The sequence below is a fragment of the Hippichthys cyanospilos genome, chromosome 4 (assembly GCF_059441005.1).
Source record: "Hippichthys cyanospilos isolate Australia breed blue-spotted pipefish chromosome 4, RoL_Hcya_1.0, whole genome shotgun sequence".
Taxonomy (NCBI): Eukaryota; Metazoa; Chordata; class Actinopteri; order Syngnathiformes; family Syngnathidae; genus Hippichthys; species Hippichthys cyanospilos.
In genome coordinates, this window is record NC_142372.1 from 13,728,837 (window position 1) to 13,853,704 (window position 124,868).

General features: G+C 39.9%; 10 protein-coding genes across 12 annotated transcripts; 5 read left to right on the forward strand and 5 right to left on the reverse strand.

Moving 5' to 3' along the window:
• Positions 1-2,353: 2,353 nt before the first annotated feature.
• Positions 2,354-16,834, forward strand: chs1 (chitin synthase 1). Its single transcript, XM_088412739.1, has 35 exons — positions 2,354-2,412; positions 2,516-2,612; positions 3,784-3,919; positions 4,051-4,236; positions 4,317-4,518; positions 4,651-4,811; positions 5,189-5,264; positions 5,600-5,718; positions 5,905-6,082; positions 6,151-6,247; positions 6,368-6,464; positions 7,003-7,124; positions 8,816-8,911; positions 9,002-9,166; positions 9,970-10,117; positions 10,313-10,375; positions 10,442-10,614; positions 10,805-10,863; positions 11,665-11,865; positions 11,943-12,111; positions 12,186-12,301; positions 12,381-12,560; positions 12,660-12,764; positions 12,844-12,961; positions 13,195-13,276; positions 13,356-13,585; positions 13,705-13,820; positions 13,913-13,994; positions 14,106-14,259; positions 14,884-14,988; positions 15,117-15,227; positions 15,406-15,543; positions 15,741-15,820; positions 15,937-16,003; positions 16,394-16,834. Exons 2-35 carry the CDS (start codon positions 2,563-2,565, stop codon positions 16,466-16,468), a joined length of 4,257 nt encoding a protein of 1,418 aa, XP_088268865.1. The 5' UTR covers positions 2,354-2,412; positions 2,516-2,562; the 3' UTR covers positions 16,469-16,834.
• Positions 16,835-17,401: 567 nt separating this feature from the next.
• On the reverse strand, positions 17,402-26,062 carry ddx21 (DEAD (Asp-Glu-Ala-Asp) box helicase 21). Its single transcript, XM_088412740.1, has 16 exons — positions 25,928-26,062; positions 24,486-24,695; positions 24,249-24,383; positions 23,987-24,062; positions 23,483-23,661; positions 23,241-23,358; positions 22,672-22,860; positions 21,573-21,718; positions 21,321-21,470; positions 21,039-21,200; positions 20,826-20,945; positions 20,623-20,696; positions 20,307-20,466; positions 19,773-19,907; positions 19,610-19,654; positions 17,402-18,276 (listed from the first exon to the last, which is right to left on the reverse strand). Exons 1-16 carry the CDS (start codon positions 25,997-25,999, stop codon positions 18,013-18,015), a joined length of 2,235 nt encoding a protein of 744 aa, XP_088268866.1. The 5' UTR covers positions 26,000-26,062; the 3' UTR covers positions 17,402-18,012.
• Positions 26,063-26,536: 474 nt separating this feature from the next.
• psmc3 (proteasome 26S subunit, ATPase 3) lies at positions 26,537-29,103 on the reverse strand. Its single transcript, XM_088412741.1, has 2 exons — positions 28,132-29,103; positions 26,537-26,964 (listed from the first exon to the last, which is right to left on the reverse strand). The coding sequence occupies exons 1-2, from the start codon at positions 29,074-29,076 to the stop codon at positions 26,626-26,628; spliced, it is 1,284 nt and encodes a 427-aa protein (XP_088268867.1). The 5' UTR covers positions 29,077-29,103; the 3' UTR covers positions 26,537-26,625.
• tbp (TATA box binding protein) lies at positions 29,089-32,872 on the forward strand. Of its 2 annotated transcripts, none has more exons than XM_088412744.1 (9): positions 29,089-29,201; positions 29,521-29,723; positions 29,974-30,133; positions 30,270-30,447; positions 30,648-30,735; positions 31,051-31,142; positions 31,237-31,404; positions 31,527-31,621; positions 32,004-32,872. In XM_088412744.1, the coding sequence occupies exons 2-9, from the start codon at positions 29,673-29,675 to the stop codon at positions 32,081-32,083; spliced, it is 912 nt and encodes a 303-aa protein (XP_088268870.1). In that variant the 5' UTR covers positions 29,089-29,201; positions 29,521-29,672; the 3' UTR covers positions 32,084-32,872. The 2 variants fall into 2 exon arrangements, with proteins under 2 accessions (XP_088268870.1, XP_088268871.1); XM_088412745.1 differs by having other exon boundaries at positions 29,108-29,233.
• A 20-nt stretch (positions 32,873-32,892) lies between these two features.
• On the reverse strand, positions 32,893-35,528 carry pdcd2 (programmed cell death 2). Of its 2 annotated transcripts, none has more exons than XM_088412743.1 (7): positions 35,259-35,528; positions 35,084-35,192; positions 34,951-35,007; positions 34,294-34,626; positions 33,639-33,739; positions 33,448-33,561; positions 32,893-33,363 (listed from the first exon to the last, which is right to left on the reverse strand). In XM_088412743.1, the coding sequence occupies exons 1-7, from the start codon at positions 35,436-35,438 to the stop codon at positions 33,184-33,186; spliced, it is 1,074 nt and encodes a 357-aa protein (XP_088268869.1). In that variant the 5' UTR covers positions 35,439-35,528; the 3' UTR covers positions 32,893-33,183. The 2 variants fall into 2 exon arrangements, with proteins under 2 accessions (XP_088268869.1, XP_088268868.1); XM_088412742.1 differs by having other exon boundaries at positions 34,294-34,629.
• Positions 35,529-36,448: 920 nt separating this feature from the next.
• Positions 36,449-44,308, forward strand: rhoua (ras homolog family member Ua). The gene is made up of 4 exons (XM_088412747.1): positions 36,449-36,978; positions 37,245-37,303; positions 37,974-38,162; positions 39,865-44,308. The coding sequence occupies exons 1-4, from the start codon at positions 36,732-36,734 to the stop codon at positions 40,147-40,149; spliced, it is 780 nt and encodes a 259-aa protein (XP_088268873.1). The 5' UTR covers positions 36,449-36,731; the 3' UTR covers positions 40,150-44,308.
• Positions 44,309-55,871: 11,563 nt separating this feature from the next.
• Positions 55,872-64,028, reverse strand: ppm1g (protein phosphatase, Mg2+/Mn2+ dependent, 1G). The gene is made up of 14 exons (XM_088413957.1): positions 63,891-64,028; positions 63,470-63,606; positions 62,860-62,929; positions 62,606-62,691; positions 62,412-62,541; positions 62,192-62,303; positions 61,273-61,478; positions 60,347-60,531; positions 60,151-60,279; positions 59,783-59,885; positions 59,432-59,563; positions 58,497-58,626; positions 58,311-58,410; positions 55,872-57,186 (listed from the first exon to the last, which is right to left on the reverse strand). The coding sequence occupies exons 2-14, from the start codon at positions 63,578-63,580 to the stop codon at positions 56,950-56,952; spliced, it is 1,731 nt and encodes a 576-aa protein (XP_088270083.1). The 5' UTR covers positions 63,581-63,606; positions 63,891-64,028; the 3' UTR covers positions 55,872-56,949.
• A 1,188-nt stretch (positions 64,029-65,216) lies between these two features.
• On the forward strand, positions 65,217-66,767 carry mis12 (MIS12 kinetochore complex component). Its single transcript, XM_088413634.1, has 2 exons — positions 65,217-65,652; positions 66,058-66,767. The coding sequence occupies exons 1-2, from the start codon at positions 65,251-65,253 to the stop codon at positions 66,307-66,309; spliced, it is 654 nt and encodes a 217-aa protein (XP_088269760.1). The 5' UTR covers positions 65,217-65,250; the 3' UTR covers positions 66,310-66,767.
• A 15,970-nt stretch (positions 66,768-82,737) lies between these two features.
• Positions 82,738-90,887, reverse strand: dldh (dihydrolipoamide dehydrogenase). Its single transcript, XM_088413097.1, has 12 exons — positions 90,521-90,887; positions 90,068-90,373; positions 89,438-89,498; positions 88,705-88,962; positions 87,002-87,062; positions 86,763-86,893; positions 86,487-86,656; positions 86,190-86,406; positions 85,894-86,073; positions 84,691-85,426; positions 84,339-84,600; positions 82,738-84,172 (listed from the first exon to the last, which is right to left on the reverse strand). The coding sequence occupies exons 1-12, from the start codon at positions 90,572-90,574 to the stop codon at positions 84,167-84,169; spliced, it is 2,442 nt and encodes an 813-aa protein (XP_088269223.1). The 5' UTR covers positions 90,575-90,887; the 3' UTR covers positions 82,738-84,166.
• Positions 90,888-98,414: 7,527 nt separating this feature from the next.
• Positions 98,415-112,131, forward strand: fam120b (family with sequence similarity 120 member B). The gene is made up of 15 exons (XM_088414125.1): positions 98,415-98,499; positions 98,747-98,866; positions 99,678-99,868; positions 100,025-100,158; positions 100,239-100,361; positions 101,261-101,452; positions 101,556-101,814; positions 101,905-102,088; positions 102,165-102,266; positions 103,695-103,867; positions 105,421-105,513; positions 108,395-108,601; positions 108,782-108,923; positions 111,338-111,596; positions 111,672-112,131. The coding sequence occupies exons 2-15, from the start codon at positions 98,749-98,751 to the stop codon at positions 111,700-111,702; spliced, it is 2,208 nt and encodes a 735-aa protein (XP_088270251.1). The 5' UTR covers positions 98,415-98,499; positions 98,747-98,748; the 3' UTR covers positions 111,703-112,131.
• Positions 112,132-124,868: the final 12,737 nt, after the last annotated feature.

The following is a 124,868-nucleotide window of genomic DNA, read 5'->3' on the forward strand; positions in this document are numbered from 1 at the left end:
GATAAGAAACACCAAAGTGAATTTTGGGTGAAAAAATACATTCAGCTGTCTTTCTGCTATTACAGCATCACACTTGAGTGCGAAAACAAATGTTCTGCCGTGAGTCAAAGCCACAGCGTTGTACTGACACCCAGTGGAAACCACCACTTACACAACTGGCCTTTAAGGTCAGAACGAAGGAATGTTTTGATTTCATACAAGGAAGATTCTTTTGATAGAAATAATCCACGGGCCGTGGCAATTATTGTTATTTCATGACCCAGTGAAAAACAAATACTGGAAAATATAGACATAACTTTACTATTGTGGCTTTTCACACCCTGGAAATGTCCACGTGATTGCACAAAATCTATTTAGTTTTATGAAATGAATGCTCGGCCGAGTCAGTAAGACGCAACTGTTACAACGTACAGCTGTGTTGACCATGGAGAAGCGGTGTACATTTGTTTTAAATCTCTAAAACATAATTAAAAACTACAAAACATGCAAATGTAATCCAGCAGAAGCAACTATTGTAAAACACAAGTTGTCACCTTTGATAGCGATCTCAAGCAATGCTTCATGGCTCCGTTAGTCTTGCCAAGCAAAATTCCACATGAAAGCAGCATGTTTTGATGGTTCAAAAACAGATTACCAATAGCAAACGTATACTTGCAAGTATTGACAATAGTACAGGTATGTTTAGTTTAGTGGTTTTCCCCCTTTCGTCTTCTTATTAAATTTTTAATATTTTTAATTGATGGTCCTTCAGATATTGAGTGTGAGAGGCCTACCAAGTTATGGCCATGAAATGAGAATTAACATGTGTCCAGTGTGAAGGGCCACCATAATGTTGTGCTGAATTTATCCAAAAGGGTAAATAGTAGCAAATATGCTCAAAAAAAAAACTGAAACAAAAACCCTTCCAGATCTGCAAATTTAATCAACTTTTGTTGTCAATATCCCAATATGAAATGCTTGTCAATGCATCTTCAACTAAAATATCAAGTTTCATGTTACAATAATTTCTCTGTAGGTGTTCGAAATTGAAAACGTGCAAGTACACTTTGTGTCAAAATGTATTGTCATTTTCATTTGCCTTGAATTAAACAATTTTCATCCCCATTTAACACCCCCTCCAAAAAAATCTAACAAACCCCAACAATTAAAAAAAAAAAAAAAAAAACACAGATGAAGAATCCTGAATTATTTACCACAGAAAAAGGGAAGAAATGTGAAGGGGAAAAAATTCTGGAAAAATCTGAAGTTTACAAAGTTGCAATGTTTAGATGAATAAAACTCTTCTATTATGTGCAACATTTGCAGATGTGAATAATGTGCTTCAGAGGTTTTTTGGGCACTACTGTAGTATGCAAATTTTCCATTTTCAACCCCTTTCCCAATCCTGAGTCTTGGAACTCAAAAACATGAGGGTTTTTTGCTCCATTGACCACGGTCTAAAAACCCAAATATGATTCATATTCATGCAAAAATATGCAATGTTCACATGTTTATGAAACATCGGAACGCACAGCATTTTTAGATTGAGCGTGTAAGAATAACATTAGGTCCATACAGTGCAAATGATAGCTGGGAAACCGTTCTCGTTGTGCTACCATTTGCTTTATAGACACGGGTAGATAAAGAATAGATAATAGAAAGGCGCCATGCCCTGTATTATGTTAAGACTCTTCTTGCCTTAATAGAGCTATTCCATCCTTTTGGTGAAGTCCTCCATCATGTGTAGGGTACCTTAGAAATATCAAGGTTCCTTTTGTTTCTCAGGGAAGAAAAAAAAAACAATAAAAAACAATACACAAATCTGTTCTGATTGGGAAACTGTTCTGATGTCATTTTAAAAAAAAACAAACAAGTGTTGATTTGTGACGTCGACCATACCGCACTAGTCACTGCTCAATATTATCTCCAAGAACATCAAGCAAGGTGTTGGCCCCAGTTAATTAAAAACTCTCAAGCGCCAGTGACAGGGCGTGTGTAAGTGTGTCTATAAATATGATCCTTGGACCTTTTTATGGCCATTTCCATGAAAACGAGAGATTAAATTACCACTGAGATTTTGCTTGTTTATTAGTCATCCACAGTCGAGTCATGTTGGGTGGTTACAATAGAAACTTATACAGCATACCTCACATGGTTATCTAACAGTATCAGACAAAGGGCACATGGAAATTTCGTGGACCGCAGCACTTGCTCAGACACCGGCTGGTGGGAGTTACGTTGCAATATATTGTCTTACTTTCTCAGACTAGAGACAAGAAATAGGTGAAGAAAATTCAAAAAGACAGACAGAGGACTTTGGATGAATCAGACTGATAGTGAATTCCAATTTTTGTCGATTTACCTACAATTCTGATTAGCTGGCAAAGGTGTGACTGCAGAAAATAACAGGAAGCTACACAACAACAAAACAAGGTAGGTCAAATTTGCACTGACATTCTCCAATTTGTACATATTCAAGCTGAAAATAAAAGCTGCGTAGATTCAACAAATCGGCCACCTTTCTCTTTGGTCACAGGATACATGGTCTTCTTACTGCTCTATAAGAAGCAAAACTAGAGAAGCATGATGGAAGAAATGAAAATCAGAGCAAAGGCCATACAGGAACGGATTAGGTAAGCAATACGTTTAATTTTGATTTTGTGACTAATTATGACCCCCTAATGACTCGTTTATGGAATATGTCACCTTTTTGTGAATGTCATTATACTAAGATACAAGCTTTTTTTTTTTTTTTTTTCTCAACAATAATAAAATGTCTATCTACAGCTTTGATTCTTGTGACCCTGTGGTCTCCAAAATGCTTTTTTTGTTTCACGGAGCAAAATCAACACTGTTTGACAAAAAATATCTATGGATATTGGATGCTTCCAGATAGAAATACAATAACTTAAAATCTGTCAAGTCACTTTCACTTCACTTAATACAATGTAGCAATTTGAAAGTACTGTTTTCATCAAATTATTTATACCACTATAAATAGTTACATTGCTAGAGTACTGAGCTGAATCTGATCTAAAGTTAGAGTTGACTTAATCATGTCTTCATGTTTAAATTTACACCAACAAGAAGAAAAAGATAACATTGGATTGATCGAACGCGTCGTAAAAGGCCAAAAATTTGGCAATAATGCTTTGCTAACTGCAAAAAACAGGGGCACTAAAATGAGCATTATTCTGTGTTTAGAATTCTTCAAGCGCTTTATTTCCCTTTCCTGTTTGACATTCCCAAGCCTATTGACTGTCTTGCGTTGAGTTTCGTTCCACGTTCCACGTTCCAACTATCTCCCTGTTGCTCAATCCGCAAAGTACACTGACTGCAATTGAAATCTGTCACCTGTCGCACTGGCCACATCAATAAAATGTTATCTTGCTTAAATGAACAAGGAAACAAAGAAAAATTCCTCAAACAGATGCTTGAGCCATCAACCCGCTTCTGCCATAAATGTGATTTGATATTGATGGCTTTTCTTGGTAAAATTATTGGAGTTCATTTAAGTTCAGTTGATTTCCAGGCAAAAAAAAAATAAAACTTAAAAACACGACAGTGCAAAAACACCACATTACTTAGATTCTCAGAATTAGTAATTGTGAGATAAATCTATTCATGCCCATTCCAAGCAAATTTAGCCCCTCTACAGGCATATCACTAACTTCCTTAGTAGGAGATTTCTCCCCTGAGGACGCTGTCCGTGATATAATTCCCCTATTTTACCACAGGTCATTGTGCAACAATAACCACTCAGTAATGCTGTTTGTATTATCAATACTATAAAATGTGACACAGGGAAAGATGGGATCCATTCCAACTCAACCCAGTAGGAGCAGAGAAGGAACAGAAGAGACATTTCTTCCATTTGGCCCAGTATCTGGTGGCTGTTATTGTGGGGTTAGCTGTCCTGACCAGCGCTATTGTTGCTAAGGTATTGTTTACAAAATGTCACATTAGTTGAAATGATCCTTAAACACCAATGGCATTAGTTTAGAATCTCCCTACGCATTACCAACTACTAACACCACCAGCTTTAAACATGTTTTGTCTTGCCAATCACAGGGCTCTCTTTTGGTGCTGTCAACATTGTCCAGTCCAAAGTCTCTGCGCAGTCCACAGGAAAAACAGTTCTACATGTTGATGCTGGTCTTCTGCCTTGTTTGCCCAAATTTCTTGGTGTTCATAAAATCACTGTGGAGGTGTACCTTCAAGAGCTTCGTACAGCCCAACCTGAGGACCATGTCATTTGTATGTGATATTTATTACACGATTCCAATCTTTTGTTTTCAAGAAAGTCAGAGTGTAACGGTGTGCTTTTTCTTTTGCAGATCTGTGCCATCGAATGCATAGTCTCGCTCGGTACCTCAATTTTAGTACTGGTGGTGATGCCAGAGTTTGACGTACTGACAAATCTGTTCATCAGTGGGGGTGTCTGTATTGTGCCAGCACTTCTTCAGATCGCCTTCCGACTACAGAGAGAAACTTGGAAAATTATATTTCCGATCTGCTCCCTTGTTCTAACATGTGCTGGTAATTGCGGGATTTATTTATATTGATGTGATTGTCTTGTATTAAGATCAAGTCACTGCAATTACCGGTCATTTCTTCAAATGTTCAGTTTTACAGGGATGTAACCTTAAATACATTCATGTACCCCAACAGGATACAGCCTGCTAGGAATCGACTACTATGTCCGCGTGTCGTCATTTGTGGATAGACAGAGCAGCGAGTGCTTTGTCTATGTGGGACTTGGAATTTTCGCCTCAATTCTCGTCTCTTTTTGCTGGTGGGAGAATCCGATGCAAGCTACCAATCGTATTCAGGTAAATTCTGCTGCTATTCCGCCTCCTGTAATTTGATTAGAAGACCATCATTTTCATTCGTATTTTTACATTTCATCTACAATCACAGTTAAATTACCATCACAGAAACATGAGCATTCGCATTTTGATTTTGCTTTTCCAACAGCACAATGACATTCTCAAGTGCATCTTGATGAATTGAAGGGTACAAATGTGGGGACAAAATCAGCAACATACTGTCTTCCATTAGTCATGAATGTTTTTTTGTGTTGAATGTCTTGTGCGCTTGGTATTCAGTACAATTCTGATCCAAGATTAACCCTTGTTGAACTACTTTGTTTGGCTCTGTATGAACATGAAATGTGTAGTGTACTGAGACTTTTGTGCATCTCTTGTAGGATACGTTGTCAGAACTGGATGGTTTCAGGGACTTTGTGTTTGTCATCAGCAGCATTCTGAGAATACTTGTCATAGGTAACTGTCTGCACTCACCGCCTGGAACAACACTCATACCGAATATGCAAAATTAAACTCGAATTGATGGCATATCAGACCAAATGCTTTTTCCCCCAAAAAAATGTATTTCCAACCAACTATAAATTGTGTGTATCAAACAATAATATATTACATTTGGGTGAGGTGAAGTGAATTAGAACTAACTGAAAATGGAATATAACATTAAAAAAAAAAACACTGCCACATTACAACATACTATGCTGTATTAACAATTAACTGTACCGTAAATGTGTAGCGTTGACTAACATTTCAGTCAGCCTTGTCAACAATTACCACATTATTTTCATTACTAGGAGCTGTATACCTGTTCTACCACGTCCTCATTGAAGATTCCATCCATTGGCCAGATTTCAACTTAAACAGTGAAAATTGGGAATTGTTGCAAATCGGGCTGGGGCTGTTTTTCTTGCAGGTAGGCAACACTAATTAACCCTTTATAAATGTTGCCATAGTGAATTATTCAAATCATTAACATCAGGGTGATAATGAGTATCCAGTGTAATAACAAGATACTGATGAGATTCAATGTCTTTCTAACAAGCCTGTTCATTTCATATTAGCGTCGGCGCCACTAACAAGCCCATTGTTGTCTTGTTAGGCCTTCTGCTCAGCAGCATGTCACTGGTTTGGGGTGGTGGCCTGTAAGATTCATGCAGTCAGAATGAGTTTCGCCTTGCCGTTATGTAGCACGGGACCAGCAGTGCTTCTGTTGGGAATTATACTTTTCCTAACCCAAGCAGAAAAACTGGATGGCGCGCGACATGGGAACATCACAGGTGAGTCATTTATGCGTCAACTCGTCATTTCTTACAAAAAAAAAGTATCGTGGGTTTTTCTATTACAGAGTTTTGTGAAAGCTTGTTCTTGTTGAGCCACAAGAACGGAACTTCCGTGATTTTCCTAGAACTCACCAGGAGCATCTGCCGAACCTCAATTAACAGGTACCTGTACATTAACATGATATTGTGACGTTTAACAAGTTATACGTATGCAATGTAAATTACAGTACAGTATAATATGCATGCTCCCTCCTGTATAGCTAATACTAATTTGATTGACAGCTATTACTTGCAATGGCCCTTTTCCATGCTGGTGTTTGAGGGAGTATGTATGTGGTCAGCATTGGTCACATGCACCTACTACGTATGGAAGATAAAGGTAGGCATTTCCTTTACAGCACTATTTTAAGTTTTTAATGTGTGTTTGTTTGTTTGTTTGTTTGTTTTTTGGTCTAAAAAGGTCATTTTAGGTGTGTTTTATCAGTATCAGTGAGTATTTTCATTTTTTTCTGGGTCGGGACGTTTGTGAATGCAAAATTTTGAAAAACAGGTCACAATGAGTATTGTGCAGTAAAGTTAAACTATCCGTCCATCTTTGGGCACAACACTCATTTATGAAATGAAATGACAAGGATGAATATGAAGGACATTTTTGCTATCGTTAGAACTGTTCCAGTTGCATTTAGTTTATTTCAAGTGTCATGTTTTAGCTTTATTTTTTTCCACAATGTTTTTGGTTTTATTTTCAGTTCTTTTTCCTTATCTTGAATAAAAGCTTGATTTGTTTTTGCTAGCAGGTTATATGCAGGTTTTCAGAAAGAGAAACAAATCCCAATGTTAAAAATATTTTAGGGAGCGATAATTAATATCATATATAAGATGACATGGCTAAATGCATCTTTTATTTATTGTTTTAGGTCCAGCGTATAGAGAGAACCTCTCAGCTCTTCGTTCGGCGTCTTTACGAATCGGCTTTCATTGACTTGTCTTTGTTACTCAACACCAAGATGAAGGTGTCTCGGGCTCGAAACCAAGAAAGGTGAGAGGTTTTTTTTGTAGAGAATTTTTAGCAATTTCCTTACCACTACAAACACCAAATGTTTTCCTTTGCCAGTAGGACCCCTGAATAACTATCCAACAAATATCCACAAATCTTTTTAATCTTCAAAAAAAACACAATCAATCAATCAATCAGCACAATCAATGCAAATATGCCATGTTGCCCTTGCTTCTAGAGTATGTGCTAAGCTAAGTCCTACGCTAGGCTAAAGTTCACAATTTTTGTATTTTTTACTTAACACAATGTCAGAGAAATCTCAGAAAAGAAGACTAGGACAAGCCTAGCTGCTTAAACAGCAAAAAGAGTAACTCAGACCAGCCAAGATTGACTTTTCTATGCCGGCATAGGGAAAAAAGCTTGGGCAAATGTAACTCGTGGGTCTTCCAACGCTAGTTTTCCCCTCCCCAGCCGTTCCCCCCTGGCTTTTATTGAATAGAAGCATAGCAGATTACAAGACACAACAAAAGAGCCAGCCGGGCGCCACCGGCAGCTGGGCCAAGGTCCCGGCTCACACTTTCGTGCGTCAACAGTTCTATCTAAGGACAGGGTCAAGATGAACTAGGATTGCATAAATGGGTAACAATGAACTAAGCTCATAATGATAACAACCTAATATATGATTCCCTTCACACACAACTAGCACATTTTAAACAAAATACTTAAACTATAAACAAATACTGTACATTGATATCTACATAGATCTATGTGGAGTATCAAATTTTCCAAACAAATTACAAACTAAAAAAAGCTAAAGCACTTTATACGCTGTGCGAGCCATAAAGAATTTGCCCTTTGCGTAAATTGTAAGTTATTACTGAAAAAATATATAATGCACATTTATTCTAATCCTCTGGTGATCTCAAGCCTGGAAAAAGTACATCAGGATAGGGCATCCGCTACAAAAATGCGCCAAACAAAGCATGCAAGTGAATGTGCAACAACAAAATTTGAATAATTGATTTCTGAGTTTGGAAGGGCCATATCCTACATTAAAAAAAGAAAGTGAAGGTTGATGTGCTCCAGCACAATCCACTCATTAGCACACTAACAAAGCTCTGTGATCAATGTCAAGACAAGAAACTGCACAACAAGTGATTGTATGTTGCCAGAAATGCACACGGGCTCAGCAGCTACTCAGGAAAGCTGGGAGCTAATCGTCTCAGTTTGAAAAATGTCTTCTCGTGGGATAACAAATCTTTTTACTTTCTAGGCCTGCATGTTTGGTATCAGCAATGCACCTTAACGTTGGTTGCCAGCAGCCATAAAATGAAATTAAGCGATACATTTTTATGTTGTGTTTTTGTTTTTTTTTAGAACATAAAATAAATTTCTCACCTGGGAAGACTGCTCGTCCAAGCCTTCTTCTTACACCTTAGGGGCTCACATGTCATATTGATTTTTCAACTTTGGCCGTGCTCTCTCTACAGAGTGCCATTCTACTTTTGCTTACGTTTGTTTTGCTTCCAACAACTACATTTATTCAGATGTGAAAAAAACACATACAGTATATAAGATATTAACGTTGACACGCAAAACCGCCTGCATGCAGACATGAGCGAGTTGAAGTGCACACGTGTATAAGATATGCTTCTCAAAGTCAGACGCATTTGATCACAATATATTTTAACATTGATTAATCTGAAGCTGTGCTGCTCTGTTTGTGTCTACAGCCAAGATGAAATCCAGAACTGCGTGATCTATCTATGTGCCACCATGTGGCACGAGACTTACGATGAAATGCTTAAGATTCTGACCTCAATGTTCAGGTTTGCGTTGCGGCCACACAAGACCACATTTCGGAGAATTTATCAAATTCCAGTCATTTGTAGCGTTAACTATTTGTCTTTTGTTTGAAGGTTGGACCGTTACCGAGGCGATCCCACACTGGAACATAAGGACTGTTTTGATTTCGAGTGTCACATTTACGTGGATGACGGGTTCATGACGGAAAAAGATACGGGGAAGAGACTGGTTAATTCATATGTCAATGATTTGACTCAAGTTGTCATCGAGGTTTACAGGTGAGGTCTCACCTTCAATTTACAGACCTAGATACACCAATCCGACATCGAAACCTGGGAAGAGTCCAGGTGTCGGTTCGCACCATCAGATTAGGTAAAAAAACACCATCATTATGTTGCAGCTATTGGCAGTGCATCTGCATACATTTTCAACAGATCCAGTGTGTTGACGCAGCCTCAGACCATTCTGACATTTGATCAATCTGATTGACTGTCAGCTAGTGAATTAGCGCACGCGGCAAGAACAGGAAGTGACAGAGACAGATAAGCCCTGACAGTTTCGTTGTTTGCGCATCATCGCCCTACGCATTTCGACATGCAAAATCTGTCTGGACGGAAGAGCGAAAAGATTACGTTTTCACTATGATGCGATAGAGCCCAGAATTATATGGTATTACTGTAAGGGTATGTAGACAAAGTGAGGAGACCCACAACAGCGGAACACATGGGTACCAAACTGGATATACGGTATCAGGATTTAGATCAGCATTGCATGCAAGCAAAAAAAAATAAAAAATAAGAATGCAGTAGCATTGTTTACGTTTCAATATTTTCAATAACTTACCCTCATAAAAATCTTTATGGTCGCGTCGATGGCCGGCCGACGCCTACCTCTCATATTTGGCCCATTGGTGTATTTAGGCGGTTGAAGCAGTTCAAAGCATATACTGAAAAGAGATGTTCTCATCAGATTAAAACTTAATTTAAAAACAAGCGTTAGTTCCCCCCACTGTTACTCAGTAAAATCTAAAATAATTATTCCTAAAACATGTTTCTCATCATAACAATCCCTTTTCGCACAGAGTTTTTACCAACAAAGAGCCCGATGATGTATCAATTGTGGAAACTCCATATGGTGGCAGACTTGTATTTGTTATGCCAGAGGGCAACATGCTGTACATTCACCTTAAAGACAAAGGTCTCATCAGAAACAAGAAAAGATGGTCTCAGGTATGTACTGCAAGAATTTTGGGTTGTAGTGTTGGCTAGGTGCTGACTGAAAATTAAGGCACACAAAATGCTCAGTTGACCAGGTCCTGGAAGTTGCTACCCTGTTTGTATTAGCAAATGACCAAGAATATCTGATTAAATTTAAAAAAATCTGTTCTTTAAACTGACAGTAAAACGAACATTGTTGCCTTTTAGATAATGTACATGTATTATCTACTTGGATGGAAGGGCTACAATGCGAAAAACCCTCAGACCAAAGTAAGTCTATAGTAACAAATACAAATGATACAAAAGTACAGTGTATTAACAACATTCAATTTGTAGCGCCAAGACCTAAGCAGAGCGTCTTTAATCTCTTTGGATGGTGAAATCTTCCTCATGCCCCAATATGACAATGACAACAAAAGACGATTCATCTCAGATGACAATGTATACATCCTGGCTCTGGATGGAGACACCGACTTTCAGCCTAAAGCTGTGATTCTGCTTGTAGACAGGTCAGTATTAAATGAATGGTTTTTGTTCGTTTTTTTATCATGGCTTTGGGGAATCCAGAAATATTTTACACACAAAACAAATGACACTACCGAAAAATTATACAGATAATATTTCAACGCTAAGGCCATCGTGAAGATTAGTGATCAATATTTACATTCCAATTGATAACAATGATATTTTGATTGGCAGGCTGAGGATGTATGAAAATGTAGGGGCAGCCTGTGGACGAATCCATCCTACTGGAATGGGTAAGCAAACATTTCTTGGCACAGTGAGTTCAAATCAACTTTTGTTGTAATTAAGTCTTCAAATGCTGGCCTTGTTCATAAAACTGAAAACCTATTGGCACAACGCACCTTATTGTCCCACATTGGGAACGGGGTACCAGAAAGCTCAATTCACCATGGTCTGACTTCATTTCCCATGATTCGTAGACACGGAAGCAGGAAGTAGGTTTAGTTCCAGCATGACCTGAATGTAAAAGTAAACAGCTTAAATTCATTCTATATTGCTTTATCGTATGGATCGCTATGACAACCGTGTGATTGCTGTACGCATGGACTAAAAAATAAACACGACATTGGGACAAAACCTCTGTTAACTCGGGTCAAAACAATGGAGCTCAAGTAACTCGACAGAACTCTGTAAACAAGGCTCAAAATGGTGATTGTTAGGGTTTAAAAGGGACGTCTTGTCAGAATATCCAACTAGGATTTTGGGAACCTTTATGCTCCGTTTTTCTATAGTGGGTTTAGGTAACTCACTATGTCCCAGTTTAGCCACAGCCAAAAACCAGGAAAATTTGATCGTGAATAATGAAAAGTATTTTGTCGCTGTATCTCCACAGTTCAGTACTATGTGGTTCACCATCATCAGTAATCTTCTTAAACCAAAACAATGCCCTGAATTTTACAAGGTTTTCTATGCGTTCTCTATTCTTAATTTAAAAGAACACATCATAATGATATGTTAAGATGCACTAAAAATGTCAGTTAACTGAGGTCCAGGGGTGGAGGCAAATTTCTAAACTACGTCTCCCCAACCTTCAGGCCCCATGGTGTGGTACCAGAAGTTTGAGTATGCAGTGGGTCATTGGTTACAGAAGACTGCAGAACACGTTTTTGGGTCTGTGCTGTGTAGTCCAGGATGTTTCAGTCTCTTTCGAGCATCTGCCTTAATGGATGACAACGTGCTGAAGAGATACACGACGACCGCCACAAGAGCCGCGGAATATGTGCAATATGACCAAGGTCAAGATTCTTACGTCAGTTTTCCCTCATGTCAGCCGTTTTCAATACTCATTATGTTAATTGTTTAAATTTCCCAGGGGAGGATCGTTGGTTGTGTACTTTGCTACTGCAGCAAGGGTGGCGTGTGGAATACAATGCTGCATCCGACGCCTACACCAACTCACCACAAGAGTTTAAGGAATTTTATAACCAGAGGAGACGGTGGGGACCATCCACCCTGGCTAATACGTTGGATCTATTGCACAGGTCAGTCACTGATTTTTAAAATACTGAAATCAAACATCAGATTGGTAGCAACGCTTTCATGTTGATGATTTCAGTGGCGGAGAAACAGTGAAGAGAAACTCCTCCATATCCAGACTTTATATTTTCTACCAGATGTTCACTGTTAGCTCTTCTATTCTTGGACCAGCTTCAGTGACTCTCATGGTGGCAGGTAGGTTAGAGTTGTCGACATCTTTATTTTTTTCCCCTGCAATATGCATGAAAAAATTCTGTATTGTGCTTTTGTGCAGGTGCTTTCCAGTTTGTCTTTAAAATCGCCGGTACCCTTTCCATTATTATTGCAAGCATTCCCCCTGTGTTGTACATCATCTTTTGTTTCATTGCAAAACCAAACAACCAGATAACAGTCGCCGCCATATTGAGTGTTCTGTACGCCTTCCTCATGACAGCGTCCTTTTTTTCGATCATTGGTGAGCATTTATCTTCATTTTTGTGACTTTAAGTTGATGTTTTCAGCTCCTGACTGATTTTTTTTAGAAAAGATTTTTGAAGCGCCAGTGTGTCCTCAGGTGATATGGTGATTCAGGGTACATTCCTGACCCCAACTGGTGTGTTCCTGATTTCTATGACAGTCATGTACTTGGTGACCGCTATCCTCCACCCCGAAGAATTTGGTATGTAAAGATTGCATTCTCACATTCATGTTAGATGATATCGCGCCATGCATTGTGATGCTTTTTTTTTCTCCTACAGGAATGATTGTCTATGGCCTCATGTATTTCATCTGTATTCCCAGTGGCTACCTTCTGCTTACCATCTACTCCCTGGTTAACATGCACATTGTATCCTGGGGCACGAGGGAATCCAATAAGTAATGCACTGATTCCCAACGTTCCTTGAAGCATGACAGATGCATATGCGTTACAATTGTTAATTAATACATTTTCTGAAAAATTGTTTTAAAAAATTGGTTTAAATTGTAGTCAAATATTCTGGTATACTGACAGCATAATGATATTCTCTATTGGCAGTCAACATGATCATACTGAAGCTCCTTGAATTTGTGTATGTCATCTTTTTTTTTTAATCTACTTAATACATTAGGGGAGGAGCAGAGGTAAAAAAGAACCATAATGTGCTGTGCGACCGAAACTGCAAACTCTGCTGCTGGGACATGAAGTTACAGGTGACATAAACCTGTACGCACAAGTGACTGTGTATTTGCGGATTGATGAATTCATGGCACTTTTGTTGTGAATCGACAGATAACTCAGGAAACAGAGAGCCTGATGATCCAACAAATCACAGGACAGGCCGGAAAGCAAGCCTCTCCCGTGCCAATCACGGAACAGGAGACGGATCAACACGCCGCTTCAAACGTGGAGCCACAAGCTACATCGGAAGCCACCCAAGCGCCACAGCAAGGAGGAACGAAACCTCTGACTGATAATGTGATGAGCGAGATGAAAAGCTTTGACATCATGTCCAAAAACACGTAATTTATTTTTTTTGATCCTTCCTATTTGTTCTTTTGCAAATGAATGCATTTACGGTTTCAACTTCCAAAGTCACCAACATACGTGTTTACTTGCATGCGTGTCTGTGTGTGCGTAGCGATGATAGCCTGGAAAAACAGACTATATCAACAAGTGCCTCGGAAGACGAAGATGATGACGATGATTATTATGATGACAACGACAACCAGGAAGATGCGGACATTCCAGTTAGCGGTGAGACGCCCTATGACTGAGACAAACACTACACTTTGCAGTAATGCGCTTCAAAATAAAAACTTATTTACTGTATGTGCCTGTCTTCTTAGATTGGGTGAATCCAGTCAAGGAAGAGTTTCTTAAAAAGTTGACTTTTGCCAACTTAAAGAGGAACTTAAAAGAACAAATACGGTATGGAGGAACAGCGTTACAAGCTGAAATTTTTTGTCACATAATACCCATCATGAATTGCAATGACTGAGAATCTTCACAGACGTGTTCTTGTTCTTTTCTTGAAACCAGGTACTCTCTCCGCAATAAGAATCAAGAGGACGTATGTGATGAGTTGATATTAATGTTAACCGACACTCTCAGCGGACAACTATATGGAGTAGGGCCTGAAGATGTTCTGACAGAAAGCCAACTGGAGGAACTACAACAAGAATTGACGGAGCAGGTATTCATAATGACAGGCAGAGTAACCACATTACTGTTTAGGAAAAGACCCAATAAAAACCCATTTTAAAAATCCAAACGCCCATTCTACACCGCTTCCAGTGGAAAAAAAATACATTTCCATTTATTGAAAAGGGCATCACGTGTACACAGAGACTATCTATCTATCTATCTATCTATCTATCTATCTATCTATCTATCTATCTATCTATCTATCTATCTATCTATCTATCTCTATCTATATCTATCTATCTATCTATATATATATATATATATATATATATATATATATATATATATATATATATATATATATATAAATGTTTTGGGTTACAATGGATGGAAAAAAATAAATTTTTAAACATTAGGCAAGTTTTATGTGTGCATATTAATGTCAATTTGATAATAATACATTATTAAAATATGAGTTGCCCCCTCAACAACTACTGTTCATGGAAGGCTTGTATGTCAAGTCATAATACCAACAGTAATGGGGAAAAAAAAATAACACGATTAAATTTCAGGTTCATTCAGCCCTAATTTCTGACAGATTTGATCAATGCGTTGACTTTATCACATTTGTTTTTATTTACCCTAAAGTCAAATGTACTGATGTGTTGTCTAGGCTCGGCGCACCCTCAAAATCAGCCGCATGGAAAGATTAGAGAGAAAAATCAAGAGAGCCATCGAGAAAACTCTGACTGCCCCACAGGTGCAAAAATTAGAAGAGGTAAGATTCCGCCATTGGGACCGGGGGAGGAAACGGAGGATGGCAAGCACAGTTGACACAAAAACAAGAAAACTTCAAACGGTGATGAGCCGGTGAGGCAAATATATCTGCTTTATGTGTTTTCGTAGGCGGAGAATGACTTCTGGAACAAGTTGATCGAGCGCTATTTGAAGCCCATAGAAGACACCAAAGCACATCTCGAAGAGGTCACCAGAGAGCTCAAGTCTCTGCGCAATAAGGTCACTAAACTTCTTTTAAATGTTGTTGAATCTCGTTTTTAATGTTACTTCAGGTTTTTCATGAGAAAAGCGTGGTTGGGATTTTTTTTGTCTTGCGTTGGATTCAAAAAGTCCCTGACAAAACATATTACTACAAAATCATTGTTTTAACACTTTCTTTCCCCCCGACACCCCACAGGCAGTCTTCCTCTATTTTATCGTCAATGTGCTGTGGGTGGTTGCTACCTTTTTTCTGCAAGCCATTGGAACGGACGTTTTAAGCATTAAGATCCGTAAGCCATACATAAACGGAACACTATCTGATGAATACCTCAAGGTTGGTGCATGTACAAAGATACCCCCCCACCCCCCTTCTTTTATTGTATCTGTACTATGCCTCTTCTCCACACTTACGCCACATAAGCAGTTTACTTTTGGTGCTATCGGTTCATGCTTCAGCTTTCCTAACCCTGAACAATGTGCGATGTCAATGGGAACTGTCCAACTTATTGTATATCATTTCTATGTTGACAGGTGGAGCCTCTCAGCTTAATGTTTCTGGTCTCTTTTGCCATCCTTCTTCTCATCCAGTTTATTGCCATGTTGTACCACAGGTAAACACACCACATCTCAAAGTCACACGTCCGGAGTTGTTATTTACATCTATAAAAACCAGGACTTCGATTTGGTGGTGTGCAAGCACTGATCTATGACTTCCATTTGATTATAGGGTCTACACATTGATCCACGTGGTGTCCTATCGCAGCACAGAGAAAGACTACAAACCAAAAGACGAGGTAAGAAACACAAATGGGGATTTCGACTTGGCAACATTCAACATTCATTGCTGTAACTTTAGTACTTTTTGAGCAACCTTCCTCTATTCATGGATATCATTTTAAAGACAATTAAGTGTAGAATTAAAACATATCAATCTCAATCGGCATCTTCAGAGACATAAGTACGATTTTGTGAAGATGCATCATGTATTTAAACAAATGCAAGTTACAGTTGAGACACATAATCCCGACAACACCTCAACACTCTCATGTTAACACTTATTTTACCAGCATTGTCCCTATCTCATAAATCAAAGGCTGGCAATGCAAAGCAACATTGAACCCGCTCGTTATCTTTAGACTATTGATAATCCTACAATCATACTATTTGTTGTATTCATTCTCCAGGACGACGATGATGAAGGCTTGACACTGGAAAACCCTACCATCAGTGGACTTAGCATCACAAGCGATGATTTGTGATAACTGTGATTGTATTTGGTCCTCATACTCTTTTCAAAGTCTAATGTTTTATGGAGCATTCCAAGTTAAATCTTTTGTCAACTCAACCTGAGAGATACATAGGATACTGTACATTAGACATAGGTGTGGAGAAGATTTTGTGTAACAATTATTTTCCATATACTGTATATCTCAGTTTCTATTAGGATTGTACTTTTGCTAAATGTTGTCATTTTCTGTGGGATCTGGTAAATTCATGTTTTCCGATCTGGAATCTGCATAGTCCACTCCTGGATTTTAACTGCAGTTTTTGCACATATTTATGTCTTTGTACTGTTTTTTTTTCTTTTTCTCTGATGTGATGAAAAATATTGTCAGCGTACTGCACTTTGACTGATGTCGCTTGTCTTTTTGGTATGTGATCAAAGCATAAATCAAGTCAAAACACTTTTTTTTTTCTAGGGTCACAGCAAGTCTTGTGCCCTAAAAATTCTATGACACCATCTGGACATGGCATGCTCATCTACTTCCAAAGATTTTTATGGTTTAGATAGGCCACTTCAGAACACTCCCAATGATTTATTCTTGGTCATTCTTTTAAGCCTTTGTCCCCGCTTTGGGTCACCACCCTCCAGGAGGAGTTGACACTGCAGCTGAGACCAAAACTCTTGTCACTTGGCAACACAAGAATGTCTAGGTTATCTTGAAATTCCATTGTATGCTACATATTCAATACACTGTGCATAATAACGCCACCTTCTGGTCTCACAGGGAGTGTTCATTTTATATGCTTCAATTTTGTCTTCTAACATACGGTGCTGAAGGAACTTGCAAGGTACAAAGTTCTTTCACTTAGAATAGGTTGCCAATATACATTTTGGCAAGTTTTTATCCAATCACTTATTTTATGATGTATATAGGTGCTTATGCATGATACAACAAGGATACACAACATGGTTGACCTTTTTTTTAATGAACACACTTCACTGAAAGAGAAGCAGTCAAACATGGGCAGTAAAAAGCAATTGCAAAGCAATCATCCGATATTTTGGGGAGACTGTTTCAGCTGAGGTGAGGCAGCACAGGGGACTCACCACTATAAAGGTTGACAAGCATGATCACTTCTCCCAAAGTGGGGGGCACAAATAATCTCCCGCTCCCATGGGAGTCTTGCTGCCAGTTTTCCCCAAATGCAACATAAGACAAACGCAATGTTCCGTGACACTAACTTTTGCCTTCTCTTAACATCCACTTTGGATTTCAGTAATGTACTGATTTGCAAAGTGAACAATCAGTGTGTCGGTTGAGTTGGCGCCCAAGTCTGGTCTTCCATATGGCTACCATAGGTCCAAAATGTGGTCCTAGGAGATAGCCACTAGAAAAACAGGTTTTGCCATTTACTTTTATTTTGACAAATTTTCACTAATTGAACGGATATCTGACAGGCACCACTATCAAGTTGGGAGTTGCCATGTGTGGCTCCGAACTGACAGCCAAAGCAAAGAATGCTGGCCCAAAGGTGAGAAAGCCAGTCCAATTAGTCCAAAAGGTTGACAGTTCCATGATCAAAACGCAAGACTGAAGCTGCGTTTCGGTCCGCTTCGGTTCCGGCCATTACCGCCGCTATTTCTGCCATTGCCTCCGCCGTTTCTACGGAAACCATTACCGCCACGTCCACCGCTTCCCCCAAAATACCGGCCCCGTCCGCCTCGGAATCTCCCTCCCCCGTCTCCTCCTCTGTCACCGGGGTTATTGTGTGGCTTCTCCTCCAGTTCAGGGAGCTCTGTGGCCACTGTCAGCTGCCAACGGCGACCATCTTTCCAGCCCTCCTATTAGACGAACAAAAGACCGGATTAATTTTGTCTACAGGACTGCAGTGACTATTGAAGAGCTCTCTCTGTCTGTTCTGCCTGCCTTGACCTGAAGGGTGTGTCAGTAAAATACACAAAGTTGATGATGAAAGTCTTAAGACCATCCAACTGTAATATGCCTGTTAGGTTCCGTAGTCCCTGTCAACGTCTTGCTACCACTTGGAATTTTAACAAATTGCTTTAAGTTTTTACTTATTGCAACATGGATACAAGTTTTATTAGCCAATCTTCAGCATTTTTTTCAATCCGTGAAAGCATTGTGCTAGCTATTGGGCTTTCAAAAAGCCAAATTTTATTATTGGTTAAAACTATATGTTTTTCTTGTGTTAAGCTTTTGCAAATCAGGACAAAAAAGGCCAGCGCGCAACTTAACATCATACAAAACAACTGTGTAAAACAATGTACCCCTCTTTACTCGGTGTACAAACATATCCCAAATCTAAAATATTTTCTACTCATTTCACTTTTAAAGATCTATTAGGATAATTGTTCTGACAACCTTGAAGGATGCACATATGGGGATGAGTTATAACAGTAAAGTTACATTGATGTGGATAGCCGTTTCACAGGCTCATAGTAGAGTATGATCAAGGTCAAAGTAGTAATTTTTCAACTTTTTGAATTTAATATGTAATTCCATATAATAGTAGATCATCAAGGTTATCATTTCTAGTCATTTGTTATTGGAAATGCTGAAGATGAATTTAATCATTTGAAGTAATCATTTGAAGGTAGGGCATTTCCTAGAAGAGTGCCAAAAAATCAAAAACACCGACCAAGAATTGGCCTCTTTGAACTAGCAAAAAATAGATGAAAGAAATATTGCAGGATTAAGGTTTCCTGGGTAAGTTAGCACATAATGACTTTCTGGGAATTGCTGAGTGTTTTCAGAAGTTGTATGGTTTTGTTTCTAGCTGCTGTCTTGTGTGCGTCTTAGTGAAACTGAGCCTTAGTGCCTTCATTTGTCCCTTCTCTCCAAAAAAAATCACAACTCAGGAGAGCCCAAAAATTGCAAGCTTGTTTAACCAATATCACTCCATTGTGTACATTAGCAACCAATTTGACACTTTACATTGGTTAATAATTTGTCAAAATATTTCTTTTGTTTTTGTTCTATTGCCTACTTTATTATTAGCTCAATTGTGGAATGGAGTGGATTGACCAATAGTATTCAATTTTTGAAAAAAAGTGTGAAATTCATTAAAATGTCACATTTGAGGTTTAAGCCCAAGATTAATAATACAACACAAAGGTTGAATAGTATGTGTACACATACGCTGTACATGCTTACCTGAAACTCTTTGACTTTGCCAACTGGGATATCGAAACAAACGCCCTATTGGAAAAACATTTGAGAAAATTATTTTGCTTTTGTGTGTAAAACAAAATCATTATCACTTCATCTATGTCAGTGGCTTTGATAGTGTAACTTAAGTAACATTAACAGTAAGCACCATTTTCCCTTTGATGAAGGTCATTCTACGGATGTGGTTCTCAACCTCCTCTCCCAGCTGTTCCTTGATGCTTCTCCAGGCAAAGCCCATATTATGCATCTCCTGAGAGCATACCAACTGCATGGTGGTGTAACCCTTGGGAAACAAACATTAATAGCATTAATTGTGAGCAAAACAAGCGCTGACTAACAACCACAATTTTGGTATATGGACTTTCACTTACATAGTGCTTTTCTACTTTGGGTACTCACAAGCACTTTACACTAACTAGTCATTTACCTACTGATGACGCAGCATCAGGAGCAACTGGGGGTTCAGTGTCTTGCTCAAGGACACTTCGACATGGTCTTGATGGTCAGGGGATCGAACCCACAGCCTCTCAGCTGGGAGACGACCACTCTACCACCGAGCCATGCCGCCCCAAGTATTTAAAACCATCCAATTTTGTTACACTAACAAAAACAATCAAATAAAATGGTGTGCCCATTCAAGGGTCGCAGCAGATCCATAATCATTCAGTTCATCTTAACTTACAGCGTCAGAGGTGAGCAGCGATCGCTGCGCCAGACTGGTCGCTCCAGAAATGTGTGCCAAAGCAGCAGCGAGCGCTTCCACAGCTCCTTTCTCCTCTACAAGCTTCTCGGCGCATGCTCTGAAATATCCAACGGCTTCTGCGGGAACTGAATCCAGCAACCTAGATGACAAAATAAAAAGATTATTCCACATGATGCAATATTTTATTCCAAGGGACTTATCACGGACCACAGCAACTGTTTTAAGGTATAAGCAAATGCAAAACATGTTTTGCTATAACTTAAGGGGCTTATTTCCTATTGCGCCCCAAATGCACCTTAGAGTATCCTTGCTCGATGACTTGATGATGTCACTGGCAGTGGGAACACCCACTCGTTTGAACGTTATGCCCTGTACAAAAACCAAACACATTCACTTTAATTTGCAAAATTAATGTCAACTTGTCTTAGAATCATCTATGTTTTAACATGCAGCATAGCTTCAGTATGAGTTACTTTTGGTTTAACAGAAAAGACATACGGCTTTGTTTTCCACATAGCGTAGCTGGTCCTCTTCCCTTCTCTGGTATAAACAGATGCAGATTCCAGTCCTTCCGGCTCTGCCAGTTCTCCCTGAGCGATGAATGTACGATTCCACATCCTAACAAGTGTAGATGGGATGATAACAGTTTCATTAAAATGCAATTGGGCTGTAAAAGTAGCTGTAAATGTTCAGTCGAGCAGCAAATCATACATTGGGTGGGGAACACTGAACCACAAGGTCAACTTCAGGAATATCTAACCCACGGGCTGCCACGTTGGTAGCCACCAAAACCTCAAAGGATCCATTCCTGAAACCTTTCAGTGTCGTTTCCCTCTGTTTTTGGGGAATGTCGCCATGGAGGGACTGGGTACTCTGAAGAGACATTATTGACAAACACATTGTAACTGTAAATGTGGCAGAACAAACATTGCAAAGGAAAGGACTGCATCAGCAGAATAAATATGTGGTGCAAAAGAGGTGCACATAGCTTACCTGTTTGATGGATGTATTCATAGAAAGCTCATTGGCCTCTTTCTTGGTCTCACAAAAGACAATGGTTCGACCTTGGCTGCCACTGTACACCTGGATCACATCTCCTAACACTCCTGCACGTTGAGACCAGTGGCAGGCTATGGCCAGATGCTGCATAGGGTAAGACATGTGATTATTTACTGTTGCTGAATATTTTCGCCGAAGGCACTAACTCTTCTTTGAACCACAAACTATGCCGCAACCCACACTTACTTCTACAGTTGTTGCGGTTCTCTGTGTTTTCTTTCCAATCAGGTCAACACGCTTGCAATTGGGCTTCATGTATTTCTTGGCCACATCATAAACCCAGGGGGGGCAAGTGGCAGAAAAGAGAAGAGTCTGGGGGTTGGGGTCGCCATCTGGAGTGCAAACCAAACACAAGTTGACACTTTTGTAAAATTAAGAAAATTCTATCAAAAAAAAAAAAAGAAACCATAAGTACAGACTATTTTCAAAACAGATTGTACAAATAAAAGACATTACATGCTGTTCAATTAATAATCCAGGGGTCTACATGAAAGGTGAGCCAAAGGCTGACCCTCAGGCTACCTGCATTTCAGTGTAGTTGGGCGATGCAGCCACTAGAGTTGGGCACAGAGACTCTGTTAGAGCGAACCTGGGACTATAATTACGGTTCTTCCGTAATTAATCAGCAACGGCAACACTAGACATGGCCAAGACTCTTTCTGCTGCTTTGTGTTTACGTATGTATTCACGTATTTATTTTTTCCTAAACTGCTGCATTGTATTGTGGTATGAAGTTCTTCAAGAAAAAGCTGATAAAATGGATTTACCAAAAAACAACTAGCTCCTATTTAATAAATAGATAGAGAATAGTTAAGACACCGGAATCAGATAAAAAAAATATGAATCATTAAAATTCAAAACGATGCCCAACCCTAATAATAAAAAATAATAACAAAAAGATTAATTGAACAAATTGTGCCAAAGGTATCAGCCCAACGCTAGCAATATAAAAGGCCAGTGCTGGTTCTGGAGGGGTCACCGCAATATGGCTCATGGTGGCCCACCCGAGAAGGTTTAGCGTAAAAACCTGTAATCACAACTAATTCATGACTTATCTGAAATTGGTTACACTATCATTGACAAATGCTGCAAACGTTCTCAGTTCTGAACATAAATGCGTCAAAAGTAAGTGAGAAAGGTCACTCCTCACCCCCCCCCCCATTTCTGAGTAAACACAAAAAATGTCGACAATCAGCTTTGATCTGTTTTTGAAGAGTTTTAAATGTACCTTTCCTCAACATTCACTTCAGCAGTTATATATCAAAAGGAAAGAACAAATGAATACCTTTCTTATTATAGGAGGCGGCTAGAATTTCTTCCACTTGCTCAGCAAATCCCATGTCCAGCATTTGGTCCACTTCATCCAGAACCACATGCTTCAATTTTGTAAGGTCAAGTTTATGATTCTCAATCAGATCTTTAATACGACCAGGGGTTCCGACTAAAATGTCAAGTCCATTACGGATAGCGTCAACTGTTAAAGAAACAAACAATAAAGTGTTTATTAGGTCAACAACCAAAAGATAAGCACTTAAGGATCAGTTGCCTTCCACCAAGTATATTCAATTGGTGACTACTTTATAGTTTGTAAATATACTTGTACATCAGCACTTCACGCCCCTTCACAATGTGACAAAAGCCATAATGGGACATTTCAATAAACTTCACTTTTGTCTACACAAATACACGAGTACATCTTTTGCTATCTATGAAAGTGGAATGTTCAAAAGTGTTTCAGAGAAGACTTTTGTGCCACTGTCGTTTTTTTTACAAGTCTATGTACCAATTTTACAAGTTTCACAGAAGAGTTCTTATTTCCTAATATATACCTATGCTTAATTACAGTAGACTTACGCTGTGATTTGTAAGGGCTGCCTCCATAGAAACAAGAGATACTCAGTCTCTTTGCGATGTCTTTAAAATCTCTAGCAACCTGGATAGCCAACTCTCTGGTGGGAGCCAGCACCAATACCTGCAACCAGATAAGGACATTTAAAAAATTAAAATAAAATAAAAAAAAACTTACAACAGGTTAAGATTTGTTGATGATGAAGATCCAGCGATAGCAAAAGTATAGATTTCATGAGTGTGCAGACCTTGGCGGGACGGCCTCTTTGGCACTCCGATCCTTCCAACTGGAGCTTCTCCACCAGTGGGATGGCAAATGAAAAAGTCTTTCCTGTTCCTGTGCGGGCTTGAGCAAGTACGTCATGCCCATCATATACAGAATCAAATGTCTGGACCTGAATGTCAAACAAGTAGGAGACTCCCCGAGCTGAAAGAGAGAAATAAGTGGGAAGTAAAACAAATTCGACTGAATCAAAATGTAGCACCAAAAAAATAAAAAATAAATAAAAAATAATGAGAATCAAAACAGTTTATATTTATTTGACCCGATAACATACCGCCATCTTGTGGTAACAAATATTGTCAGCTTAAAAAAAATAAAAACATTCGTTGTGTAATGTCTTGCTATTCTTTGATTGATTGATTTATTAAAGAGCCATATGTTTTGTATTAAAATTTGGGCAATTTGTAAACAGAATACAAAAGACTTTTCCGAGAGCAGTTTGGTATGGTGTCTAAACACAAACACGTACCTTTAAGTTTTTTAATGGTGCCTTCTGAGATTCTGAAGTTGGAGAAAGCGCCAATTCTCTGCTCAGGTGTTTCCTCCTAAACGATTGGAAATCGTGAATCAGATGATAGAGCTTTAAAAATGGTGGTGATGTTGAAGGGGACTACGTGTGATGATCAAAGACATGAAAATTAAATGACCTACAAATACATATTGAGTAGAATGCAAACGGTGTGTGAAGACTATTGTAATAGTACGACATTATTATATAGGCTTTTTCTTACACTGTCTTTGTCACTCTCACTGGTTGAGTCATCTGACTGAGATGGTGTCTGGTTTGGTGTTGGTGCTGGTGTGTCTGGCATGGAATGTCCGATGATTTCAGCTTTAATAATTGCTTTTGTTTGCTTCTTTTTCATCTAAACCCAAGAAATGTGAAACATAATAATTACAAAAAACACACACACACACACACTTACACTGTAGTTTTCAGTGAGTAGCAAAACTCCAATCGTACTAACCTTGTCCTTGGCCTCTTCTGTGGTCTTTCTCTTCTTTTTTGGTGGCTCAGAATTATTACTGTTGCCATTCAGGTCTGTGTATTCTTCTGTCTGGTCATTTACTTGGTCCTCTGCCAGCTTCTTTTTCATTTTTTTCTTTTTTGGTACAGGACATTCAGTGTCCGGCTCCACTTCTGTCTGAATCAGTTTCTTCTTCTTCAGTTTCTTGACCTGTTTGAATTTGATATTAACATTTAGAAATTTTTACTCAACACGTTTACATGCAGTACACTAAAGCATCACAGGTACCTGCAGAACGAAATGACCTCATTTTCTCCTCTAGGCAAGAGAATCTTTAATTATAAAGTGCAATTCATACACAAAGTTGATCACTATGTTGCACAATCAACTAATTCAGTAGCAGCTATTTTTGGACACTACTCAAATATTGTTTTTTTAGGACGAGGTGGATGTAAATAGGTAGTACGTGAATGTGGACTTCAAAAGGGTTACGATAATAAATAAAAATAAAAAGTATTTTGACTGAGAAAATCACGAATATTATAAAATCGTTAAAAAGTCTTTACACAACATAAATAACCAAACATTTAAAAACAAAATACAGAAATAAACTGTACCTTACTAAATTACGAAAGTGCACAGAGTAAAATGGGAATGGAAGTAAAGGAAAAATTTAAACACGATAAAAATTATTCATTTGTCCTGGTGTGGACAATGTGGAACTTTAAAGAAAATGAATTGTTCACAGCATGTACTGTTCAAAATCTCTAGGAGAAAATATTTCTTCAAGTAATTAAAAACGTTACGTGAGGCTGTCAACGAAAATAACTTTAAAACTGCAAATAAGCATAGCTAGTTTTAACAAGGGAAAAAGATAGTCTACTTCAATAGAGTGTAAACAAATCATTTTTTGCACCTTCGATTACGTTTTAAGCTGATGTTGCGACATACCACAATAGCTAGCATGTGTTGGATGCTAATCTACACCAACCACTGAATTACACCCAGATTTGCCTTAACCAAATCGATTAACAGGTAAAACGTAAAACGAGAGCGACAAAAAGTAGAGTTGAGCTTTGTTCAGGCATTCCGCACCCAACTTCCGGCGTCCAAATTCTTTAAAGCGCCCATCTCTTTCACGTGGCCTTTCAACGTGATCCTCTTTGCTCGGATACAACGCTCACGTGTAACATCAATTCTGTACTTTATGACAGTATGTTGCTGTCATACGTAATGTTCTTAACATTTACTCAAATTGCTAACATACATAAAGCGATTTGTTTAAGTGTCTTATTTTGATAAGTCGCTAACACCCAATTTGATTGTAGCATGCCACCAAAGCCACATGGTGTCAAACGGGAAGAAGAGGGAACGCGACGTAGCACGCCTGCTATTTGGATTTAAAAGTCAGGTCAATGGTACATGCTACTGATTGTTGATACCTTAAGGTCCGCGGCGGTGTCTATTCCGTCTTCCGTGGTTTTGACATCTTTATCGACGCTTTTTGACGGCATTTTTCTCCCGGATGGTATCCTACTTTGTGAACACACAAGCAATGACGCGGCCACGCGGATGGAAAAGAACGAGCGTGATGCGCGCGCATAACAAGATGGAAGTCGAGCCTAGAAATAGACGAGATAGATTGGTTGCGGCATACTGTCAAATACGTTTATACCGTACAGTAGACGTGACTGTACCGTGAAATATTGTACACACTATACAGTAAACTATGTTCTACATACACTGTACTAGTATTTATAATATAAAATATTTGTTGTAAAATACTTTTATGTCTTGTTTGAAATATTTGTTTAACTGTAATTTAGGTTGAAAATGAGTGGCATAGCACGCATGATGTAATGGTTGAAAACAAATAAAATTTCAGGCAAGCCATCTCCTCTTGGAAACAATTTGGTGATGATCACTAGACTTTCTCAATTACAGGACTTATGTTTGCCAAACTAAAGTGACAGGGGGACAATGTAAGTATATAATTAGTGTAGAGTAATTGTTTGACAAGTAGAAGAGTAGAAAAAAAAGCAAGGAAAAGCTTTGGTTTCATCTCTTTTTATTAACCCAATGTAAATGTGCTGTTTTTCACAAATCAAAGATACCTCACAAGCATGAACCCAGAGTGTCCTTAAGCATAGTACTGCAAGTTGGCCTTCTTCTTGGCTTGCACCTCCAGAATTCCCTCCATGTAATCCTCGTGGTTCAGCTCTGTGGCTCCACGTCGCAAGGCGATCATACCTGCCTCCACGCACACAGCTTTGCACTGGGCGCCGTTGAAGTCGTCAGTGCAGCGCGCCAACTCTTCGTAGTTGACGTCAGGACTGACGTTCATCTTGCGAGAGTGAATCTGCATGATTCGGGCTCTGGCCTCCTCGTTTGGCATGGGGAATTCGATCTTCCTGTCCAGACGGCCTGAACGCAGCAGCGCCGGATCCAAGATGTCCACTCTGTTGGTGGCAGCAATCACCTGCATGTGTAAAAAAGATGACATCTATTGCTATTATAATACATTTATGAAGTGAAAAATATTGAAAGGGTTTGAACTAAGATGTGTCTTAATATTTAGGTGAAGTGTATGTTACTTCTTTTCTGATTAAGAAACAAGCACAGTAGTAATTCATCTATGTAGCTATATGGAGAAGCTTCATAAAGTGGAAATAAAAAGTCTATTCACTCCTGTTTAAATTCCAGTTGTTTAATTAAAAAAAAAGACCAATATAAATAATTTCCTTTGGTGCATTTGAGGGGAAAAGTCCAAATAAACAACTGAGATAATGTGGTTGCACAAGTCTGCACACCCTCTTATAACTGTGGCTATGGTCCGAATTGACCAATACCATTTTAACTCGTGTTTAATAAAAGTCTGTACACCCAAAACCTGATCAACCCAAAATAAATTTTAAATGGTTTAACAGGCTTTTGTTGAATTTTTTTCCTCATTGTTCATAATTTTCATCACCTCTCTTCTAAGACAGCTGGTGAAAACAGCAGCAAAGCATTTTAGAAGGGATGAGCAGTGACGTTTTTGGACCAAATACCCCTGTTTAAATCATGGCCAAAAAGTTAGATTTTGGTATCATTGGACCCTAAAAGAAGCCCCCTCAGAGCATCCCGCCCCCACCCACACACCCACCCACCAATGTTAATTGCAAACCCATAGGTTTCTGATATAAAACACTTAAATGGGAGTAGGTATTGCTCGGTGGAGTAGTGAATAGCACGTCCGCCTCACAGTTAAAGGGACCCAAGTTCAAATCCAGCTGGCTCCGGCCTTCCTGTGTGGAGTTTGCATGTTCTCCCCGAGCCTGCGTGGGTTCCCTCCGGGAGCTCTGGCTCCCTCCCACACTCCACAAACATGCATGGCAGGTGAATTGTACATACTAAATGGTGTGATTGGGTGCGTGAATGGTTGTTCATCTGTGTGCGCTGCAACCAGTTAAGGGTGTTCTCTTGCCTACTGCCCGAAGCCAGCTAGGATAGGAAACAGCAAACATTCGACCCTTGTGAGGATAAGCGGCTATAGAAAATGGATGGGAGCAGGTATGACTTTAGTATCAGGCATTTTTTTTCCTCTCTTGCCACAAGAGGTAGTTTAAAGTTTTGCAGTCTAATTTCCTTTACTACGAAGCATTACCTTAACTTGCATGTTGGGTTGAAATCCATCCAGCTGATTGAGCAGCTCCAGCATGGTCCTCTGCACCTCCCTGTCTCCCGCCTTCTCACTGTCAAATCTCTTTGTTCCAATGGCGTCCAGCTCATCAATGAAGATGATGGATGGCGCCTTTTCCTTAGCCAGTGCAAAGGCATCTCTGACCAACTTGGCTCCATCTCCAATGAACATCTGCACCAGCTGTGGGCCAGCCAACTTCAGGAAGGTTGCCTTCGTCTGAGCCGCGCAAGCCCTGGCGAGGAGAGTCTTCCCCGTTCCTGGTGGTCCATACATCAAGACTCCTTTTGGTGGCTGAATGCCCAGATTTTCAAACTTTTCCTTGTGGTTCATGGGCAGGACGATTGCCTCCACCAGCTCCTGGATCTGCTTGTCCAGCCCTCCGATGTCGCTATATTGCTCTGTGGGGCGTTCATCAACCTCCATAGCCTTAACTCGGGAGTCATACTCTGTGGGTAAGGTCTCCAGGATCAAGTAGGAATCTTTGTTGACACCCACAAGGTCTCCGGGCTTCAGCTTCTCGGCGTCCACCAGCCCGATCACCGGCAGGAAGTAGGTCTGGCGGGTGGACGTCTTAATGACGGCGCATTTTCCCTTTCTCTGGGAGTCCAGGTCCACATTGGCCCCATCCTCCTCTTGGTCGTTGGGGTCCACATCAAGCAGCTCGATCACATTGGACACGAGATATGGCAGGGTTTTATTCACCTTTATCTTCTCCGTGTTTTCCTTAATTTTATCTTTCATAGCTTGCAGTTCGTGGGTCACCCTTAAAACTTCGCTCTTCATTATCTTGATCTCACTGTCGAGAAGTCGAGTTCGTTGAACTATCTCCTCCGTAGACATTTTTAACACTTCTTCGCCGATGCCATCTTCCACTTCGTCCCAAACTGATTTGTCACTCAGCGACGCCATCTTGAGTTTGTCTGTTGCGACCTCTGACACCGGAAATTAAAAGTTCCTCTTCCGGAAGTCGCATACTGGCTGGAGTTACTGTGTGAATCCGTGGGAGCTCCGTTGAAAATGACACCAACTGCAAGGTAAAGACGGTGCAGTTGTGTGTCAACACCGCGTAAGTTGGCAGCGTTATTTTAGGGCATTTGTTAGTTTTCTGTGAATTGATACTACAATACGTTTATTGTATCGAGTGGCGTCAGCTCTTGTAGCTAACAGCACCTCGGCACTTAGCTGCCGCTACTCAAGTAGAAAGTGCACGCGTTAAAAAAGCGGAGAAAAAGTCAGAAAATTAAATATTCAAGTACAACGCAATGCCTGCATAAATGCCTAAAGGAATAGTCTTTGTTTTTTTGCTCCTCTGACATTGGTTGTAATTGTCTCCTATTAAACATTTTTACGCAGGGTGCAACTGTAAGGTGAAGAGCCAAGATCAGAGATTCCTCTTGGCTGACTTTAGAAAGAAAAGTGTTTCTCCTGCACATCAAACCGCTGGACACGCAACAAATCGAGCCTGTGTATGCGTTTCTGTTTGCTCGAGGTGATAAATTAGGAGGATGGATCAGAACAACAGCATTCCAGCCTTTCAGGGGCTGGCCTCCCCTCAGGTATACATAATTTCCATTGAGGCGATATAATGTTACTTTCTCACAAATTACACGCACTGAAAAAAATCTATTTTCTCACATGCATTTTTAAATGGTGTACTTTTGCTGTCCGTATGGACAGGCATTTGACAAAATTGTCAACTTTGGGGGAAAATAAATCACAGCTCATGCCAAATAAAATGTATTTTCCAGACAACCCAAGTCATGCATGATTTTATGCCTTTTCAGACATTTTTTTTTTTTTCCACAGGGTGCCATGACACCAGGAATGCCCATCTTCAGTCCCATGATGCCATATGGTTCAGGTCTGACACCTCAACCTGTTCAGAACACAAACAGTTTATCTATACTAGAGGAGCAGCAGCGACAGCAGCAGCAACAGGCACAACAAGCACAGCAGGCCAATGCGGGTACATGATGTGATGAATTTTGCATTGTCTTGGATATTTATGTTATCTAGTCAAGCAGACTATGAAAATTAAGTTAAGCTTACCCTACCCGTGGTTAGAGAAATGTATAATGCTGAAAGGAGAAACTGTTTTACAGTCCTTCCAGGAACTTCGGGGCAGACTCCTCAGCTCTTCCATTCCCAGGCAGTCACAGGTTCCACGACCACAGCGCTCCCAGGGAATACCCCACTGTACAACACGCCGCTAACCCCCATGACCCCCATCACACCAGCCACACCAGCATCAGAGGGCTCTGGAATTGTGCCGCAGTTACAGTATGTTCCAGAATGAAGAAAAATAATTAAGGACTTTGTCATAATTTTCTGTATCCAAATTGGAAATATCTACTTTCATTTGTGAAGGAGCTAAGTAAATTAAGATCAATAACATTATAGAAATGTCACCAAATCTATGGCCAGCTATGTCATCTGTCCATAAATCTTTCATCAACCAATTTCTCTTTTGTCACCATCAGAAACATTGTGTCGACGGTCAACCTAGGCTGTAAACTGGACTTAAAGACCATTGCACTGAGAGCCAGGAATGCAGAGTACAATCCTAAGGTATATCTCATATCAACTTTATTACATTTAAGGCCTACAACATTTATAATTACAACATTTGATCAAATAGGATTTCTTATTCAATCTATAGATGTGCAAAGAATCATCATACAACTTCAGTCTGCTTTGCATGACAGAATAAAAAGGGAAAAAGTGTCCTTTTTATTTATTAAGTTTTGATTTGTAAGGAACATTGCCTTTCCCTCAAAATAACATATGGATAACCACTACAAGTGTTGTTGCAGACTGTTGAGCTAAAGTAACAACTATAATACCACTTGTCAATGTTTAGTTAGATTTTTGCCTCTGTTTTAGCGTTTTGCTGCAGTCATCATGAGAATACGAGATCCTCGCACAACAGCCCTTATTTTTAGCTCTGGGAAGATGGTGTGCACAGGAGCAAAGAGGTTAGACTAGATTATCAATTCAAGTGCAAAAAACACCTTTTTATATTCCTTCACCTGAATGTCACTGTCAATCTACTTACTATCGTATTCCTAGTGAGGAGCAGTCGCGTTTAGCGGCCAGGAAATATGCTCGTGTGGTGCAAAAGCTTGGTTTTCCCGCCAAATTTTTGGACTTCAAGATCCAGAATATGGTGGGCAGCTGTGATGTGAAGTTCCCAATTCGTCTGGAAGGCTTGGTACTCACGCATCAGCAGTTCAGCAGGTACATTTCACTGGAATGTTATACATGGCAAAATGACCGCGGCTTCCTGATTTTGAACTCTTTGACACAAATAACAGAAAAGCTTGACAAACACGATATTGGATTTTTTTTTTTTCCCTCAGCTATGAACCTGAGCTGTTTCCAGGGTTGATTTATAGAATGATCAAACCCAGAATTGTCTTGCTCATCTTTGTTTCTGGGAAGGTGGTCTTAACAGGTAAGATCTGCTTTTTGCTAGTCATCTTGCATCTCACTAATCTGAATGCAGGCTCACATTAATATGGAGATTTTGAAACATAGAATTTTAAAAAATGGTCAACGTATTTCACTCTTCACATGAGTCTTTTTCGGTCCTTTTCTTCCATATCATTCTTGCTCTATTTTAGCAAATGTATGCCACATTCCTGGTAGTGTGATAACTATGTGACTGTGCCATGTTGAACTTTGACATGTTGTCATCATCTGGGTGAAATTTCACCTCCCTAGCATGGAAAGAAGACTTTCCATCCTTCCCTATGATGTAAACATCAAGGACAAGGTTTGACTTTGTCAATGGTCCATTTTATCCATTTTTTTTCCTCTGCATATTTTTTGTTAAGGTGCAAAGGTGAAAGGTGAAATCTATGAAGCCTTTGAGAATATCTACCCCATCCTGAAAGGTTTCCGCAAGACAACGTAGACCTCCCCATATGACCCTCTACCATTGAACTGCATGCAGTTTGGACAAGTGTTGTGTGATTTTTTTTTTTTTTTTTTTTTTTTAGTAATTCTAGACATGTTCTTGCAATCATTTACACAGCAATTTTTATTGTACATGTACACACGTTTTCCCTTTAAATGTTTTTCTAAATCCTTGTACATATGTCAGATTTTTTTTTTTTAATTGTATTCAAGCGGTTTTAATAGTTTTATACATTGCCTTTTTTAATCCATTTCTGCTCAGTTACACAGTCAAAGTAATTTCTTTGGATCCTTTTAATGCTCATGTTTCAGTTTATGATGTGGAGGTACTGGATCAGTTTGTCAAATTTTGGAAAAATGCTATCAAATTGTTTTTAGAAGGTTCATGTATCAAAAGTGATGTTCAAAGCCAACCAAGACCGATTACAACTTAAATGGTTGAATTGTTTGATATCCTTTGTGGGTGGTTATGTTGATGACAGGAACCTTTTGTTGGCTAATTGTACATTCTATCACCGCAAATTTCACTTTTCTATTGGAAGTACTGGTAGGCATCCTCACAGATGTCCTCATGCATTATTGTACTTTGCATAATGGGCCTACAATTCACATGAGCAGCCACTCTTAAAATGTTAGCAATTATCTTTTGTTTTTTAAACAATACTAATTTGTGTTTCTAAAACAGGTTAAATACATCATTTCATATTAAAAAAAATGCAGTAGGGAATATTGCCCATGTACAATAAATCTGTACATAATGACTCTTGTAAAAAATGAAGTTCTCACATTTTGTATGAACACATCTCATAATTTTTCCATGATTTAATTCATATTTTCAAACCTCAACTCAAGTTCAGGATCTTAACCATAATGTGTGTGCCTATTCCATTTGGGACTTGCTGGAAAATGCAGGTAAAGTAAAATAGTGTCCCTTTAACTAATCATTAACACGGTAAGTGTACAAACAGTATAGGGGTCTGGGCTTGGAAATATTTTGTTACATGCAGCTTGTATCTTCAAAGTGTATGCACTAGCTCTGTAGGAAAATAAGGTGCCACTGTGCCGGTACTACAAAATGAATTATGAGCCAAAGGGATATTATGGTTGTTTCACTTGACTTGGCTGGTCTGTGCTGAAGTCCTGCTTCCAAATAAACTCAGGGCAATATTGATCACCATGGTTACAGCTGAGTGAGCAGGTGTATATAGCAAGAGTCCCCCAGTCAATACTGGCCCCTGTGGAGTCCACACGCAGGCTGTTCAACAGCTGGGGCATCACCTTAACAAGTGGGCACAGAAGCCAAAGGTGAGAATCTGTAGAGGAACAATGACCAATTTTAGCTTAAAGAAAAAAAAAAAAAACCTGAAATTCAAAAGTCCTCTTGGCACCACATGTGCATGCTGGGATATCTGTATCTGAGGGCATGTGCTGTGAAGAAATCCACAAGGGAGAGCTGCCTCGACTGTAGCGCAACACCTGTGCGAAGAGCAAAAAAATGAAACTACTTAGCCTTGGGCTATCATCAGCTGCATTCATTGCAGAGTGTTTGAAACCTGCTGCGGCTCAGGTGCGGTCTTCTTTTTAAAGCGTTGGAATACTTTGTTGTCCTCCGTCTCATGCATTGCCATATCCTCCAAGTCCGCGTCAGCTAACACTAAAACCAAAAAATGTAAAAACATCATTGCCAATCTCGGAATATGAAAAAATATGTTGTAAAATTTAACAATACTACATATAGTCACAGCTCAAACAGAATGTGACTGAGTTGGCCTCAGCACACAGATAACAGATGTGTTGACAATTCAGTCAACTTGTTTTGCTATTGCAGATGTAAAAAAAAAAAAAAAAAAAAAATCCAAGAATATTTTCTCTTCGTTTCATTTTCAAAAAACATCGACCACAAAATACATGTCATGTATTTTTGTTTATCTATGCCAGAAAACCTATAGCGACAGGCAGAACATTTAAATGCTCTACCACTAGATGGCAGAACGTGCAATCAGTTGCCACTAATGCAAAAGAATACAAAAGGCGCGGATTTCATTCCGAAAGTTAAATTCTAAAGTAAATAGAGAAAGGGTCATAATTATTTCAATATAATGTATATTTTTTGTGATATTTCTGTTTAGTGACATGCTACGGGATTGTTCCCTCATGTAAAATGTATGCCTTATGTTATGAAACAATTCTGAGTGTGTAAATGTTTACTTTCTGCCAAGGAGGCACAGTCTGCACCGGTCTGAGTGACTGCCATCATTTCATCTCCTTCTCCACCCTTGTCATTGTACTCTTCTTCCTCTGGCTCAGTTAAAAGCTCAAATTCTGGGAAGAGAAAAGGGGAGTCCGCCGGCTGCGCACAGCCACCGCACTCCTTCTTGTGCGCGTGCTTCCAGTGCAGCGTCTGGTGATGCTTCCCACAGTAGGTGACGGCATGGCAGCGAGCGCAGGCTTTGTTGCCGGGGCAACCGCACACCCAACACAGTTTCACTCCAGATGCTGGCAGCCTGTTCTGGTGTAGATCCAAGTCACTGGGGGGTTCATCTTCTGAAGATGTGAAGGAGCAGAGGAGGGATAACATAAATCATTGCTGTAGTAGCCCAAATAATGACTGTCCCTCTAATATATGTGTCAAGCTCCTGTCCATGTGGGGCAAATCTGACCAGGCAGGGCAAATCAAGTCTATCTTAATAGCTAAATGATTTTGTTTTGACAGAATATATGTCACAATTTGTTTTAATGTTTCGTCAGATATTTTATATTACTGTATAGATATTAGTAGCAACAAAACAAAATGCAGTAAAGGATAAATAATGCCTGCTATTATGTAAGTAGCCCGGCCCCTGCGTAATGCGCCTGACCACAAACCTGGTGGTGGGTCGTGTGAATAGAACTCATTCCTTCGAGGCAGCTGACTTCTGAAAACTGGAAGTGAATCGAACATAATCATAAATTAGAATGAGACGACGATAAAGGTAGCATCCCTAGCGTGTCCGCGTACCTTTCACGCCGCGGCTGTCATTGTGAACGTAGCACTCAGGGGTTTTACAACAAAACACAAAAAGGGTTCGGTGGAAACTTCTGTCCTGACCGGAAATTGGAGCGTACACCTGAACAAAACATTGACAAAGACTGACTTGCGATTTTGGTTTCCAGTTGCACGAGAACTCACTAACCTGTAGCAGAAAAGCCATCGGCAGGCGACATATCTCGCACTCCAGTTCGGACAGCGAGGGCAGGCCTCGCTGGCAAAGCCACGCTGGTTTGCCGCCGACTTTACTGGGGAACTGCGGGGAGCAAAGCCTCCAGGGCTCCGCTTCGTCCAGGAAACCTAAAACGATCTCAGATGAAGACATGATGTCTATCTGCTACAATAAAAATAGCTAAGGATCACCAGACCGGAAACGGCATTTGTCAACACATGTGTTACCCAACGTGGAAACACATTCGTGTAGAAACACTGATATTGGTCGATATAAGTTCCGCTACAGATGCCCTCGCTCAGATTGGTAATGACGACACATACTAAGTATAAATTGTTTGTGGTGGTTGAAGCAGGCGAAAGAAAAGGAATAATGAAAAAAGCAACATTTCAACCACATTTTGTTGCTCATATAACCATCACATAAAAATAATCAAATATAGTAACAGAAAAGCAATCGATTTTGTTTAGTGTGTGGACTTGGTGACGTTTTTGTTTGGTCATTACTGGAAAATAACCACGTATAGAAATGATACGTTACACACCATGATGGCATAGCTGGCACTGTTTTCTGTTTTGCAAGATTGTTTTTAGGTGCACTGGCCATGCACCAGACCTCAAGTCCGCATACTATGCAGAAAAAAACATATCTGATATAATAATTTAAACTAATTTGAAATTATTTCACAAAGTCCCAAGTCACATCTTATCTCAGAACAATGTGATAATGGTTTCACAATTTTCAGTAATATATGACACGACACTGTCTCACTCCTTTCAACAGTTACTATAGTCCTAAATAGACCTTTCAAAATTAGCTTTGAATTTTGACATCATACTACATGTAAACGATGACGCTTACTTCAGAACCCATATGTTGCTATTTTTTCAAAAGGAGTACAGTATTCGTTAGACCGACAAAAGTGCGAAAAAACACAAAAGTTTAGGATGTTATCAAACTGAACACAAATCAGCTAACAGAGGGAAAGAGTTATTTCATAAAATCTCTCTCTCTGTCTCTCTCTGTCTCTCTCTGTCTCTCTCTCTCTCTCTCTCTCTCTCTCTCTCTCTCTCTCTCTCTCTCTCTCTCTCTCTCTCTCTCTCTCTCTCTCTCTGACACACACACACACACACACACGAGCGCGCACATACAAGAACGCACTACAATGATGTCATTTGAAGCGGAGTTTGGGGCAGCGGATCGGACCAACTCTTTCATTGAATATCTTTTTCAAACGGACGCTGACGTTTCAAGAAGTTAACACAATGTAGCTCGAAATGGACACGTTGTTATTTCAGGACCAGGAATAGTTAAAGCCGTGAACTCCTAGCAATGGAAAGTTAAACAGGACTATAGACAATTCGGCGTCCTTTCCCGGAAGATCGCAGGGAAATGGGCGAAGAGAAAAGTGGCCATCGCCCCGGCACTTTTTCGTAGGGCGGCTCCATGTCGCCCTCCTGCCAGATGCATCCGAAGACCGCACCCGTGTCTCCCGCTCCGCCTGTCCCGCCGAGGAGGCTTCGGGGTCGGGACGGGGGCTCGGGCAGGACGCGCCGGGCCGGGGGAGCGGAGAGACGGGTGAAGTGTGTTCTGGTAGGGGACGGAGCTGTTGGCAAAACCAGCCTGGTGGTCAGCTACACTACCAACGGGTACCCTACCGAATATGTCCCCACTGCCTTCGACAACTTCTCGGGTAAGAGCTGGGCTCTTTGTCAACTTTAATCTGCCGCATAACATACACGAAAAATAATAACCACTATATCTGTTGAGTGTTCTAAAGTCGGAAATGCTGAAGTTACAATAATGGAGTGTTTCACTTTTTATGGCAATATATAGGCTTCCTATTTCGATTTCAGATAATTGCCCCCTTTTTGTTTTCCTTGTTTATAATGTACCTAATCCACAGTTTGGTAGGCAGTTTAGCTGTTAAAATATGTAAAAATGTGTTTGTGTGTGTAGCTATGGTATCAGTGGATGGGCAGCCTGTCAAACTTCAACTTTGTGACACAGCTGGGCAGGTAATGGAACACACGCACACACACACATTTCCTGTAGCTTTATTTGTAATCAAGACAATGCCCTGACAGTGAGAGGAAAACCCAAATCCGGCTTTGCTTTGTTCCAAGACCCATATATTTTCATCTATGTTCCTGTCATTTTCTAATTTGGGGTGAATATTTACCACACACCGCACATGCTTTAAAAGTTTGTAAATGATGTTAGAAGTCAATAAGGTTTGCAGTTTTCTCTGGACACCAGCTGATGATGTGTGCTTTTGCTCCGAAATAATTTTGCCCTGGCGTTTGCAGCTGTTTGCTTGACATCAAGTATCAAATAACATCTTAGCTTGCCATGTATTCATTGTGAATAGCCCAAAGAAGATCTGCGCTAATCTTCATTTAGCCTTCCTATCAATGAGATCCATTGTGACCATTGAATGGACAAAAAGAGGAGAAAATATACAATTTTAACAATACTGTTGTTAATATATTTGATCCGTGAGTAACAATAGACCACACTTTTCTCAAATTCCAGAGGAAGCTCATCATCCTCCATCTGTTCCTGTGTCTTCCTCTCCCTGTCAAAACACCCCCCAAAGTACTATTGTACTTCTGTATGACACCACCCACTCCCCTTTTCTGTAACTCTTCTTCTCTGAATGATTTTGTGTGGGTGTCCCATTTGCAGGATGAGTTTGACAGGCTACGTCCGCTTTGTTACACCAGCGCCGATGTCTTCATGCTGTGCTTCAGCGTGGTCAATCCAGTCTCCTTCCAGAACGTCCCTGAAAAGTGGATCGCTGAAATACGGAACCACGCACCCTTCGCACCACTCGTTCTCGTTGGGACACAGTGTGACCTCCGAGAAGATGTCAAGGTTGGGCCACTCTGTTCATTTATCGTCACTCCTTTTGGTAGAATTGGAACGTGTATAGCCACATTTTTCAGATGCACTGTCATAAAAATGTAAGTAGCACACCTGCAGAAAATAGTGTGGAATTCTGCAACATGCTGTGTATTAGGGCTGGAAGATTTTTAAAAATAACTCAATTGTTATTTTTTCCCCTCAGTATTGTGGTTGCGATTAAACATGAAATTATATTTGAAGGTCCTCTGTGGGGCTGGGAATATGCTGTAAGTCGAGCAAGTCGGATGAACTTTAAAAATAGGTTGACCATAAAATATCCACCTTGAAGCTTCGCTGCAATCATGTTTGCGCCACTATTTTCTACATAGGTCTTCTGCAAAGGTGGTGAAGGGGAAAGACAGCCTCAAATATCAGAGGATATCATTTCCAATTGAAAAAGTGATAAAATAAAGTAATTCCAATCATTGTAAATTGGGAACATTAGCACATGGTGCTTCCATGTGACATGTATTATCCAACAATATAGTAACCTGTCACCACAATATACAGTGGGTTGTAGTTGTTCAAATTTTAACCAGTTGGGGGCAGTCAAGCTCAAAACATGACCATTCTGCTGGTCAAGAAGAAGAAGAACAGGATATTACTGACCTCATTGTAGCTAACCGGCGGCTTCATTCATAAGTTTACTCATGCAGTGTTGTTGAAGCATCAGCGGTAAGTGACTTTACGCTATTACATTTGTAGTGTACTTAAGCCATATGTCATTAGGTATGTGTGAACTAAGTGGTAGCGTTTGTTGGTTTTTAATGGTAATCGCTAGCGTGCTAATTGGATTGGAACAATTGGCAAATTTTGTTGTCTAAAAAATTACATTGACTTTAACTCGTGTTCAAGCTTAGGATATGAAAAAACACGTTAAATCTTAGAAGATTATTTCAAAATAATTGTCATTTACTCGTTTATTCAATGAATAATCAATGAGATCATCCATTTTGTTTTGATTCAAAGATTTGATAGTGCAAGCCCCAGTCCTTTTCCATGTGTTTATGTGTGTTGTTGTGGTTTTTTTTTTAAACAAGCAAGCAATACATGAGCCTATACAGCAAAAACATGATCAGATTCACTGTGCATAAATCTTTTGTTTTTATAGATTATTAGGCTTATGCTTCCACAAAGGTAAATGAACCATGAATTCTTATGAGGGTTCGGCTACTGTACTTCATTTAGAATTGTTAACTAGTAAACACTTTGACTTGTTGTCTTTTAAGGGCTCACAATGACGACAGCAAAATCCTACCAAACAAATGTGGTGTGAACATAAATTCACAGCCCGGTCGTAGCCTGTTTTTTGGGTTTGCTCTTTTGATGTTCATCAGAGATTATTAAAAACGGGTGGATTTTCTTCTTAAATCATAATCTACAAACACATTATTGATGAAAACGTCATGTTTAGACTAGTGAAGGCGCACAGACTTTATAATTGTAAACATATATTCAAGCCATATATGTGTGTAAATATATATATATATATATATATATATATATATATATATATATATATATATATATATATAATTTTATTTTTTTTACTTGACTCTCACACACACACACACAAATGGATTGAAAATCAAAGATGTAAAGGTGAAAGATGCCTTTGAAAGAATGCTCAGAATTGTTCCAGAAAGTTTTGACATGATGTTTTCTTCTCCAGATTTTAATAGACTTGGCTAAGTACAGAGAGAGACCGGTGGACCCAGCGGACGCCAGGGAATGTGCGGCTGAGATCGGTGCCGTGGCGTACGTGGAGTGCTCGTCGCTCACACAGAAGAACTTGAAAGAAGTGTTTGACACGGCCATACTGGCCAGCTTGCAGAGTCAAAGCTCCCAGAAGCGCCCGAGAGGGAAACAGAAACGGCGAACAAAGCAAATACAGACGCCTGACAAGATGAAAAGTTTGTCCAAGTCGTGGTGGAAAAGGTACTGCTGTGTGGCATAAAGCACTCCAAATTGCTACCCTGGAACACTTTGAGGCAAACCTGAACTCTCTGAGTCAAACTTTTAGGAGTGTTGATGCAAACCAAATTAACATTTGTTTTAATCACATGGGTCATTAATGACCCAACCCCGGTCTTTTTCTACATACACTGAAATATTATTATACCCAGTCAACGGGTGACCCAACAGCATTGACTTTAGTGGGGATGTCTAGCATGACCGGCTGGAGCAATAGACAGATGGTGGATGAGGAAGAGAAAAGATTGTTTCGACTTCTCTTCCTCAATTTGAATGTGAAAAGATTAGGTCTCTTTCAGACCTTCTCCTAGTACCTGAGTTATGTAGTATGTTTACCATGCAGAGTTCAGTCCTTTTTTTTTTTTTTTGACTAGTCAAAATGAAACAGGACATGTCTGACAGTGAAGGCACTAAATGGAATTTTTATGGAGGTCATACCCAAGTTCTTTAGCTCCAAAGTAGAAAAGCCCAATATTAACATAGTTCAAACTCTGGTAGCCAAATAGACTTTAGAAAAAGGTCAGAAAAATGTTCAGCCAAAAGATTAGAATCAAAGTCTTATACTGTATAACAGGAAGTGAGATGTTTAGTTGCATCAGTGTCGAGGATCTTCTCGTGAAGATGACCGTAAATCTGCTTGTTGGCATGCGCTCGACCATGACGCTCATCCTTCTCCTTATTTAGACGTTCTGATTATCATGAGATCATCGCTTCAGTTGCCAGGTGCAAATTGTAAAGTTTTCTTATCTGTTGGATTGTGGCACACTGTATGAACAAAAGTATGCAGACATTCCACAGACAGGAAGAAAATATGGAGTTAGTCCCTCTTAGTCAAAGCTTGCACTCTTTTAAAAGACATTTACAAGATGTTGGGAGTGTGTTGCTGGGATTTTTCTGTCTGTCTATCCAGCTGTGAAATCAGGGCTGTTGGACCTGAGAGAGGCCCCGATGGCTCACAAGCGCTTCCCTAGTTTGTCCCAAGTGTTAGTTTGGATTGACTTTGCATTTGGAACAAAAAAAGGGTCTTTCCTTAAACTGTTCTCTCAAAGTTGGAAGCGTAGAATTGTTCAAAATTTCCTGGCGTGATTGCTGAATTGAAACTCAGACGAGACAAAGGTGCCTTCTGGATCCCTTATTGATTAATTGATTAAAAGATGGCTGTGAATTAGGGCAGAAAAAATATGCCAAGTCATCCAATTGCAGTTTTTTTTTCCATAAAAACTAATATTGCAAAGTTGCATGGGATTATTTTTTTGAAGGTCCCTTTCAATAGTTTTCTTTTTAACAAACTAATATACTAATGTATGTTTTTCACAGTAAACAATATCATATAATATTGATTATATACATTTTTTTTCTACTACAGTTGCATGATTAACTTACTAAATATAAGATACGTAGTCTTGTAAGCATTCACTGTCACATCTGCCGTACGAGTGTGATATGAACATTATTGTATGTATACTACTCTGCACATTAATAAGAAATCAAACAAAGCCCACATTATAACAATAATGCAAACAAATCTGTTGCTTCACCACTTCAACAGATGCAACTTTTCAACAATGCAACATATTCATCTTTCATACTAAGAATATGTAAACTTATGGACTTCATTTCTTAAACCGTTAACTGATCTGCAATGATAAATAAATACAATGTGCATAGCTTGTCAATAAAATGAAACATACCTAAAGAAAAAGTAGAGAAACTAAGATTATACCTGCGAATATGACATAGTAGTGTTTCCCCTTTGCTAATTTAGCTGCGGCAGCCCACTGCTGCTAAACCGCTGCTCCTTTAAAATTTTGCCAATGCTCAAAACTGTGACCAATTAACCTGCAAAAGCGTCAAAATTTTCCGTGTGCGGCAGTGAAAGTTTCATCCGGGTCGCACTGCATGAGTACATGTTTGAATGAAAGTGTACCTTAGTCTTCCAGTGTAGTGGTTGATTTGTCTACAAATCAAACTAAATAATAAACCTGGTTTATATGACTCTTAAAACATTTACTCCAAAAAGCTGAAGCACCTTTAAGTTTGTACACTTTAACCTTTTTATCACCACGGAACGACCGATTGACTGCTTGGGGAACGGGTTGGGGAGCATTCCTTCAAAATAACATGCAGATACAACACAAAATCAATATTAAGTACACATAAAATAATTTATTATTTCAGATGCGGCCTGGCAGCAATTGTTTCACGGACAGGTACCGGGTGGATGGAAACTCTTGAATTAAATGACGAGAAACGTGATTTTCATTTACGAAAACAGATATGCAACATGGCCACATACGTACAAGGTGCTTTGAAACAAAACAAAACAAATAATAATTTGACTGGAGGATTACTGGTCAGTAGCCCCTGGGCACAAACACCAGACACATCAATTCAAGTCCACGCTTTTTTTTTTTTTTTTTAACCTCGCTAGGCAAAAAAATGTATGTGTGTGTTAGAAACACTTTTCAAGGTCTCATGAACATAGCCTCACCAAAACCCACGCACAGGCGTTATTTACAGAGATCTCCCTGCTTACCCCAAGCTGCTCCTCCCTACCACCCCCCCAACCCATGTCCATCTAAACCGCAGCCTTTACGAATTGTGTTTTATCACTTTGTAGTTATATTATAAATGCAATTAATTGTTCAGCCCAAGTATAAATACTCTTGTCCGTAAAGTGTGCCACAATCCATGTCTCCAACAGATGTGACCCTGCAATTTTTTTGCAGCTCAATCAGCTCCATGTTATAATCAAAGACACATTGAAACCTTGTGCATCATCCACACCTTCTTTTGTGCATTGTTGTTACCAAAGTCAGGGCAAAAGTCAGTAATTGTATCTTTTCTCCAAGGTCCATTTGCAAAAACTGGTCTTTGTTTTTAGTGTCGGCATCGGAAGGCGTAAGGGTGTGAGCAAGTGTGTTGTATGGAAAGATTTATAAGTGTGTGTTATTGAAAACACATGTAAGGACGAGGCAAGCGTGACGACCTCAGGATATTGTTAGTGTGTCTATCTGCATAAATTAAGCTAAAGTAAAACAATTGGTGATTAATTCAGTGTTTGTACAATCCCATCATTTTACTCAGTGAATAAGGCTAATGAATAATCAGGTTTTTATCAGTGGCACCAAAACAGAGTACAGATTTAACTTTTTTTTTTTTTTCTTTAACAAAAGCCATCAAGCTTGGTCACAAGATGTAAATCAATATTGACAAAAGCTAGTTTCGGTGTTGGTATCAAGATGTGATTGTATCATTGGAAGTGTTTGGTCATTCAGATGTTCCAGCTGCCAGTGAATGACTCCTCTGTGTCCATCCCGATAGCAATACATTGTTTGTCGGCAGGGAAAGGACGCACAAAGAGGCCTGTCTTGCAGTTTATGTGCAGACTCGCAGGATGACGGCACATGGAAGTAGGCCAAAGGTCGCAAAGACCCTCATTGGTAGACGATTTTGCTTGTCAGCTTTTTTTTTCTGTTTTCCCTCTCTATATGTTGGAGATGTAAAGACCAGAGAAAGACCTGCAATCGTTCATGTGGATTCTGTAGTCCTTTTAGATTGTTTGTATTTGATGTTTGGTGGCATTTAAATCAACCAAGCCACCCACAAGCCTCTTTAGAAAGCAGATTTGACCTTTGTGCGCACAAAGTCTGACATTTGATGGCTGTGGTTATTAGTCATTTTTTCAGTGGAATTCCCATTATGGTGACAAAGACAAATGTCTTATTAAGGGCTGTGTGATTTACTTGAGGTATAAAATAATGAATGTGTGATTGCTGTCTGATTCACAGTATGGATTGAACACAGTGTTGTCCTTTTCAAGCAATAAGCTCCCTGAAGCTCATGAATACAAAAGTTTTCCAAAATCAATGCAAACATGTACAGAATATGTGTTTTTTTTTCTCATCATCATATATAACCTGTTTCTACACTTGCTTTTCTTTGGACACCAATCAAGGAGGATTTTTGTACAAAAGTTTTACTTTGAAATATAAAGAGATTTGCTTGGTTTAGAGACTGTACATACATGTATGCGTGTGTGTTGTGAATGATTTATTAGTGCAAGGCTGTGATTATTTCACTTGGTAAATAAAAGTGTGATTCAATGAGTTGCTTTCCCCTGCATAAAATGTCAAATCCAAGCTGAGCCTGCCTTTTCATGTACATGTGATTGAGGTTATGTTTTGGTTTGGTCTTGATGATAACCAAGCAGACCAACAGCCACAATGTATTTTTCTGATGCGCATCTGCAGAGAGCAGACATGTTCTTTGAGAAGCATACACACAAGTTCTCCATCTCCCAGTCCGATCATTGTAAACACTCGCCGCTGCCAGAGCCCTCAGCAAGTTATGCAAGCACTTTATTTCAAAAGATCTCATGTGACACTTGCTTAGTGCCTCTGTTCTTTGGTGCGGTGTGGCAATGAGCTGAAAATGAATTCTGTCAGGGAACCAAGCTGGCCCCTTGGCTTTGTAGTGACGTTGTTCTGGTTAGATAAGATTTTCAGCTTTGAAGCCGGACAGTTACGCATCTTAAGTCACAAGACTCGGGCTGGGAAAAACACCCTTAGAAAAGAATAAATCTTGCCGTTGTGGCATTTGTGGATCCTAACTGTAATATTCTTTACAAATATAACAAAATAGTCATAGATTACTCATGCAGTCTTTTATAATTGTATAGCGCCTTTATGGCTGGATTAAGGTTTGACAGCAGTACTGCGCACTCACCACTAGTTTTGTCACAAATGACCTCACAGCTGTCATTTTGACAAAAAACAACTGTAAATACAGTAGAGGGTCATATATAGTTTGCAGGATTACACACAAAAATACAAAACCCAGAAGGAGCTGAACATGGAAGAGGGTGAATAAAGCAGCAGTTATGTACTATAAAAATGATGGTGCTAGATTAGAGGATCCACATAGAAGGTTTTTGTTAGGGACAAGAACTGTAACTTCCTTGTACAGTACTTTAGTTTTTATGGACTAATACTAAACTGTTCAACTTTACCGTGAAAAAAGACAAACTCTTGACATTTCACTTTCCTAAGGCTAATATCTAATTAACATATCCATTAAAAATTTAATTTGTATGCATTTTTGTTAGAATGTGTTTTATAATAGGTGGAGTTTGCATGTTCTCCTTGAGCCTGCATGGGTTCTCTCCGGACACTCCGGCTTACCCCCACACTCCAAAAACATGCAAGTTTAGATGAAGTATTGCCTTTGTTACATTCTAATTGGGTTTTTGAGACTTTTGAATAGATGCACACAACCTATATCATATTGACCCAGAGACGACATTGCTCTTCTTGACAAATGAATGTATCGTAAATACCTGGTTGAATTAACATATATCATATCATATCATATCATATCATATCATATCATATCATTTTGGACACGTTTGGGCGACCAAATTACACCCCAGGTAAAAGTGACCCAAGGACAATATTGCTATTCCTTGCAAACAAACAAAACAGGAGGGTTAAATCTGTCCCTTTATAAATTAAGCATATTGACCCTTACTGTATATAACCTTGATTGTGAATTAAAAAAAAAAAACAGGTAGTGTCTTAAAAAATCCTCCTATACATCTGAATGATTTAAAAACAATCACCAAATACAGTAATACAAAATTAAGCCTCAAAAGTGACCCCTGAGTAATGTGCCATCATCTTGAATACTTCAGCACTTAGTTATCAATAGCATGTTGTGCTTTTGGAGATCAAACTGTGGAAAATGCGTGCTATTCAAACAACAAAAACGATTTCATTTCCGCAGAGAAACAAGAAACAGATGGATGTCAGAAATTTACATTTTTGTTTTGGTGTTTATTGCTGCAAGATGTCACTTGTGCGCACACACGCATAAAAAAGAAAAATATGTGCGTGTTTGAAGCCTGAGAGTGTCATGAGTCCAGACAATTTACAGAAAAGTCATTAATACCAACCTTTAGACAAATTAGAAAATGAATCTGTTACATTATTATCACGTGTGTGTGTGGATTGATGTGAATGTTAGCATGATCATTTTCACCGCTACGTCTTTTTGGGCTCACAAATATTGATTTATATCGAATCTACTCCATTTGCATGCCCAGGAATATAATAAAAATCCCAAAGTATAATTTGGAAATTTTAGATTGAGTTAAACTACGTTGACCCCTGCCAAGCAGTGTTTGCCATTTGTCCCTGCATTTTAAAAATAGGTTTGAGCATAAAATATATAAATTAAAATCTTTTGGAACTGTTTAAATGCATATTTTGCACAATTATGTTATCCCAACGATATTTTCACCCTGTCTCACTTCTTAACAAGGTAATTCTCCACTTTTTCGGTGACGCAACCCCTGTGAAATATATACATTTTTTATCCCTTATCATGAAGCATTTTTACATGATAAAAAATACTTGAAACAGAGTGCTGTGCCATAGAAGTCTGATTTATTAAACTTGGAACCGCATATGTAGTAGCATATGTTAGTCACCAACTTCATAAAATAGATCTTGATAAGTTTGTGTAATATCTATTGTATTTCTGGCTCGTCTGCTCGAAAATTGCTTTACAAATGATAATGCGCTTCTGTATTATTTTTAACAAAATAAAGGCAAACAGGATTTTGCAAAGGAGTCACTGTCAAAGCATCAAAAAACATTAAATTAGATTTCCTACTAACTGCAGAAACCCAGATCAAATAAAATAATGCATTATCCTGGGACTTTCAACCCTATTACTCAAATGAGGATTTCTTTACAATAAAGCGATGGCCAAAAATAATTTGCTTGCACTAAGCCAAGCCACATTTTTGAGTAGTTCAATATACATATTATTAGATTTACCCTTAAAAAAGACAACAAAAAATTTTAGTAATATAAATATAAAATATATATATATAATACAAAATATAAAAAGTTTATTTTGAGCATTAACTCTATTATTTTATTTTTTAAAAAGGCGCTCTCTCCCTCATTATTTAGCTCCCACAAACGTCATCCCTTAACCTTCTTTTCCTTATCACTGCTGCAATTCCTGTACGTTCCCATGAAACTCTCCCCTCTCCGCAGACCATCACCTCACTGAGTGCTGTGCGGGTGTGTTTGGCTTTTATGTGTGATCTCATCCATGTTTGCATGTGTGTCCAAAGTTCACACCGCGTGCCATGTGACATTTACACAGTTGGGAAACATTGTAAGGCGTACACTTGAACCATTCCTCCCCCTACCTCGTCTGGGTCGTCTCCCGACACATCTCCTCCTGCGGACGCCTAACGACAGCTGACCACTGTGTTTACATAAGCACATTAGTGAGGCGCATAACACTGTAGACGTGACTGCCAGGGTCAAAATCCACTTCATCCTGCTGACCACAACCTTATACACATGCATAAATATAATTTAGCAAACATTTCTCTCTAGTGGCTTTTTTCTTACTGAAAAGTACAGCACAGTACCATTCAAAAGTTTCGAAACCCCCAACAATGTTTTCTCGCTATTTAAAAAACTGAATTGTAGACTATATTTATGTAATCACCGCCACATTATGAAGGAATATTCACGGAATTATTTGGTCACCCAAAAAACAAAAAAAGCAAAACAAAAATGAAACAACGTTCAGGGGCTTTTGTTTCCCTATTCCATGCTTATCTTCTTTATTCATACAACATTCCATCCCTGGTACTGCACCTATATATTTTGTGAAAAAGTATCACATGCTTTTCCGCAAAATACGTATATTAGTGCAATATGTGTAAATGTATCAATTTTCTATAACCGCTATGGGCAGTAGGAAGGAGACACCCTGAACTGGTTGCCAACCATCCACACACCCAATCACATCTAAGGACAATTTAGTGTGTCCAATACATCTGCCGTGCATGTTTTTGGAGTGTGGGAGAAAGCCGGAGTGCCCGGCGAGAACCCACGCAGGCTTGGGGAGAACACGCAAACTCCACAGAGGAAGTCCAGAGCCAGCTGACATTGAACTCAGGTCTTTTAGCTGTGAGGTGGACATGCTAACAACTCATCAATCGAGCCACCCTAACAAATATAAAAAAGTACCTGTCATTGAAAGTCTAAACTCTTAAAAAAAACATTAAAATATGTCTTTGGGTTTGAATGAGTTTATCACATTACTGGACTCTGGTCCGTAGTACCCGAGAGCTGCGTGCTCCATCTTTCCGCTTGTGGCATCACTGCAGCCTCCGTTTTTGAACAGGTCACAAGGCAATTCCCCCCAATCACAAGATCTTTTCCAACAATCAATCAATTTTCAAACCATGTTTCTATTCATGGCTACACACAGTGTTGCAAAGTTACAAAACTTTGGCGTCGAAGACAACACTGGATTATGTGTGCCGCGGTTACATGTGACTGTGGAACAGCTGCTCTTTTACTAATACAATGCACACGTGTTGGTCACATTTTGCTTCGGAACCAAATACGCTTATGGAATCTCCCCCAGTGACCGTGAATGTTTTGCTTGGAGCAGTGACAATTTGTCATTATAGAACGCAATTAGCAACACAATTAATAGTTGATGTACGTGCTCTGCTCTGACATGTCGGTGGATAAAATTTCATGTAAATGACAAATTTAGATCACATGGATAAAATGCAATTTCTCTATAAATGCCCACTTTAAGGTCTCCATTGCTGGGCTGTTTTTATCCAAATAGCCATCCAGTGCTTCCAGGTAAAGCTATCTCCAAATAAAAGTGTAAAAATAAAAGAACTTGTAATAAAAGTCAAAAATACACCCTAACGTTACCCTCCAGTTTGAAATCAAACCGATAGATGGCTTATGTTAAACTGTTATTAACAATTCTGATGTCATGTCGTCTGGGATCTGGACACCGGTAAATTTAATCCATCGTTCGAACCCTTGTTCTCATGAAATATAGTTACCCGTTATTTCCGGGATCTCTTTCCTTTACGAGTCTTTTTCTAGTTTTAATTCTTTGTATTTGAAGCAAGTTGTTGTAAACATGAGTGCGACGCTCCTCTGCTAAGTTTCATTTTCTTTTCGTGGCCAAATGCATTTGAAATATAATATCCAAAATAAAATACTGTATCTATAATCCTTCTGGTCACGGTTGTCACCAAATGACAAATAAACCCTGACAAAATTCTTAAATCAAGTTTCCCATGAGGGCAATATCACATCACACATACACACGCACGCACACACACGTGTGTAATGTGTAACATTTTATGTTGGCCTGATCACTTCAAAGTTTTCCAGGAAAAGATGCGTGCATGGTTATTCTGAGGCAAAGATCAATGCTTTGTGACAGGAAGAGAGAGATGGAGTGGGTGGGAAACAAAGGGAAAAAACATGGGAAAATATGGAGCAAAGCGAGGCAAACAGTTACTCTGTGCTTCCATGTTTGAGCCTGTATGACTTGGAACTGGCTTGTAACTGAGCTTTGCTGCACAGCAGTGCAGTCAATTTCCTTTTTAGGCTTTTGGGCTAGCTTTTCCCTTTATTATTGCGACCCAGAGCAAAGAAAATGCTCTCTCACACACTGTATATAAGTAAAAGCTGCAACAACCTATGTGGACCACACACACACGTAGCAATAATAAACAAGTAAACTTCAGCAAATTCCTAAGGAGATGAAAAGTAAGCTTATTGGGATCTTCAAAGTCGTTTTGGTGTTGAGCTCAAAATCTACATTTTGTTCTATTTCATCTGTCGAGGTCAAACTTCCTCAACTTTTAAAGGTATAAGATCTCGGCTGATGTCCTTCCGCATTAAACAATATTGACATTTACTTCCCAGTGTATCTTCACCACTATTTTTACAGTCTTCTGTAAAATATAGATCGCTGTGGATTTTTAAAAGACATTCGTATATGCCAAAACCTTTCATCTGTTTCTCAAAAGTTGGGACCTTGCAACGTTCAAATTGCTATAACTTTGTCAGTTTTTGTGATAACTTCTGTATTACATATCATTTTAAAAGTAAATAAGTGGAGAATTTGAATATTTGAGTGACACAGCTCATTTTACATTTCTGACACATGAAGATCCTTTTGTCAGAGTTAGTCGCAGACTAGAATTGTGAGGCTGCAGAAAAATCAAGCTGCACTACCTCTACAAATACTTGTTCAGAAAGAATGTTGCGTTCACAACAATGGCATTTTTTCCTTATGATTTCATGGGTTTTCTGCGGGTACTCCGGGTAAATTATTCCATGATATTGTTACATCAGTTGCTCTTCAGAGGCTATGGTCATGGATTTATCACTTTTGTCAATTTTATTTATTTATTTATTTATCATGTGTGTCATAAAGGCTCATGTATTAACTGTTGTGACTGGTTTGTTACTTGATGTCTCAGTTGCTATGCAGTTGCTAAGGTCCTTGAGTTTGCTCTATGATGTCTTATAAGACTGATGTCTGAACTCTAGGTTCTCTGTGACACGAGGTCAGAATGTCAAGCTCCCAAGTCGCCTTCCTACTTTCTTTCCAAGTCTAGTTTCTGAGTCTAGTTTTCCAGTTGTAATTTCTGAAGCTCCCTGTGGTTTTGTTCTATTTTTGTAAAAAAAAAAAAAAAAAAAAGTACTTTTCCTCATTCGTGTCCTGTGTGTTTGCGGCTGCAAATTCTGCATGACACAGGAAAGACAGAAGAGAAGTGGGAATAATATGTATATGGAATTACTACCAGGCCGTCCAACTTTAACCCACATTGCCTGTGACACAAAGTGCACCAACGGGGAACTCACTGGCCTGGGTCCACTGGTTATTTAGTAGAACTTGCGTTACCTCTTCAAATGTCTGGGTTTAAAATAAGACCAAGAAAAATAATGTTGAAGCTTTCAACCAATTAATTTGAGCTTCTGGGTTTGAACTTCCTGTTTGGAGTTTGTTTGTGAGAGTTTCCTCCAGTTCCCCCTCACATTTCAAAAACACCATTTAAAGGTAACTGCAGACTTGAAAGTGTGTCTCTCTACAGTATATCGGCCCTGTTTGGCTTGTAGCCACTCCAGGGTGTATCCCTCCTCGCGCCCAAACTCAGCCGGGATCGACTGTCGTTCAGCTGCAATTCTCATGAGAAAAAGTGTTTATAAAAGCGAATGGATAAGTGGAAAGACTTTTGTTTTTTTAGTCACAGAAAGCACAGAACAATTTTGCCTCTGGTGTCTGTTGCTACAAATGCTAAATTGACGAGTGCAGTAATAAATTTTGCTTCAAAAGCATGTTCTCTTATCAGGAGGTGCTGGAGTGACTAAGAGAAGTTTGAGTGAACCCATTTAGTCAGGAAAATAAGACTTTTTTCTTTTTTTCAAAAGGCTCCAAATCTACTCCATGACTAACAAAATAAATGAGATAAAGAGGGGAAAAGGCCATGACGGCATCATGTGCAAATGATTACAAGTGTAAAGGGAGAGAAAATGTTTTTGATCAAATGTTCTTGTCTTGCAATGAAACACATCCCTTCATGTGGCATAATCCTTTTTATTGCAGAGCAGAACTTTATTTATTTATTTTAAATAGTTTTTGTTTATGAGCCACTATTTGTCTCCTACATTAAAGATGAAATATTTTGCTTATGGCTTATAATGTGCAAGCTTAAACATCAGAAACGTATTGAGAGTCACTTATTCGACTGTGATTTATTGTGAGAAAGAAAGCAAGGGGAAAATGAAATGATAAAATCTTATTGCAGTACATCTAACAACAGCTTGTTTTGTCTAAGTGTGTGTAAGTCAAATGTGTGTTTGCATTTCTACTTGCACACGGTTTTGTCCCCCCCACCCCCCTTGTCTACAACTTTAATGCAAAATGAGAGGAAAAGACCTAGACAGGCACAGACGGTGTTTACCAACAATAGTTTTCTGCTACTATTGCATGTTTTGGGAATTTGTCAAACATAAAATCTTATGCTTACGTTAAATCGAACCTATTATTGCCATTAACAATTGTTTGGTACAAAGGAAATGGGTTATTGGTGTGCATTGAAACAAAAATAACACATTGCTATGAAATACATGATATATTGTTTTATTCTAGACAGACCAGGCCCCACTAGACTACAAGACTATAGTCCAAAGGTAGGTCAAGTAGCCAAATATACTACTATACAAAGTGTGAGAACTCACCTAAATAAAAAGTAGTGCTCCAAATTATAATGACTATATAATGATATAATGATGGCACTCAAGCACTGAGTGATTGTTGAGCTGCTTCTGAAATATTATTTTGATTGAGCATGAATGTCAAAAATATAGCATTGAAATGTGCCATTGAAGATATTGCTCAACAATATCACTTTTAACTACAACAAAAATGAATTCAATCTTAATGATTGAAACAATTCACGCAATTAACGCAAATTCAGCAACAAGAACACATCTTCAAATGGTATTTGTTGAGTCAAACGGAACAATTGGTTATGTTGAAGATTGCGGACCAGTCATGTGACAAGTCTGCCAAATGAAAAATTGATTGTACAAAATTTATGCTCACATAATTAAAACTTCATTCAGTTAGAAAACACGGTTGGGGTTAGGGTTGAACTGGTTGCCAGCCAATCACAGGGCACACAAAGGCAAACAACCAATCACATTTACAAACACACCTAAGGGCAATTTAGCTTGTTCAATATACCTACCATGCATGTTTTTATAATGTGGGAGGAAACTGTATTACCCTGAGAAAACCCACTCAAACGCGTAAAGAACATTCAAACGCCACATAGCAAGGCCGGGGCCGAACGCAGACCAACAACATCGGCACTGTGAGGTGGAAATACAAACCACTTTCCGACCGTGCCTTGCTAACAAACAAACAAAGAACACAGTTGCTCTTCGCCTCTAAATGGAATTTAGGAATTTGGCCAGCTCTATATGGCACTGTAATAAAATCTAAGATGTCAAAACATATGTTGGCTTTATTTGTCATAATACTGACTTTTTTCTCTGAATGGTATGGCCTTTTTAGGACCATATTTGTTCCCTGTAATTCCCTTATACAGTATTTTGGATCGGGCACAGTATAAATCTCTTGCAGACACCAGTGGGTTTGCCCAGACATATAGTAAACAACTCTGCTGTTCCCGGCATCGGATTTATTTACCCTTAGTAAGTGGAAATCGTCTGTACGTATGAATGAGAGGAAGTGACACAATGAGAGCAAAGGCATCACTCAGGATGGAGAACAGCAGGAAGAAGAGAGGCAGTGGAGAGGAAAAAAAAAAGGAAAGAGGCAGTTTTCCTGTTTTACATCAGTGAATGACACACACATAAGCGTGCAGAGGGGATGTGTCTGGAGCTGACATGTTGCGACATCTTGCCAGCAACAGCTGAGACAGTTGAGATGGCAGCTAAATAATATATAAAGAAATCAGTTTACCCACAAATCTAACGAAGCGCTAACAAATGGATGACTGATAAGTTGTTGGTCACAGAAGGAATTTTCGTCAAATTCTGATCCCGTGTCACTCGGAGTTTCATAAGCAATATTATCGTAATTTTACAATCTATTTAAAAATGTGTGTGACGTGTACGTACTGTAGAATAACAGTAAGAATTCAGAACAGTGCGGTTTTGAAAAACACACAGTGCAAGGCATCTATTTTCATTCTCGCTTGGTATTTTGACTGCAGGTCTTTGACTTCTGGAATGTGTGTGTCTGGGGCCGTGTCTGTACGTGTGTGCTGAGGTGTGTGCAATATGAGGGCAACGAGGCCGAAAGAGTTTGGCGAAGGAAAGCCGGTGACCAAAAAAGACTTGGAATCTTGATGAATGCTCCCACTGTCTAACGACAACCTGCTATTGTGGTCTACAGCTCGCTATATTGGACTATGCCACACACACACACACGCACACGCACACACACACACACACACGCAGATAAGTACAATTGTAGGTCTGGATGGATTATTTGCAGCCATCAGTGAAAACACACAGCTGGACAGGTTGGCCATTGAATTCCAAAGTAGCCATGAAGCATTTTTACTGTATATAAATTCCAGCCAACTGCTACATAGCATACTCAGTATTTCACTTCCGAGTACATCTTCAGCATTTTTGTGGTTTCCAGGATATTTTGGAACCACTTCAGGGTTTAAATTTACTTTGGGATGAGTGTATGATGGCAGCATGGTGTACTAGCGGTTAGCACATCCGGCCTATCTGCGTGGAGTTTGCATGTTGTTCACGCGCTTGTGTGGGTTTTTACTGTTCCGACCAACATTACACCCACACAAACCCTCAAGGTCTTTCCCGCAGTTTGGGAGTCCCTTGTATCAATGAACAAAGCTGGCTCAATGCATCTTACACTAAAGTTTCTAATCTACAATGTGAGGACAAAAAAATAAACATCCTGCATGTTTTAAGTCAAGCGGAAATGTTCGTGCATGTGTCCGCATTGACGTTTTTAGAATCCAAGGACAGTACGTTTCCTGCCGTGCTTATATTGTTCCTGCGGCAGGAGTGATCCTTCCAAGGGGAGCAGCGGCCAATAGGAAGAATCTGACAAGCATGCCGAACACTTTGGAAGGTAAAGTGGAATGGAAAGTAGAGATGGACATACTTTTGTGCTCATGAGTTTTAATATGGACAAAATTCTGGCTGTTCCAACAAATCTTAACATACAGTATAATAGGGCTGCAACTTACTTAAATAATCAATCTGCCATTTTGTCAATCAGTGAATCGTATTTTAAAATATTTTTTGATTTTCTGCCAAAAATAATATATTTTTCAGATTGACATTGCAGAAAACTTTTTTTTTAATGATTTGGTTGTTGCTCCTGTCTATAACGTCAGAAAATCAGCAAAAACGGTGATTGTTGTTTTCCAAAGTAAAAGCAGAAAGCAGAAGGTTGGAAGTCTAAAGTCTGATCATATTTGCAGTGAAATTTAATTATTGCACATATACTACACACTGTGTCTGCGTACACGTGTGTGATATAACACACACGCAAACACATTTATAATACATGATTGTAATCTGTAGCTATAAATACAATTGTGTAGACGGATGCATATATTTTTTTTAGCTTTTTTATCAAGGCGCAGTCAGTTGCAGTCGGCCCTCCTTAAAGGAACAGTGTAAGATTTAGACCATTTTTCATTAAAAAGGAAAAAAAAAAAGATTGTAAATTTCCAAAACTTGCAAATGAATGTGTTCTTATTGACCAATAGCATGCTTTAAATATAATCATAGGTCAAGTTATTAAATTATATTACATAGGGGTGGGCACTTCTCCTGCGGCGGCCATGTTTGTTTTATAGACTATAGTAAAATGCAGCAACTCCTGCTGTCCGTAATGGAAAACCTTTCTAAACCTACACACTATCCCTTTAACCACACCCTCCCGCCTTAGTGCTTTGAGATGTCATTCACCTTTCTAATAAACATTTTTGCTGCCCCCTGCTGGGCTTCTGCCTCACTGAGACTGGCACGGAAAAATGAGAGCTGAACGATAGTCATACTGCATTTTAAAACCAGAGATTAATATCTAGCGAATAGGTGAAGCCAATTAGTTAAATCCCCTCTACTTAATATTCTTCTAAAAAAAACAAAACAATGAGTGGCCATACACGAAATAAGGCAGTATACAGGTATTGCAAACTAGTGGTCTGTTCTCTTACGTGATTAAAGAAACATATGCAAACATATTTCTCGTACTTGTGTAAAAACGTAGTTGACAGATTGTGATTTGTTTAAATATCATGTACGAGTTGAGAAACAAACATTTGCTTATTTAAAAAATTTATTTGAATGTACTTACATACTGGTGTCAAAAGAGAACGCACCAAAAAATGTTACACTGACTGACACGTACAAAGAAAAAGCAATTTTTATCTTCACGTACAAGGATGGGAAAGGGGGCACTATGTACAAGAGGGAATAATAAGCATTTGAAACTAAAACTTACACTCGCGAGTCAAGTGGTGTGGGAAACATAGAACCATCGAAAATGACTTTGAATTGCACCACTCAAAAACAAACTCGGTGCATTCATCTCCATAGATGTCAAAGTTCTTTGAAAGAAATACAGCTATTCAGTTCACAAATGGCCTTTTCTGAAAACAAATTATCATCTAAAAAACTGATATTGAAAACGCTGACATAACAAATGTCTCTGGATGGACGTTTATGTTTTTGGGAGACAAAAGTTACTTTCTTGCTTTCAGAAACTTTTAAACAATGAAGACAAAGGAATGAAGAGGGAGGAAAAAAAAGCGGTGCAGAGTAATGTTGGGATAAATTTGAAGAAAAAAAAAAAACACTCAATGCAGCATTAAACTCAAAACGCGCACTTGGTCTCATCGCCACTTGTATCAGCAAACATGGCCTCTGCGCTCTACCTCAAGATGGTCTAAAGATGTACTTACAGGTACAAATCACAACTTTTATGGCACTTGGCAGCGGCGTCGACTGGTTCGTACCACCCGAGGAGCATCGTTGTGGTGTTAGTTGTGAACAGGAGGTAAGCCCTAACTCCAATGAAAACAAAAATGTGTAAAAAAAAAAAAAGTAGAGAAAAGGTGAGCCATTTGGGAAAAAAAAAATATATATATCTGCAATTAACCAGAGGGTGTTACAAATGTCGCTTGAGAAAAGGCGAGCTGCTCAAGGTGCCAGTAAACGGCAGGGGGAGGGTCTTTCCAATAACAGCAAAGGAGAGAAACCACTTGAAGGGGTGAGTTTAGAGTGAGGATCCACCTAAAACAGAAAACACTCTGTTTCAGGGTGAAGTGAGCATCGTGTGAGGTCAGGACTTTAATTAAGGTGACCAGCTGCTGCTCCGTGCCCTAACAGTTCCCTCTTCAGCTTTGGTCACTTTTGGACTTTTTGCTGTCATTTCCGTTGTTTTCTGGCTTGGCTCCGCCCTTTGCCGCCTTCTCCTCGTCATCCTCGTTCTCCGGGTGCTTCCTCTTCTTCGTGTCATCTGACAGGGTCTGAGAGAGGCAGGGGTGCGGTCGGAAGGTGACGATCATGCAGGTCATGTTGTCGCATCCTGTCCCGTCTCCAGATGTGTCTGGGGCCAAACAATGGTCCAAAAGCTGAGGGGGGAAACGCAAATCAGGTTAGCGGTTGGGTGACTACAGCGGGGGTGCTTCAAGCAAAGACGAGGGGGGCTCCTCCTCTTTCTCCAACAAAAATAATAAATAAATGAAAAAAAGCAAAGAATTTCGGACAAGCTGGTCATGCCATGTGGTTGTGCTGGCTTCTACATGCTATCTTGGTTGACATTTCAACAACTGTAAACAAATCAATCAATAACTAATTTTGTTCATATATGCCCCTGAGAATTTACATATGCTATGCTATGCATGTGCTGCTATAGCTTGCGGTCAAATATAAATTCTTTAAATATGCTCTAACTAATTTTATTAGTGTGTCTATGGAGTTTTGGATTGTGTGTTAGCATTAAGATAGCAGACTTTGATCATTATTTGAATAGATTTCATATGGCAAGCATACTTTAAATTCAATATGCTTTAAGATAAAAAAGCAAGACGGCAGTACTTTAAAAATGTCTATTTACAACCAACATAAAAAAAAAAACAGCAAAGCTAATTAAAAGCTAATAAAAACAGATGTTTTAAGATGACATTTAAAAGAAGATAATACAATATGATTAAGGCATGATTATGTGATTTGGCCGAACATACAATGTTTAATTCATTGTTTTATATTTAGCGTTCCATTAAATCTTAAAGTAGTGGCAACATACAGCATGAAACAAGCCCTTGATTGGCTTTTTGCAGCACATGCACTACGGTGTCTCAGAGAAACCAAACTCCGGAAGCATACGCCAAGCGAGCAAACGGGCATGCAAATACAAATACAAGTCGCCATTGGTTTGAGTGCAAAATAGCGTGGAAAATCCGCTGCCACCATCAAGCATTCACACTTCAGTTTGCCCGCAAATTAAGACGACAACAAAAATCAATAGGATACGATAACACCAAAGCGCCTTGCGTGAGGGATCAAATCCAGAAAATCTTTCAAGTCGGGTCATTCGTGAGTCGAGGAATCACTATAGTCTAGTTATACACCGCTGCAAACTACAACCCAAATAATAACTATACTTTCACTGAATATCTCGCTGACAGTGTTGATGGCCCTTTATTGGATGAGATTATCTTTAATGGCTGCGCTTGTGTGATGTGTTTTGAGTCACCTCCTCCACAATGGATGAAAGAGGTCTAGCGTAGCCCGACTGGTCCGGTTTGATCCTCTCGCTGATGAAGTCGACCACCTCCTGACTGCTTAACACATTCCTGTACGCACGGTTGAAAAATCGAGACTCAGCGACCGGTGAAAAGAAAGCAGCTTGGCAATGCGGCAGAGATCCTGCGCTTCCCACCAGATTCCATCGCAGGCAATGACCATAAAGTCGTGATCGTCGTTGAGGGTCAGAACTTTGACGTCGGGCATGGCCGAAATCATCTGCTCCTCTGGGGGGAGAACTTTGTTCCTCTTGTAGAAATGATCACCTGTGATTTTTGAACGGAACAGCAACATTTTCCATTGATTCTTTTTTGATTCATCCATTTTGTATCATGTAGTCATGCGGATCCTGAGGTTGAAAAACTGGTGCTCGAGCAACACCACAAAAACAATACCTGATGAAATACTGTTCAGGTGAAGGATGCGCTATTATTGTGGCTTGGTTAGCTTTAATATTGCATGTATTTTATTTTGGGCCTTCTGGAAAGAATTTGCTGTTGTCACTATATTTATCATTCTATTTTATTACTGGTTTCTTCAGGTTCAGCAATGCATGTATTTAGATCTGTAAACAAATACAGCATTTTATAATACTGCCTGAATCAATAATAGATTTTTTTAAGAGCTGTGGCTGTGCATTTTATAACTGTATTGCTGGTTTTAATTCTGTTTCAACGTCAAATAAATGAAGCAAAATAATGGTGATTGTCTATTTAGGACACAGATCTGCAATTTAAAAATCAAATAATAATAATGAGATGCAGATGTGCAATTTAAAAAAATTTGCATTGTTATCTGTCATGCCCCTCTTAACCCTTTTTCCTTGGGCCCTCAATCCTTTCTTGCTTGGGGCCCATGAAGACCTATGTCAATGTGTACATGTTATCACGTGTAGGGAGTAAATGTAAAAACTGATTAGAAAAACAATGATTGACCCTTGGAAAAAAAACATACAGTAGTCAAGTATTTGTACTTAGTATTAGTAGTCAGGTGATGCAGTTGCACCTCATGGTGTGGACAGTGTGGCTGTTGAATATAGATAAATTGGTTGACCAATATGCGCATACAAACCAATGGCTCTGGAGAGGTTCAGGCCACCGTTGACACGTCCATCTACGGTCACTTTGCCACCGGCCTTTTTAATGCGAGACAGCTCGAGCTCGTCTTCAGGTTTGTGGTCGTAGGACATGTCCACAGCTTTCCCTGCGGCGTTATCAGAAGTCGTGTCAAATTTAACAATCTACAATCATTATAAAAAAACAAAAACAATAAACCTGACTCAGACAAAATCCACTCCTTAACATAGACGTTGAAACACCAGAAAAGCCAAAATGTTTTTAATTAACAAAAGAACAAATATCCACCATTGAAGTTAGCTAACATAAGCTTGATGTGCCACTAAGCCAAATGTGTGATTGTTACCTCGCTCTGAGACGACACAGCGGGAGTCTCCAGCATTTGCCACAATCAACTGCTTGCCTCGGATTAGAGCCACAACAGCAGTAGTTCCGCTGTCTGAACCAGGCTGTAATACAGCCCACCCCCACCACACACACACCAAAAATACACAAGAGCTTATTTAACAGTTTCAAAAAGACACTAACTCAACTACAACGACATTCAACATTTCATTCCCTGACATTATTCAAGACATAATTGAAGTAATTTCACAAGACAGTTAACGGCTCCATTAAGGGTGGAGCTAATAGATACCATCAGTTTAGTACGGGGGCTCCATCCCTAACAAATTAGTATTCATTCATTCACGTTTCTCCTCTATATACACACACCTCCTCCTTTCCGTCCATCCCAGGTAGACTCATTTCCTCCTCCTCTTCATCCTCAGAGTCTTCCTCCCCTTCTTCAGTATCCTCTTCCAGCTCACTGCTGTCAGCTTCATCCCCTTCTTCACTGCCATCCTAAACAAGAATCAGCGTGTGCTTTTACTGTATTAATGAACAAAAATATCGGGCTTTGTTCTCTCACCTCTTCATCACTGCCCTCCTCCTGCTCTTCCCCCTCCCCTTCGGACTCCTCACTGTCGTCAAAGAATCTGGACTTGGAATCGCCGTCAGTTTTGGAGGACGAGGAACATGAGGGTCCTGCATCTACCTCGGCCTTTGCGGACTTTTCAGCTCCATTGGAGCCTCCTGAGCCATCGCATTCTGCTGCTGTGGATGTGGAATGAGCGCAAGGTGAAAAGTGCATTTAAATGAGACAGAAAAAGACGATCTGGATTAGACAAGGTCTGGTAACCGGATTGGTAATATAAGTGAAATTTATTTAAAACTGTCCCAATCTGTCAAAACGGGCAAGTTTTTTGGGCATTTTTATCCCCCGCCGGTGTCGTCTGACTACGAAACACGCAGTGGGCAGCTCTCGTTGTGTATCATATGCAAGTCTTCCGCATGGGTAACATAGCTAAGATGTGTATTATCATATGCTACTTTCACTATATAGCTATCTTGCTTGGGACGCAAGCAGTCTATTTTGCTGGAGTGCGGGTAATAAATGGAACTAATCAAACTTTTTCCACTGTCAAAACAAAGTTGGCTGCCTGGGAAGTTTTCGAAAACGAGCAGGCTACATTGTCATATTAGTGTGAGCGCATGCATGCGTGTGGAGGATGCTCTCGTTCACATGAAATGAAAGAAATGCACTGTACCATTTTTTGACACACACAGTAGTTGGATGATGGGTTTGAAGTAAACTACCTATAATTCAAGTCTTTCATTTTTGTAAATATTATTGTGTTTTTAAAGTAGAAAAAATGCTATTTACTCAAAAGACTTTAAAATGATATATTTTAGAGCTGTAATTTCAATACCGTGATGTCATGATATTTTCGCTCAAGGTTTTCATACTGTCAATCAGATATTGTTCAATGCCTAATCGGGATCAGGCTATCATACCTGAGCCGCAGCCTTCATTGCTAATGGTTCTGCGGCATGCACGCATCTTAGAACCACATTCTGCCCCGTCGCCGCCCTTTTCCGTTCCGTTGCTCTCCTCCTCCACTTCTCCGTTGACAGCCTCTTTCTTCTCATCTCCTTCCTCACCTTCCCCTTTGTGTCCAGAGGCATCAGGGGACTGGCCCGCTGCCTTCTTAGTGGCTGTGCTGGAAACAAGAGTAAGGGAAAATCAGACCATGTTTGTTTGGCAAGGGGTATTGTATGTAAATGTCTTAAGCGCTATGCACATCCGTATGCACTAGGGCTCATTCAACGGACTGCATTTTAGAAGAAAAGGTTTTCGGACCATTTTGCAGTTTAGAAGCTGGTTGGTTAAAGAAATATGTGCATTCATGTGAAGGATGCATGTGCAATCCACAGTGCACATTCATTAAAGAACAGCTTAAGCCGATATGAAAAGCAAGTATACTGCAATTGCTGTGATTTCAGACTGATGTGACAAAAGAAATAAACACGTGGTGCTTTTTAACTTGACAGAAGCACTGTAATTGCAAGAGCCATTTCCATCACGTTTAGCAAAGCCGCACACACAGCAGTTATACGGTTTAACCGTCAAACCACTTCTTGAATCAGTCGTGTGCTACTTGCTTCGGGGAGGTTGGAACATCATTGCCTACGTCACTGAGCCATGCAAGAGTATTTATAACATGATTCCTCAGAAATACTGCTCTCACAGCCGACAATGGCACACCCCCAACCCAAAAAGTGAAATTGGATCATTTCTCATGGCTCCCCTGATAATATCTCGCAGAACACTACTGTGCTGCGACGCAGTGGTTGAAAAACGCTGCTCTATGAATATCAAACGTGTAGTTAAATAATACACTGAGTATTCTGAAGACAAAGACTGTGGGTTTACCTGACAGATGTGGCTTGTTTGTTCGCATGTTTATTCTGTCCATAACGCACAAGCAGCTCCTCGATGGTCATAGTAGCCTCCTCATGGAGTAAAGCAGCCTCCTCTGTGTCCACTGGACAGAGAACAGTAGAGAGCAACTGTCATTAACAGCACTGGATACCTATAATCAGGAAAAGTGAAAACCCGTAAGGTTGACTGCTGCCATTGAGGGAGTACACACCATCATCCTCATCTGCCACTTTTTGAAGGGGTGGCTCCTCGGTGGAACGCCCGGCAATCTGCTCCAGTTCCTTGATGACGTCCTCCGTTGTGATTCTGCAGTCGATGGCTAAAAAGGCATCCTCAAGTGCCTGGAAAGAACACAGAAACATCTTTAAGTAAGCCCAAGTGAAGAGAGTAAATAAAATGTCCAACCTTCTGTAGTTTGCCGTCTTTATATGTCTTCTGCTCCTTGATGATATCAGGGAGGTACTTTGAACAGTATAGAGCCACCTCTTCTCCTAAACGGGAAAAGCAAGTCATAAAAATCACAAATGTGATAGCAGGCCAAAAACAACACTGGCTTACTAACTTAATGACTATGCCGGTGGAGAGTAACTGCATAGAAGTGTTCAGTTTGTAACATTAGATTGTGGTTTGTGTATATGAACAGTGTGTTTGAGATTTACCTCCATGTCCATCATAAACAGAAAACATGGCCGTCTCCTCATCAAATTCAGGGATACAATTGTGAGCATCCTGTTTCACACATACAAAAATTGAACATTAAACCAGACGAATGATGTAGTCACAGGCAGGTCTTATATTTAAGAAACATTTGAATTAAATCATATAGTAATTGCCAGCATATATTTGAACATGTTTTACTTGGGTACTTATGTGAAAACGAGACAGTGCTTTTGGTCCTTTACATTTGATTCACTGCTCTGATAGATAAAAATATAGGAAAATATAAATATCAGTAACTCGCCAATTACTAAGTAGTTAAGGAATGTTGTCGCTGAATGCTTATTCACTCTCCCTCGAGTAATCATTTGCAAGAATACTTTTATTTATTTTATTTATGTCCTACAAAACTCTTAACTTGGATAGTTTTTGGCACCTCCGTGTGTAGTATTCAAAAACGACAAGAAGATTTAGTAATTAAATCGCAATCCTCTAAAGTGTAAAGTCACCTTCACAGTATGAAAGGAAAAAACAGTCCAAATCTCAATCCCATACATTAGGCAGCTAGATTGAAGCCGCTAGGGACTTTTTGATTCGGTGCTGGAGGCTCACCTCCATGGAAACCCGCCAGCCCTGCATAGCTGAGAAGCCGTAGCTCATGGTGCTGTTGCCGCCATCTGAAGAGGTCTTGGTCGTTTTCGGTTGCGACAGATAAGCCCCCATGGTTGCCGGTTTCTCTGGCTTCACACCTGGAGATAGGACGGCACGTAATAAACATTTCATTTGGCTTTACTGGTCCAGCCCCGCGCATTCAGTCTTGCCCTTTTTAAGGTTGCTAGCTACCTAGCGTTAGCAACACAACAACAAAAAGTAGATGCTCGTCGGCTAGCTAACATCATTATGCTAACACGAGCCGGCTAAACTTCCACAGCGCAATCTTTGCCACCCGTCATACAAGCAGACACGCACTAAGCACGGAAAAGCTGATGATGACACGCAATCGCACATTATTCTGACAACGGGGTGATCTTACACGTGGATTCAGGAGAGGGAGATTCACATATGAAAGGTTACACGTGTGGAAGCGAAAAGCCGCTATGACGACACAAGCAGGGAAAAAGAGCACGGAAAGTGTAAGAAGCGACACAACCGCGCATGTCTCTTTTCCGGCGAACGGGGGCGTGTCTGACAACTACGTCATGCGTGACGCTTAGAAGAGTTCCCGCTAGAGGGCAGTAGACTGAAAGTCTTGTAAGGCAAGCCCTTGAGAATTGCACTACAGTGGACCCCACAGTGCCAAGTATAAGGAATTACTAGTTTGTGAAAAATTCTACTATCTATCTATCTATCTATCTATCTATCTATCTATCTATCTATCTATCTATCCATCCATCCATCCATCCATCCATCCATCCATCCATCCATCCATCCATCCATCCATCCATCCATCCATCCATCCATCCATCCATCCATCCATCCATCTATCTATCTATCTATCTATCTATCTATCTATCTATCTATCTATCTATCTATCTATCTATCTATCTATCTATCTATCTATCTATCTATCTATCTATCTATCTATCTATCTATCTATCCAGCCACCCAGCCACCCAGCCACCCAGCTATCCAAGTTACAGTAGAGCAGGGAATCTCAGTCTGACCACTAGTGGTGCGTGGGTTTCTGTGGCATCCTGACACTGTTTTGCAATTTAATTTCAGAAAAAAATGTTTCTTTTGGCACCATCATTCACTCCGCTCGGGTACGGTTAGATGATTGGATATATGTTTCGTAGCCTCTTTGCACGACATCATGACTGGGGCGAGGCAGCCTCGGGTTGAGGAATATCCGGCTTCAATAATTAAGATGTTTCATTTCCTGGTTAGGAATATTGGTACCATAAAACTCATATTTAATGAGAATTAAATAGACAAAGGGCCAAATGTAATGTATATGCATATATTAGACTGTGGAATATGACATAACATGGGCCCCTAAAGTTTTTTTTTTATTTAACTTTTAGGTTCGGTGCATTTTCATTCAATAGGAACAGTTTGGTTTTGAACATTTATGTAAAGTTTAATTTAGTTTGGATGTGCAACACATCCCCAAAGAGTCATTATTCAGACACACCTATTTTCGTATACTGTAATTCAATGGTGGTACTTGGTTATGGATAAGAAATGGTATCAGTTGGGAACAGTCTGAGAAATAGCTAGCGCGTTTTTTGTGTCTAGGTTGCTATGCCGTTTATCGACGCTTGACGGCAGTAGATCATAATACAATGGTCGACCTACTGCCAATTTTACCAAGAAGAAGAACATACCACCGCGAAGCGGGAAAAATAAAACTAAAGATGGATGCCAGAGAAGATACATGTGAGGCAACCGCAATGCCAAATTCAAAAGTAGAAGATGGTGCGTGTGACGAGTTCGACACTCTACCGTTGTCCTCTTTAGAGCTGTACGAGTCGCAGTTTTTCGGCTATACGCCGCAGACGTTCATAGTTCGTCTCTCCAGCGCCTTCCTGGACTCATTGTGCGACGTTTTGAATGTCGTTGAGAAAGTATGCGTGCGACAACTGTGTGAAGGCGAGTCGGACGCAACGACCGAGGAACACCTCCGAATCCGGGCCAGAAAGTGTAGCCGTAAATTGCAAGCGTTTGTGGGAGAGAGCTTCAACCTGCTGTCGGAGCGAATGGGGGAGCTGCTGGTCACCCGCTGTTTCTCCATCCCGCCCAACGTCCTGCTGTTGGAGGACCAATGTCACAGAAAACATCCTCCGGACGCACAGGCAAGTTATTGCAGGTCAAAGATAGACTCCAAACACTACAGCAGATGTCTCTTATGTTCGTTTATTCATTTATCTTCGAGTTGTTTTGGGGTATGTCTTGTTTTTACCCTTAGCTCTCGTGACGTCTCCCATTGCAAGTTGGAGGCCTACGCGATGTTTAGTTAATGCCTCCTGTGGTTGTCCACCGCCAATATGATGCACAAACAAAAACTAGTCGCTTGATCGACAACCTCTGTTTTTAATGAAGAAAATAAGCTCGGTGTCAAAAACAAAACAAAAGAGAACGCACACAACTAATCAGATTTGAAGCATTAAAACCTGTGCATCGTAGATTTTTTATTATACTCCCACTTGTCCTGTAATGACCTCACATTGTAAATTAATATACAGTTTTTCCACGTCTAGGAGATGCTCAGACTGGAGTCATGCTTGACAAAGCTACACAGGGCTCATGAGGCTGAGGTGTGTGCTAAACGTGCGCTCCAGCATGAGCTTGAAGAGCAAGCAGAGATACAGAAGCAGCTGGATGGCTGCTTGGCCTGGCTTAAGGATGGAAATTTTAGCTACCAGGAAAGTTTCCAACCGTTGATGACGTCTGTAAAGAAATTGCAGCAAGTGATTATGAAGGTTTGCAACAAAGCCCCAAATCCACACTGAACTTAACTTATTGTGTGATCATTTGGCTTTTGCATTCTTTCCAAGTGCCATGGACAGGTTTCACACAAAGTAGTGTTTTCATGAACCAAAAGGAAAAATCAAATGACTACCACAACACTGAAGGTAGTTGTGCTGTTTCTTCCAATAGTTTTGAAGGAAGGCTTCGTCATCTCATTTGAGAGCTTGATCAGATTATTAACATTTGTTTATTTTCTTGTGCCGCCAGAGAAATAGTCACACAAACGTGAGGTGAACATGCTAATTCTACATGTAAACAAATGCAAAAACTGAGATTCAAATCCAGAACCCCTGACTGTGGCAGGCATGGATACAGTACTGTACTGTATATAGATTGATGTATGTATGGCCAACACTTACCACTGGATAGTTGTGCTGCCTGCATTTTATTTTCTCTTATATACATTAACAGTACTTTTCAATAAAATGTTTTGCATTGACATCACTGACTCCTTTCTTAAATAACTGGTTTCCATTTGGATCTCAGCCTGACTACATTGATACCCAAGGCTGATACTCAAGACGGTTACAGTTCATTCACAAAGACTTCATGAACAAATTTTGTGGTCCAACCACAGCAAGAGAAACCGGTAGCAGACACTGAATCAGGTTGGGATTTTTTTTTTCCATTCAGGGTTGATATTTAAAATGGATATACTTTTGATTGACTTGTAGCTTGCCGTAAATATGATAAGAGTTTGATATGTTTAAATTATGATCATTCTAATAAATATCATTTTAAACATGGTTTTCTAATAACTTGTTTTATAAATAAAATGTCAAACACGTGACTGTTTATTTTCAGGAGAAAAAAAAATGGGCTGACTTAAATAGCATAGTGGGTCATGCTCTGCCCACACCAGACCTAAATAATATTAAATAATGAACTGGCATTTTCATATTCTTTCACTACGAATTTAATTACAGCAGCTTGTTCAGTGGCAAACATTGTCTTACCCTTGATATGAAGCTCATCTATTTCACCACAGATGATGAAAAGTCATTTAAATTTGATGATTTTAAGTTTTTTTGTTGTTTTTGTTTAGGACATTTACTGAGAACATTTTTATTGTCTGGCAGTGGTTCTAAAATGGGTGTACTTGAAGGAACTTCAGGGGATACTCAGATTTTTAATAAACATGCAAAAATCCTTTAAAAACAATTATTGAATTAATTGCTTCAGGAAAATATAAGTTTATAAAACACATTTTATGTTTAGTTGTTTATTCAAATTCGTTATTGTCAAAAGCCATATTCTCCCCCTTACTATAATGGTTCGACCCAACTTGTCACGTGACACCTCTCGTTACCTGTCAATGGTTTAGTTTTGTGAACACATTTCTACTATGATCCCAAAAGAGGACACTTTAGAATATTTTTCTGTGAGCAAATATTTATTCTTAATGATTTTTTTTTTTTTTCAGAATAGGTCGACACTTCATGTTGATTATTTTTGGGGGACAAATTGTTAATAATAATTACGTTATTTCTTTTTGATAAGAAATTTCTTCTATGATCCGAGAGCCGACACTCTAGGGTTTTTGTTTGTTTGTTTGTTTTTTGTTTTTTTTATTTATTTTTTGTTTTGGAGGACCAATACAGAAGTAAATTACATTTGAAAGGGTCTAAATCAGACATTGATGGCGTGTTTTTAGTCTATTTTTTTCAACCCAAAATGCTTTGCACTAGTTAAGGGGTACGGCTGAAAATATATTTCACAGGGGGTACATCAATGAAAAAATGTTGAGAACCACTGACAAATCGACAAAGATTTCTCCTTCACGACAATAGGGGGCAGCCTTTAGGCGTGATATTGTCCCGTCCATTTCAGGCCATATCGCGCATATTTACTATACAGTACTGTGTAGTAAACGCGAGCTGCCAGATAATAACCAATACAAGACAACCAACTATTCTATATTGAGATAAGCATAACTCTTACATGATTAAGCGAGTGCAGTTTTTCAAAGAGAAGCAACTTGGAGAAAAGGTGATGCAGTATATATTTTTCTGTAGAAACAATAGGAGCATGAATGCAGAAACAACAGTTTAAAATGTACAAAAACCAAAAACTTTTATTTGCATCAAAGTTATGTGTGCAAAAAAGCGAGAATTCAAAGTGTGAATTTCAAATTTAAGAAATCAGATTCAACATTAGTGTGAACAATGACCACATTGCTCAATTGCCTTTAAACTTCATGTTTGACGTTATACTTGGCTTTCCCTGACATTTTGTTTGGACTCATAGTAAAAGACGGAAGGCTGAAGTGACCAATAAAACGGCAAATCAATAAGATCAGAGGCAGCTTGAGCCGTACGCGGGAGATACATTAAATGAATAATTTATGCCGGACAGTTGCATGGATGTGGCTGACTGGTACAGAGGCGCAGTTGAGGCGAATGAAAGAACGCTGAGGGCAGGCACACAGGTTTAAAAACAAACAAAACAAAAAAAAACAAGCGGAATCCTGGTTGAACATTTCCTAGAACATTATAAATCTATTTGTGGTGAATGAGAGATGAAAGGTGTGGTTAATTCTGAAAGGTATTTCAGTCTAATATTGATTGTTGAAAAAATAAGTTGTGTTGATTACTGGCCTCATTTCTTGAGATAAAAAGCATTGCAGGTGTCTTCATAACAACCTCATAACTGTTTTTATATCTGCTAGCTTAATTTTAACATGAGATGATTATTGATGCACTAATGAAAAACATTTGTGGGACTGTTAGCGCGTCGAGCAACACATCTGCACATAAACATTGCAAATACACATGTAGACAGGTGGCAATATAAGTACTGACAGTCATAATGTGCACCTTTAAAATATTCTTGTGCATTGTTGGTTTTTGTTTTTCTGGAACTGCTTAAAAGATTACCAGTAGCAACATGTGTTCAAATGTCTTAGTATCATAAAAAAAAAAAAAAAAAAAAGTGAACACAGCTGTCTTCTGTTGCCCCTGTCTTGTGTGGGTATATGAAGATCTCACAGCTGTATGCAGCTGCCTTGCAGCCGGTGCCGAGCAAACAAAGCCATCAGGCAATGTGTTCAAAAACAAAAACTCTTGGAAATTGAAGAAAGGCTTGGAAATAGATGACACAAAAAGCAATGTTTTTGCAAATGTTCACACCGCTGTCCTGAAATGAAAAATGAGTTACTATTTTGAAGAAGCATGACCTGTGAGATACAGCATAACACCAGAGCACCCAGACTGTTGCAAAATGCAAAGAAGATGACGACGGCGTAGTTCTATTCATCCATCTCTTTTCAATGTTCGGCTCACTTTTAGCTTCTCTTGTACTTTGTGCTTTTAAATTCTCATTTTTAATGTGGTCAATGATCAGGGAGACATATCATCCAAATCCTTAACACTACCATTTGCTCCTCTGTCTGTGCCCAGCAACAGTTTAACCTCCCGGCCTGGCATGCGCATTTCAGCCATTGTACTACCTGTAAAGACCAACCTTAAATTGAAGCTTTTCTAGCATTTAAAGAAAATTTAAAAACAAGCATTATGTGCAGTGATACACTTTTATTTGCCCTCTCCATTGACAGAACTTCACATCCCCATTCAACATCTGCCTGTCCTTGCAGTGTGTTAGTGAAGACTTGTGTGTACCTGTTGGAACATGTGTTTGCACTCGTGAGTGTGCGCGTGTTTGTGTGTGTGAGTGAAGACAGCATATGGACAGTGCCCTCCCTTCCTGTTAGGAGGGGAACAACGCGGCTGTCTGTGAACTGCCGCTTGACCCGTGACCTCATAGGATCACACATAGACAAAGAAAGAGGGATGCACTTATAATGCCAGATACCTACACATGTACACTGCCAGCCAGCTGTCCCCTCTTAGCCACTGTCCGGACTGTCGAGACAGCGAGAAGTGAGAGTGACACCCAGCAAAGCATTCACGACTGTTTTCTCAGCCTGCATGAATGAGTCTGGAATTCCCTCAGATTCTTTGAAACCCACGTGTCACCCAGCAGGGAAAGCGACACGCACACAGCAGACCTCTCTTCCTGTTTCGATCATCTTTTCCAACTCTTCTCTCAGGAGGTTAGCGGGTCACTTGAAGCAGCTGAGGGGCTTGTAACACTTTAATGTCTTGAAGTGATCCTCCTCAAAGTTCATATGTTGACATGTTTCTTAATCTTTCTTATGATACAAGCATATACAGTTCCAGACCAACCACACAATGAGTGAAACCTGGGGTATTTAAACACTCCCAAGGCCTGTTTTTAGAGAATTTATGGCATGATATATGGCATGTAATATTTTAAAGTGGGCTGCACGGTGGACGACCTGTTAGCACATCCGCCTCACATACAGAGGGTTAGAGTCTGGCCTTCGTGCATGGAGCATGCATGCTCTCCTCATGCCCAAGTGGGTTTTGTCTGGGTTCTCTGGTTTCCTCTCACGTTATCCAAAACATGTATGGTAGGTATATTGGACACTCCAAATTTCTCTTAGGTGTGTACCCTGAGATTGTCAAATCTGATCATGTAGTTTATTTGTACCTTTATAGGGGGCCAGTAGAAGTGCACTATACAGTATGTTTAATTTGTCACTATATGTAGCTGGAATTGATAAAGAAACCGAGATATGTCTTTTATCTGAAAAAACAGTGGCACAATTCATTAAATTCAAATAATTTTCCATTGCACACCTGATAGTCCTTCAAGAAATTGATAAAAAAAAGTACCAGTATACACTTTCAGCTTATATAAGGCCAGAAGAACAATATAAGACCTAAAATCCATGTAGTCCTCCAGGCATCATTATTTATTCATTCATTCATCGCTCACATATTCATGTTCATTTTCATTTCATTTCGATTTACCCATTGCTGATCAAAGAGATTTAGAAAATGCCCATTCCTTAAAAATAAGGATTATTTAAAAGGTTACAATCATTGATTTGCCCACTAACACCTGGACCCCTAATTGTCTCACTCTTTCAAAGTGACACAGTTTGTCCCTCCTCCAAGTTGAAAAGGATCCTCAGCATACCTTTAGCCCTGAACAGTGGTTCAAAGAGGACTACAAAAACCAGAGTGAGTTGAAAATTGAAGGCGCAAAGGAGGAGATGAGTGGATAGGTTAAAAGAAGAAAGGAGGTGAAGAGGAGCCTAACAGCAGCTGGCAGGTGTCAGGAGTCACAAAAGGGCCATCTGTCCATCTAGTGCCATTTCCATATATACACACATTTGCACAGAAACACACATACAAGCACACGTTCACAATAACTTCCTTTTCCCTTGAGCACTAAAATACAAGTTTGAGTTCCAGTCTGGAACAAATCTGCACCTGAATGTCCTGCATGATTGTGTGTGCATGTGGGTTTCATGTAACTTACCGTGAACTCCTAAAACTTCCTCAATGACTAACTAATACCGACACACAGTTTTGACCCCTGACATTTCACCTTAAGTCTGCTCCCAGGGGAGGTCATATGATTGTGAGCGCTGCCTGGACGTCAAACATTCATGCAAGCGGCGTGGACAGTGTGGTGAAGGGGGATTGGGGGGGGGGGCAGCTAGTAGCCTTTTTTCCCAGGGTTTAATGGGGTTAAATGATGTTCAGAAATCTTGGATGAGCTACTGCACAGGAAATGTATTTATTAGGGTGAAATGGTTCACAAAATTCATAATTTGGTTCGGTTCTCGATTTAGTGTTTTCAACTTGGTGTGCATTCAGTACGCACTGACTAAGAAACATCTTAGTCATTAGATCGTAATCTAATGAAATCATATCAAGTTCAAGGGAAAGCGAACACAATGACCAATCTCAGCAAACCCAGAAAACAGTTGGGCAACTGTGATGTAATTTTCAGTTTACACTCATCAAGAGGCAACATGGCTTGAGATGGATTCGATTGGGTGGATTTTGCTACTGAATTCATCTTTCACAAACTTGATTTTAGTCATTACGTAATGTTTAGACTTTGCAGTGGTGCTCCGAACATACACACATCGTAAAAAAGGGAAAACATTCTACATAAATAACAATACACAAAAAATGTGTTTAATCTTTTTTTCCTAGAACATTGAAAAATGACCGAGGCAATTGTGCTATGCGGCTGATGACATATTTGATCCTTCTTGACAAGCAACTGCAAAAATCGTTGTTAGCAGCCCATACAAACTGGAGAACATTTTCCCAATTTCTCCTTTCCCTAACCAGATAATTTCACTCCCCTTGCAACTGTCCCTCCCCTTCCTCTCTCCTTCCTTCCACATCCAGTAGACAGAAGGCGGATGCAGGCCAACACTTCCTCTCTCCATGAAGTTACTTCCTGTCTCTGGGAATCCATTTCCTGTTCGCTATTACTACAACAGCACTTAGAGCATTCCTCCGGACGCCGGTGAGTGTGTTTTCGTTAATGAGACAGATAGTGTGTTTTGACCATATAGAATCTATACATTGTAATTATTTGTACATTTAAGAATATAAGAATAGAACAGCCAATGGGAAACTAGAAAACCAACACCACAACGTTTGGTTGAAGTCAAGAAAGAAAGAAAAATAAAAACAAACTTGACAGGAAGGAGACTTTGACAGTTTCCTTTAGCGTTAACACAAAACCAGGCTTCATTACATACTGTACTGTATGTACACACACAGTAGTCTCGCTTCTAATCAATGGCCTGTTATCAGGGAGTTATTTGTGCTTATTCAGTGGGTCAGACCTTTACCCACTGACACACACACACACACACACACACAAGAGTTCCAAGACATACCGTGATGAATGAACTTGAAACTTTTCAATATTTTACTTTACTCATTTACTACTGGGCTTACTTTATTATAAAATAAAATAGTTTCTTCACCATTTGCTATTAGCATATCCCGACATGCACAGCAGCTATAGTTGAGAATGGTCAAGCAGTGCCCTGTAATCATCCAGCAGGACCGTCTGTAGTAAGTCTGCTGGTGTGTTTGTTCATTGTTGGTGCAACCACCTCTCTCCCATCTGCTGCTACCCATTAGCATGGAAACAGGACCCGGAGCATTTTCACACATACACACACTGGCCATTAATCAAGGAGTCAGACTCTAAGTTCATTCCCACACATACACACCACACAGATGAAGACAAAGAGCGTACACACGGACGCAAGCGTCTAATCACAGAAACATCCCAGCGCACACTTTACTCCATCACGACCACACCTCTTCTTTCAATAGAGCCGACCTGGCCAACCCAATTTACTTACTTCGTCTACAGGACAACTGTTCCCTCGCGACACTGTCACAAACACAAGGGGATTTGTTCCCATCAGCTGTTACGTTTTTTTTTTTTTTTTTTTTTAATTCTGTGAATGTGGTATCTAGCTGGTTTGCGACATCATGAATGGGCGCATTGAAGAGTAGAAAATAAAATAAAAATGCAGATCGTGAACATTTAAGGACTGAAGAAAAAAAACACAAAGCCAGACATATTCCTCGGACATAGACATCAGGATGACCTGATCGGTACAGGAAGTAAAAACAAAGCATTTCTGGAGTTGCCACTCAAGTCTTCCTCAAATGTTGGGAAGGTGCATATGTGTCCATTCCTTCAGTAGAATATTTGTGAGGTCAAGAGTCACGGTTGCTTGACCCAATAAACTTGGCTCCCATATCTGTTGTAGGTTTTACCATCTTGTTCTTACACATCAACTCAATTCAGCTGCCACTAAACCTTACCAATAGTGTGAACCTCTTGTCTTTTTTTTTTTTCCCGGGGCCACATTGTAGTTATGGTTTCCATCAGAAGGTTGTCTTACATACTTATATACTTACATACTTCTTTTCTTACATTCGGTACTCAAAGTACTTTATGCTGACTACAAATCTACCTGCTGAAGACACAGCATCAGTAGCAACTAGGGGTTAGGTGTCTTGCTCAAGGACACGTCGACATGGCCAAAATGGTCAGTGGATCGAAACCACAGTCTTTTGGTTTGGAGTGACAATGACTATACCATTGAGGCATGTCACCAATAATGATGACAATGAAAATTTGTAAAATGTCCCATGATATTTAATAAATATGACAATACGTTCAAATAAATATGTACAAGTCGTCTGCTACAGCTCACAAGTAATGCTGGCAGAGGACCCAAAAGCAAAGACAATACACAGGTGAACGTTTATGGGAATATTTAATAGAAAATCTGGCAAACAAAGGCGAGACACTCATGTGGCTGGCAATGAGTCGGGGAGTTTCAGTCCAAATGTTGGAAAACTGGTGACAAGGTGAAGGAATGGCCTAAAAGGAACTTTGGGGGAGCAAGAGGTCCATGGAGGAAGGAACAGGAGGGAGCAAGGCTTTACAGGAAGGTACTGGTAAGATGATGAAAAAAGGGTAGGCATATTAAAAAACAAACAAACTTGAAAATTGCAAACATGCTCAACAATGGCTAAAATAGCACTCATGAAGCGTTAATCATCTGGAACTTGCCCACAGAGCAGGCAGCGTTCGAGGAAAGTGGGAATTCGGATTCATCCCACTCAGAATCTCCCAGTTCAAACCTGAAAGCGTTCAAAGTGATGGTAAACAATGAAGATAGTTGATGATCATAAGCGTTAGTGGTCTTGAAAACACATTTTGACCCTTAGCATACCTTGTTTGCAATTTATTTCATTTCTATTAATGAATGTCTTACCTTCAATGCAATTCATACAATTCACTGAATAACTTGAATGCAGGGAGATAACAGCTCATTTCATGCAGTCAATACAAATCATGTTACATGGATACTTGGGATAACAAAATTAATGTGATGATGAATAAAATTAGGTTGTAAATTTTGTTTTTGTATGAATGCCTCAATGGGAGTTGCCATTGAAGTCAGGACCCTTTTTTTTTCAATTTCTCAATTTGGACCTCCCAGTTTCAAGGGGCGTTTGAGTGCACGTTTCAAACTCGGAAAAATGCACACAGACCGGACCTTTCCTTGAATGCAGCCCCATAGTCAGTAGTTAATTGCAGAAACCACCCGTCCAGGCTAAAACAATAAAGCAAATGACAGCCAAAAAGCTACAGAAGTTTGGCTGGTTAGAATAACAAAAGCAAGCTTGACCAAAATAGGCACAGAAGACAAAGGTTCAGTGAAAAAAAAAAATCACATCAACAACTTTTATTTTTTTCCCAATTATCCTGTTGCTGGGTGTGTTGTAGACAATGGAAGCCTTGGCCTTTATAGTAATAACAGACTCTACTCTAGAACAGAGACGGCAAGAAATGATCATGATGATCATGATGATGTTTATTTGACCAAGAATGACCACTTGTTGAAATGAAGAGACAGATTGTAGATTGTAAAGAAGTATTGTCAGCTAGGACGGAGCCTCATGTGGCTCTTTCATCCTTATAAACTCTGCACGGCTTGCGAAAATAACTAATGCTTGGTCCGGACTGACTAAAGACGGCGTAACAAGCGATGCATTTGAATTACAGTAAATGCAATGAACATTTTTGGAGCGACGGGACACAAAACAACGTTGCAAGACAGGCAATCAGCTTCGGAAGTAAAACAGAAAACTAAAATGCAGTGCAGCCTTTTCGATTAAAAGCACACATTTCAAGACAATACACAAATAAACCGTACAAACTAAAACAGCCGAAGAATTCTAAACAGAGTATGTCTAACCCAACTCATTGCTGATTATTTCATTGAGGTGTATCCCAATATTTTTATTCAAGTGTGTTATACACACATCTGACTAAGCTGCAGTCTGCGTTGGCTGGCGCAAATGTTCTCACAAAGTAAATATATTCAGTCTCGAGTCCCATGGCCATAAATCGCGCCTGCACTTTTGTCACTCCACTCATTCATAACTCCACCCATTTCGCTGGGCTAGATTAGGGCCTTGAGGGCTCTTTTTTAGATGTGACACTAACCTCCATTTAGACGTGGGGCTGTGGTCGGTGGTCAAAGTCCAAAGGTCAAAGTCACTCTGGACTCGCAAAAAAACATGTTTTTGGCCATAACCGCCAAATTCATGTACTGAATATGACCACATTTCACATTAATATCCAATAAGGTAAATTGATGAAGTGATAGCATTGTATATCCTTAAGTTCGAAGGTCAATTTGACTGTGACATCATAATGTTCTGGACTTTCAAGGCTTCTTTTCAACACTTAACCCATTTTAAGTAGTATTGCATGAATACTAAGTGTTGTCTATATATATTATAAATGTAAAGAGATTTTAGTCATGTTTAGTCATTATTCCAATGACCCATCATTTAAACAGCACCGTCCCCTAAATCCCCTCACTTATTCATTATAAGAATACAAAACAGATTTTAAAAAATGTTATTAAGTTAAAAAAAAGTTACATAATTTTCTTCTTTGTGTCAGTGCATTGGAAATGTTAAATCGATCAAAATCTAGAGAAAGTCAGGATGTTTTGTTCGTTAGTTAATTACTCCCTGTCGATCGTGGTTTTGAAAACGGCACCGATACAAGTGTCCACCCAGGAAACAAAATGTCAATGCCCATCAAATCTTTTATTGCTGGCCATTTAATGGACTACAACCGGTGGAGGAAATATTGAAATAAATACCATTATAGTCTTTTTACAAACCAACAGTTTCCCCCTAGTCAATTATAATCCATTGTCTGTTGATTAATTGCTCAAGTATCGGTAATCAAGCATATCTAGATACAGTCAGCATATCATATGTTAAACATCACCTGTCATGTGATCAAACATTTCTTAGTGATAGTAAGGAACAAAAACATCTATAGAGAGAAAGACATCTGTTCTCTGCCTCTCTCTCTCGCACTCTCTCTCTCTCTCTTTCTCTCTCTCTCTCGCACTCACTCTCTTGCGCTCTCTCCCCGCCTGTGCGTCCTCAGTGGTAACATCTGCTTCCTCCACTGCTCGTTCCCATCATGCAGTGGGCGTGCCCTTTGTGTTGCCTTGTGCAACCTCATTGTTCTAGCCAATCATTGTCCCTTGCCAAGCTGTTCCCACGACGCACCACTAATGGCCAGAAGGCGCTGATGGAAGCTGGTGTCTCTGAAGGAATGACTCTGTCTTTACAATCACTTTAATCCCCCAGGGAGTGATGACAATAAACAACACTTGAAAAAAATAAATAAAAACAACAACAAAAACTACAAAATTGAATCACCTCCAATGTGGACTGAGTAGCCAAAAGGTTGAGATGCTGATCATGCAGTATGCAAGAAAATGTCCTACAGATATTAGGGTAGTTTGAATAAAGCAAAAAGCAAAGGAGGAGGGGCAGATTCAGAATCAGTAAGTCAACAAGAGAGATGGAGCTCTGGGAAAAGATCAGAGTCGATTCCCTGGGGAATGGCGACAGATGAAGTCGCTGAATAAGCTGTCTGTCATTGTGCGGCTCGGGCTGCTGTGGTCACTTCGTTTGTTCACCGGCAACAATGGCGCACGACTGAGAGAGAAATCTCTATTTTCCCACAAGATTTAGCACTAAAAATCTGGCGTCATTGATGCTCTGCATGGGGATTTGACCTGGAGACAAATTGTGATGCTAATAAAAAGTATGTAGGTGCCTGGTCGGTCTGATTCTGCGTGAGAGTCAACTTTCCTGATTGCAAACAGGAAATGGAATTATATTTACAATTAATATTAGTCCGGGGACCCGAGTTCAAATCCGTCTGGCTGTGGCCTTCCTGTGTGGAGTTTGCATGTTCCCCTCAGCCTGTGTATGTTCTCGCCAGGCACTCCGGCTTCCTCCCACACACCAAAAACGTGCATGTTAGGTGTATTGGACATACTAAATGCTTTTTCATCTCTGTGTGCCCTGCGATTGTCTAGCAACCGGATTAGGGTGTCCCCCACCTAATTCCTGAAGTCAGCTGTGATAGGCACCAGCAAGCCTGTAATTCATATGGCATAAAACCTAGAACTTCAACAATGAATAGCTAACTAATCAATGATTAAATTAATCATTTTTGATCGTCAATGTGTCGTTTTGAGACATTTGGTACTTTCATTGAAAACTGTCTATCCTCAGAATTTGATTCTCTTACCAGTAAATATTCTATTTTTTCCGTGGTCCTTTATAGAAGCAGACTTATTATATTTTTGTTTAATCAAAATACAATGTTTGCTTTTACTTTGGGGGGGGGGGGGGGGGGGGGGGGATCAATGTTTTGGGCCTTTTTCTCTAACATTACGATCCAAATTAGTATTGCACTGACAATTTTAAATTATATGTTGTTGACAGCACTTAAAACATGTTTTTATAACATCTGGTTCATTGATTCATAAATCAGTAAATGAAATGAAAACATTAAGTGATTATTAATATTATCATTCTTAATACAATTAAATGAATAAAATGACTTCATAAAGATTTGATTAGAAAAAAAAACATCTAACATACTACTAGAAGCTGAGGAGCAAGGAGAATAGTTATGAAATGTTGAAAGTAGTCTGCTGAAAGTAAATTATTACAATTTAATTTAAAATGTAGGTCAGTGCTTCTGCTGGTCTTTGGGCCAGCAGAGAAAGCCTAGAGGCCCTGGATGTAACCCACTGATTGGACAACTATTTATATTTTTTTAACTTTTCCCAGCCCCTTCGAAGAAATAACTTTCATTGGTTTCCATCCACCTACTGGCCTTCTATGAACTGTTAAGTAGAAGAGCATGTTAGTTCAGTTAAAACAGTTGTTTCTGGGACTATCTTGCTGTCGAATGCCCCAAAAAGTAGGTCACAGATGGGCTCATGTTTCCTATTTTTAATAGAATCCATAGTGTGCTTACTTATTTGGTTCTGATTAATAATGATAACTATAATGCAGCCATCTCCAATGACGAAAAGAAAATTCTAATGGACTCGCCTTTTGCATTATGTGTGTATGTAGAATCGTATGTTTTTTTTTTCTTTGCAATTTCCAAATGTGTTGGACTGTTTATGGGAGGAGTTCTTTGATGCTTTACAATAGTTTGTGCTTCCATTTTCACTCAAAGTAACAATCACAATGTCATGCAAACACAGAAAATGTCATTTAAGATATTTTTTCCAAGCAAGACACATGAATGAAGAATTTAATCAGGTTATAGCAGAGTTTCAACTAAACAGCCCTTTTTTCGGGTTGGACATGGTCCTACTGTACCTACTACCCCTCACAATAAATGGTGTGTGTGGACTGAGAGAATGTGCACAAGAATGATTAATACAGACAACATTTTATCCTGTAATTCAACTCATGATGCTCACAATTTGTGTTATATGAACAATATGATTAACAGTCCAAATATGCTTTGTGCTGTCTTGTGAATATGTGTAGAATAAAAAACAGGTCTCAATCTGTTTTACTCATAAATTAACATTTTAAAAAATATTTTCCCCTATTTAAAGAAATTCTAGAAGGATGTAAAAACAAATAACTATCGAGATTTAACAGTGCCAATGTTAAAAGAATAGAATTGATGAGAAAATTAGCTGTATTGTCATTGTATGTGTAGTGTGACAGTGATGCTGCATTTCTCAGTGTATGGTGAAAAATATGAGTATTATAATGTAAAAGACAGTTTGACAGTAAGATTTTTTTGGGGTGTGCAGCAGGTGGCATATGATGCAATAATCATTGTGTGCCCCAAATTCTACCTAGCAACAAGTACCACAGCAGACGTATGACATGGAAAGTGGAAAAATAATTTCTAAAAAACAAAATATGACTTTTAATGTTTGGTTCCTCCAGTAAATGGGTACCGCTATGTTTGTAAAGTTTTATGATAATATTATTACATTATAGAATGTAGTAAAGCACTTTTGAACTACTTTTCCTGGTATGTAGCTTATATGCTTTAGATATAAAAAGTCGACACTCCTGTCCAAATCCCAGGTCTTTGTGTATAACAACTTTAATAACTGAAACAATGTGGCTTTACAAGTGTGCAGAACCCTCAATAACTGGGATGTGACAATATTCAGAATGATCACATTCACACTCATGTTATTATTTTGCTTTCAAGCGGCATGCTGAAGGTTTAGTACTAACAGACTGCTTTTTCAAAGTCTTATAATTCAATCCACCTTGCCTAAGATCCCAGTTCCATCTGAAGCAAAACAACCCCAATGCATAAAGCTGTCATCGCCATCCCAAGCTGTCGACATAGTGTTCTTCTGGTGGAGAGCAGTTTTCTGTTTATACCTAACAGACCCTTAAAAATATGGCCAAAGTGTGCTGACTCCATTTCAACATTTACGTGAATATGATTTGCTTCATGTGGAATACAGCCACATCTTGTTTATATGAGGGTGCATACTTGTGCAACCACATTACTCCTGTTGTTTTACTTCCCCTATTGAATAAAAAAAAAGAATCTACAAAATTGACTAGGTCATAGGTTACATAAATGGTGTAAATTATTTAGAATCAACGATTTAGCTTGGTCTCAATTGTTGGGGGGGATATTACAAAAAAGTCATACCAAGCTGTGATTTGTGAACTTTTCATATCTACTGTAGGTAGTTGACCTGGCATTTCACAGAGAGAGAAAAATCTCTCTGTAAAGCCCACATAAATACCTATTTCCTTACATATTGCATTTTAGCTTGAAGGACTGAGGCTATGTCCCTCGTAAGTTCAAAGAGGGCCACTCTCTACGAAGCATATGGCATCCCCTGACCAGTGCTTTGTGTGACTATTGACACCAGAGGGAGGATGTGAGTGTGTGCGGCCGTTCAGGGGTGCAGGACAGCCTAGTGGCAACAAAAGACAGACCCTAAGCCTGTCTCCTGTGATTTTCCAACTCAGCGAAAAAGCTATTGTGGCAGTGAAAAAAAAGTTAAGTTAAAAAGCTTACCATGGTATGTGCTAACAACCGCCCGCCGCTTGTGTAATACAAGCAAATACTTTTTGAGCAGTCGCGGTCTTTGAGAGGCAAAACATCCCACTATTGCCCATAAGCGCTGGCCTAGTGACCGCTTCCGCCTGCTTCCACACAAGGTCGTTTGAAATGTTTCGCATGAGTCACATCATTTCCTGAATGCAGTGATGACCGGGACATCTTCTTTAGCCATTTTAACAAAAACAGAGGTTTATTTTCTCTGCATTTTATCCTTTACGTCTCCATGCAAACTACATTTTTTACTTTTTGAAAATCCTATGATGGGCCTATTTTCGTGCTCAGTGCAAGTTCAGCTGTGCGCTTGAGTGGACGTTTTTTTGCTTTTGCAATTATCCTAGCAAATCAAAAGTTAGAAAGTAGTGTTTTCATCCAACAAATTCATTTCTACAATGACTCAGAGGGCTATTAGATAAAACCATGAAAAATGTGACATTTGGAGTTGAAAGTTGCAATGGTGCAGAGGTACATTCACATGCTTTAGTGCATGTAGTGTGAATTCAGACTTCACTCTAGTCAGTGACATAAAAGTGAGTGCTAAATGTTGCCCGTCTCCATCTGACGACAAGCTCAGGGTAATCTGCTTTTTCATCGAATGCCCACGTCCAAATATTTGTTAAAGCAAGCAAAATGTTAGTACTCTATATAAATTGGCTATCATTTCAAAACATTGACTGCCATGCACGTATTTGAAACCTCATACATTAAAGCTATAGCCTACATCCTGAGCATTTACATTGGCAGCTATTATCGCTGCTGAAATATTTGTGATCCTAACTGAAGATTTGTGCATCTTGTTTTCATCCAATTCCTTTGACTTATCTTTATAAGTATTTACAAGACTTCAAGTCAAATTAGTTTCTTTCATGACTAATTCTGCACACCCAGTGGTCACCAAATGACATGTATATACACATGGACGCATACACATACGCACATCATAGTCAAACAGGGGCCACCAGGGCTAAATTCAGACTGTGGTTTCCCTCTCTAGCTATAAATATCCCTCCGCTTTAAACAAGAGCTCACAAACATACACAAACACTTGCCCGGACACACACTCTGATACTCAAGACATTCTTTGGACAAATCTTTCTTTTGACAATTCTGTCAAGACATGTAACTCATGGAATCATCAAGTGATCCCTGCGTCATATGCGTACTCATTCACACACATATGTACGTACATACGGACACAAAGCGATGACTCTGGTCTAGAAAATTGGTCCATGATTATGGGGTGTATCTTTGTCTCATTTAGTGGTTCCACAAGGAGACAGTCTTCTGCCCTGTTACACACACAAACACGCACACACACAAACACATACCGCAACACTATCACTTGGCAACAAGATCCCACTACTATTTGTTGGATTGTCTTAACTGAAGCCTGAAATATCTTGTGGGAAATAGATTGTTTCCATTTCTTGTACGTTTGTCTCCACACATATCACCAGGACCGACTTCACTCGACGTCCTGCGATTACTTTCGAACCAAACCTGAGTACAAGCATTCCAACACACAAGTATTATTATTTATTCTTTTATTTTGGAAAAATATTGCGCTGTTTTCCAGTAATAAAAATGACAGGCTCTGTACATACAGCTTCTCTTTTAAATACAACACAGTCACAGTGGTCTCAAGTGCCTAACGCATACATTCATACACATGCATACATACATGCATACATATACATACATACACACGTACATACATACAAACATACAGTACATACATACATACATTATCTGTCAAAGAAAAAAAAAAATCAAACTTAAATTATAACACAAAATACCACACCAAATTGTAATACAAATAACAATAATTAAATTAAAAGAACATCTTTGTTTCAATAATAAAAAATAAGATTAAAAACATGAATCGCATGATGCTAAGCAATGATGAGCAGGCAAGGGTGGCTAAATGATGACTGGCTAACAGTTGAAAAGACAGATGACCTCATCTGTGCTGACACACTCCCGTAGTGCAAGAAAGTCTTGGCAGTTCGGACGAATCCTTCATAGTTTGACGTAGACGTGCGACGGCATCAGAGGTGGGGACAGATGACTTCAAAGTGGTAAGAAAACATGCCATGAGTTGTGTATGATTATTTTCAGTGACTCTTTGCTCGTAAATTCAGTTTTTTAAAATTAATTCATATTTCACCCAAAACGTTTCCCTGTCCAAACCTTCAGGGTGAGGGGCCAGTATGGCCCAACAGGATCCATGTTGGATCGATTTGCAGTCAGTACTGGAGATTTCAGTTTTGTACGTTCTGCTGAGAACCAGCTCAGCCGATACAATCTGTCAGTGCCGCTGACTTAAAGAGGTGTAGTCGCGCCGCATGCGTTCTTGAAAATGTTCTGCCATCTTTGAGAAAATTGGCTACAGCTGAGACGACTGCACCTTGGAAAAACGTCCACCCTTGCCGTTTCTACACTCTGTCCTCTGCTGGACTGCACACAACAGGGACTGCCACCTATGACAGTTTTCACACTGCACTTGAATAACCATAGCACATAGCACAGTACTACAAGACATATGTTCTCAGTACTCCAAAGGTACTACTCTGTTCATCCAATCAGTACTCCAGGGTACTACTATTTCAGCATCAGGGCCATTGCTCCCTTGTTCATCTAAAGCAAATGAATAGAATATCTGGAGCGTTCCCATCATCCTTCAGCTAAGGTCACTGGAGAGCATAAGTACTTAGTCCGTCATTGCTTCGAATTTGAACAAGGCCTGCACAAGTTCAGGTGCTTGGAAGGTCAAGTATGAAACCGGTGTCCTCAATTGAGGTCAGCATTGTCCAACGTTCACTGACTCTACGTTGCTTCAGTGGCACCTTGGCTCCAAGATCCTTCGGTAAATTCCAGGGAACAGCAGCAAACCGCAGGAGTAAAACCTCCCGGAGACAAGCTGAGCTGTACTGCTCAGGGTTAGCGAGGCCCAACATCATCCAGAGGGACACGGTTGGAACTTGGTCCAAACGTGTATTATACCTGAAAGAAATAAAGAAATTAAGTAAAGTTCTTGCTTATAGAAAATTGTCTTCTGTGGATTCCTTTGCCTGTACAATTCTGGAAATAAATACTTTTGACAGACGCTAATTGGATTTACAATGCCTCACTGACAGTAAATGTTGAATCTACTTAGTTTGCCTCTCACCTCTGTCGCGATTAAGCACTCGTCTTTTTGGTCCGATATGACGTACACAGACTGGTACTTAGTGTCTGTGGTGCTCTGGTACTTGCTCTCACCACTGGCACTGCAGTGATATTCAACGTCGCAGCTTGACTGGTATTTGACATCAGTGGATGATTGATATTTCAGTTCACCGCTGCTGGCATGTTGGTTAAGATCATAGAGCGATTGACACATGGTCTCGCTGCAGCTTGGCTGTTCCATTTGTTTCTCTTCTGATGTGTCACTACAAGAAAAAGAAGGTTGTTTTTTTTAAAGACTTTTATTTGAATTCATTTCTAAGCTTTATTTTAGAGCATATTTGACCACAATGTACCTGTTTTCTCTTTTCCTGCACAATTCCTCGATATCAGACTCTTCCAGCAGCTCACATTTGACTTCTGGCACCTCATGGTCCTCCTGTTTGCACAGCGACACCTCCTCAGGCCGCAGCTCATGGACAAGGTTGTACTCCACACTGGAGTAGCGAGTCTTAAAGCCTTGCTTCTCCGGTCCACCTATCCCGTTAAACCCACTGATCCCGCTCAGACCACCGAGTGAACCAGCCAGCTCCGAATGGTAATCTGCCTTTTTGTTGGTATTTTTAATAGACGTTGTCATCACAGCGACCAGCTCCTTATCACTGCGGAGGCAATTGGTGGTCGTCAGGTTGTTCATTGTTTCGTGGCTGTCGCTACGGACGCTGTCGCTGCGATGACTGTGCCGCTCCTGCAGTTTGACCCGGGCGTAGACCACCAACACGGAGCAGCCGATGAGAATGACGAGAACTAGGAAGATGCCAGCACACACAGCGGTCCAAGGGAAGCCGCCGTCATCAATGTCGCCATCGTCAAAGGTTTCGCTTTCCAGGGAGGAATATCGTCTGTCTGGTCCATCCGCCACTGGGTGACCCATGGGAACCTCCGGTAAGAGGAACTGGCAATTGTGCCCACCGTAGCCTGGCACACAGGCGCACACAAAGCGGCCGCCACGCTCATGGCAAGTGGCTCCATTGTGGCAGGGATTGTGAGCACAGCGGGAGATGGGCGAACTGCAGTTTTTGCCGGTGTAACCTGGAAAAGAACCCAAATTTAGGAGTATGATTAAGTTGTGTCTCAAAACAATGGTTCTCAACATTTTTTGATGGAAACTAATAATAGTGTGCTGTGCCCTAACTGTCTGATTTTTAACTCTTTGATGTGGTATCTCGAAGCATATTTTATTTCAAGGAAACAGACTGTGAAACATCATCTGGTTTTTATGGTCCATTGGCTAAAAAATTCTGTCCCTAATGACAATATGCATCCATTCAAAACTTTACCAAATAAAAGCATGCAATGTTTTGTAAAAGTGTCACTAACAAAATAAGTTGCTTTATGTTCCAATTCGTTTGCTCTTAATTCAAGAAGAAAAATGTATCGTGACACATGCGGAAAAAAAAAAGTCACATTAAAAGCCCCCTTAAGTTCCTTCCTGTAACCCAATGGAAAACTGCTGGTCTAAAACAACACCAGAAATCCATTTGGAATATGAATCATACCTGGAGGGCAGGTACATGTGTAGCCATTTGCCCCCTCCTGGCATGTCCCACCATTCTGACAAGGAAATGATAGACAGTGTCCAAGGAGGCTGCTGCTGCTGCTGTCCTCACAGTTGGTACCAGAAGACCCTTCAGGACATTGACAAATGTACGAGTTGACTAAATCCACACATTCTGCTCCTGTAGGGGAAAAAGTAGTTAGATGTCAGCATCAAAATCACTGATACTGTATTTAACATATCAATTTCGATATTGTTGATGGTGGCACACTAACAAGCCATCAGAAGAATGCCTACCATTCAGGCAGGGGTTGGATGAGCAGTGGTCAATTTTTTTTTCACAGTTGAATCCAGCGTATCCCATGGGGCACTGACAGAAATAACCCCCCTCCGGGTTGTCGACACAGCGCCCATCATTGAAGCAAGGCCCATCGGCACAGCTGCTGGCACTCAACTCACAGTTGTTGCCATAGAAACCAGGTGGGCAGGTGCACCTATAGCTACCTTCTTGGTCCTAAAGTGTAAAGGTAAACGATTATTGACTTTTTTGTTTCCATTAACCTTTTTTTATTGGCAGCTGTCTTTGATACTTACTGTGCAGCTGCCACCATTGCGACAGGGGTTTCCAGAACATTCATTGACCTCAATCTCACAGCTGGCGCCTGTGAAGCCAGGCGGACACGAGCAAGTGTAGCTGCCCTGGCCAGTGTTGGTACATGTGGCACCGTTGAGACACGGCTTGTGGTGTGTACAGTAGTTTAGATCTGGAAATGGCAACAAAACAAATATTTCAAAGAACAGTTTTATTGAAACTAAAATATTTTAGTATGCAAGGAACCGTGATTGCAGATAACTGCAAAAAATCCTCACCCTGGTTGCAGAAGAGGCCGCCCCATCCCTCCTGGCAGTTACACTGCCAGGGTTGTTGGCACGTGCCATGGAGGCAGCCTGGGTAACGGATACAGTCATCACAGTAACGGCCACTGAATCCCACACGGCACCTGAAACCCACCATAAATCAAATGCCGTTAGCAACAAAAGCCAGGGCAACTGCATCGAGTGTGAGTGTCGGTTAAAAATGGCGGGAAAAAAGTCATTTCTCCACTCACTTGCATTCTCCAGGTTTTTCACAGAAGCCGTGATCTTCATCACAGCCAGGAAGACAAATTGCTGAAGAGAGGAAAAACAAAACAAAAAAAGTGAATACAGCGAAATGCACTCGTCACCTGAACCGCTGTTTGGGGGCTTTTCTGTCATTTCCTTAACCTGTTCACCTGTCTCTGAGTCTGTCATTCTATACTTTGAGCCACTGATAGGAGACCAATAAAAACGCAGCTGCCACAGTGCGCAATACAGTCAAACAGCGCAAGCAATTGGGGTCAGGAGGCCATTCCTGATGACTTTAGACTATGCTTCATAATTTGCTTGACTGTTTACTTTCAAGACATAGCTGCAACAGTGGCTTTGGACACTAAGTCGTCCCCCCCGCCTCCATAGCAGCCAACAGGCCCTCTCTATTAACATGGTTGCTCTCCAACACAAAAGCATCCCACACAAAGACGCCTTTCTCCCTCTTGACTGTGGGTCTGAAGTCTTTTTCTCACTATTGCCCCCCCCTCCCACCTCCTTCCCATCGACCACCACCTACACAACTGTACACCTATAGCACCCTCTCCAGTCTGTTTCTCCTCCCTCTCTCGTCGTTCTGTCCTATTTCTGCTTCTTCTCCTCTCACCAGCATCCCTCCTTTCCTCCTCCCAGCCCCCCACCCCCACCCCCACCCCCTTCCAACCACCTCTATCCCAAGGCCAGCTGGTCTGTGTGGAGCTAACCACCAGACAGCTGCTCCATTGTCTCCTCGCACCGAGCAGCTGCCCCCTGAACAACAATACGCAGCCCCGCTTGGCCAATCACCGGCTCGGGCCACAACAATGAAGGACCCCCACTTGGCCAATCGGGGAGGAGGTTTGGGGGTGAGGAGGCCCCAGTGGTCTAATGGAAGGCACGCGGCGTGTGAATTACTGAGGAGCCACTGCGGCTCATTAGAATGGAGGCCTCTGGTGCTTGGGGATAACTAACTGACGCCTGTTGCACACGGGCCCTGCATTAGGACATCGGGAGGAGGAGGTGGGGGAGGGGGGGTCCTTGAACAGTAGCGACAGCCAAGTGACTGTTGGAGTAGCTAAGTTTGTATATGACTAATGACTGGATGCCATTTGAAGCCATTATAATACTGTAGGTCATGTTTTGAGGCATGATTGAATGTGCTGTCTTTTGCTTTGCTCTACACCAGTGGTTTTCAAGCTTTTTTCAATATTATATATCCCCTGTGATATACTTTTTCATCCAAGTACGCTAAGAACAGCGCAAAACAGATTCAGATTAAATCAAAAGACTTAAAAATGAACACTGTGCGCATCCATACAAAACAACAACAAACGCAATCATTTTGCAAAGCAGTTTTGATAATTTAGCAACAAGTTGCTTTTTGTTTGAATTAATTGTCTTTTAGTTTGAAAAGAAAACTGTACTCTTCTTGTCAGAGATTTAAAAAGTATCGAATTAGATTTGCTGATACATACAGAAACCCTGTTAAGATCTCACGTATGCCCTGTAATGCTTTTAAGTACCCCAAGCCGTATTTATAGCCCATTTGAGAATCGCCACTGTACACAGTGTATAAGTGAATTTAGATATTAAATATTATATTAGTGAATTAAAATATTAAATATTTAAATATATATTTAATTTCCCCCGGTATACCAATTCTATATTGTGCAGGATGGATGTAAACAAAGCAATCAAAACTTACGTTCAGTGCAGTACTGTCCCTTCCAGCCAGAGTTGCAAATGATCTCGCCGCGCTCTCCACAGGTGAAGTGTCCGAAGGCATCGTCCCGGGGCCGACAAAACACAGAGCAGCCCTCGCCGTAATAATGCTCGTCACACAGGAAGCGATATGAGTAACGCAGTTCTGTCCTGCCGGCTGTCTGCATGTCTTTGAACCATTCTTCTCCCACTGTCAGGTGACGTTGAGTCGTGATGCGGCTGATGAGGTGCTCTGGGTTATCTGTAAAGTTCAACTCAATGGTTATTTGTTTTTAATGCAGTGTATTTTGTAAAATGGTATGTTCTCGTCACCATTCAAAAAACAACCGTTGTTTTTAGATGCATATCTGTCTTTCACACACAGACCAGCACATTTTCTTTTATCAACACACTTCTGAACTGTGGTCAGTCATCGTCAGTTTTATGTGAGAAGATAAGACTTGCAGGTGACACCTGCCCAAAGTGTGCCCTTTATTAAACAGCTACCATGTTTGCCCAATTATGCAACACAGAAAAGTGTGCTCGTTCGCTAATTTACCCTTTGAGCACCAGTTATTAAGTCAGATGTTATGATCACATATGGCAAGTTCCATGTTATTCTAGCCAGCCTCAATGAGTTAAATGAAAAAAACTGCCATTATAGAAGAAAACAATGGTACAATTAGTCTGCTGGTGTGTCTTCAGGTTACACTGCTGCATCTGTGGCCACCACCCACCTGTTGCCAGGTCGTCCAGGGAGTCTGTGTGCAGAGCCTCAATGATCAGTGAAAATGTCCCCTGGGGGAGGAAAAAAAAGAGACAAGGAGAGTCAACAGCTGCTCAGCCTGCAGAGCCGCTTGAAGGGGAGGGGTGGGGGGGGTGCAATAGGGACGCCTCCCAATAAACTTCATAGCCTCATTGAACGTTTTTGATTAGGGGCCTAATAAGGCTCACGACTACCTGTTTCCCTTTCACAGTCTGCGACCGTCGCACTATGGGACTTGGTCGTGAATCAAACCAGACGGAATTTCACACTGCGCTGCCAATGATGTGCCAATTCGAAGGATGTTAAATTTCCCACCACACTTGGTTGGAGAGAGGCGTTTGGTGAAAACACCACCCACCCACCCACCCGAACACCAACCCCCCTCCACCCGCTACACTGCCAACACCCCCTACCCCACAAACACATACACTCTACTACAATAGACCTTCTCACACGCTGTTGACAAAGACCCTCACGAACTTTGGGAGCATCTGCTGCGTTTTACACCCTCTGGAGCAAAAGTGCTCTTTTTCACTCAGAAATGCGCCTTAATGACAACAACAATGATTTAACGTATATCACCATTGCTTGGGTCACTTACCGGCCACGTGAAGCCAAAATTGAAGCGGATCGGGTTAGTGAAGGTGTCAGCGTTGGTCTCTGGCACATGGAAGGAATTAGAGCCCAGAACCGGAGTCACCGCTCCGCCGTATGTACAGGGTGGCTCAGGGGACACGTTGGCTTGGTAGTGCTTCAGACAGATCCGGAAGAAAGTTTTACACTCGCATTGCTGGTGCTGATGAGCTGAGCCGGCGCCGCTGCCGGGACAACAGTTGGCGTTCCCCGCCACCCCTTTCTTGTTTAGAAACTCCTGCAGCTTCAGCTCAAACACCCCCGAGCACAAAACCTAAAGTAGCAGCACGCATATTAGAAACAAGGACGCACAACAATAATAAGTTTTCATCGACGCAAGTTAGCATTTATATTTTACGGAAAACCCGTGCGTAAAAATGCCGCAAAGGCGCGCGATGACGCTAAATAATTGCTACAATACCTGGCAGGTGAAAAGGGAGAGAGTGACAACCAAGGGCAGACACAGGCGTCCCATTGTGTTGACAGCCTGTTCAAAACAATCACTCAACGCTCCACAGGTTGCTGCAGCTCAACTCAAAAAAACATGGAGAAAGTTGGGCGAGTGCTTCCTTAAGTCGGAATTCACTTTGTCTTCTATTTTCCCATACGAGCCTCTGTTGTTGAATTTATTTATTTTTTTGACAATAAATAATCCGCAACAGAATGATCCTTGAAGAAAATCCCTGTATGAAATAATTCCAAATAATCTTGCGCAAAAATAATAGGTGTCCTTGTTGTTCCCCCCCACTTGATTGATGAAATGTCCCGACCGAAGAAAACAAGTTTCTTTTGGTCTCTCTTGGGTTTAACAGTGTATGCGTCTGATGGCTCGACGCTCCTGTACAGACTTTTATATCGGGCCAGTACGCGCAGGGTAATAAGATGCAAATAAGCCCCTCTGAGCCTCTTCTTCCCCTCCCTTCATCACCACAAGTCCGCCCAGGGGCCATCAAAAAAAAAAAAAAAAAAAGGGGGGGGGGGGGGGGGGTGCACACAACTTTTTTCTAGGCCCACCCCCTCCTGGCCTTTCTCTCTTTTTCTCAAAGGGGCACAGCAAATGGCTATAGAGAGCTGTTAAATGTACAACAACTCCTCGCTTCCCCTCTTGGTCCCCCCACTCTTCGCCATTTACATACCGACAAATTTTGAGCCCACGAAACCATCGCGCTGGGCAGCACCAATCTAGGATGAGCAAATGGCGGACTCCGAATTGGGGTTACTGTACTTTACGTGAAGCCAGCACGGTACACCCGTGGGGGCCAAGCCCCCGTTCCAAGCGTTCACCCCGAACCATCTGCCGGGCCACATTCCTTTAGTGTAAGCCTTGGCGCGGCTTTCACATGTTCACACTCCACAAGGCCTCTTTTAATGGGCTTATCTTTCGTTTGTGGCTGCTAGATGCACAACTTTACACCTCGTCAAGCGCATCCACTCCACCGACTGATGATGTCACACTTTTGGATTTTTATTCCGCTGACTAATGAACATTTGCCTAAATGTATTCGACCAAAAAGTGTCTAAAAACAAGTGGGCAAGTCCTCTTCTGTGTTGGACTGCATATGTTGGTGCAAGCAGTAAAGAGAGACTTGGTGGTGTGTCACTCGCGTGGCTGTCATTAAGGGACTTGGAGGGGGAGAAAGGGGTAGTGTGTGCGAGCGTGCGTGCGTGCGTGTGCGCATGTGTGCGCGCGCGTGTATGTATGGAGGGGGGGCACATACAGGGAGTAAAGTTTTTCTCTTTGTGCTTTCAGCTGTATGGTAATTGGGCCAGCAGCACCTGCTCTCCCACAATAATACAACACCAGAGAGAGGGTCTGATCAGGTTTGATATCACCGTTTCTGCATGCAGGCACATCACAGGACCCAATGCAAATCCCTACACTGCATTTGGTGTGTGTGCGAGCTTCCTCAGAGAATTCGCACGTGTTTGCATGATGTTAATAACAGCTTAAGGCGGCCGTTTTCACTGAAGACTTTATTTAATATTAGCAGCTGCTTTGTGAATCATCTAATGAGGTTTGATTCACTTATTATTTATACAATATCTCTGTCACTGTCAATACACTAACTTACAGAACTGACTTACAGAAAGATGGTGCCATACATTCTGCTTAAAGGGGAAATCAACCTCAACATTTTATTTACAATTTGTTCCATGCTTCCATCCTACTGGGCTAATCATATTATTCTGATTAATGATACATTTATGGAACATTGATTTTAAAAAGCAAAGTCCACCCATTTCATCCACCTCATCATGGCGATTTTGCCACTTGGCAATTGAAAATGACATCACAGATGCTCAAGCAAATCAAAGTTTATCTGTTTTCTGAGTCTGAGAATGTGGTATTTGCAAGCTCGCAAGATGTGTCCTGAATTAAGCTTTCACAACTGTAATGTAATTGTCAGCACACAGCGAGTGGCAAAATAGCAGCTCCCTGAGATGAATAAAACAGGGGGGTGTTGCCTGCTTAAATTATGTTTAAAAACATCCGTATGAATCAGATGCCCTCCTTAAAGAAATATGATGTCATGTTTTATTTACACAGTCTGTCAATAATGTATCTCTTTACTAATGTATTTTTACAGTTGTACTGTGTAGTGTATCATACAATACAGGCAGTTGTGACATTCTTATGTCGCATAATAGAACATTGCCATTTTTATACCGCTTGATTATTGAAACTTATTAGATCAAGAATATCAATACATTTCCCACTGAAAACGAAACACAACAAAATTGAAGGAAGAGGAAGTCATTTCATATTTGTTTATGAAATAAGATACACCTATTGTCAATAAAAAGGTCAGTGGATCTTAAATTGGGTTTTTTTAAGGCATTTCAAGGGGTATTTGAAATTTTAACAGGGTTCCAGCCAGTAATCAGCAAATCTAATTTTATGCTTTTTAGTGCTATGGTGCAAACAGTACAGTTTTCTTTTCAAACTAAAAGACAGCTAATTAGAACAAAAAGCAACAGTGACACATTTTTCCAACAGATGAGTCAGAAATAACTGTTGGTCAGTGCATAGTGTTGAGGCCATTTCTGGCCATGATGGCTCACCACTATCTCAAATGTGCTCTTGTTTTTTTCACTCACACAGTGGAGCATACTCGGTCCATTTCGGACTGCACTCAAGTCGACAAAATGTTTCCTTCTCACCATTGCTCATGGCAAATAAGCAACAACTGCGGTCTTGTAATGTGCCCTTTCATGCGACTTCGGGGGCCTTTAACCTTGAGCTTTAACACCATTATCCTTGCCTGACATGGTGCTTCCATGCAAATACCAGTGTGTCTTTCGCTATGAAGGACGCTGATTTTATTTAACCAGTTGATTTCGTCCTGCAGCATTGTAGAGCACCTCAAAGGGTGACAAAGCTCCTATGTGGCGCTCGTCAAATCCCTCTCCTGGAGGCCTTTTATTATTTCACCTCATCGCAACTATCGGAGGTGCCCTGTGCACCTCCGTATACCATCAGTCATTCATCACCATGACGTGGCACGCATTTTGCAATTACGACAGCGAAGCGTGACTGGGACGTATGGCGAGTTGGAAAGTACTTCACCCCACCCAACTCCTGCGCTTACATGACCATGTTTCTCCACCCTCAATTCACGGTGCGAGATTCTGAAGTTGTGTACTTGGAGCTCCACCCACTCATCTCCCTATTAACCGCGTGCACGTGCGCGAGTTTGTGAAATTGTTTAACTGGATATTGATTGTTTAACTGGAGTGCTTTGCACGTTGTCCAGTGTGTGCGCGTGGAGTTTCGTGTGCGTGCGTGTGCGTGCGTGTGCGCGCGTGTGTACGTGGAGCAGGGGGCTCTGTGACACGCACCAGTACAACAAAGGAAGAGGTCTCGCGCCCCGCCGCCCATTCATCCCTTTCTCTGGCCAAGTAATTCCCATTGATTCTTATTGAAGGACGAGTCGCGAGCCCCTCGGGGGAGAACTGTGTGATTTGTGAAGGGTCGCAAGGACAAGACACGCCCCTCCTCGAGCCCGGCCATCTGCTCCCCCAAACACCACAACACCAACTACCAAATGGCATCCCCCTCCACATCAACCCCTCATCTCTGTACAAATAATTCCTCTCTTTCAACTCACCACTCTGTATTTGTGTTTACTGTCTCATCCATTTTATTTCTTTGATTGACTTGATTAACTTTGATTGAACACATTCACACATTCTGCATAGGAAGCAACCAGTTGCATGTTGGGCAGATCGCAGTGGAGGCATGCAGTGGTTATGGAGTGGCCATATGGCCCGTGTGTGTGTGTGTGTGTGTGTGTGTGTGTGTGTGTGTGTGTGTGTGTGTGTGTGTGTGCGTGCCAAGAAATGGATGGATGGCTGTCGTGGGAAACCCTGCATCATCACCATCACACACACTGTTGAGCAGAGCAAGCAGCCTGCAGAAATCAAAGTGAGGCAATTGTCACATGACCATGGTGATGATGGACTGTGACTCTCTTGAATTGGTTTGTGACTTACTTTTGAATGGGTGGGCTTGATACATACACTCACAGGATTTAACATTAGGCACCCCAGCACAATATTATGAGAGCCAAACCACGCCTTACAAAGATAATAATGCTCAGTTTACTTAAGAAAGACATGCTCCAAGATGTATTATGTTTGTTATTGTGATTGCGGTGATTGCAATTGTGAGAATATATTGAACCATAGCTTTCTGACAGTCAGTCAAATATGAGCATCATTGTCTTTGCAAATATTTTATGCAACTGTTTAATTAGATGGCTTTAGTTTAAAGCAGTGGTTCTCAAATCTACAGACATGAGTTACCCTGGGGGTACATCATGGAACTTTAAGAGCAATGTGAAAATGTATGAGTTTCTGAAGCTATTTGCACATCGAAATCTAATCCAATCAAATCTAGTGCTTTTTAATGGTATGTATTTTTGTATAGTATTTGTGTTTGTAGTTGTGTATGTTTGTATTTTTTCTTTTAAAATTAAGAGCAAATAGATTGGAACATGTATCAATTCATTGCTAAATTATAGTTAAGTGACGCCATTGCAAAATAGTGCTTTTTTTTCTGTTAAGACAGAGTCGTATTGTCATTAATGACAACGTTTTCCATCAGATGAGACAGGGGGGACACGAGTCCGAGCAGAAAACCCAAAACCCATGTGGGCACGGGAAAAGTAAACATACTCCACATAGGAAGGCCAGTGACAGAAGTGAACCAACAACCTTCACATGTGAGGTGGATGTGCTGACAAGTTGATTGAAATGACAGCTGATTAATGATTAAAATTGAATTACAGTTAATTCTATAGGATTTTTGTTTTTGTCAAGTCATGCTTCAGGCTTTTAGTTTCATTATTGAACAAGTTTGGAGATTGTGTTTCGAAAAGTTTATTACCAGAACAAGTGTTAATCAATCTGCTTTTAACGATGGATTAAAACTCAATGATTGAATTTACAACTCCCATGAGACATCATTTGACAGTATAGCCTAGGATATGATGTTTGATTAGCGTCCAAAACAAGCCAAATACAAACAAAGCCCCCTACATTGGGAACAAATCGCACACTCCCTTGCTCCCTGAGATCCCTGCCCCGAGGCCCCCTGGGGGTCCTTGGCCTTTAGTTTGAGAACCAGTGGCCTCCAGCCACAGGATTAGCCAGGCCAGCTGCCCAGAGGGACCCCAGGCCTTGGACGCTGACACAAGGCCTGACCCCAGGGTGGCTACTATCAGGGACCCTGAGGGGGATTTTGGACAGCTCACGGTGTGTATGTATGTGTGTTGTTTATTGAGTTGGACAACTGTTGAGCCAGCGCAGATTTGGGCAGCGGTGGTCTTTGTATGTGTGTGCGTGCTTGTATGGTCAATTCTTTCCGGGGGTTAACTGCTGATCCAGTACAAATGGGAGGTGTGGGGGGTGGGCTGTCGTGTGCTCCTGGAACATCTGCCTCTGTTTCTCCTGAGTCAAGCTATGGTCAGGAGAGAGGTGGGGGGCAGAGAGGGGGGTGAAAAGGAGAAATGGAAGTCTGTAGAAGTTGGAGGAGGAGGAATAACAACATCCAATGAGCTGACTGTGTGCTGGTCATATGTGTCCCCTCCCATTAGTACTTGGGTTCACCTACACCACGAGACATGTAGATGCTGGCTCTAAATCAACAGAAAAGTGAAAAACTCATTGTGCTCATCCTTGGTAATTAGCCTCCTGCAATTTCTCATTAAGATTCATACTTCATTCTCTTACAAAATAGAATACGGTTTATGTTTTTTAACTATCAAGAGTAAGTGAGATTTGCACAAGGTATCATCATGAAAAATGTTGTGATGTGCATCCCATGTTTTGACCCATTGTCAAATACTGTACTTTACTCTCATTTTCAGGCTCAAAAGACTTGTCTCATTAACTGATGGTGAAAAGGACAAGTTTAGTCGTTTTTCAGCAAAACACAGATTTGTATTAGGACCTTTCATGTCAAGAAGAACTCTAATTGGTCGTATTTGCATAAGTTGGCAACTTAACAAACAAGTTTTTTTTTTTTTTTAACAATTTGGAGCTGATAAAATTATTCAATCAATTGACAACTAATCAATTATCAAATCAAACAACTATTTTGATAGTTGAATATTAGTTCAGACTCCACCCTTTTTCAATGATGTACCACATATGACATATTTTTTCAGCTGAGTAGCCCCAACCATTTCAAAGCATTTTTGAATGAAATAGAAAAATGAAAGCAGAGTGCTCTGCCATCCATGTCTAAGTTTCTTTAATTTTCCCATTCCATTTATAGCAGTATCTGTAAGGCTATTTTATTTAGGGAATCTACCAGATAAATCATGTAACATCATCTATTTTATTTCTGCCTGGTTGAGTGGAAAATGGTCATGAATGACACTGTGCATTCACTGTGCTACCTTGTGTAAAGGAGCACTTATAACACAATTTAGCAACAAGTTACTGTTCAACTAATGCCAACTAATTTGTTCCAAATACTTTGCTCTTAATTTGAAGATAAAAATGTACTGCTCCTGCATCAAATTAGATTCACAGTTACAGTACATGCAGAAAGCTTCTTAAACTCTGTTAAAATCTCAATTACGCCCTGAGGTACCTTGACATACTCCCAGTGGTAATTGTCTCCCACTTGCGAACCACTGCTTTAGAGCATTGTTTAGCTTAAAATTTTAAAAATTTTCAGAAATTTTGTGAAATATGAACTGAGCAAGCACTATCAATCCATTCCTATCCATCTCAGTGGGCAGCCGTTTCGCCACTTGCTGTCAACAGAAAATGACTGCACAGTGCCCGAGGGCTCGACTTGCCAACATTAATGACCAATTCTCTAAAAGAGGTGTGCCGATTGGTTGATACCTGAGCCCCGAGGTGTCAGTGCATAATGCACAAGTGCGCCGGCGTACTGATCAGTAAGTCCATCAGTCACTCTCAGTCTTTAGATACAACACCCTTTGGAACATTTTTTTTATTTGCAGCAATGATCATAAGATTGTAAAGTTAGAACTGAAGGATAAGATGAAAACTCAGCAGTCCTCAACATCACCATCTGTTCTATCCCCCTAGTTTCCCTCTTTTGTTGTGTTTTATTCAAAGTCCAAAGTGTGACTAACGGTGTCTTCAGTCATGTTAATTCTTTTCTTGTGTACAGTATTGATCTGTCTTGTAGTTTGCAAAACTGATCCTTAAAGACCAAAACACAATTATAAACTTTGATTGGCACTAAAATGTTTTCACGATGTGTCAGCACGGCCCTAACTTTTGAGTGCCCACATAGGGGGCAGATTTACAACTGAACTCCGCCTTCTTTGAAGATCAGTTGACTGTGAGAGGTGGATGGCCCTCCTAGTCCACTGAGCATCTGGCTGAGGAACGACAGATGCTGACAGCTGGACTGACAGCCAGCATATGCCGCTCTCTTTATTTCTGCTAAACTCAGACAATGGAAAGAAGAGGGCGGGGGTGCATTGTGTGGAAGGTAGACCTAATAGCTTGTGACTTCAGAAAAGAGCCTCTATTCTCCTGGAGAGCAATTAGTTTGTCTCTGATCCCAGCCTGAAGAGTTTATGGGTGGACTGAAGCCACAAGACCACAATGGTCCATTCATATTCATGTCACATTGAGAAATCTATACTTTTCAAACGTAATCAATTGCATCTGCAGCTATAGTATATACTATTTAAAACTATATTTAATGTGCATGTTTACATCTGGGTGTTGTTTTATCGGTGTATTGGCATCGCACATCAGATCACCAGTTTAAACTGAGTGCCGCGTGCGCCAAGCACGTGCGCTTTGTTTTGCAGCGTTGTAACGTCACACGCACGTACCAGGAAGTCGTAGCGTACCAAAACAACCAGCACAGGCAAAGTGCTGCTGCACCAATATTTTTTTGAAGTAAGTAGTTTGCGAAACGTGGTTTGAAATAGCATTAGTGAGACGTCAAATGTGTGTCCAGTCAGTCAGAACTGCAAGACAGCTGCTGTACCGTAACTAATGAAACTTGCAGATGGAGGCTAAGCTAATCGCTAGCATTAGAAAGAGACACATTTTAGCATCTCGTCTGTTGCGAAAACGTCAAATCATGTCAAGAAGACGTTTTCTTGGTAGCATAAAATGAATAATTTGCCTGCTACCTCTGCAGAAATGGGAGTTAAAGGTCTCCAATATTTCATGGAGCGCTGCTGTCCAGAATCTTGCGTGACTGTCAACCTGAGAGAGCTGGCCAGACAACATGTTTCCAGAAAAAACGACAACTCTTCCAGTTGAGTGCATTCTCTCCTCTATTTTTTTTTTTTTTTTTTTTTTTGCGGATGTACTGTTTGAACACATTGACTTGAATGCACCTTCAAGAAATGACATTTTGAATATTTGAATTCATGGGTATATTAACAAATGGCATATTCACTATTATTTGCGACACAATATGGTTGATGTGTTTTGCGAAATTCACTCGAACTTGGTGCCAACATGCACATTTCTATCAATGGCCACGTGTCTGGGGAAAAAAAAAAAACATGAGCAATGGGAATGCTTAACACTGCACCACCTGAACTGTGGGCCTTGCTCAAGGGCATATTAAGAGCACCATGGGAGCGTCTTTCCAACAGCTCACTACAGTTTTTAAATTTTACTAATTTCTCATAAGTTTACAACGTTTTAGTCCAACACAATTAATCAGGGCTTTACTCTTTAGGGATTGATTTTTTTCTTAACTTAGTACTTATTTTTACGACATTTGTGTGGAAGGAAAAGTAAGAATTTCATCATAGAGAAACTTCTATACTGTGCACATAACAATAAACACTTGACTTCTTAACCAGTACAATTTTTTTTTCTCATAACTTTACAACGGTTTTCTTTAATGAAAAGGAATTTGTCATTGTAATGTAACTGTTTTGTTGTTTATTTATTTTCGTTATTTATGTTTTTGTTATTTTGGTCACATGTAAAGGACTGTAATGTGGATATTAAATTTACCTGATATATAGTACAAGTAGCCCAAAAACAAATTATGAGTTGAGGTCATAATTAAGGTGGAGGGAAGTATTCATTTATAGTTTCATCTCTTTCAGGTCCCACACTGGTTGTGGATGGCATGGCCTGCCTGCGCAACTGGTACTTGTGTAAAAACTGGGTGTGTGGGGGTCAGTGGAAAGAATACATGGACATCCTAAAGAGCTGGGTGGAGACGTTCATCTCTGCAGGAATCCATCTTGTCTTCTTCTTTGATGGCATGATTGAGGAGAAGAAGAGACTTGAGTGGGTGAGGGAACACAATCTTGTATTAGTATTGTTGCTTTAATGGGAGTTTGACACATTGGTACTTCACCTAAAATGCTTGGTGTTTGCTGGATACCCCCAGGAATACACTTCCTGTTGCACATTTGCTATAAAATTATTGTCTGATTCCTGCTAACAGGTGAAGCGGAGGCGAAGAGTGAATGGGGATGTGTCTAAAATATTCCGGTACATTAAGTTACATGGAGAGCAACCAGGCAAAGATCTCTTCAATCTGCCTTCTGGCTTGGCAACATTCACACGCTTTGCCCTCAGGTTGGCATTGTGTTTTGTTAATATGATAACAATAATAATAATGATAATATACAATTTTCATTTCATTTTTTGGGGGGTAGGGCATTAGGTCAAGACGTCTTTTGCTCAGTACAGGAGGCTGACTATGAGATTGCCCATTACGCCCGTCGTCATGGCTGCATGGGCATTTTGGGACAGGACTCAGACTTCATCATATTTAACAGGTTTGTTATTTTTGGTTAGATTTTTAACGTGATATATTCATGGGAATAGCATATTTTATCATGACAATTTTTACTCTGGTCTCAAAAAATTTCTAGTGTACACATAATAGTGTAGCAAAAATGGGTTATCTTTTATAGAAAATACAGTTGTAAAAATTCTGCTTTTATTTCAAGCAAATAATTATCCGACACATTTACATATGAAAGTGTTTTTCATCATACACAAGACAACAGGAAAGTGTGTGTTAGATAAAAAAAAGTGTCTGACTCTAGAATCTGGTATAAATTAAAGGGAAAAGAAAAGCCGTCAAACCGCATCATTCAAAACACACACAAATTCTGAGTAATGGTAATGAGAAAAGCATGGTGTATGTGACTCAGATTTTGTTGAGCTTTGCACAAGCGTCTTTTGTTTGACTTTTTGCATCTTAATTATCTTGTTACCAGAAATTCATCCCTTAATTTGGGGGTTCTCAAACGTCTGTGACCCTTTTAGAAAGCACATGTTCTAAAGACCCCATTTTGCAAATGCTTGCGGAAACAAAACCAAAACAAAAGAATTAAGACATACATAAGTGCCTTCTTTATTCACCAACAGATTCTATTTGACAACAAATATATTTGTTATTTTTCAGCACTACTAAAGGATACAAAATAACAAAACTTGGTCAATTTCCCCCAAACAGATTGTTGTCACTTATTGAGTCATAAACAGCATTATAAAATAAAATGCCGCTTTTTCACGTACCCCTGCAGTCAGCCCACAGACCCCCGGGGGTCCGCGGACCCCACTTTGAGAACCACTGCCTTGGTTCACCGACAAATCAAATTGACTGGAGAAAATCAAAGAAAATACAGATCAGAAACCAGCTTTTAAAGTTTTTTTTTTTTTTTTGAAGTGTTCCTTACTTATCAGTGGCCAAACTACGCTTAGACCGCCTCACCACTGTCCTATATGACCGAGAGATGCTTTGCCGTGCCATTGGATTGGATGTTTCTCAATTGCCGATACTGGCATGTCTCCTCGGTAATGATGTGGTGCCGGAAGAGCGCATGCAGGCTATCCGTAATGATGCCATGGCAGCATACAGGTATGTGGTCGGTTGTATGACTTTATCTGTAATAAGCATCATTCAAATAATATACCGCAGTGAAACACACACAAAACATGTTGTAAAATGTTCTTTTTCTCAGGAAGACGTATGATACAGCCCACTGTGGTGCTCCTCAGGGGCAGATGGTGTTAGCTGTATCCCAGTTTGTCAAATCTTTTTGGGACAGGGCTAAGGAAGAGCCAGGGCTTATCCCTCAGAGTGTGAAACTGCCAGATGCAGACAAAAAGCTCCTAGAAAACGGAATTCGCTCCTATTTACTTCCAGAAGTTCCTCAGCAAGATGCCCTACCCCCTATGACCTCTACCTTTGAGAAATATGTCAGTCCGGAAATATTAAAGGTATGTTTTGTACCATGTTTACATATAGTATTTACATCTATATCCCACTTTTCTCAGGCTCAACAATTTTTCTCTTTGGTTCTTCTGTAGGCTTGTAGAGAAAAGCATGTATCAGCAGAGGGTTTTATGGTTTACAATGTCCTGTGCGAAGGAGTGATTGAATGTAGTAATAGTTTGGAGGATGAGGAAGATCATGAACTCTTGCCTCAGGCTGTTGTCTTTAAGTCCGCCAGACAACACATCTATGGTTTGCTCTTGCTCAACAGGCGTGATGGTAAAGCAGCACATACAGAGTACCCACACGGTCTCCAGCATGCAAAGTCCTTCTCTAAACCATGTGTGTTTTTCAGACAGCAATGCGGAATCTCCAGCCATCAGAGAGTGGTTGGTCTATCCAGGCAACCCTTTGAAGGAGCCCGACATGGTCCTCCCCGTAGCGGTCTGCATTCCATGTATAGTACCCAAAGTCATCATGAAATTAGTTATGTCCTCAACTAATACACTCTTTAAAGAAGGGTATTCAGAGGGATTCATAAATCAATCAATCAATCAAATTTTATTTATATAGCCCTAAATCACCAAAGTCTCAAAGGCCTTCACAGATGAAAAGAGGTCGTAAAGAGACATCTTTTCAGTATAAGGTACACAACAGCATCCCCTGTCAAAGCTCCCAGAAGGGGAAGGAAAAACTCAAAAACCCCAATTTGGGGAAAATCAGAAACCTCCAGAAGGGACCACAGGTGGGAGGAGCCCCCTGCCAGGCCCACAGGTTGAAGTGGATGCTGCATGTACCAAACACAGAAACAATATAAATTACAGAGAACATGTTGTGCTATATAGTGCAGTGATGTCTTGACAGCAGGCAAAGCCAGTGGGCAGGAACCATCCCACATTCCAGCCAAGTGGACCGCAGACAATAAATATATTAGATTAAAAGATACAGTAATTGCTAAAAACATATGTGAAGACTGAGAACTACTATGGTAGCATTTATTTGTATATGTAGATTAGGGACACAGCTATAGAGTATTTCAGGTATTTGGATATCCTACAGAAATTCAATTTAACCTGTGCTTAGCAGTGCGCTACTTTCCTCCTACTTTCTAAGCACAGTACCTCCAGATAAATGTTGGTCTATGAGACAAATTTGTTGGCTGAAACAGCACATTTGAGTCAACATTGTTTTTAACATATGACCAGTAGGAACGGCAACTGCGTCAGGCTCTCAGCATCAGAGTGTACAGAGTCATTTACATCTGTCACCCCAGCATTGGAGTGCTGCTTCTTCATTTCAGTTTTACAGATTTTACTATATGTTGCTGTACTTGGTGATTTTGTTAATCCTTCAAATTTGGGGCTATAAAATAGCGTTTTTATGCAGTGTCAAGTTTAGAAGACATTTTTTCTCCCCATAATTTTGTAGTAACTTACTCGAAAGTTAAACACAAGGCTTTCAGTTTGTTTGATTTTGAAATTACATTGTCACTTAAAAATTCATAGAAATATAATGTGTCTTTTTATATTGTTCCTGCAACTCCTGTGTTATACATGTCCAACACCCCCCAAGAAAATACTTTGAGAAAAACTGGAATTGAAAGACTGGAATTGAGGGATAGCAGCTTTGTTTTGTTTTATGACATCACAGCCTATTTCACTCGGGATATTTTGTTCCCTTAAATTTACTATAAAATGTGAGTTGGTTCCACTATCTGTTTGACTTTATTGACATTCATAGTCCACAGTAATCACAACAAGCGGTGTTGTTAATGCTCAACATGCCACATGCATTAATTGTTTTTTTTTTTTTTTTTTTTTTTTTTGATCCTCAACCAAACAAACCTAACACCTACGTGTGTTTATCTGTCTGCCTGGTTTTGTAGATGAGCAGCCCAGTCTGGACTTCCTGTGGTTTGATTCTGGACCGGATGCTTCTGCCCTTCGTCTAATGAGCTTTCTTTCAATATTTGACTGCCAAGAGCTTGCAGACTTGTATGGAGATGTTGAAGACTTTCTTCTGGTTACCCTTTGTCTGGTCACCTATATTGTCCTTCAGGTAGAACTTTTTAGAAATTAAATTTTCTAGCAGTCATGTCTTGAAGCCAAATTCATATTTATTTTGTCATTAAATGTACAGTGTTCACTCGTTTTTTGCGGTTAATGGGGACCGTAAATCCCTCTGCGAAAAGTGAAATATCGGTGAAGTAGAAACCCTTTACACCCCCCACCAAACTTTTTTTAAATGTGAAAAGTATTTATACTTTACATTTTTGAGACAAAGATAACTGCAGTACACATTACCTAAACCTTTATTTGTTAAACCTCTTACAGTAACTGTCCTCTTATCCTTTCCCGTTTCCATCCATTACCTGCAGTCATAGAATATGGAGGGCCGGAGTTGCCCTTGGAGTAACCTTGAGAGGAGCCATACTAAATATAATAACAAGGAAGCAGAGTTGACACTTGAAATTGAAAAAAAAAGATAAAATTTCATTTTGCTGTAAAGTTAATAATAAAACCATTTTCCTCATTACTGTTAAATTATTAGCCATTTACTTGTTTATTTGCTAATGTTCAGTCCTTAAAAAATAGAAATGAACCAACTTCACACAAGAAATTGATTTTGAACATGCCATACCTTTTGTGACTAATTCAGTTGGTGTTTCAGTCATTTTCTGAGTTAACAATCATGAAATATTGTTTGTCTGCATTTGTGAAGGACTACATTACAAAATAATTCTTGTTGAGAATCTCATACCAGAATATTTTGAGAATTTTAAGTTAAACAATGGCTCTAAATGATTACTTAATTATTAAAATTGTTGTTGATTGATAATCATTTAGTTTTTTTTATTAATAAATTAATTTTGACAGCCACGGGTGTGATCAGCATGCTGCAATCATTTTGCTTTTTTGTCGACATATGATGTGAAGTTAAACATGTCTGGCTTGATGGCCACCATTATCTCCCCAAATGACCAGATTAGCCATAGACATGCCAACAACCCTCTGATAACCACCCAAGAATTTCATTCTTTCTTTTACCTCCTATTTGTCTCTTTATAATGGGGTTGAAAACATTAGCCTTTTTAATGTGTGTTTGTTTGCCAGCAAAGATCTTTTGTATTTGATGCATGCGATATTTTATAACTTTCTCCGAAAAGAAATCTAGTGATAACAAGATAGCTGTCTTTCAAACTATTTCAATGTCTCAACCTTTTAATCAAATTAAGAGTTAAAAAAAAGAAGCATCACAACGGCAGCTTGTTAGAAGTTGTCTTAGTCAGGTAGACAAGCAAAGAAGATGCCCAACAGACAACACTGACTGTTGTTGTCTGACAGCCACTGCATTCACATTCGCTAGGCATTCGTCTATTTAAATAGCTTCGGGGTTTGTTTGTTTTGAACACGTCTCACAGACACACACACACTGGCTGCTGTCTTTTCTGCATTCAGCATTGTTGCTTTCCCTGTTGCAGACAAACCAAACAAACAGTCACTCAAGACACACTGGGATGAGATTGATTTTGACCCTAACCCTTGATTTTTTTTTTTTTTTTTTATATACATAATCATATATTTCTCCCTCTTCCATTGCTCTCTTTGTAGGTACCATCTTTATGTGTAGAGGACGTGGATGCTTGCCTGAGTCAAGCCGTGTGTTTGAGGCTCATGTCTTTTCAAGAGCTTCAACAGATCAAGGTCAGCAAAGTACTCGATTATTCAGCTAGCTCAGTTTGCGTTGCATTTCCCAATGTAGGAGAACAATGGCCTTGTATACTTTACTGTAAACACGCTTCCAGTCAGGAAAAATCAAAGGGGTAAAAAATTGAGTGAAACCCCAAATATACACTTGAATGAGAATCTCGTCGAAAAAACAAACAGTACAATTTGAAGTTAACTTGTTATGTAAATTATGTGTGTATTTTTTTTTCTCAATCGTCTCTAGCTGCCTGCCTGTCTAGACTATTACACACACTTTGAAGTGCAGGTCTCATTTACCCTAAACTATGTATATATGTTAAAATTGATACTTCTCCAATCAACACAGGCTTTTCAGTAGGGCTCTTGTGCTAAATGACAGCTCGTTATGTTGTAGTGATCTGTGAGTGTAGGTGACAAGTTTCACCTGGCATGAGCTTGATGCAATCCTTTCTAGTGATTTTTTGAAGAGCTATTGCAACATTTAAAATCACTTAATCAATATAAAAAGTCTGCGGTTTTCATCTAGTCTGTTGTGGAAATAAAAATTATTTACAGTTGTTTCAAATGTCTTCTTCGCAGATCTAGTCTGTTGTGGAAATAAAAAATAAAAATAAAAATAAATAAAATAAAAATTATTTACAGTTGTTTCAAATGTCTTCTTCGCAGAGAGGAAGCTTAAAGTGTTTTACCAGCTGTTCCCCAAACCAGTCGCTGCCTTGCTGCTGACCCTTTTATTTTTGCCGCCTTAATTACCGTACTTTTGTTTTTTACCTCTTCGTAGTTTTGCTACACAGTAATTAGGGCAGTGTCTTGTACTTTAATAGGTCATCTCTGAGAGAGGTTGGACCTCTTGGAGAGTGCAAATGAGCAGTATAGATTTACCTGTTCAAGCACGCATAGACGAAAAGAAAAGCCTTCGATGCTCGTCATTGTTGCCGATGCGTGTGTGTGTCCCATCCATCATTATGTCTCTTTTTGTTTTGCTTCTATTTGGAAATGTATATTTAGAGAAGTCACTATCATATTATGTGTGTGTTCACATTAATGTAAAATGAGACCAACCGTTTGTGTTTGGTTTGAAAAGAAAGTGGTTGTGGGTGGTTTTTGCGATGTCTTGTTTTGTTTTGTTTTTTTTCTCAACATTCCTTTCCACAGAGTTGCATGTTTGCCTGTGTCTGTGTGTGCATGTGGGTGTGGGTTTATGTGTGTGTTTGCGTGTGTGGGTGCATGGAGAGTGTTCTGGCGACAGCCAGCCGTCTGTCCTGGCTGACGCTCACCACATGGAGCTATTTAGATCAAACACACACACACACACACACACACACACACGCACACGCACCTCAATGAAAAGCTCATACACACATATATGCCCAGTTCTGTCCTTTGTCCAACATTGTGTTCTCATATTCTTATTCTTTTTACTCTTTCTGTGTTCTTTTCCTTCTTTGTGTCAGTTTGTTTGTACGCTTCAGGCTTTTTGTGCGCGTGTCCAGCGCCTCATTGTTTTCGGTGTATGAAGCTGTGTTTGACTGGAAGCAGGTGACAGGCAGTGCTGCGTAAGTGCGTGTGTGAGTGTGTGCGTACATAATCACAGTTATCAGCGCTATCTGCCAAGGGACAGGTGAGAGCATAAAATGTGCACACAAGTGAACATCTGCCTGCTGTCCCGGACTGCTTTTTGCCTCCCATATTGCAACAAATGAAAAGATGGATTTAAAATATATAATATATAAATAGTTGTAGCAATGCAAACAGCAGGAGGATTTTGGCTCACGTGAGGGTAAAAAACATCGATGATGATTTGCATGATTTACAATGATTTCTGCTTTAATCTGTAGAAGTGCGTGAGATTTTCATGATCTACCCCAGTCTGCTGTGTAAGATAGAATGACAAATGGAGACATTACAGTGTTTTTTTTTTTTTTTTTTTACATTTATTAAGTTTTTAATGATAAGTAAAGTGCCCTTTTCTACAAAAACAATGTCTTGATCACCATTGCTACTTTATTCTTTATTTTGATTCAGTGACATACAAATCTCTGCAATAGAAGAGGGAAGCCTCGTTATTTGGTTAGATATTGTTAAGTCACTTGATGGACCATTTATAAGTAATTTCAGCCCCATCATGTTTCTTGATATATGTCACATTTTGTAGATTGATAGAAAGCCCACATTGTTCAGATATTTGCAGTTGTTCATGTTTAATGTATCGTCTGACCTTTTTTTCTTTTTGAGTTTGAAATGTCTGACGACATTCAACTGTACCCTGTGCACCGCTTAGCTAGTGGCTAGCGCTAACGCTGGAGGCTTGTTCCAGCCAAGTATAGGCAGAACATACAAACTCCACACAAGAAGGTCGAACCTACGACCTCCGCATGTGAGGTAAACGTGCAGCCGTATCCTTAATCAGCAGTTAAATATTAATTTTTATTGGTGTTTTTAATGTTAATGTTAGTAGAAAAATTATGTGATGGCAATAAAAACGGAGTCATCAGCAAAACTATCTAGTAGGAACCACTGCTGCAAAGGCCATACTCAAATAAAAGCATAGTACACCATTGCATTGACGTTCATGTATTATTTGGTATGTTTATTTTAAAATGAATAATTTTATACACTGAAATGTTGGCACTTTGTGATTTGTTCCTTAGTAGTAAAGCATCATGGGTGAAGCCCCTAAGCAAAACTCAGAATCCTAAGAGCCCCAATGTCCCTGACTGAGCTATGTGCCGTAAAAATGAAAAGTGACACTGCGCAAACTCACGCTGCTTCTTGTCCAAGTGCTGCGACAGATGATCAAACAAAGCATCAGGCATCCAACTCGAGTTGATGTGTGTGACCGAGCAGATATAATTCCACACTTTTTTGTTTTCCTCAGCTGCCATTCCTCTGCACCCGAGCAGTCCAACTGGGCTCCCTCTACGTCCGAGGACTGAGCTACATGCTGGGGGCCAACTGTGCCAGTGGCTGCCCACTGCCCAACACCGCCTTCATGCCTTGGCAAAGCTTTGATGGACTGCTCTTCCACTCGAAGTACCTGCTGGCGCATAGCATCTCTGAGCATATGGTGCTGCTGGACAACCATGTGAGTGGACTGAAGGAGATGATTTAAATACACTCATTTGCTGTTTAGTTAGGTACAGCTGCACAGAAGTCTCATTAGGTCGCGTCTTCGATAATTTGTTGATGTTTGTGTTGAATGTGTCTGTTAAAGAAAATCCAAATAGCAGCAATGACTTCTTGTTTTTTCCTGATCCTTTTTCAGCCTTCCAGTCTTGCCATTTTTCTCCAGCTAAAAGAGAAACTAGAAGACATTTGCAAGAAGAGAAACAGAGTCTTGCAGTCTCAACCCAAAGTTAGCAAGCTTGAGCAAAGTCATAGTTCCCAAAACAGAGCCGGACACACAGGTGACCAAGCGACATTTTTATTTTTACATGTTTTTTTCTTCTTTTGTCATTCACATATTGTCTCACTCTGAAACATTTTGTTCTGTTACTGTTTTATTATCATGCATTAAGTAAGCACTATTTGAGGTTCAAAGATAGGGTGGACTTATCAAAAGATCTTCATCATAACCTCGTGTTTAAATCCATAATCTTATTTTGCAAACACCTCACGTTTGAGAATAGTATGAATGAACAATGCACGCTAGAACTGAAACTACTCTTGGAGCCAAATGGAGAAACAACATTTTAATCTGACCATTGATCAGTGGTTGTAGTTCTTGGGTAGTCCTCAATGAACCACATTACCCAGAGGGCCATGCTGTAACCATCTCCATGTGTGCTGCGGTCTTTTATACACGCATGCACACAGTTGCAAGCACATGTGCACGCCTGAATCCAACACTTGCTTTGTCAGTGATCTAGTAATAGCATGTTTCTGTTTATAGGCAAGGAGCACTCTATTTTAAGACACACAACAATGATTACAGGCTTCTCTCTGCCCCTCCAACTCAACCCTTGCCTCTTGTTCCCATACACTCATCCTTTTATCTTCTCTCTCCGTTGTTTACCTCCTCGTTCCTTGCAGGATTTTCAGACCTCACCATCTTTTACCTTCTGTCCATATCACTAATAAAACAAAACAAAAAATTCAGCAACAACAATAGCTTTTACAAGGGAGAAATGCTGGGCAGTTTTAAACTAAAAAAATGAAAAAGCCTTTTATTCCTTCCACTTGTCCATGGCATTGCTTGTGTACAGTGCTCAACATAATGATGAATAAATAAGCTTCCTTAATTTCTTAGTGGGCACAAATGTCCAGAAGTTTAATTATGAACTTAATGATCACTTTTGTTAATTGTTGTGAATGTAATTTTTTTAAACAGTTTTTTTTTTTTTTTTTTAAAGCAAGAAAACCTTTTCCCTTTTTATCCTAATCCTTCTTCAAATCCTGATAATGCACATTATAATGCACATCCTTCAACCTACAGCTCAAGTAAGGCAGGGATGAATTGGAAAGTGGGAAAATAAAAGCAGCCTTTCAGCAAATCATATAAAACTGGAAAATTTCACCAAATAAAATAAAACTGTTACAAGTGTTGAGTACATATCAACTACTTCCAGATAAAATTTTGACGGCAGCGGCACTAAACGTTTGTTTTATTGTTACCCTGCGATATACTAAAGTGAAATACTTGAGCTCATTGGTACAAAGAACTTAAGTTTGTTGTGAAAAATGACAAAAAACATATTTTGAACAGACTTAATCCCTTTGGCAGTTGGTGGTCAGTCATCAACCACGAGTCAGCAGCAGCCTCGTGAAATATGAACCCAGCGTTTTCATGCAACCCCTGTGACTTTTGCTGAATGTTTTTTTTTTTTTTTAAGGAGTAGCGTGAGCCAAGTTGGTTTACCCCAAACCGTCTGCTCTTTACTCAAGTCAAGCTCTGTTGGTCTCAGGAGGATGTTTCTGCCTGCACAAGATGGAGGGCTGTGCCCTTGCTATTCCCATCAGTACTTCAGATGTGTGCGCGTCAAAGTTGTGCTGGCGCTTTGTGGTGTCGTTGTAGGCTTTGCTTGGCTCGTGTTTGTAATCAGGCCCAATATTTAGTCTCCTCAGCAAATATCTCTCTGCATCCCAAATTTCTTTTTGACCATAAGTCTACTATTTAAATCCTCTGCTTTTCCTTTTGTCCAATAAGGACAAAAGTGCCATCAATGTCAGTGAAGGTCATTTTCAGGGTAACTACCATGCATTGCAGGGTACATTCACATATCTTGAGTCTCATTTGGTAGCCTTAATTTTGTAGCACTTTTAATTTTTTAATTGACCTTGTTCCCAACTTGATCTTAAATATCAGAACCTGCTTTTTAAATCTACAGCAAGAAAAAAATAGGAGAAAATAGGAAATTAAATGATAGGTTCCAACTTTCCCCCAATTTTTTTTTTCTGTTTTTATAATTTCATCCAGGCTAACATTTTTTAAGTCATTGTTTGCTGATATTTCCGTAATATTTCTTCTTTTCCAGATCCAAACATGCCTTGACAGGCCTTGCCTTGTGCACAGGGAACACTTTTCTCACAAAACTTGAAATACAGAATTGTGAAGATTAAAGGCTATTTCACACTGCACTTATTCGTGCCTAGCACCGAGTTGACAAACCCATTCGTTGTGTATGTGCTGCGACAGTGTTGCAACGGCGAGTCGTACCATGACATACTGGTTTTGAGTGTAGTCCAAGATGCTTCTGTTAGATGTGCTAAAAGCTTATTTACTGTACATCATCGATATCATGCTCTCTTAAGTTCATTAAATACTTTAGAAAGATGTGGGGCACTACATGAGTTTTTATACTTGCCCTTGCACTACCTTCAGCTGGCAGTGACAACTGGCGAGAGAGGGCCGAGACATCTTCACGAGGATGGAGGAGGGATGGTGGGCATCAAAGAGGTGGAAACAGCAGAGGCAAACTACAGGAGAGATCTGCACAAAGAGGAAGAGGAGGAGGCCAGTATTTCCACCCTCGCTTTTATCCGCCCTCTATGGATGCAGGTGCCCAGAATGTGAGCTCTTGCCCAGAACCACCTCAAAATCGATGGCGTCCCAGCAGAGAGCGATATCACCTGGCTCCTAGGTAACATCGCAAAAGATTTTAAAGGGAATAATCACATTCTTTCATGGTCCCTCATTTGGAAATTCTTTCTCTAAGATGGTGTCCGCCTCCTGCTCCCGGAACGTAACTCCACCCTGACAAAGATGAGAGGAACAGAGGATTAGAGTGCAGGACTTGACAAGTTAAGAGGGTAGGAAAGAGTTGATAAAAGGAATCACAGTCAAGTTTCTCTGAACAAACTGATTAGCCGTCAAGAGTGTTTGTCTAAAGGATGCAGTAGGTGACAATAGGGGGATTAAACAGAATTGAGAGATTAGGAACATTGAAATTAGCCATATTTGACTTTCTTTTTTTTTTGGAAGAAGAAAAGTCTCTTGGTATCACTCAGTACTATTCAAACTTGCTGTGACGGAAAATGAAATGGTGTCAAGAAAATGTCATGCAAAAAGTAATGTATTGTAATTACAATACTGGTTTTATTCTGGTTGAGGTTTAGCCACCAATTTGTTCAAACTGATAATATTTTTTTGTATAGTATCTGGTATTGAATAATAAAATATTGAACATTGAAATACTGCTGTAAAAGGTTACTTTGGAGGGATTGCATCTGAATGTTTTTTTTTTTTTCTGTATTGTGGTGCACTGTTCTGAATCCAGTATCTTCATCATCATCATCATAAATGAAGGCAAATTCAGCCCCATGAAAATAATCTTAAAATAACCGTCTTTGTTGACATACATGCACTTTAGGCTCGCCGAGCCTACAGATTTTTGCGTTGAAAAGTTGGAACAAGGCCGCTCTGCAAATTGTATGTTCTTTTTCGTAATTTGTAAGGTGATCGTAGATGAAATGCGAGGCCAAACAGTGTTGTCTTTTCAGTCAGATGTAAAGTAAACACTCTGACATTTTTGCTTCTTCATGGGGCTGCAAAGACTTTTGCGCGCCTCACCATTTGATTAGAGAGATGGAGTCAAACCTCATCATAGTTGGTCAATTTAGTCATGTGACAGCACCCAAGACAGAAAGTAATGATAGCGCCACGTGACAAGCAAATTTGACTCAAAAGCGGACAGGTCATAGAAGTGGAAAAAGCACATAGTCTTTAAACATGAAAATCCAACATAAACACTGCGAAATTAAAAAACTAGAAAGAGACCTGGAATGTGAGACTGCCGAAAACTAGACTCGAAAGTAAAACAAGACTCACAAATAAACAGGAAAAACAAAGCAAATTTAGTAAATGCAGGACCCTGCAATATATGGTAAATGTAATACATGTATAAAAATGACAAAGGTGACAGATATGTGTCCATTTTGATAACAGTGAATAATTATTGACCATAGCAATGGTATAGCAACTGATATCTCAAAAATGTAATCAGAATTGAGCTGTGCGGTGGAGTAAAAGTATTGTGGTCCTTAACATTAAAATTTTCAACATAATACAGGTAATGAAAAAACATGTTGAAAAAAACTACCATACCAAGTACCATATTAATCCAAAAAAGAACTTGTAATGCAATGCACTGTGTTATTACATGCTTCTTGTCATGGGAGAGACACAGAAGAGGTCAGTGGGTGGAGTAGGCTAGATGCCGACATAACGAGAGTGAAGTGGCCTTGTTTAGATACTAATATGAAGAGGCAGGATGTATTCTGTGGTGAAGCAAATGAGAGAAGGCGGAACCCAGAAGGAAAAGACAACAGAGGAAGGGAAATTGAGGACTGTCGGAGAGAGGTCAAGTATTAGCTAGGAGGAGACTCATGTGAGAAGGTGGAAAGGAGGAACTGCTAAGAATAGACAGGCCAATGACAAACAGGAAGAGCTGGAAGAAAATAGGCAAAGTTTGGGAGAGAGAAGAAAAGTAACAGGTTTGGAGTTGATGGTCTGTTGTGTTGTTTCAACCACAGGAAACCTGTTGGCTTCCTCTTTTTCTATGTGTGTGTGGGTGGGTGTGGTTCCTCCAGCAGCAGGCACACAAACACACAGTCAATTCAAGTCCTTCATTATGGGATTGCTTAAAGTGTACCTCTGGAGCGCAAAAGGCAAAATATGTGTGGTTCATCATGATAAATGGCATCCAATTGTAATTTGTTTACACTGGCTTTATTACCCGGGGATTCCACATACTGCATTGCGGCTTCGCTCCGCTGTGTGGCGTCTCTGCTGTGTCGCGTGAACCACAACGCAATCTTCTCAACGCAGAAATCAGCCTTCAAAATTAAGCATTTTAGTCAATTTATTTGGATTTTATCCACTGTAAATTGTTTCTTGGGAACAAAAGCAATCAGTATAGCTCCATCGCCGCCCTGCCCCAATCTCTTCAATGCAACGCACATTTTTTTCGTCTGACAATTCATTCTTGTCAATTTAATTGCTGGATTCCAAATCAGAGGCATTTTTTGGCTCAAATAAATATTCATGATGGGCCATTTCCTCTTGCATAATGTCAGAATAGTCCATTTTAGCATTGGCAACAACGATCTGTCATATCACTCGGTGGAGCAAGAAATGGCCCTGTCAATGACATGGCATCACTTCCATTTCCAAAATGGCCGTCCTTTAAAACTATCTAGGGTGATTTTAGGCTAACTGAGTATTCGCCCGATCCCTATTTTCTGTGTTGCCTTTTGGAGCCAAGAGATCCTCTTGAATGAAAAGTGGGATGAAAGTGGATTAAAATCCAGTGACCATAAATGCATGTTATTTTATGCATCTCTGACAGTGTCAATCAAAGTAGAGCTATACCGTCTGGTTATTTTCTTGACGTGTATTTGCTTACACACAAATTGTTCCAGTAACAGACACACTCTGTTATTTTGGATTATTTTGCAGACAGTGACACAGGCATCCAAATATGTGTGGAGAGATTAAGTGACCGAATATAATCCTTCTTTATTCACAGCATACGTCTAAATGTGCAAAGCTCTTTTTTTAGCACGGGCCAAAACTGAGGGAGCAACTCCCATGGCATGTATGTGTGCTAAAAAAAAAAAAGCTATTTAATTGATGTGGTCTACAGCTTAAATATACGATATTACGTATGAAGTAATTGTACTATATATTAAACATACGGTATAAATAAAAATCAAACAAGTCATCTTGTGATGATGGATTGTTGAAGTCATAATGAAAGCCTCTTACCTGTGTCCATTCTACTCACCGTCATCCATCCATCCCTCCCTCCCTCGCTCCCTCCCTGTGTCTTTGAATGAATGCATTTTGACTAGTGGAACATATGCTGCTGGTTGTTCAATACCCTCCCTCTGAGCAAGAGCGCATCCGTGTGTGCATGCGTGTGTGTGAGAGCAAGTGTGAGGGAGAGAGAATTATTAGTGTGTGTGTTTTTGTGTGTGCATGTGTGTGTGTGTTCGTGTGTATGTGTGTGTGTTGTTCATTGAAACGTGCCTCCTGTTGCACATCGGCCATCTGTTCCTTGAATGGACTGATGGAGTACTGCTGTAACCATGGCAATAGGCCATTCAGTCAAATGGCACCATCAAGCCACCCCTGGCTGTTTTGTGTGTTTGTGTGTATTTATGTTTATGTTCAGGAATGGAATTGGGTGGTAGAGTGGAGGAATTCCTATGTGTTGATGAAAGCAGGCTGAAGGCGTGTGTAGGAACCCGACACGATTGTTTACCACTAAGCTGGCAAGAGGAGGAAACAAACATGTTTTTTAATGGAATGTGAGATCTAAAATCATAGTTCTCAGTCATATTTTGTTCATTAACAAATCAAATCATTTTTGGTTTTACCATAGTAGAAAGTATTATCCTCAAGTTACAGAAACAAAACAGCTCTTTTGTAAGGCAGAGTGGTCAAATCAGGCAGTCTGAAACTCCTTCAGAAACATTGAGCAATTTAAGCAAAAGGTGCTCCAACAAAATATAGTTTGATGGTAACACACTCAAACTACCATCTTTAAGATAAAAAAGGCCCAAGAATGGCTTCACATTCTACTTGGTATACCGACTGTAATTTCAGCCCCTGAATTTAAATCTTTAGTAGTAAGGAGTAGTACGTTATTCTGCATGGTTAAATCCATGAGTGGAATGGTGCTACAATGTAGTCAAAGGTATTTCAGTTATATTCATTATTTAGCAATAACGAAACATACCCAGTACACACAGACAGCATCAGTGTAATACAGTAGTGAAATGAATATAGAGTTTCAACTGTCTCAAATCACTGGCCTATTCATCTGCACCCTCAGACCATTCAGCAACCCCACCCTTACACACACACACACACGCAAGCCCCGCTTACCCATTACACATGACACACACACACACACACCCTGCTCCACCCAGTGGTCCGGAGTCTGCTGGCCATATGTCAGCCCATCTCTTGTGAGACACCTCTCCTGAGACCCTGAACCCTCTTTTGTGTGCGTGCATGTGTGCGTGCATGCATGCACTAATGTGTTTGCCATCTTTGCTCACGATCCATCTCCAAACCGCTGTCATCCACCAAGTGTTTGAGTGCAACTGACCGCACCACATCTGCATAGAGTCAATACTTGTCTAATTGCCAAATAGGATAAGGACTAGTTACCAGTGTTCACATTTGTTCAATAAGGGTCTATAGCAGTGGTTCTCAAACAGGGAAGCATGATGGCACTTCAGAGCATGTATGAGATTTTAGCTGGGTTTCTGCAGGTATCAACAAATCGAATTCAGTGCATTTTAGTGCATTGTCTGTCAGGCACAATGTGGTTTTCTTTTCAAATTAAAAGCAAATTATTTTGGAACGTGGAGCAAAATTGTATTACTAGAGACTCCAAATGCTGTATGCTTTTAGTTTGTTCAGCATTAGTCCCAAAGTTTAATAAATCAGACAGGCTTGGCACAGCACTCAGTTGAAGGTTGAAAAAAATATTTCAGTTGGGACGTTATTGAAAAAAGTTTTACAACCACTGGTATACTGTATGTTTTGCAGGGTTATCACTAAAATGCTGTTGCATTTCAAATGTTGCAAAAACAAACAAAAAAAGTTCCAAGATACTGCTTGACTTCTAATGACTTCACCAGGACACATTTTTTCCTGTAACATTTCCAAATGAAATTGAATCAGTTACAAAAACTGTCAACTTCATCAAACATTTAGTCACTGAACCGGTAATGTGTAAAGTAACGTTTTAAAATTCGTATAGGTCATAAAAATATAATAACAGTGTCAGATTATCCGGTTAATTGTGATCAAATAATAAGAGTCATAGTTAAAGTGTTAACGTTTGTAGTCATATGAATTTAATTTTTAATCTCTTAGTTTACAATTCATGTACGCTTATTAGATCTGTTATTATACATCTGACTTCTTGTACTTTAGCTGTGGAGGGATTGGAAAACAAAGATCAATCACATCCTGAAGTGGACACTGATTGGCGGTCATTATGTTTGGCATAACCTGATAGGCCCCTGATGTTGGTGAGAGAGCAAGTGTGGGAGCAGAAAGAAGACAAGATAATGGAAGAGCATGTGAGTCGGCGATCCAATAAATGGTAAATTGAACCTTGAAAAATGCACCAAGGGCACATTTGATGTAGACATTGAGATATGGATTCCTTGGAAGAAGGAGCTTGCTGAACACAGAATCAGCTCAAGTTTAGCATGCTACCTACTTTTAAAGTTCCCAGCTGGAACTGAAGACACTAATGTAGCTAATCATAGCAAAGATTTTTGCCAAACTTACTTGAGAACATCCCATGTCTGAAAAGGTCTGCCACAGACAGGATGGACGTTTTTTTTATTTTAATGTTAATTGCTAATTCGGCAATTGGCTAAGGTAAACGGCAGCATTCCTCCTGATGGTTGTAATTAAAGGCTGCAGCCAGAACTTTGGAATAGTCTGAAATACAGCAGAAGGAAAATGGTTAACAAACTAATCTGATGAAAAATACATAACTAAATGAAGCCACATTTTGGTTGAATGTCAATCTTTTGTTATGCAACAATAAGACAAGTATCGAAATTAAAAAAAAAAAAAACTGGTTGATGGGTTTTCATTGAGATCAAGATAAATTTGATCAATTCTTTACAGATTTTAATTCATTTAATGTAATTTAAAAAAAAATAAAAAGTGTGGTAATTTAAGTGGAGCAATTTAAAATATTTAATTTTTTAATTCATAAAGTATTGATAATTTTCCTCCTTAAATTATTTATAATTCAATATGAGGAACTTACTATGAGGAACTGTATCAATCACAACTTGGCAGGCTAACAAAAATAACAATGGAGGTAAACAAGGGTTTCCTGTATTCACTTTTAGCAATGAGACAGTTGCCCATGGCAAGGAAATATTCAGAAGGAAAAAGAAGGAATCATGAGCTGGTCTTGCTGGCAGTGATAGCTCAGATCATTTTAGCTTCTGAAGTCAGTAAATTTAACTAATGTATCCATCTGATTTCTATAGTGCTTGCCTTTCCTATGTCCCTGCAAGAAATAAGAGTTCACTATGGGACTGATTGGATCATCCCAAGTGCTTGGCAGACAGCAGCCCGTTCCATATTGTGGTGTTTTGTTTTCAGTTCCTGTTATGAACTTGGTTTTAGGGTCAACCAAGCTAAATTCTTTCCCATTTTTGTCAGCCTTTTTCACCACTGTCTCCACTATATGGCAACGCAGACTGGCAGATCACACACAGATTTGGCCCAACAGTGTACTTTTATTGTTCTCCTATTGACATCTGTCTTTGAAAATTGAGTGACCTGAAAATGTGCCTTTTTACGGCTGTAGCCTACATAAAAAATGATGCTTGCCTCATCAGAAAACTTTTTGAACATTTTATGGACATGGTTTGTAGTTTTATTAGATTCGACGCATCGAAAAATATGCCATCTATCCATCCGTTTTCTTAGTCGTTTATCCTCACAGAAGGCAGGGGACTAACTGAACTGGTTGCCCGTCAATCGCAGGGCTCGCATAGACAAACAACCAATCACACTCACAATTACATTAAAGGGCAATTAGGTGTGTCCAATAGGCAGGCGTGCTAACCACTCTTCGACCATGCCCGAAAAATATGCATAAGCTCTGTAAATGTAAAAAAAAAAAACACTGACACCAACTAACATTCCTTATGCCTACAAATATTTTCAAATGACTATATAGACAAAATTTTGAGGCACGTGGCCATTATGCACACGGTCAGTAGCAATTGAGATAGGCTGTTTCTTCCACCTTAGCTGCTGTAAAAGATTCTCCTCTGCCGGGAAGGGTTTTCCACAATGTTCATTCAACATGTGAGGCTACTCATGTTGGACCTGACCTCATAGCCCACAAGCTCTAGTAGTTTGCTTCAAAAAAATTTGATGGGCTTCTTCCTAACCAAACTCATTAAAGCATGCATGCCTTTCCGGACTTTTCTTTTTACACTGGGAACTGAAAATGGCTTTTCACACGCTCTTACCACAAAGCTGGAAACATAGAATTTTCCAAAATGTCTTTTGCAGTAAGAGTGGAGTCCAGATTAAGAGGTGCCCGTTAAAACTTCTTTGACGGTTATTTGCCATGTGGAAGACAAGAATGAGGCGCTGACCCTGTGTGGCATTACTTTTGTAATCCTCAATATATCCACACCTTTGATTTCACTTAAGCTGTCGCCGCTTCCTTGTTTTTGGCGATGTTGTGTTAACAGAACCAGCGTGCATGCACACAAACATTTGCCATTTGCTGCAAATTTGTGCTCTTCCTTTAAGTAAACAAACAAGCGTTCAGTGGCATCCTCACAGATGTCTTTGTGTTCAAGCTCCTACTGCTGTAATGCTTAAACGTGTGAAAGGGATCTCTACAAAGGAGTAAGAGTAGTTGTTTCAATTTCGAAACACGCTTTATTTATTCTCAAATGCTCAATCATCTTATAGTAGCAACTGGAATGATGACACACATGGTCATCAGTTGGACACACACAGACGATAGCGCTGCTGCCTGTGTGCCACCTCTCGACGACATTCCTGTGTTAATGCATGAATCATGACACTTTGCCTCCACGAGTCTCTTCCTTCCTTTCCCCCAGGCCCCGGTTCATGTTCCTCGCTCGTTCACACTTGCGTAACTGGCCCGGTAACGCTTTAAGGCCGCGCAGATGTATTTCTGCTGCTTTGGTCTCTAAAGTGCTCCGTGGGTCACATGCGTGAAGATCCAGGTTAACAGACAGACAGATTGGGGAGGTGGCTAAAGAGGGTCATGGTCAAAGGTCGGGATAATAGGGAAATCCCAAAGCTGGACGCATGGAGCTACTTATCTTCCTTGTGAGATTCCTTTTTTGCGAAGCCGTTTGGATCATGTCCACGTGAACGTCTTTATGTTGTCTGCTGACTTTAATTCCTCCTGCTCATGATTGGCCTCATTCGCTATATTTCCCCAAATTATGGCTTTCAAGCTATTTCCGCTTCAGGAAATAAGGAATTAATTTCCATGACATCAACGGGTGTTTTGCTGTTCCCATTTAATGTTGTTTTGTTAACCAAAACAGCAGTGCCTTCCGAGGCTTGCCACAATTAAACGTTAGTTCCAGTTCAAGATAGCTATATATTTTGAGATTTTCTTTGCTCGCTCAGCACTGTCATTTTGTCCATACTGTATTACGTTCTGGAGAACAAAACTCTCTCAGACTTTTCTCACACAGTTTTTGGGGGGGCGGCACTTATGTTTTATTCCTCTATATCTCCTCTATCTTGTAATTTTACTTTGTCGTACACATATACAATGTTTAAGGATTTGTTCTGGGGGTTGAAAATAACTACTTACAATGAGGTAATATGTTTCTACTTCATCTTGTGTATAGAAGATATATACAAGGTAGATATAATCATCTTTCTAATTAGATTTTATAAGTACCGTCTGAAAATATTATTTTTATACCACTTTACTTATCTGAAATGTGTTATTTATTAATATAAATATATTTTTGTAATGCTAACTTTGGCAGAAGTGATTAAAAAAATATGAATGGCACACGGTAGAGTTAACTTGTGTTGCCACTTGTTGCGATTCAAATACAAATAGTTCTACTACGGCAAGCTTTGTGTTCAGTTATTTATGCCCAGATATCAAAATGACTGTGTATTTGTTAATAAATCAAGCCAAGATTGCCATTATTTTAGTCATCATAGTTTTCGCGACACTTTCCTTAGCAAGGAATCTAAACATTGAGTTCAAATATTAAAGAGATATAAGCAAAGAGACTAGTCGCTGTAAATTAGGGCCTAATTGATATGGATTTTTTTGGGCTGCTGCAGATTTTCGTCTGAAAAAAATACTGATTACCAGTTCATCAGAAGATTATTTTCAAAATTATGATGAATGAAGTAGTTTGTTTCCTCCCAATGCATTTGAATAGGCATCTTTATGTTTAATTTCACTTTTTTTCCGCTATTCCCTGTAAATAGCGGGAGTCAACAGTAAATTCACTTTGTTATGTATAAAGCAATGACATCTGCAATTGCACAACTTTCTCTCACATCGCTTACTTACTTCATCAGTCCTTGTAAAAATTAGGATTAGCTTTGTTCAGAATGACAGGGCCGCAGAATTAACTTGTGAACAAATTCCATGATACATTGAATGCAGACAGCAGTTACTTGTACACAACAGCTTTAAATAATTAAAATACATAAAAGTAAAATTAAAATAACCGGTGAATCTTGACCATTTGGCTGATAATTTTTGGCCGGTGTTTGATGAGCCATTTTCAGTCAATGTAATCGGCCGGCCAATTGGTCATTTGTTCCCTGTTGTAAATTACTTTGAAGTGCATTCTTGGAAAAGAGGAATCTTCTTCTTAATGACAACTTAATTAAACAAAAAAAGGGCCTTTGCGAAATTAATAATGCTCAAGTTTCTTTCTACCATCAGAATTGGACTCATAAATAACAATTTGAGCCAATAATGAAAATCACAGTTTATACTTCGATAACATTTTCAATTGTGCAAGTGGATTTAAGCTGTGCCAATGAGGGAATATATTTTCGAGGAAGGAAAAGGACATCATTATCTTAATGGTTCTTTTTATGACCTTAAACAGACCTCTGCCAACTGATTTCTGTGTGGGCTCGTGTAAATTCTTCCGCAGAGCCTGGTAAGTTATTTAACCTCCACACACACACACAAACACATTAGTGCAAGGTAGGGGGTCACATCCTAGTAAAAGCGGTGATAGTGCTTCAGCAGGTACATGTCACCTCATCTTGCTCTTTGATTTGCACAGACACTTCCCTTTAGCATAGGGCCGACAAATACACACACAAAGCCACAATCTCTTTGGTGCTTTCATAATATAATCCCATTTTGTGTTTGTAGCTAGTCATGCATGAAATGGCATGATTGAGATGCCAGATTGGATGCGGCCAAAGGTGTGTAGTTTGGAACCAGTGACCACACAGGAAGAAGACACTACAGTATGGAATTTGTAATTGTGTAAACTTCCCAAAGTTGATCAATTAAGATACTCACAGGAGGAAGCGGGACTTGACACAGAAGCCTTAAATAGTACAAATGAGTCTTCTTGTCTATTTAGCACGGAACTGTCAAATAAGCAACAGGAAGCATGCGTGTGAATGAAGAGAGGGAGCTCACAATGCACACTTTGTCGATTCTTACCACTCATCCACTAAAAATGGCATGCATAAAAAGCTAGTCTAACTTATAGTAAAACATAAAATCTATGTTTTCTACCACATGATGCTGATTGTCCCAAGTGTGTTTTTAATCAATCTGACAAATAAATGTGGCAAATACCTTCTGTCACCAACACTTTTCCTATTTAATTTTAAAACAAGATGTTCTGTATTTATCTCCAAAACAAGGTATCCTCTATATAGTGATGGTATACAAAAAGAGTCATAGGTCTCATTTACTTGGTTGCTGATTGTCATTTTAAAAAACTGCATATTTTTGTCAGGGGGTGTCAGATCAACAGATTAATTGGGACCAATTAATTACAGTCCTAGTGAAAGTGTTTTGTTTTTTTTAAAGGCATTAATATCTCTTTTGGATTTTGGATTACAACATATTTTATGCGCAGGGCTTCTTATACTTTAGTTATTAGGCATTGGAAAAGAAAAGTCAGTCCCTCTTTAAGGATTGGCTAACATTGACATAGGCTTCTGTTGTTGGGAGGGCAGGCAGAAGGAAGCTTGTAAAAGTTGTTGGTCCAATGAATGATAAATTTAACTTAGAATGCTATGCTATTTTTGCTTACCACAGAAGCAGCTCAAGTTTAGCCCACCACATAAATGCAAAGCACCCAGCTGCAATTGCAGCCACAGCTATCCATAGCAACAACGACGCTAATGTAGCGAGCAATAGGAAATAAATACACAAATATGTGAAACTGATGTAACCAAAAGATGGAAGAAGTAATTTTCTGATATTCAAATTTGGTGGGAGTAATCATTAAAACTATTGTTGAGAACACATCAAATTCCACAGTAATCTATATACCTTGCGGATATTTTATACAGTACTATGTTAGGTCATTAAAATATATTGATTCTGAAAATCTTTTTGATGACCCCATTTATGTTGAGCGCTTCAAGAAATTACCATTATTTCCTTTGAGATGGCATGTTTGCGTGTGTATTAGGGGGTTAGTTAAAGGATCATCTGTCGTTGAGGTGTGAAGCCTGGATTTCTCATGTCCTCCTACACCCCCAACTCCCCTTTTACACCAGACCAGGTGTCAAAGCCCCCACTGAGGTGACACTTTTCACTGGTGTGAAAAAAGCTTTCCTGCAACAACTTGCCCGCACGCACACACATAGCAGAGGACGAGTCCTGCTGGGAATTATCTCCTCTTCTTGTATCAGATCAAAACAAGAACATTTACAGATAGCAAGAAACAGCTTAAGATGGCTTCTACTTATAGCACCCACCAGTTTGACTTACAGCTGAGATTCATACATTCACTGACTCACTATCTCTAGCTAATGGGTGTCGCTTTTAGGAAGAGGGACAAGTCTTTATGTCCTGCTCTTCCTCCTCATTTCCCATTACAGATAAATATGTCACTCACACTGAAGAGGTGTGTGTGGAAGCAAGTGGTGCTCTGGTGCGGGATGTTGAGTTCCCCACATTAGGGCAAATGCTTTTATTTAAGAGTCCAAAATACTTTTACTTGTACTTTACTTGTATTTCACGATAATATATTCAATTAACCCCCATTAGATTAAACACAGCGTTCTGACTAATATTGTTTGAGGCATATGAGTTTAGCAGCAAAATCCACCCGTTTTTGTCCATATCAGGGGTAGTCATTTGCCACCTACCGTTGATTGAAAATGTCATCACAGTTGCTCAGGACTGAGGTAATAACCAATTATGGCTCAACATGCAGACATCACATGACTAGACTGAGGAAACTGCTGAGCATTTATGTTGCTTTCTTAATGAAAATTCTTAAGTCTCAAATGCCAAAATGTATTCTCTTGGGTCACACACACCTCAGGTAATTGTAGCTGTATCTGCAGGTACAAGTCACGTAATGTCCTTGTGATAACAGCTGATAAAAGATGACCCCATCTGTCCTACAAGTGTCTTGTCCCATGCAGTTGGGGGAAGCATCCACGCCCCTCCCTCCACCACAGGCGTTTTTTGATGTCTTGGCCTTCACATGTAAATGGTTTTGAGCATTCTTCACACCGGTTTGGAGTCTTTTTGTGGTTACCATTCTTAAACTATTTAAATTGCATTGCATTTTAATATAGTCCTTTGATTATGCCATCCCCAACTAATATTCAAAGTATGTGTGCAAATGTGTCAAGCAGATACAGATAGGTATCTGTATGTGCTTGACACATTTGCACACGGAAAAACAATTCGACCAATTTTTCATATAATGGCTTTTTGTTGTTTTTTTGTTTTTGTTTTTAACTTAAAAGGCACATCAAAATGAGTTGTGCAACCCCCGAGTGAATGTGTGCTTACTACTTGACGTTTGCCCTTTTAATAAATTGTCCTGCCAATGTACAAAAGAGTACGTACGCCATCTAGTGTTAGTTTTACAGAAGCACGTCACCTTGTTTTGAGGTTGGTTGGTAGAACAATTCATTTGTTAGTTGATCGTACCTCGGAGTCCTGTACCAGCGATAAGATCAAATCCATAATTAGCGAATTGTTGCTATAGTTCATACTTGTTCTAGGTTCAAACCAAGGAAACTGTTGCCCAATTTATTATGATTATTGCACTTCACACAGTGTACTGCATTAAATGATAGACAGACAGGTGGATGGATGGATGGATAGATAGAAATCATTTCTTTAATTAAAGGTGAATAAAGGTTAAACAAA

Excerpts from the sequence above, each read along its gene's own strand:
- mis12 (XM_088413634.1), top strand. The coding sequence starts at position 65,251 with ATGCCAAATTCAAAAGTAGAAGATGGTGCGTGTGACGAGTTCGACACT. Across the intron at positions 65,653-66,057 it reads AACATCCTCCGGACGCACAG|GAGATGCTCAGACTGGAGTC; the intron begins GCAAGTTATTGC and ends TTCCACGTCTAG.
- chs1 (XM_088412739.1), top strand. The coding sequence starts at position 2,563 with ATGATGGAAGAAATGAAAATCAGAGCAAAGGCCATACAGGAACGGATT. Across the intron at positions 4,519-4,650 it reads CCTTGTTCTAACATGTGCTG|GATACAGCCTGCTAGGAATC; the intron begins GTAATTGCGGGA and ends GTACCCCAACAG. Across the intron at positions 12,765-12,843 it reads CCTCCACCCCGAAGAATTTG|GAATGATTGTCTATGGCCTC; the intron begins GTATGTAAAGAT and ends TTTCTCCTACAG.
- dldh (XM_088413097.1), bottom strand. The coding sequence starts at position 90,574 with ATGGGACGCCTGTGTCTGCCCTTGGTTGTCACTCTCTCCCTTTTCACC. Across the intron at positions 86,657-86,762 it reads CGGCCTCTTCTGCAACCAGG|ATCTAAACTACTGTACACAC; the intron begins GTGAGGATTTTT and ends TGCCATTTCCAG. Across the intron at positions 84,601-84,690 it reads TGCAGGAAAAGAGAAAACAG|TGACACATCAGAAGAGAAAC; the intron begins GTACATTGTGGT and ends TTTTTCTTGTAG.
- ppm1g (XM_088413957.1), bottom strand. The coding sequence starts at position 63,580 with ATGGGGGCTTATCTGTCGCAACCGAAAACGACCAAGACCTCTTCAGAT. Across the intron at positions 62,542-62,605 it reads AAGACGGCAAACTACAGAAG|GCACTTGAGGATGCCTTTTT; the intron begins GTTGGACATTTT and ends TGTTCTTTCCAG. Across the intron at positions 58,411-58,496 it reads ATTGCCTGCGATGGAATCTG|GAATGTGTTAAGCAGTCAGG; the intron begins GTGGGAAGCGCA and ends CCGTGCGTACAG.
- psmc3 (XM_088412741.1), bottom strand. The coding sequence starts at position 29,076 with ATGGCGTCGCTGAGTGACAAATCAGTTTGGGACGAAGTGGAAGATGGC. Across the intron at positions 26,965-28,131 it reads AACCCAACATGCAAGTTAAG|GTGATTGCTGCCACCAACAG; the intron begins GTAATGCTTCGT and ends TTACACATGCAG.
- rhoua (XM_088412747.1), top strand. The coding sequence starts at position 36,732 with ATGTCGCCCTCCTGCCAGATGCATCCGAAGACCGCACCCGTGTCTCCC. Across the intron at positions 36,979-37,244 it reads TGCCTTCGACAACTTCTCGG|CTATGGTATCAGTGGATGGG; the intron begins GTAAGAGCTGGG and ends TTGTGTGTGTAG. Across the intron at positions 37,304-37,973 it reads TTTGTGACACAGCTGGGCAG|GATGAGTTTGACAGGCTACG; the intron begins GTAATGGAACAC and ends TCCCATTTGCAG.
- pdcd2 (XM_088412742.1), bottom strand. The coding sequence starts at position 35,438 with ATGTCTTCATCTGAGATCGTTTTAGGTTTCCTGGACGAAGCGGAGCCC. Across the intron at positions 33,740-34,293 it reads CTGTGCCTCCTTGGCAGAAA|TGTTAGCTGACGCGGACTTG; the intron begins GTAAACATTTAC and ends TTTTGGTTTTAG. Across the intron at positions 33,364-33,447 it reads AGAGGACTTTTGAATTTCAG|GTGATGCCCCAGCTGTTGAA; the intron begins GTTTTTTTTTTT and ends CCACTTGTTAAG.
- ddx21 (XM_088412740.1), bottom strand. The coding sequence starts at position 25,999 with ATGCCGTCAAAAAGCGTCGATAAAGATGTCAAAACCACGGAAGACGGA. Across the intron at positions 23,662-23,986 it reads CACCATTAAAAAACTTAAAG|CTCGGGGAGTCTCCTACTTG; the intron begins GTACGTGTTTGT and ends TCTCTCTTTCAG. Across the intron at positions 20,697-20,825 it reads GCTATGTGGAAAACAAAGCC|GGCATAACGTTCAAACGAGT; the intron begins GTATGTCTTTTC and ends GTTTTTGTACAG.
- tbp (XM_088412744.1), top strand. The coding sequence starts at position 29,673 with ATGGATCAGAACAACAGCATTCCAGCCTTTCAGGGGCTGGCCTCCCCT. Across the intron at positions 31,143-31,236 it reads GTGTGCACAGGAGCAAAGAG|TGAGGAGCAGTCGCGTTTAG; the intron begins GTTAGACTAGAT and ends TCGTATTCCTAG. Across the intron at positions 31,405-31,526 it reads ACGCATCAGCAGTTCAGCAG|CTATGAACCTGAGCTGTTTC; the intron begins GTACATTTCACT and ends TTTTTCCCTCAG.
- fam120b (XM_088414125.1), top strand. The coding sequence starts at position 98,749 with ATGGGAGTTAAAGGTCTCCAATATTTCATGGAGCGCTGCTGTCCAGAA. Across the intron at positions 101,815-101,904 it reads TCAGTCCGGAAATATTAAAG|GCTTGTAGAGAAAAGCATGT; the intron begins GTATGTTTTGTA and ends GTTCTTCTGTAG. Across the intron at positions 102,089-102,164 it reads CTTGCTCAACAGGCGTGATG|ACAGCAATGCGGAATCTCCA; the intron begins GTAAAGCAGCAC and ends TGTGTTTTTCAG.